Source organism: Camelus ferus, chromosome 3 (genome assembly GCF_009834535.1).
Source record: "Camelus ferus isolate YT-003-E chromosome 3, BCGSAC_Cfer_1.0, whole genome shotgun sequence".
Lineage (NCBI taxonomy): Eukaryota > Metazoa > Chordata > Mammalia > Artiodactyla > Camelidae > Camelus > Camelus ferus.
Window position 1 is genome coordinate 79,382,075 of NC_045698.1, and position 144,179 is coordinate 79,526,253.

At 39.3% G+C, this 144,179-nt stretch overlaps 2 protein-coding genes and 1 long non-coding RNA gene across 4 annotated transcripts; all 3 read right to left on the minus strand.

The window, feature by feature from the left end:
* Positions 1-23,445: 23,445 nt before the first annotated feature.
* Positions 23,446-38,113, minus strand: TICAM2 (toll like receptor adaptor molecule 2). Of its 2 annotated transcripts, none has more exons than XM_032476533.1 (2): positions 37,962-38,113; positions 23,446-26,157 (listed from the first exon to the last, which is right to left on the minus strand). In XM_032476533.1, exon 2 carries the CDS (start codon positions 26,096-26,098, stop codon positions 25,406-25,408), a length of 693 nt encoding a protein of 230 aa, XP_032332424.1. In that variant the 5' UTR covers positions 26,099-26,157; positions 37,962-38,113; the 3' UTR covers positions 23,446-25,405. The 2 variants fall into 2 exon arrangements, with proteins under 2 accessions (XP_032332424.1, XP_032332425.1); XM_032476534.1 differs by lacking the exon at positions 37,962-38,113 and adding an exon at positions 28,429-28,448.
* Positions 38,114-45,871: 7,758 nt separating this feature from the next.
* TMED7 (transmembrane p24 trafficking protein 7) lies at positions 45,872-60,729 on the minus strand. The gene is made up of 3 exons (XM_014566516.2): positions 60,177-60,729; positions 55,148-55,393; positions 45,872-51,792 (listed from the first exon to the last, which is right to left on the minus strand). Exons 1-3 carry the CDS (start codon positions 60,369-60,371, stop codon positions 51,556-51,558), a joined length of 678 nt encoding a protein of 225 aa, XP_014422002.2. The 5' UTR covers positions 60,372-60,729; the 3' UTR covers positions 45,872-51,555.
* Positions 60,730-62,700: 1,971 nt separating this feature from the next.
* LOC116662672 lies at positions 62,701-118,896 on the minus strand. Its single transcript, XR_004318654.1, has 3 exons — positions 118,772-118,896; positions 102,406-102,477; positions 62,701-62,927 (listed from the first exon to the last, which is right to left on the minus strand). It is a non-coding gene; the product is annotated as an uncharacterized LOC116662672 (long non-coding RNA).
* Between the last annotated feature and the right edge of the window lie 25,283 nt (positions 118,897-144,179).

Sequence of the window (144,179 nt, forward strand, 5' to 3'; positions counted from 1 at the left end):
TATCCTCCTCCTTGAGCATCTAGTGACGATGTCCCCTGATTCTGTGCCCCCCACTCCATCTTTAGGTCCTTCCTATACCAGCCCAGCCTGTTCTACTGCCAGCCCTCTCTGAAGAGGCCAGTGCTGCAGCAGGATCACTTTCCCCGACCCCAACCCTACTTGTTTCTAGCTTCTTTTTCCCGACACCAGCTGGCAGTCCCACCAGGTTTTGTGCCTACCCTGGCCCTGAACTCAATCGTGATGGTGAGGACCCTGTCACTTTGACTCTCCCTTGCTGAAACCACTCACAAACACACTTCAAACTTTCAGTCCTTCTGATTGGAACCCCCCTTGCCAACTGTCACCTCAGTTGTGACTGGAGCTGCTGTATTTCTTGGTAATGGTGGCTCCTGTCTGGTTCTTCTACTGGCATTATTCTCAACAACTAAATTGGTTTTTCAAAGCCTGTCCCATGCTAATAGGTAGTTCTCATGCTAAGTCTCAGCCTCTCTTCCTGCCCCATAAGGCCAGAGTAACCCTCCATACTTACAATCCAATCTTGAGTTATGATTCCTAGTCAGAAGGGGATACCCCTTTAGTGTTAGTTTGTAAGCTCAGTACTCTTGGGGAGCACCCTTGAGAAGCTGTCTGAAGACTTTCCTTGGTAGGAGATCTCTGTTACAGATGTAAGGTTTTCCCCTTGAAAAGTATGGATGCACTCCTTAGGAGCAGGCTGGCAGATGTGTTCTTGAAGCTGAGTTCTGCTGTGCCCCGCATCCTATTTAGGCTCAGTACAATCAATTGGTTTACCATGATTTATTTTGGCTAAATCAGTTTACTATTTTATTTTATTTTATTTTATTTTATTTTACTTCATTTCATTTTATTTTATTTTATTATGTTATTATTTTACTGGAGTGTTTTCCCATGCCTTTGGACAGGTTTCAATTCCTCAGTCTAAGGCACCCAATCCAAGAATACCAAAAGCATTCCTCACCTTCCAGGTCCCTATTCAGAATAGCCCTCTGATTGGTCATTTGTGGAATGTCCATCCATTCATTCACTGATTCATTCAGTTGCTCATTCTTTCAACCCCTGTTTTTTGTTGACTCTGTGCTATGCCCCTTGATGAGCCTGGGAACACAGTGTGTGTGAGCAAGGTCACGTTATACTGTCCTCCTAGCGCACGTGAAGCACCTCATCTGGGCTGGGGGTGGGAGGGTGCAGTGGAAGGGGGCTTTCCAGAGGCAGTGATGATTAAGCAGAAGTCCATAGGGCAAGTCGGAGTTTTCAGAGATAAAGAAGTGCTATGAAGTAAGTTCCAGGCAGAGTGAAAGACTATGAGGCAATAGAGAGCCTGACTGCTGAAGAGCTGGAAGAAGTTCCGTACAGCTGGGAATCTGCAGCAGGGGAGTGGTGAGAGATGGAGGCAGAGAGTTTTGGAGGTGTCAAGTCATGGAGCATCCTAGGAAGCCACGTAAAATAATTTGAGCTTGACACGATAGCCATACAACTTTCCTCAGGTAGAATCCAAACTGAAGCAAATGGGGCAAGGACAGATTTAGCTTCTTTTCTCCCCCACCCGGGATTATTTTATATATATATTTTAAAGGATTTCTTTCCAAAACAGTTAAAATACAAAACCTTTCAGTGCTTAGGGAATTAAGCCTCAGGTGTTCAAGTGTTACTTATACTTTGTTCCTATACTATTATAGTCCTTAAAACTACAGAACTGAAAATTCTGGAGAACAGGAAAAACAGGAAACACCAGTTGTTCTGTCAAGCTACCGCATTAGCTGAATCTGGCATGTTCTAGTTAGTTCTTCAGGGCCAGGTTTAGTTTCTACCAGCATAAAAGGTGCCAAGTAAAAATCATCTTCTGCTTTTATCGAGCACAAACTGGACACGATGCTGAAAATTGTCTGGTTAAGTCACTGGCTCCACAGCCAAGGAACCACCCCCAGTACAAGTCTTTCACCTAGATTTCAAGGTCTGCCTTCCAGATCAGTGAGTAAAAATAGCAATTTGTCCACGTACCACCTCCCTCTCAAAAAATAACAACAGGAACAAACAAGCACGCAAACTCTAATCCAGTAGGTTTCTGTCCTAGAATCCCGTATTTTCCCTGCTCACAAGAGCCCTTCTTGTTACAGTTCTGCCTCATCTGACCTCAGAATACACAGTAACATCCACAGTGCGTTTTTCCATACAATCACTAGCCTGGTCCCTTAGTTACAATCATGTAATTTATCTCTGACTCTAAGTCTATGCCTATTTCAGGTAGCACGCTGGTCCTTGGATAGAAAGACTCAGCCTCTGCCCTAGTTCCCAGACCAAACCAGACAGACAGTAGGTAAATCCAAACATTCTTAATCTACTGATCAGAACAGCAGGAGCCCTTGACCTCAGGGAAAGTATATATGAGCTGAGACCTGAAGGAGATGGAAGATACAGAAGAGGGAAAAGTAGTCCCAGGCATCTGGAGCATCTTACGCAAAGCCCTGAAGGAGAAAAGGGGCGTGGCCACTGACAGCTAGCACTGAAGGCTCTAATGCAGACCCTGGCTTTCCAATTTGTTTGTCAGTTTCCTTTGTTGCTAATTAGTACTGTAATTTGCTGCTACTTACAACACAGTGAGCATTTATTTAGTGCTTCTGTGCACAAGGGGCTGTGCAGAAAAGCTTTAGGTGTGCTTTGCTGAATTTTCATAACAAACACTATAAGTACTATTACACAGATGGAGAAACAGAGGGATTGGGAGGTTGAGCAACTTGAGCAAAATCACATGGTCAATCGGTGGCAAGTGGAATTGGTATCCAGACAATCTGACTGCAGAACTCAAGTTCTTAACCATGGTTCTACGTGCTTGCCCAATGTACTTCCTCAGTAATGGCTGTTTGCTTTCCAAGTTGCTACCCTTCGGGCTCCCCTCCAGGTCCTGGGGCTGAGATTCTGCTTATGGTTGGCTCTTTAAAGACTCTGCCTCTCTGGGACCTGCCCAACAGCCTTTAGTGAGCAGGTCTGTCCCTCCACTGCTGGGGAAAGACTGGTGAGACCAGGCCTCCATCTGGGTCCTGCTCATGGTTTGTATCCCGAGCTGTATCCGGCAATTGCCTCCCTCCTGCCTTCTCCCTACTCCTGGCTCCTGGACTCCTGCTTCTGGATTCACTGCCTATCTGTAGACTGACTGGCCTTTCAGATCTGACACGTGACCATGTCCCACCGGAACACCTGTGGATGGCACATATTGACTATGGTTTGCACTTACCCATCTTATTATGCTGTTTCTGGCTTTGAGTAAACACCTCATGCAGAAAATTCCCCTCTCTGAAGCTTGCCCCTTGTCTTAGGCCTCCATGAGCTGTCCATGCTAATGTGGAGCCTAGATGTCAGGCTGTGGTTGGTGATCAGTGTAAATCTGGAACATTCTTGTGCCCAGGTTATTTTACCCCTAAGGTAAAAAGGGCTTAGGGGTGGCATTAGTGAGCCCAAGGGGCCAGATGGCAGAGGTCCTCGTAGAGGTGCTTGACCTGTTCTGTGCTTTGTTACCCATTCACCAAATCTGTATCGAGCATCTACTTGTACGCCAAGCACAGTGCTAGGCATTAGAGATTTAGCCTCTGCTCACTTGGAGGGTGATGGACATGCCCTGGTTGCCCACCCGGTGCTTGTTCTTCCCTCCCCCACTCCCTAACAGACCCAGACTTCCCCATGGAGACTGCTCCTTCTCTCATTTCCTATTAGCCTTGCAATTTCAGTGGGGCGGACACCACCCCCACCTCCTGGAGGCAGGGGAATGATGAAGGTCCAGTGGTCTAGGCCAGTAAGGGTAGCTGCATGACCCAGTCCTTCTGGTGTGACGTGGTGTGCAGATGTCGAGTCTGGAAATGCTGCCACCAACTGCCAGGATGAAGGAAGCCAGAAGGGGTTGGAGCTTCCATAGAAAGCTAAACCTGGTCAACAGATCACAGGGCCTAACTCAAATACTCCTAAAGTTCACTCTACCTCTGGACTTTTCTGTTATATAATTCAATAAATCTCCTTTAAGTTTTAAGTAAACTTGAGTTTTCCACTGCTTGCCAACTTGAAACCTAACTGATGCATGGAGCTTAAATCTCAAGGTTCAGTGGCCATGCCCCCTCCTCTGGATAACAGTATTCATTTTCTTTTGGAAGACACCCCTCTCTCCAGTCCACTAGTTTTCTACCAGCTCATAAAGCAGGCCTGCATGGTGGAGATGTTGGCTGTCACCCAATATCCAATCACATTTTCCCTTCCTTAGTAACAGCTCCCACTTTTAGCTAGGCACAGACTCCCTTACAGTTAGATGTGGCCATGTGATTACATTTTAGCCAATGGTATGTAAGCAGAGTCTTGTGTTCAATTTCAGGGAAATGCCTTTAAGGGGAGAGATTGCATCCTTCTTCCTCTCATATTGGGCTAGAGAACAGACTAATGGCTAGAGTTAGAGCAGCCACTTTGGGCCACAAAGCAGAAATCATGAACTAGGGAGGAGGTAGGACTCTGGGTCTCAAACTAAGGAGGAATGTACAAGACAGAGACTACTTAATTCTGGATTTCTTTCACCTGGCAGAGAAATAACTTCTTTCTATACCCTACTTTTGTTTTGTAAATCAATTTGGGGACTTTCTGTGGATCTGATGATAAAGAGGATGTCTTCCCACTGGATTTGAAGCTGGGAGAATAGGAGCCTGAAGCTGCTGGGTGCTGCCACGTGAACAAAGCCTACCAGAGACTGAAATCTATGTATGTGAAGGAGACATGGAGGGTCATAGACACCAAGGCTAGCTCGATGGCATTATTCGAGGCCCTGGATCCTGCTATTTCAGAAGGCAGACATCCCCTAGCCAGTACCAGTGTGTTACTCACCTTCAGAATTGTTGAGCGGTGCTCCCTGGAGTTAGACAACGTGATAACCCTGTCCCAGCCTCTCAGTTGTGTAAGTCAATATCTCTCTCCTCCCTCTTTTGTTTTTAGCTCAAGCCAATATGAGGAGGGTTTCATTCATTTACTGTCAAAAGATTTCTGAAAAATAGTAACAAATAAACATGACATGTACAAATTGAGGGAAGTACTCAGAAGGAGAAACACAGGATGTTTGGGAGAGGGTATGGCAGGGGGCCTGATCTATTCTTAGGGGTTGGGGTGGGCTGCTCCAAGGAAATGACATTTGATGAGAAAGCTGGAGGAGGCGCAGTTAACTAGAGGAAATGAGTAAAGCAGGGAGAGAGTGGTCCAGAGGGGAAGAAACACCACTTACTGAGGGCCTGTGGTGAGGAGAAAAAACAAGTCAATGCACTCATGAAAGGAAAAGAAAGCCAACATAAGTGGCATCTGGACACCACAAGCCACAGAGGTAGGCAGAGGCCAGAACCAGCAGTCCACTGCACCCTGCTCTCATGGGTGTCCAGACTCATGATGGATGAAAAGTCGGTTTCACCTGGCAGGGAAGTCACTTGGTGGCAAATGTAGCAGTGGTGCTGCCAGGAGGCAAAATTGTTTAAAGACGGTCCCTTTAACCCACCCAGATGGAGGCATTCTTCCTAACTGGTCTTCCCCATGCAGCTACCCAGAGACAAAGGCACCCATGTCATGCTACTCCTCTAAATTCAGTGGCTTCTCATACTCTTAGGAAGACGTCTACAGATGTTAACGTGGTTTACAAGGCCTCCCCCACCTACATCCTTGTTTCTTACCACTCTTCTCTTCTCCGACACCATCTTGGTCTTGCAGGGCTGCCTCTATCTCCTCACTTGGCTTTCAGGCCTCACACACAGTCCTTTCCCAGCTAATCCCTACTTAACCACGCTGCCTTCAGGCCTCCGTGTGACTGTCCCCTTCTTACCTTCTCCAACTCTCCAGGCTAAGCTGTGTCCCTCTGGCATGTGCTTCCACAGGCCCTTGGCCCTCACCATTATCATGCCCTGGTTAAAGGTCGCTAACCTGTGAGTTCCGTGGTCCTGTGCCCTGTCCTTTTCTGTTACCCAGTGCGGAGCAGCAGTGGCAGGAATGTTCAAAACATGCCAAACACTGTGTGTCCAATTTCTGTTGTTATTCTGTGCACTCTGGGAGGTCAGGGATGGGGAGAGGCAGTTAGAGGAAGAAAGAATTCCTACCACAGTTTTCTATGTGTTGTTTGTGGAGCCCAGTTTCTTATCATCAATAAGAATTTGCATGAATGAAGCATTTTAAGAATGAATGCTTCTAAAGAGGACAGAGGTCACTTCTAGAAGGTCTTCTAATGCTAAAACTCTGCACTCTCCTTGGCCCCAGGCCCTCATGGTGTCCCTGCCACATTTTCATCATGTTTTATGGCTACTAAGCTGAGGAGGTTGGTACATCATGGCTGATGATAAAAGCGCAGCTTTAGAGGCAGACGACTCAGTTAAATGTATTGCCCACACTAGGTTCAAAATAAGACAGAATCCCCCTCCTTGTGACCTCATCTTCTGGTGTGGGCAAGGGACACACAAACAGGTCATTTCAGCTTAATGGGCCAGCTATGAGGAAAGTATGCTGAGTGCTACAGAGGCAACCACTGCATACTAGCTGTGTGTCCCGGGGCAAAAGGCAAGCTCTCTCAGAGCCCTGATTTCCACAACTATAAAACAGGGCCAAAGCTCCTACTGCCTACGGATTGCTTTGAGAACTAAATGAGATAACATTTGTATAACACATAACAGTGTTTTACACACAGGAGGCACTAAAAAAAGATGGTGTCCATTAGGTTATCTACAAAGGCCAGAACCCTGAGTTCTGGTTCTATCTGTGCTGGCTAAGTGTTTGTGATTGTCCCACTACAAACAGACTTTTCACATAACTCTATCACTGTAGTAATTATAACAATAATCCACTGTAATACTTGCCTGTGTTCACAGAGAGACTAGACAAAAAATGAGGACTATTTTAGCACAAATCTATGATTGCAAATTGAAAAAAAACACCTCAGAGAACATTCCGTGCTCGCAGTGGGCCTGGACCATTGCTTTAATATGGGAAGAATGAAATGTCATTATCACTGTAACCTCTTCCCCATCCTCTCCTCACTTGTGTCCACTGGTCCATTTTCTACTCTGTTGCCAACGCTACCTCTGACCTGCTGTTCTAACAATGTTAACGTCTCTATTCCCTCTATTAAGAAATCTCGAAGATTTCCTCTGAATCAGAATCAGACTCATAGTTACATTCTAGGTTTCACCTACCAGGTGGTCCTCACCTTGCCCCTGTCTGCTCCAGATCATTAGACTGAAGATCTTCTCTCTCTTTTGCCCCTATCAGCCTTCTCATGACTTTGTCCAAGGGTCACACTCAGGACAGCCTTGCGTGGAAGAGGTCTCAAAGGTTATATGATTTAAATACCACTGCCAAAATTCCCCCAAAGAGTTGCCTACATGCTGGATAGTGGGCCTAGATCAGGTCTTGGGGAATCTCTTACATTAAGAACTTGACTATCCAAATACATGAGATTTGGTTGGCTTTTTCTTATTGATGACATTTGACTATTTTAGAGACGCTGTGGCTCAAAGAAATGGGCTAGTGAGCTTTGTTTAAAGCATTTATTGTAAACTTTCTCACTTCTTTGATTTCCTCATATCTCATTACTGAGATAATCATATATCAGATGACCATTTCCAATGGATGCTCCTCACTCCCAGAAGTCATCATCTTTTGAGTATGAACTCACTGCTTGCGGAATGACTCATGATCTGACATAGGGTGATTAATATCACTGTGCTTGAAAACTGGGGGTAGCCATTTTATCAGCTCTATAAACATTTGGGTTATGCTTATTAATATAGCCTGTATTCCTACGTATCTGCCGTGAATTCCTCAAGATATCTGATATGGAGTATACACAAAAAAAGTCAAATCATTGCTGCAGTAGCATTAATCTAAGAATGACCCCCACTGACCCTCACTCAGAGGGCAGAGCCAAGAGCCCAGAGGGGAAAACCAAGATCCAAGAGAGTGAGATGGGAGAATTGTTCTCAAGCCTTGACACCTAATAAGTTGACCCAACTGGATGTCAAAAACTGCTTCGAACTGATAACTCCTTTGTGCCTTCTGGTGACCCCCTTTTTGAACTAAAATGCCCATAACTGTTATCTCATGCCTGTCTCACCATTGCATGTTGGAAGTGTGGGGGCAGATAAATTGTCTCTGTAGTTTTACAGGCCCACGAATAGAGAGGAATTGTGCCCCAAATTAATGACACCCAGGAGTCTCATGAGCACCTGATTTAGATGATGATATTTTGGACTTCTGAGCTGATGATGTTTAGATGAGATTTTGGACTTTGAACTGATGCCGTAAAGTGAGAAGGTCCTTGGGAACCTTTGGAGGAGGTGCGTGTATTTTGCATGTAGAACAGATGTGGATCATTGGGGGCGAGAGTGTGGACTGAAGCAGTCCAAATTCTACCCCAGTGTCCTTCAATCTTGTATAATCAAATCACCCCCCTTTTGAGTGTCTATGGAACCTGTGAATGTGATGAGACATCACTCCCATGATTATGTTACGTTAAATGTCAAAAGGGAGATTATTCAGCTGGGCCTAATCACGCAATTACACGAGCAAGCCCTGTAAAAACAGAGAGACACCAAGCTTCAGGCTCTAGACAAGATGTCCAGGAAACAGACTAGCACCGAGAGGAGACCTGGGATCAGGCCACCTCCCACTGACCTCAGGATGTTAGATCCAAAAGGAGGAACCTATGGCCCACACAGCTGGGGATTCAACAGATGGAAATTCATCAAAAAGAGTAAAGGTTTTTTACAGTGTGGTTCCTAAATCGGCGTTATGAGGGTTACCTGGGAACTCACTGGAAGCGCAAATTTTCCAGTCCTGCCTGAGACCTAAGGAGTAAGAAGCTCCTGCAGGTGAGGCTCAGAAAGTATTTCAACACACCCTCTGGGTCATTTTGACTCACAATGAAGTTTGAGAATCACAGCAACAGTGTCTTCCCCCTTACCTTCCACTGACAAGCGTCTTGAGAGCCACAGGGCCAAGCCACTAACCGAGCTGCTGCTTTCCTCATTAGCCAGCTTCCTGTTTTCATGCTAGAGCTTCTCTGTCAGTACGTACAGAAGGGGAGCAACAGTCAAAATGCTGTTCCCAGGGGTGGAGCGGGGAGGGTATAGCCCAGTGGTAGAGCGTGTACTCAGCATGCACGAGGTCCTGGGTCCAACCCCCAGTACCTCCACTCAAAATAAATAAATAAACCTAACTACCTCCCCTCCTCAAAAAAATTAATTAAAAAAATTTTTTTAATGCTGCTCCTTTTGCTTTCCATCTTGGGTATTTCATAAAGCAGATTATTGTTGCACTGCATGTATGCATATTAATTCAAGACAGGTTTATAACAGATTGTAAGTTATTACTGCAGGAACAAGTCTAAGTTGAATATGTTCCAGAAGAGAAGGGAAAAAAAATTAGTTAACTTACTACAACCAGGTACAAGTGAAGGAGAACAAAGCAGTGAAAAAGCTTGAAGGTAATCTTCACCCTTGAGAACTCTCACAGGAAGATTTTAGAGTAGTTTCTCTGAAGAAAATGCTTTTTGCAACATAAATGAAATAAAATCCTGTCTAAGTTGAAACCACATATGTTAGCAGTGTTGTGTGAGACAGTTCCGGGCTTATTTGGGGGCAACAGTTGAACGCCTATTCCTTTTATTCATCCAAGCACTATTTATTTGTATTTTTTTCAGAAATGACACTTACTAAAATGCATTCATTGTCTGCTTGACTTTTCCCTATGAAAAGTATTTTCCAACTTGTAATCCAGCTTTCATCATTATTCCTACCCCTATGTCATCATGATTTATTATCAGTTTATAACTGGACACATGGCATTTAAATATTTCTGAAACTAAAACACATCAACTAAAGTTTATCTTATAATACCATTCCCTGTACGTAGCCTTACAAGATATTATCATGATCTTTTGTAATCTTTTGTTGAAAATATAAACAAGAGTAGATGTAAAAAGAAACCAAAGGATTTTTTAAAAGTAAACACCAGATTTTTCAAAAAACAAAGAATGATTAGTGGGATTTGAGTGCCAAAAAATAAATACAGATGAATAAAACAAAGTAGAAATTCCTTTTTTAATCTTTTGCCCCAGGATGAAGTCAGTCTGAGACTACACCTTTCTGAGGAAGTATTTCCCTACAATTGTTAGGGCATTCCTAGTCTAACTTCCTTCCATCAGCCAAAGAGAATTACAGAATTTCCCCAACATAGACCATTAAGAGAAACAACATCTCCCTTTATATTAAAGTATCATTACCTTATTGATTTTAATTCTAAATTTCAACATACAGCATTACATGTACGAAAGCATGTGCATGTCTAATATTGTTGCACTTTGCTTTGAGAAAAAAACCCAAAATGACCCCCCTACATCCAGAAGCTTGCCTTATTCTCATGAGACCATGTTATCCTATTAGGCATGAATCATCTCACAGAACATCAACCTCAGACAAGGTTCCTCTAAGACCATAACAAAATGAGACAAGGTGAGGCCCCTTCATAATTTCTAAGCACAGACGAAAACAAAGGCAGTATGTCACCTGCAAAATCCCAAACACCTCCTCACTTGGCCAAGATGACTGACTGCTATTAATTAGCCAATTACAACTTTATCCTCATTCTAGTTTCCACTCTTTATAGATAAGATTTACTGATGCCTAATCACAGAATTGCTCCTCTTTTCTTACAGGATCTGATTTAGAACAAATCCCCACCTACTTACAGCCTCCCCTAAATTACCTAACCAAAGTCCCAATCCTATAACACATTCTTTCTACTATCCTTTTACTGAGATGCTCCATCATTCTGCATGAGGTATATTCTCCCTCTCTGCAGCAAGTAATAAAACCCACCTTGTCTAACTTCACGTGCATATTCTTTTTTTGCTCACAAACAACAGAAATTTACTTCTCACCGTTCTGGAGTCTGGAAGACTGTGATCAGGCCGCCAGCCAGGTCGAGTTCAGGTGAGCGGCCTCTTCCCTGTCGCAGACTGATGAAGTCTCCTAGTATCCTCACATGGTGGCGACCAGAGCTCCAGGTGCATTCTTGATGGTCAATTGTATGTTAATTTGTAAAAAGAAAGTCTCTGTCCATGAGGCTGCCTATAATCCTTCAAGCTCAAGAAAGCAATTAATGATCGATCCAGCAGCTCATCTAATATTTCAAAGCTCTGTGCCAACTCACCTACTTGTTACTTGGCACTCTGCTTAATCCTCTGAGAAGTTAAACAGCATCAACTATTTGGTTTATACGATACTTATAAGCTCAGATTTGGTCCATTTATAAATGGTTATTAACAAAGAGAAAACGCCGTATCTTACTAATGATCAAAAGCTGCAAAATAAAAATGATACTTAGATAACTTTGACCAAGAAGATTATAAGAATCTCTATTATTGAACATTTACTATATGCAGGTATTATACTGCACTGTATAAGTGCTTTACACAATTTAGCTCATCTAAAACTTTTGAGTATGTGTGAGCCAGAGAATGTCCAATTAAAAGTGGTTTAAATAAGGAAGAAAATGTACTGTCCTCGGAGATCCTGGATGTTAACCCAGACTCCGCTGCTTCCCTTCTCTCTGACGCCATCCTCAGCATATCCATGGTGTTGTTTTTTGAACTGCAAGTTGGCTACGGTAGTATCAGGCTTCACACCACATGAAATGAAAGTAGATTCCTCGCACTGGTCTTTATGAGAGATGAAATGCTCCTCCCACTGCTGTCCCCCTCGGGTCCCACAGGCCATGACTTGGTCATGCGTCCAGGCCCCAGCTACAAGGGCAACTGAGAACATGAGTATCTGGGATTTTCAGGCATAGTAACTGGAGGTGAGCTCTACCAGCAAGGAAGAAGGAAGGAAAGAGAGGTAGCTATCGGGTAGGAAGCGAACAGCGTTGTTCACAGGTGTTACTACTATCGCCGTTTTACAAAGGAGGAATCTGAAGCTTAGAGAGGTGACATAACTTACCGACAATTACTCAGCGAGGAGGCGCAGTGCGGAATTCAAATCCAGCTTCGCAGAATTTCCAAGGCCACAATTCTTAAGGGCTTAAACCCCAAATCAGAAGGAGCCAGGTTTGTATAACAGCTCCGCCCCTTGTTTCTCATTTGTAAAAAGAAATTATTTACTACCTACTTCACTGAATTATGGCAAAAACTAAGTAGATCATGTACATATACAGTGTTGAGCACAATGTCCGGCCCTGTTATCACTGCTGACTTCGTCACCCATCAGCAACAGCATTATCACCCCCTTCCACTGAGGATACCACCCACTGGGTGAAATTTCTAGGTGGCTGTTCAGAGCCCAAGTGCTCCATCTTTTACAATACCTGGTACATGGAGTTTACTCTGTTACCGTGGCCAGGCTCTTACCTGGCTGTGCCTTTGACTCATCTGAACCCTCCTTGGGAGCAGGAACCGTGTCTTACTTATCAGCTTCTTGCCCGATATATGATACATAGTATGTGCTCAATAAAAGATTTTGAATGAAGGTGTATATGAAGGTAGAAATAATCCTTTACTGCAACAATCGAGAACTATGAGTCTTATTTCTCAACCTCAGAAAAATCACCATTTTCTAGAAAAACATTTGACAATAAATATTTTATGTGGGAGGGTCTAAATGACAGGCTCAGCACTAAGAACCACATATTTTCAAATTCTCCCTCACCCCCAAAATGAAGGGTTACTATTATATAAATCTTCTTTCATTTAAACCTTGATATATTTCATTGATCAAAATTTACACTAATGTGTCAACAAAATTTCAGCTCAAAGTAGTTAATTATCCAAGTCTCTGGGAAAAAAATCCATGTGTGTTATAAACTGAACTTCCTGGAAAATTTAGAAATAACGTTTTAAAACTTGGCAATAAAATACTTTTGGGATTAGAGAAAACGCATTCTATAAATATTTCCAATGAAACCAAACTTAAGAGAAATGTTCATTTCTTAAGTTTGTGTTCATGTTTCCCTGTGCCCGAGAGTGGTAAACATAACTCAGCAAGGGGTTAGTAGCAGACAGTTTGCAACACTCGCCCCTGAGAGCACGTAAACACGCTGTGGGAAGCAGGAGCTGCTCTACATGAACTAGGTACTTCAGTGGCAGTAAAAATAGGTGTCCTAACCTGCTCGTGATCTACATCACAATCACACAATTAGCCTCTTTTTCTTCTTGCTAGTTTATAGATATTACATTTTTTGACAGTAAATTTGTAACAATGGTTGATTTCTCCATCTTTGTTGTTTTGCTTTGTTTTGTTTTACAAAAAGTGTGCAGTCAAGCTACCGGCAAATAATAAAATTGTCCAGTGATTCCTTTTTATTCTAATTTTGCACATTTAATTTTACTATTGTGTTGTTTCTTTTCTTTTCTTTCCCTCCCTTCCTTCCTTTTCCTTCCTTCCTTTCTTTCAAAATGTTTATTGCAGGACCAAGCAAGCAAAGAGGACAAGTGGCTTGTGCTTGGAAAAAACTCCAACTCCACTACTGTGTTTCGTAGAAAAGTTTTTTCTACAAGCCACTATGTTTTTAAAGCTATGTTTTTATATAAGTCATTCAATAATGGAACCATGATTCCAGTAAGAGTTTTTTCAGAAAGGGTAATTATATCATAAATTAAGTAGAGGAACATTTAGCATTTCTAGGCTGTTCTGATTTCAGAAAATATTTTTCAAACACCAATACACCTTTCAACCACAACCTTGTTATGAAAGCTAATTGTCTAGGATTTCACTAAGAATTACAGTATTACAAAATAGTACTGCTCCTTATAGAAAAGTTGGAAAATACAACAAAAACAAAGAAGAAAAACTAAAGGTAGGCACAATCCAACCCTATAGATGGCTAACGCTAACATTTTGGTTTACCGCCTTTTGTCTTTTTCTGAAGGATACATAACGTTCAACTTTTAAAAGCAAATTAGAAACATACTAAATATACTTTGGTTTCTTGCTTTTTACAATTATAACTGGAATTTTTATGTTAATAAATATTTATGAAAAGAAAAATTTTGAATCACTGAATGGTATTTTAAGATAAAGATTACCATTTTAAATTTACTCAAGCCTCCACTGATATGCATTTACATCATTTCCAATTTTTGTTGTTATAAAATACACCAGAGTAAGCATTCTTATACATAACATTTTCTACATATCTCTAATTACTTTCTTGCATAAGAATATAATTATTAGAATATGGATGTTAAGGTTCTTAATACGTATTTTTAAATTTAAACTGCTTACTATTAATTTTAGACATAACCATGATACAGAGAGTCAAAATGTTCTGTCCAAGTCCCAAAGCAAAAATTATTGGTGCACCTGTGCAAGGCCTGCTTTAAACCCTTGGCACATAATGCATGCGAGAGCTCTGCATTTTTGTCAAAAGTTCCCAAGATGGCACATCCATGCTGCTCTTTGTCATAAGAGATGCTAGACAGGAAGACACACATTTGATATCCTTCTCACGAGATATCAAATCTTCTTAAACTAAGCCATAATGTAAGGCAGTCCTACTAAAGTAACAAAAAAGGATTTTTGAAGTGATATAAGCATATTTTAAGGATAATATGTTTAAATTAATACCTCACATTCATGAAATAGTAAACAAACAAGTGTAGGAAAAGAACATTCTGAAATGAAGGGTAATAAGGGTAGATAAACTTTCTCAGAAACTAAAACATACTATAAGGTGATAATAATTTAAACAGTATGATAAGGACACATGAACAGATTGATAGATTAATGGGAAACATAAAGTCCAGGAATAAGCCCCAAATACATACATGATCAAGGTGGCATTTTAAATTATTGGGGAAACGGAGATTATCACAAAAGGGTGTCAGAGCAACCAGAGAAAAAAAAGTAATTAGACCAACATCTTACACTTCACACCAAAATAAATTCTATAGTGATCAAAGACTTTAATGTGAACAACAAAACTGTAAAGGTACTAGAAGAAACCAGAGGATAATTTTCAATAATCTTCACATGGGGAAATCCCTCCTAAGCATGAAAAAACTAGGGGAAAAAAAGCCCAGATAAAAGAAAAAAATTATAAATTCTATTATTTACACATAAAAAATGTTTACATGGGAAAAGATAAGCAAAGTCAAAACCTATACGGAGAAAAATATTTACAACTAAAACCACAAACAAGGGCTAATGTATCCCACACATAAGGAGCTCCTATGAAATCCATAATAAAAGACCAACAGCTCAGTAGAACCTTGGGCAAAAGATACATGCAGATAGTTCACAGAAAAGGGACCACCAAAGGCTCTTAAACATATGAGAAGGTGTTCAATCTCACTGTTTGAAAAATGACAGTTTAAACTTGGATGAGATACTATTTTTGAGGTGCTATTATTTTTTTATATATTAGATTGGGAAAGACCAAAACATTTGGTGACATACTCTTGGAAGAATCTGGGGAAACCAGCCATCTCATATAATGTTGGTAGCAGTATAAATTGATGCAACCTTTGTGGAGAGCATTTTGACAGTACAAAATGTACAAAAATTTCATGTGCATTTGCTCATTAACTCAGCAAGTCCACTACTAGGCTTTCATCTTACTGATACACTCATTCACACAAGTACAAAATTTCATACATACAAGGTTATTCGTTATAGGGACATTGTAATGACAAAGACTGACAATAACCTAAAAGTCCACCAATAGGGACTGGTTAAAAGAAATGATATATTGAAAAAATGAAATATTAGACAGTCAATAAGAAGAACAAAATGAGGAAGATGTGCACCGAGATAGATTGATTGGTAGGTATGGATAGATATAAAATATATGTACATATGCACACGTGTTATTAATTGTATATGCATGAGTGTCTTCGGAAGAGCACACACGGAGCTGGTAGTATTAATTGGCTTTGAAAATGGAAACTGAATTGCTTCATTGTACCTTTTGAACTTTGAAGCCTTTGAACATCTTATCTATTTTAAAAATTAAGTAGAACTACCTTATTTTTTAAGTTGAATAGGTCTTTATTAGCACAGAAAATAGCCTGGGTCCTAATGCATCAGTCGAAAGAGGAATAAAAGAAATATCTCAGCAGAAGGATAGTCACTAGGACCTATTGTCCCCCTAAGTCCCCAGCTGTCACATAGTCTGAATTATCTACTCCTCACAGCAACCACGTAGCAGAGCACTAACCAAAGCCAGAATTTCCCTAGTGGCTGGAGTCAAGCATAGAGCAGCCCTCATCTTCCTCTCTTTGCTAGAAGAGAGGAATGAAGATGCTACTACATACAGCACACACTTAGACTGCCCATGAGTGAATGGCTGAGAGCCCTCCAGTTCTTTAGCCAGTATGAAACTCAGTGAAACAAAGAAAGTATTGGAGTCACTGGGGTCAGTGACTACTGGGCCTTATGTCACCTCCCCTTTAGATCACAGCCTCTGAGTTCTCTCCCTTTTCTCCTCGCCAGTGATCGGAGGTCTGACAGCCACCCAGACACAGCTAGAAGGAGGAGGCAGTGTAGATGAGGCTCCAAAAACAGACTTCATCTCTACAGACATCTTTTATTTTTTAAAGTTAAAAGCAATAAATCTATCCTTGTTTAAGTGGCAGATGGGTTTTTCCTTGGTTTTAGGAAAACTTATGAAAGGAAGGTGAACCCATATGGTCTGGAAGGGAAAAAACAGCAACTATCAGGATCTGGATCTAACTGCTTGGCTATTAGCGTAGCAGTCAGCCATGAATAATGGGCCAGGTCAGGATGAAAGTGACTTCCCATCATGCCTTACTCCCCCTTCCTTAAGCACTTTACCCATTTTAACCCACTTACTTTTTACAACAAGTCTAAGAGGTAGTCATTACAATGATTCCCATTTTTACCAATGAGGCAACTGAAGCATGGAGAGCTTAACTAATTCGCCCAAAGTTACCCAAGGAGTAAAAAGAACTAGGATTGAACCCAGATAATGTGGCTCCACACACAGCATGATCATCAAAACATATGGACAACAGCCAAGATATGGAAGCAACCTAAATGTCCATCAACAGACGACTGGATGAAGAAGGTGTGGTATATTTATACAATGGATAATATATATACTCAGCCATAAAAAGAATAAAATAATGCCATTTACAGAAACAGTGGATGGACCCGGAGATCGTCATGCTAAGTGAAGCAAGTCAGCAAGAGAAAGAAAAATACCACATGATATCACTTAAAATAACACAAATGAACTTATTTACAAAACAGAAACAGACCCACAGACATAGAAAACAAAATTAGAGGTCCCAGGGCAGGAGAGTGAAAGAGATGGGGAGGGATAAATTGGGAGTTTGGGATTTGCAGGTACAAACTACTAAATACAAAATAAACAAAAAGATCTTACTGTAGAGCACAGGGAACTATATTCAGTATCTTGTAATAGCCTGTAATGAAAAAGAATATATGTATAACTGAATCACTATGCCGTGCACCACAAATTAACACATTGTAAACTGACTATACTTCAATTAAAATTTTTTTAAAAAGAAACTAGGTGAATGAAAAAAGGAAGGAAAAGGAAGAAAAAAAATATGGAATTCTATGCCATAGTTGTTTTGCCTAATTAGCCCCTCCTGAAACTCACAGACCAGAGTGTATGTCAATGTCTGTATTTGTTTCCTTAAGTCAATGTTTCATACATTGCTCAAAAGCCTTTTTGTTTTGAAGACACAAAAAAAGCCACAAAGTTATATGTATCCAGGAGCTTTGCAACACTAACTTCCCTAAAATAAACATGATTCCCACTTATCCAGTTTCTCTTATTTTTAATTCTTTCCTCTAAATAAAAGCAGTGTTTCATGTAACATATGAAACATCCATCATGAACAAAGAAAGCAAATAAAACAAAGCAAAACTGAAGTCCAAAGCAAAACTTAGGACAAAACTTCAGTCCTAAACAAACTTCAGACCAAACAATGATTGGAAACAGCTAGACAGCAGTACGGGAAGTTAGTACATGTGTCTTCTGACTCCCAGTCATGAGTTATTCATACTAGGCAAGGAAGACTGAAAATAGGGCAACCTCACCATGCCATTTCTTGCTTTTACTCAGAAATTGCCGTGCATTTCTCTTTGTACTACAGACTTCTCCTAGGATTCTCCACCTGGAGAAACAGATCCACTGAGAAGCATCATGGAGCCTAAGAACAGCCAAGCTTTGGAGCCAGACTCCTTTATATTCCAGTGACTCCATTATCTACCAGCCCCTGAACTTGGCTTATTATTTATGTCTCCAGCTTCAGTTTCCTGGGACTCATAATGGACATAATAAGACTAACCATACAGAACACTGGAGATAATGTAAGTTAACTGCCCGACACAAGTAGGTGATTAAAAAAAAAAGAACCTATTAGTACCAGCATATATTTCTCTAATCGATATATCTGTTGAGTCTTCTTTTTTTCATTCCTCACATCATTGTATGTGTAAGGAAATTTTCCAGCACTTAACATGATCATAAGTGTGCACTAACTTAAAAAATGATTATTAACTATTTCAAATACACAGAAAAGCAAGGAAAAAAACATACCACCACCTATGTGTGTATCCATTAGAAAATAGTGCCATTTTGTATTTCAACACTTCATATAAATGGTATCAAATAAAATGTCCATGTTATTCTGCAACTTGCTCTACCCTCCCCAGCATTATTTTTTTTTGTTTTTTGTTGTTTTTTTACACTTTATTTTTTAAACATTTTTATTGATTTATAATCATTTTACAATGTAGAAGAAGATGTGGTATATTTATATAATGGAATATTATTCAGCCATAAAAACCGACAGCATTATGTTTTTGAGATTTACCCATGTTGAGATATGTAGCTTTGTTATTTTATTTTTTCCTTTTTTTTTGTTGTTTTTTTTTTAAATTGAAGTATAGTCGATTTACAATGTTAATTTCTGTTACACAGCATAGTGGTTCATTTATACATATATATTCTTTTTCATTGTAAGCCATTACAAGGTATTAAATATAGTTCCCTATACCATACAGTAGGACCTTGTTATTTATCTGTTTTATATACAGTAGTTAGTATCTATAAATGTCAAACTCCCAACTTATCCCTCCTCCACCCCCTTTCTGTCAATTACTTTAAATACTCTATAGTATTCAATCATATGAACCTACAATCAGTGTTTTTGTTTTCCTATTGATGGGCATTTAGATTGTTTCTAGTCTTTTTTTTCTTAAACTATTACAAAGAATATTACAGTGGACATCCTCCTCACACATGCTTCTTTGGGTACCTGCAGACAGTTTCTCTAGGGTACAAATCCAGAGGGGGAATTGTTAGGTTCACAAGAGATACCTGCTTTCCCAACATTACTAGCTATTGCCAAATTGTATTCCAAATCACTACAACATTTTGTTGTTGCAGCTTGTGGGGTTTTGTCTGTTCTTTTTTCAGTGAGCTCTATTTCATATACCATAAAATGTATCCATTTAAGGTATACAATTCAACAGCTTTTAATATATTTGCAGAATTGTGCAACCATCATCACCAGATAATTTTAGATTCACATGACAGTGCTTTTACTAATAAACATACTTAAGCATTATCTGCCAAGCCAGTTATGCGTCCTGTCCAACGCATCCCAGGAAATCCCCTAGGAGCAGCTAGTCTGTAGAGATTTCCTTGTTTGAAGCCTGAGGTTTGAGGAGGTAAGCTGGAAGGAACATTCCTGATGAGATTACAAAACTGCTTAAAAGCAGGTTCTTGCTATTTGCTTATAAAAAAAAGTCATTCCTATTTATTCACCTCAGAGTAAAATGACTCAGAACCAACTTTATTTGAAGAGAATGGGAGGCACACTATACCAAATAAAGGCTGCTCTTTTTCCGCAGAACAAATGTTGCTCATGCCAGAAAGGGAGGGAGGTGTGAACGAGGGCAGACGTTGGAGTCAACAGTTGTGGAAGCCAGTGCACTGGCAACGGGGAGGGGACAGCCACCATCTTTTGTTGTCCTCACAGGTTCACTTGTTGAGCTTTTGATCAAATCATTTTCATGCTCTGAGTTATTAATTAATGGCCCTTTCAAGTATTATTTACGCCAACTCATACTTAATGTGTTCATTGACAATGCAGGTTGCCAAGTAGGATTTGGAATACAAATACGTATCAGAATATTGTCCTCATCCAGCCACTAAATATTCAAAACCTAACACATTCTACTTGGAACCTCCTAAGAAACATCAGATTCACAGACAACAACATTGGTTCTCCTGTATTCGTTCATTCCTTTTAGTCATTGATTTAAGGATGTCAATTTTCAGGCACTCTAGCTTTGTTTCATCAGGTGCTTGGCAACTTTCTTCAGACCTTCCCACAAGAACAGAGAGCACAGTCACAATCCATGTCAGCTCATCTGGCAACGTAAGACTGGGCAATGTAAGGCTGTGACGGGGCGAAAAGGCAGAGACACAGGGCTGATGCCCAGGGCAAACACAGTAACTTTCACTTCACCAGCAACATATTTGTGGCAAGAGCTTCTCACAAGCCCTGGGTCAGCCCCTTCCCAGTCATGGATCAACAAACTTTCCCTCAAGTCGGAAATAGCGTGATTGAACCGTGAAGTGTGACATACGGTTTCTTACCTGCACTGAGACGATTCTCCTTAACTGGATGTTTATACTGAGCCACCCCACATCCTTCTGCAGTGTGGAGTTCAACTCAGATCTCTCCACGATGAGTCTGGGAAAATCACTTTGACCTCTCTCCTGCAGAGTCCTCTTCTGAGCAGGGACATGGCTTGGCAGAATCCCATCCACATGTGGATTTAGTATTTACTACGTGGAGATGAAGTGATAGGGCTTTTCCAGCCTTTGGAGCTGTACCCACAACCAGGACTGGGGTTTAGGAATGAGCTGCAGGGGATGAGAGGACCCAAGGAAGTGGTTTCTGTAACTAGTTCCTTTGATTGATCCTTACACATGGAGGCCCATGGCCCTTACGGGAGGTTTTGGGTCCGGTTCAAGGCTCAACTAAGGTGCTAGGATCCGCAAAAGTGAAGAACGTGGGACTGAAGTGGAAAACAGCCCTGACTTGCACTGGAAGGGATTAAGCCCAGCAAGCAACCTGAAATTCAGGGTAGAAATCCAGTTAGTCAGGACAGGAAGGAGCAAAGCAGACAAATGCTTCTCTCACTACTCCTCCACCCACCCCAAGGGGGCACAGTCTAACCAAGCTTCATCCAGCCTATATTCCCAAATGAAGCAAAAATATCTGGCAGTTCCTGAGCCCCAGAAGAGGGCTGAGTTAAATGGGTTACCCCATTCAACTTCAAGTGTATACAAAATTTTATTTACCTCTTCTGAACATTGGGAGCAACAAAACATGGCTAAAGGATGGCCAAAAGGCACATGAAAAGATGTTCAATATCACCAATTATCAGAGAAATGCCAATCAAAACTACGAGTATCACTTCACACCAGTCAGAATGGCCATCATCAAGAAGTCCACAAATGATAAATGTAGGAGAGGGTGCGGGAAAAAGGGAACCCTTCTACATTGCTGGTGGGAATGTAATTTCATGCAGCCACTACAGAGGACAGTATAGAGGCTCCTTAAAACCAAAAGCAGACTTACTATAAGATCCAGCAATCCCACTCCTGGGCATGTATCCGGAGAAAACTGTAATTCGAAGACACATGCACCCCAGTGTTCACAGCGGCACTATTCACAGTAGTCAAGACATGGAAACAACCTAAATGTCCATCACCAGATGATTGGATAAAGAAGTTGTGGTACATATACATACAATGGAAAATTACTTGCCATAAAAAAGAAGGAAATAATGCCATTTGCAGCAACATGCATGGACCTAAAGATTATCAGACCAAGTGAAGTAAGTCAGAAAGAAAAAGACAAATACCATATATCATTTATGTGTGAAATCAAAACAAAATGACACAAATGAACTTATTTACAAAACAGAAACAGGCTCACAGACATAGAAAACAAATTTATAGTTACTGGGGGGTAAGGGGGTAAAAGAGATAATTGGGAGTTTGGGATTTGCCGATACCAACTACTACATATAAAATAGATAAACAACAAGGTCTTACTGTATAGCACAGGCAACCATATTCAATATCTTGTAGTAACCTATAATGAAAAAGAACATGAAAATGAATAAATGTATGTATATGTATGATTGAAACATTATGCTGTACATCAGAAACTGACACATTGTAAACTGACTATATGCCAACTGAAAAAAAAAAATAAAACCAATCAGAAGTCAGGTGGATTTTATTATCACCATGGATAAGCAATTTTCAACAATGCAGGGAAGAAACAGTTTTCCTCACTTGGGTGAACCACTGCCATCATCTTATTAGGCTGGATGCTCTGATGTCTATATCTGGTGCCTGACACTCGGCAGCCACAGCACAACTCTAAACACAGCTCAGCTGGAACACTGAAGTTGGCAGAGCAAAAACAAGGGAAGAATCTGGATTTTTAAAAAATATTTGTGGTACAATATACATAAAATTTCTCATTTTAACCATACCATTATGAGTATATTTCATAATGTTGTGCAACCATCACTGCTATCCATTTCCAGAACTTTTCCATTAACCGAAGCAGAAACTCTGTACTCACTAAACAGGACTCCCTATTCTTCGCTCCCCTGCAATTCTGGTCACAATTATTCTTTCTGTCTCTATGAATTTGCCTATTCTAGGTACCTCATATAAGTGGGACATTTACTATCTGTCCTTTTGTGTCTGGCTTTTCTCACTTAGCATGTTTTCAAAGTTCACCTATGTTGTAGCATATATCAGAATTTTATTTCTTTTCAGGGTGGCATAATATTCCATTGTAAATACGAACTTGGGTTTTAATGACCCCTTTGAGGCACCACACCTTAGGGCACCTCCTGTTAGGTTAGACAGTACCTTTATATTATAGCATAGGTCACCTGGCATTGGGTTTTCTTCTTACAGCTGAATCTTAACTAACACACAAGGCACAACTCAGGTTCCTCTGTGAAGCTCCAGGGCAGGCAATGAGGCCCACAGACACTCAAAAAGGATGTTCTCAGCATGTGGCAAAATTTTACAGAATTCCCCTGCTGTGTGTGTGTCGAAGTTTGAATCTATACATGTGAACACAAACACATGATTAAGGCCACAACTTTACCTCTTTTCATCCTCAGTTCAGCTATTTTGGTAATCCCTTATTACAACCATTCATTTCAACATAGACAGTTATTCAGTACTTAACATTTTTCTTCATCATAAAAAAATATTAAACTCCAAATCGACTGAGCCGTTGAGCCTGGTGCCTGGTGGAGGAGTACAGATTGATGCCTCTTTTCAAAACACTTTTCCACAATCTTAACTGGAGTTGGAAAGAATCACACTTAGTCAAAGGCAAAGAATAAAGACATTTATTTTAAAAACACCATCCAGCATCAATTGCTCCAACTTTGGCAGGCAGGAAGGGTGGGCGATTAATGAATGTTTTACTTTTATCTGAATTTGGAGATACAGGAAGCATTATGGCAAAAAAAAAAAAAAAAAGTCCTTATCATTAGAACTGAAGAAGAAAAGTGAGTAGTAAGCTACCACGATAGAAGAAGAAGTTCATCTTTGATATGTACTAACAGAGGGGAGGCTTGACTTACTCACATGATTATGAAACATGCTGGCTCATGACCAGGAAAAGGCAGACTGCAGAAGGATGTGAGCAGACCCCAGTGTTAGTAGGGGAAATGGAGAAGTGGGGATAAAGAGAAAGAAAAATCAGGCAGAATGTCTTTGCTTAAGAGTCCCTAGAAAAAAAAAATGTATTAAAAAAAGCTCTGTAAGCAAGTATTGCAATACTTTTCTAAGACTATCAAAGTGTAATGCACAGCATTAGAAATCAGTTACGCTGTAAACATGTAAGAATATCCTTTCATTGTAAGCATACATATGAAGCCTCCTGCATCTACTATATTATATATCACATTATAAAATTCTATCTTTTTTTGCTTACTTCCTTCTCTGGTTCCTAGTTGTTCACATTCTGGGAGAAGACAAAGACCTTCAGATTCATCAATCCAGTGCTTTCATTTCCCAGATAAAAGAAGGGGAGCCGCTGGCCCATGGTCACACTCATCCTCAGAGAAAGAGACTGGACTGGTCAGGTGTCCTGACCCCCCACTGGGTGCCTTTCTCATGACATGACAGGATTCACACTCCACCCTGTCCCCGGCCTGGACTTGGTGGTTCCCCTCCACCGCAGCTGGGGCAGAAAGGCTGTGAGAGAAAGGAACTGGTCTCACTCTGAGAGTGGGACACAGAAGGCGAGGCCATAAAACACATCTCCTACTTCTATCCCAAGTCTGAAAATCATCTACAACACACACACACACACACACACACGCATCAGGCTACTCTAATCACCTCGCTGAGAAATATTTCCTGGATAGAGCATTGCGGAAAAAGGACAGAGGAATTTTTAAAGGCTGCCAGAGGAGAGGTTACTGATTTCTAAAGGAGAACATCTGGCCAAGTACATCTACACCTTTCAGAAGCTCTTCACATAAAGCCTTGGTTACAGAAGTGACTACCGTCGAGAATTTCTGACTCCAGGGTTCATCACAACACCAGACATGGAGTCCCTAACCACACAGTTATCAAATGTGCCACTAATTAGTGGTGGGAATTGCCTCCAAGGATGCAAATTCCAGCAGAAATTCCAGAAAACACATTTGATTGGATTCTTGTAAAAAGCCCCACCATTCTCACATCTATTTTTTGGTTTCATGTTTATCAGCACTCAACATTCCAAAGGTAAACCCAAACAAACAAACAAAACAAATCCTCAAAAAACCATTGTAAATGTTCCAGTCTGGCTGTCCCTCTTGCTGGGTGGCAGTACCGGCAACACTCCCCTGCAACATTCACGAGAGGTGCCTCAAGAGGGAGAAGGGCAGATCTCTTGAGGCCATTTTTTTCTCCATGTCCTTTGAGAACAAAACGAACGTGTCACTGGATTTTAAAAATATTCATCATAAGTTGTTGCTCACGTTCAATACAAGGAATACGAATTTAAAATACTCTTTGTCATAATCACGAACTAGGAAAACTGTGAGAGGAAACAGAGTTCTTGAAACTCTTGAGAATTTCAAGTTTATGGCCACATGAAAAAGTACCGCAATTCTATAGCTTGTCCTGCAGAAATTTAGCCTTCTTGTGCTCTTAGTTTCTATAAGAGCAAGGATCTCTTTCATTTAAACTTTTCCTAGAAATTTGCTTTCTCAAATGAAGACAAATCACTCATTTTACAAAACAAGAGCCAGCTATGTGTCGTGTGTCCATCTCAGGCGGTAAATTGCCTTCATACCATATTCCTGGTTTCTTTCCATATAGCTTGTTGTATCTTATACACAGACTCCTGAAAAATCCTTTCCACTTGTGTAGGAAAGCCACGACTTTCTTCCTCCAGGGCGTTGATGGTTCGCAGAGCAAAGGGAGTCCTTTCTCGGGGCAGGGGGCTGTTGAGGGGCCGCATGGGGATGACAGAGTTGTACTTGTGCTGCCGGTTCACGGAGTTCATGAGGGATGTGTAGAACTGGAACTTACACCAGGTGTCTCTTAAAAAGTTCTCGGTCAACAGTAAGATTGTCCAGGCAGACCCATTGACGGCATCATCTAAATTCTGTAAATGCTGTCTGCCACAGGGCATCTCGGCAAAGATTATGCCAGGTTTAATGCCGAAGTCATTTTGCAGCAGATTCTGGACTCTGAGGGCTTCGTCTGTGTCGTCCTCGGCATGCAGTATCACAAATTTGAAGAACACTTCCTCTTCTTCTGCTTCCTCTTCAGGCCTCTCCTCCCCTCCCTCGGCTCCCTCCTGTCCCTCTGCTGGCATCTCTGCTACACTGCTCTGCACAACATGATCACGCAGGGAGAGCTCTTCAGATTTCCCGGAATCTGACTTGTGTTGTCTTTGACTTGTATCCACACTGTGGCTTTTACCCCAAGAGAGAGAAAGAGGGCAGGGATCCGTTTTAGACTTCCCGATACCCATGATAAATATCCAAGTCAGAAGAGGAAAGCTTCATTTATTTCTCAGCATTTCTTTTCATTCTAAAAGCAGAAATAACAAAGCAGAAGGATATTGTAAATTTAATCAAAACATTAAAAATGGAAACTTTCATTCAACCTGAAAACCTCAAAAAGTTTATAATATAAAGGTCACTAAGAAAGAAATGCCAAATGACTGGGAAGTAAAATCACTAATCTTTTTTGAGCTTTACAAGGGCTCCCACAGGTAGTCAAGGGTAAGTTAAACAGAGGGTCCAGTTTAATACAATAGGAGACGTTTGAAATCTTTAATGGTGTTATATTAGCACTATAAGCATCCAGATTAAAATTAATTACTTTGGATTTTAGTGAAAATCAGGTACCATGTCACTCTACTCAAATGGAGTTTAAGTCCAGCTTCTCCATAACCAAATTATTGTGTAAACTAGAAAAAGGAAAGCTTAAAGAAACAGAATATTCAAATATCAAATACAAAATTTATTTTCATCAGTTTTTTTAATCTTTTCAAAGACTAGCTCTTTGTTTTATTGATCTTTCCTACTGCTTTCTTGGTTTCTATTTATTTCTGCTATAATCTTTTTTTTTTTTCTCTTTTTGAACCCAGGACTTCACGCATGCTAAGCATGTGTTCTACCACTGAGCTATACCCACCCCACCCCCACACAAAATTTATTTTGGCATCAAACACAAATACAAAACAGAATAAAAATATCCTACAATGGCTAACAGGTAGCTCTACTGACTCAGAATAAGAATCTGAAATGTCAAAGGAAATGTTGCCCAGGATTCACTGGGTCATAGTTTTTCTGTTTGCCTAGACTCAGGCACTGTTATAATGAGGCTAGTGGAGAAACCGAAATAAGGGTTGTGAAAAGTAAGGAATGCCTTTTTTTTCAGCTAATCTTGGTAATACTTAAGAAAGCATATTTATTCACCCAGGGAAAAATTAACATCTTGGTTTGGAAGTGAAAGCTGGAAACAAAGCCTTGTGATTTTCTCCAGTGAAACCAACAAATAATCTTTATACTCTATACTCATTCTTTTATTTTAAAAATCCTAAATTCAGAGTGGAAGAATTAGATCAGCTGTGAAAGGCACTCAGTGTGAATCTAATTTAAATAAATCTTCAGATAATGTTGGCAATATTGTTACTATAACCCTCAAATAGTTAGTTTCAAGGGGGATTCTTTTATCAAATTTAGAATAGGTAAACATAAATTTCATATTTTCAAATATGGGCCCATAGGCTATATTCTAAAGCATTTTTTTAATGTTCATGGGCAAAGACCAGAGTTTAAGATGAAATTAGAATTATATTCATAACAACATAAGTAACATGGCTACACATGCCAAAATAATTCAGGTTTAGAAGAAATCATTCAGCAAAAATAGTGAAAAACTGTTATGGGAAAAACACATAAGGAAAAACCCAAAGAAAATTTCTTTCTAATGCATATAAAGACCAAAAGGGTTTGCTACTGCCTCTGAATAGTGTAAGAATTTCTGTCTACTGCCTCTCATTTATTCTGTCTGTACTTGAGGTTCAGATCCACAGCACACTGTGCCAGCCACCCAGAGGTAGTCTAAGGCATGACAACCCTCAAATGCTACATACATACACCCCAAATAATAAACCCAAATGAATTCAGATTCTCTTCATTGGTTAGGATTAACTGACGATTTTGTTACTGCAGCATAAAGAGAAGTTTTACTATGCAAAGCTGCAGAAAGAGGCTTAACCTGCATAAAAAAAAATTGTGAAACCATTCAGGGAAATCAATTTAAAGTGTCAGTTAAAATGATCTTCATTTATTCATTGAGATAGGTTTGTTAAACCAACTCAACCCCTTCATCCTAATCACCAGCCACTGCAGATGAGTGCATCTGAAGGTTTAACAGCTTTTCATAAAAAGTCTCAAAAATTTCCAGGGTAACAAAATATTTTGAAATAAATAAAAGTAAACAACAATAAAAAATAATTACACTTTTAGGTCTTATTTTCCTTAAACACTTGTCAGCAAAAAAGAACAATAATCCAGAAATCTATGACATGCTGTTCCAGCTTCTGAGCGCTCCTGCCCCCCCACCCCACCCCAAGCAGACCAGGGAGGAGAAACTTGGTGACAGTGTTCGAAAAACTTCACCATAACCTTCTAACTTGGAGCGGGAGAGCAAGGAGACAGCCAAGGGAAAAAGATGTGGGATGCGCTGTGCTGGAGATCCGCCTTTCCCACCACCACGTGACTCAGAGATGGGGAAAGGGTCCCTATTCATCAAGGACAGAAGGAAGGGAGAGGACCACACCAGGCTCACCTTGAGCTATTTAACTCCATCAACAGAGAGGTGTCACTACAACAGACCAAAGGCAGGACGCTGCAAGAAATAGGGGAGGGGAGAGGCTGGCAAAGAGAATCCTACGAAGCCTCTTTAAAGTCCTCCTTATCCATCAGGGACAGTCAGCACCAGGGTTAAAACATTTTCAAAGTTTCACCTCCTTCCCCTCAGCTAAGTGGTTGGAAGGAGAAGGTGGCCGCTGGGGAGAGGCACATGGGGTCACTGGTCACAGGAATAAAAACGTGTGTGTGTACGTTTTTTATTTATTTATTTTAGAAAAGGCAAGCTTTGAAAATATTGAAAGGTCTCACTCCCTTCCTTGTCTTCTCCATCCATCCTGTTATTCCAGTGGCCTCCTACTGGTGACCACTTTTATTAGTTTATTCAGTATCCTTCCACTGTTTCTTAATGAACATGTATGTTCTTTTTTCTTTCCTTTGTCAAAAAAAGTATCATTGTATATATACATACACACCACCAAACAGCAGTAGATATACAGATAAAGAGATTGCTTTTTCCACCAATAATACAACCTCAGAGCCTTCTGCACCAGCATACAGAGAGCTTCCCTGCTCTTATTTAGGACATAATCTTCCAGCATGTGAATACATCAGAATCATCCCCTGTTCTTGAACATGAGAGTTGTTTCCAGTCTACTACTATTATGAACAACGCTGTAGTGAACAACTTGGTACAAAGGTCATTTCTTCTGTGTGCAAGTTCATCTGTAGAATAAATCCCCCAAATGGGATTTCTGTATCAAAGGACAAATGCATGTGTTAGTGACAGCTCTGGCCAAATTGCTCCCTGAAGATTGATAAATATACATATATATATATATATATATATATATATATTTTGCTTTTAACTTAACAGAATGACACGCCCACCTCTACCCCTTGCCCCAGGAAAAAAATCTAAGACCAAAACTACCAATTACTATTAACCACAGCCCAACTGAGCTAATCATATCCCCTTAGGGCAACAGAAATGTGGAAAAATACAACCCACCAGAATGTAGTCCTTAAACTGAAGTTCCGAAAGGAAGATCAACAGGTCCAAGATGAGAAGGAGAAGAGTCCAGAATGTAGTCACTTTATATCTAGGCAAAAAAAGGTCCCAACAGAATCCCCCACATTCAACAAGAGTAAGATGAAAAGAACAGCAGGGAATATACGCACACTTGGCAAATATGCACAAATATGACAGGAAATAAAAAAGACTATGAAGAAGAGTCAGAGCATGCAAAACGCAAATTTTAAAATTCCATTTTCATTAAGACTATGAGCTCTGGAATCAGACTGCCTGAATGTAAATTCCAGCCTTACGATAAAAAAAATTGCGAGACTGTCCAGGTTACTCTACCTATATTTGTGCTTTGATTTCATCACATGTAAATTAGTGATAATCACAGTACCTATTTTTAAGGTCTTTTATAAAGATCAAATGGCTTAGAAGACGGCTCCATAAATGCTAGCAGAATTACTGTGATTAAATACGTAACAAAAAGTTAAAGAAAACTTTACATGGTTTTACTTTAGTAAAAATAAGAGAAGGCAGAACTAAACAGTGTGGACACAGGTGGCTGGATGGGTGGATGTGGCCTTGGACATCTGCAGAAGTTCCCTTTGACTCTTCCATTATTCTCAATGAAAGAGGAAGCAAAACCTCTTCCTAAGGACTGCCCCAATCCTGAATCTCATTTTGAAACAAAAATGTTACAGGATGAAGCCTGTTGGGGTGAAATTACTGTGTCCACAAGGTTTAATTCATCCTCAGCCCTATGCAATGCTGATCAGTCCCTGTGTGTACCCCTGCCCCAAGCCGAAGACTTCTGTGGGTCCTATCTCGGGACAGCCTCTCTCCCTGAAGAAATTTCCAGGGAGGTTCCTCGGGGTGGTTACAGCCCTCAGCCCTCTTACCCCTGTCCCTAACTAAAAACGGAAACATCACTGTGACTTTCTCTCGCCTACTAAGTTTACTTGCCTCACCTAGACCTCTGTGAGAGTTCACTGTATGTGGCAGCTTGGCTGGGCTACAGTGCCTAGTTGTTTGGTCAAACACCAGTCCAGATGTTGCTCTGAAGGTATTTTTTAGATGGAATCGACATTCAAAGCGTAGACTTTGTATAATTCTGAATCACTGTGCTGTACACCTAAAACTAATCTAATACTATAAATCAACTATATTTCCATTTAAAATAAATAAATAAATAAAGCAGCAGACTTTGAGTAAAGAAGATTATCTTCCATAGTCCGTGGAACTTACCCAATAAATGAAGGCCTTAAGAGCAATACTGAGGTTCCCAAAGAAGGAACTCTGCCTTGGGATGGCAACAGAGAAATTCCATCTGAGTTTCCAGTCTTCCAACTCAAACCTGCAAAGTCAACTCTGAGTTTCCTGCAGATTTGGGATCTGCCAGCCCCACCAATCACATGAGCCAATTCCTTAAAATGAACCTGTGTGTGTGTGTGTGTGTGTGTGTGTGTGTGTGTGTGTGTGTGTGTGTATGTGTCTATTTATTTATATTTCTCCCATTTTTCTGAAAAATCCAAATACAACCCTCCTCAAAAGTTTATTGCACTCAAATTAAGAGTTATTATTTGCATTTTTAAAACATTTTGACCTCTTGGGAAGAGAGGCTCCCAAACCGTAGTAAAATAGTGATCAGCAGTAATTTGATAATAAAACACATACTCATTAACAATTTTCAACCTGCCCACGTGTTTATCACAGAAAAGCTTATGTGTTTAAATCACTGCCTCTGAAATTTAACACACTTAACAAACATTCAGGCGTCTAGTACTTGGTTCCTTCAGCCCAAGGGCCTTTGAGTTGTCTCTCCTATCTGAATAGCACCATCTTGTGGCAAATACGTATAAAATGAATGGTATCTTCAGTTAATTCAGTTAATAAATAAAAGTTGTTATTCATGTATAAGTGTTGTTGAAATCTTACTCTGCACCAAGACCTGCTGGGTTTTAGGGATGTGGAGCCAGGATAAGTAGACGATTAGGACTCATTGCCCTGGTGCTCCATTCAGGGAAACAGGTGCTACAAAATCATTCAGGAGGGACGCCTAAGGGGGGTGGGGGTGGGGGTGGGGCTTGCATCAGTAAGGTTGAGAGGGGAATGGTGGGAGCCCCCAAACCAGAATGCAGGGTGCTCAAGAGGCTAGAGGAAGTGAGGGCATGGGGAGAGGGGAAAGCTCAGCAAAGAAGGAAAGGAGAAGCCAACAGCTACAAAGGAATGTAGGTTAGGCAAGGATTTCGTTAAGAGAAGAGAAACTCAGAGTGCTTAGAAACGGAAGGAGTTTGCTAGTTAAGATAAAGAGGATGAAAAGTATGGGTGGGAGCTTCTTACAGCTGAGCTGCTTTCCTTTTGGTCACAGGGCAGCTCGGTCTCGCTCCCATTTCCCCTTTCCCGGGGAGAGGAGAGGCTACCTAACTCCTGAGGGTGCTAGGTCTGTGATGGATCCTGCAGCTGATGTTGTGACCTATAGGACTTTGGGTTTTACCTTCTTGGGAGAAGGTGAGTGCGCTTTGGTTTTTACGAGGGATGGGTGCACTGTACTGGGAGACAGCATACTGTTGTTATTGCTCTGTTAAGAATTGTTATTGCTATTGTTGTCTGGAAGTCTAGGGATGGAAAAAAGGGAAGGTATGGATGGGTGTTCTGTAGCAGATACTGCAGATCTGCTCATCCAAAACTGATTCCACTTTCCTTTTGTGAACCTTCCTGTACTTTCTGGACCCCAAGTACGAAAAGCTGTATTTGCTACACTTTCTTTAAGCTAGAGTTCCAGATGTAATTTAAGTTCTGCCAATCAGATGTACTTTCGTGTCTGAGTTAAATATGAAGGGAGGCAGGGCATGAGGCAATTACTTTGCTGGTTAAGACTCTAGCAGAGTTGATTCAGGAGCTGGCAGCTTGCTAATCTGGCAGGAGGTTTCATGGCTGTGGCAAAAGCTCCCAGAAACTCAACCCAGAGTCTAGCTCTTCACCTTGCCCAATGACACTGTGCATCCTCTAATGCATACCTTTCTGCTCAGACTAGCTAGAGGAGATTCTCAGCAGCTCAACCGAGATTGATACAACATCCAGATACAGGACAGGGAACGACAGCAGAGGGCAGCAGCAAAGCATGGCCTACCACCTGTTCTTCGTAAGTAAAGTTTTACCAGCAGGCAGCCATGCCTGTTCATTTATGTATTGTCTATAGCTAATTTCATGCTCCAGCGGCAGAGCTGGGTAGTTCCAGGAGGAGTTGTAAGGCCTGTAACGTCCACCTTATGTATTGCCAGGACGTAACAGACCTATGCCAGTCAGACAGGGAGCATGTAGGCTTTTCTTTCTGACTTCTTCACATTGGAAGTATTTTAAAATCCCAATGAGGGTCATCAATATGTTCAAGAATAGGATGGGCAGAATTTGAATCCAGCTGATCTTTTGCTAAAATAACATTACTGAGAATCAGCTGTTATTTACTTATTTTCTTTGGGGGCTTGCACAGAATTCATAAGGATGGCAAAGGCCCAGTATAAGTAAAATAATTAATTATCAACTATTACCCATTGATATTTATTCACACTCCAAGTAAACCAGTGCCTATAATTTTCACTTTAGGTACCAGAGCTTGCATTAGAAAGGTTAGGGTTATGGGATCTATAGGAGTCTAGCACCCTGGATCTTCCCCTTATGGCACTAATCACACTACGATTAATTATATGTTTGAATATCTGCTTATTTCTCATCTCTCCCATTAGACTGTAAACTCTACCAGAATACCACCAAATCTGCCTTCTTGTTGCTTATCTCGAAAGTCTTGCACATAGTCAGCATTCAACAATACCTTTTGAATGAATGAATGAATGAATGAATGAATGAATGAGGCAATTTTACAAATAAGACTAACACAGTTTTTAAGGTTTAAAGAGATAGTTCTTTAGCATCCCTATTACATAAATTACTGACTCAATTAGAATAGGGACTAACCAATCCAAATATTTATCTTGTTGGATTTTTTAATGAGCAATTATGTTACATTTTTAAAATACTATGTAGATATAATTATGGTACTGTCATTTCAAGATACAGCTTGATCATATTTGGCAGAAAACATCTCCTTTTATCTCCACGTTAAGTACTCCTGCTCCGGACACCCATAATATCCTGTTCATATCTCTTATAATATGTATCACATAGCACTTCTAACTTGTCTTCCTTGCTCACCTGGGAGGTAGCTTCCACCCCATTTCCCCAGACTTCTCCACCATGGTAAATGGCACTGTCATTTGCCCAGTTACAATAAACAGAAACCTCAGGCATCTCTGGCACGCTCCCCCTCCACTCCTACACTTTTACTTCCAAGCTGTCATGAAGTCCTGCCTAGTCAACCTGCAAAACACATCTCAAAATGTTCCACTTTCCTTCCCATCATGCTTTCGCTCTAGATCAACATCTCTCCCCTGGTCTACTATGCTGCTTCCTAATTGTCTCATACACCTACTCTTGGTCAGGCTAATCCATTCTCTACTTAGTAGCCACAATGATCTTTCTAAGCACATACATCTGATTAGATTACTCCATTTACAACCCTGCAATAGCTTCCAAATGCTCTTAGAATCATGAGCTCTTCACATAGCAAAGGATGCCCTGCATGATATGGCTCCTTCAGCTCCAACCTCATCTCATGCTTTTCTCCCCTTTACACCTCCAGTTCCCTGCATGTGGGTCTATTTTTTTTTTTTTTTTTCTTTTCCAGCTTCCCAAACTTGCTCAGCTTTCTCCTGTCATAGGATCTTTGGAAACATTTTACTGCAATTTTGAAGTATGAGTTACCTGACTACATTTTCTTATTATTAGAGAACTTGTACATTGTATCACAGGCTGGCCAACATTCCACTGGAGGTAAGCAATCAAAATGTTCAAAAAGTAGGGGGGGATGGCAACGTAAACTATGTCCTATTATTCATATGATTGAATCCTATTAAATCATTAAAATGTCTACGAATACCATGAATTATTTTAATGACATGAGAAAATACTTCCGTAAGAAAAAGTTAAAAAGCAGACTACAAAAGAGCACTTACAGTAGGATCTCAACTTGGTGAAAACAAACTATAGAGAAAATAGGTTGGAAAGAAGTATAGCAAAAAGGTAATGGTGGTTATCTGTGGATGGCAGACACGTGAATGGACATCCATCCGTATCTATATCCTCTTTTTCTACAATGATAATGCAATCTAGGGGGAAAAAGGATTTTTTAGTAAGTAAGTTATTTTCCAGGTTCTGTATTTGTCAATAGAGATCAAGTGGACTTGATGCCCTAGTGTTCCCGATGTGCCATATCTGCACATTCCAGGGGGATTTAGCTCACTTCCAGGTTTAACTCTATTCCAGCTCTTGTTTTTTTTAAATCTAGATGCAAATTTTCCAATAGTCTAGGTTTTCCAACTAAACCAAACAAGGGTACCCCAATATTCTACTTAATTACAAGCACTAGAGGGCAGAGTATTCATCTCCATAGTACCTAAAACAGAAGTAAATGTTTCATTACTTAAAAAAAAAAAAAAAAAAAAAAAGCTTCTGTCAGGTAGAAAAACAAAAATACACAAACTGATCGTCCACTGGGCCCCTGCTTTTTGACCTATGGCACCTGTCTCTTCTCTCAGCTGCTGGGGAGCTCCAAGTGGATGAATGCTCTCTAACCAACACACAGAAGCTTGTGCAGGAGTCAGGATCCTGACTTCACTCATGGCTTCCCTTTAACCATCCTACTCTTCCATTCTTCCATATTCCAAATCTCTGTATTTTAAAATTTTGTTTCATCTTCTATCATATTTATTCATGCATCTGAAATTCCAATTTGAAAAGGAGAAAAACAAATGTTTCTGTTCTTCTGAAAGAGAGGAAGGTAGTACGTATGTTACTGATAACATCACAGAACTAGTTCCTTGCAGTTAAAATGAAAAATAAATATTATAAATTAAACAGTCTTTTATCCTCCAACAGCTTTTTATGAAGATGAAAACACTGTTTTTCATTTCCATTCCCACGTATTTTTAAATGAGAAATGAATTTTCCTATGAAATCTTAATATTCTGATACTGGCTAAGTCACTACACACGTTAAAAACTTGTATAATGTTCTCTGAACAAACTCCTTCATTCTTCTTCCCATTAAAACTCCCTGTTATTGGTATCATTCAGCAAGGCTCCAGATCAGAAACTATTGCTTCCCACTGAAGCAAAGGAATTGAAAAAAAAATTATTGCATATTCTTTCCAGTAAACTGAGTATTTTCCTTTCATTTTCTATATTTAAAAATGAGAACTGGCCTTAGAAGGAAAAATCTCCAAACCAGGAAGAACATTTTATAAAAACAGAGTATAAGGGCAAACTGTACATCTTATCAAAATGAGACTCAAGAGTAAGATGCTGGTGCCTTTTTAATATTAGAAAGCCCTAGTAACCAACAATGATTCAAAGGTGCCATGAGCTTCATGGAGTATTAGAGAATAATGTTCAGTAGCTGACAGCCACCGACCTAGAGTTATCAGTAACAAAAGGATATTAGCAGGACAATGGCAGTCATCCCTGATCAGCATCTGAACAGGGAGGGAAGTGAGGAAAGTGACGGTGTCCAGCCTGGGGTGGTCTAGCAGAGGCCCACTGCAGCCAAAGAGAACAGCAGAAAGATCAGAGCCACAACTATGAAGTGAGCCGGAGGAAAGGAGGAGAGATCTGAGAAGCAGTCAGGGGTTAGATGAGCCACACATGGCTTTGAGCCATCGTACGAATTTGGTTTTTATGATTCTGATGAGAAGCCACCAGAAGGTTTGAAGGGAAGTGAAAGTTCTGATTATATATTTTTAAAAATCATTGCTGTTTGGAGAAGCACTGTAGAGGAGGAGGAAGGGTAGACGCAGGAAGAACAAATCAGAGACCTCACAGTCACCCAAGTAAAAGGGAATTGTGGTTTGTATTAGGGAGAGAGTAATACGTGGTCAAATTTGAGATACCTTTTCCCTAGTAGAGATAACAGAACTTGCTGGATGCTCGGATGTGGGATCTGAACTAAAAAGAGGAGTCAATGGTGAACCTAGAGTTTCAGCCTCATTGACTGGCCATAAGATCTCCTGTGGTAAGGAAGGTAACTGAGTGGGAAACAAGAGAGGACTGAGTGAGTGTGTATCAGTAATTCTGTTTGGACATACTAAATTTAAATGCCGATCAGACTTCCAAATGGAGATGCTGAGTAAGTAGCTAGATATACGTACCTAGAGTTCGGGAGAGAAGTAAAGCTAGGGAGAAAAATTTGGAAGTGATCAGCTTATAGATGTTATTTATTGTCAAGACTTATGACTTGGAATAGAAATTGCCTTGGGAGAAAGTATGGCTCGAAAGAGAATATGGCCAAGAACTGAGCCCTGCGGCGGTTGGGAAAAGGAAAAGCCTGGAAACACAGCAGGAGTGACCAGTGAGGCGGAAGGAAATGCAGGAGAACGTGGTGGTCCGGAAGCCAAAGAAAAAATACCACGGAGAAGGGAGCGATCAGCTGTGTCACAGGAGGTGAAAACTTGCACAGACAGTGGATTTCTCAAGTGACAATGGGAGTGATCTCACTGGTGACTTGGGGGTGAGGGAGACAAAATGCCTGAGATGAGAGGGTGGAGGAGGAACAGGAGTGTAAATAGACGCTTGGAGGCAAGTCTTTCAAAGGACTTTTTTTCTCTCTTTTCTTTAAATAAAAGGGAGCAAAGAAATGGGTGGGTCATAGAAGGAGATGTTTGGTCAAGGGGGGTGGTATTTAAAGACAAGAAATTTATCAGTGTTTAAATGAATAAATTTTAAAATACCACAAGTAGCAAAGGACTCAACAAATGAGGTGCAAAAGATGCAACAGTATAAACGCGGTTTAGATTTCAGGTTCCATACAGCTGGACTTTGCTTCAGCAGGAAAGGCATTCATCATTCTATACCTGTTCATCTACTCTCAGATTTCAATGAGATATAAAATGCAGTTGCGTAACTCCATTTATAACCAACGCATCATTTAAAATGTATCATATTTTTTAAGAAAAAAAAAACTTTACTGCCATGAAAAACTGGAGGTCCTAACTAACACACAACTGAAAACGAGCTCACAGCTGCCAGCCCCAGTTACTTCTATCCAAATTAGCTTTTGGACAAGATCTCAAAGAGAAAACCAAAACCAAAACTTTCAGCACTGACTCAGGGGAGCCTGGAAGAGGCTCCCAAAGAACCTTTAAGCCGTTTGAGATTCTGGGCTCTTTGCTTAAAGTTCCGAGGTTTCTTTGAAAAATAGGTTTTCTAGTCAAAATGAAACTTATGAGAGAGGGAGGGAGTTGCGTGGGTTCTCCTTCAGAGAGAGGCAGGGCCGAAAGGAGGGCTGCGCCCCGCCCCCCGCAGGCCCCCGCCGGCCGGGAGCGCCCCGCTTGCGCCCCGACCCCACACCCCAGCCCCCCAGCCCCGGCGCCCGCTACTTGCCGGAGAAGCGGGCGGGCAGCGCGGCAGCCCCACCGCGGCAGCCCCACCGCGGCTCGTCCTCGTCGCCCGCCGAGCACGGCGCGACTTCCCCTCGGCTGCGGGCCCGCGGCGCCGCACTTCGCGTCCCCACGCCCACTGCCCGGCTCCGCTCGAGCCGGGACGCGCGGAAGTCTGGGGACCGCCGAGTCTCCTCCCCTCGGAGACGCGCCGCCACTTAACCCTTGCAGGCCGGCCTGCCGGGCGCGGGGCCGCCCCGCCGGGGAGGGTCCGGGGTTAGCGAGCCTGGAAGTTTCTGGGCGGCGGGGAGGAGCGGGCCCAGGAGGGCGGAGGAGGGGAATTCGCGCGGGAAACTCTCCCGGCGCTGCTGCCTTTATTTTTTTATTAATATATATTATATATTTATATGTCCCCGTAAAGCCCGACTTCGAGGCTGGGAGGGAAGAGGGCTCCAATGTGTCCGTTCCTTACAGACCTGGGTGCTGGGGTGGGAGCAGCAGCCACTGCCTCCGCGCCTACCCAGCACATCCAACGCTGAGCCTGCGGCGAAGCCTGGGCTCCCAAAAGACGAAGCCTCTAGACTGTAAATGAAGAAAACAGCCGGTCTCACCCAAACAAGCCCTCTAAGAGCCTGCCCGAGGTACAGCGACTCTCCAGGTCCTCCAAGTTGGCTTCTTAGCTTTAACTTTCCCTTTGGGGTTCTCTCACTGACTACTGCTGCGGTAAACCACCCTGAATGGGGGTGGCGGCGCATCAGGAACCCCCAATCTTTCCCCCACCTCCGAAAAAAGCCACCTTGAGAGAGATTCTTTCTCAAGAGTCTTTTTCACAGCCGAAGCAGACTGGAACTCTACTGAATATTAAGGAAGAACAAAAAAGCAATCAAGTAATCGAAGAAGCACAGAAAGCCTGATAAAAGCCAAATAGTGATCCTACCGTATCTACCTCAGGCTCCCAATCCTAGTCATTCCCAGAGAAGCCAGTTCAGAAACTGTGCCTCCACCCACCCACCCAAGTCTTAATTTCCAGGCAATCCCTACTTACTGCCAAAGGAGGGAAACCCATTTCCAAATCTCAGAGAAGATAATGGATAGAAAATTCCTTGGCATTGTGCCTTATGCTCATCCTACTTGTTAAAATTCTTCTCTTTCAGTCTCTGCCTGTTCCTCTTCCTCTGACAACCCTTCAAATCGCTGCTTTTCGAAACTTTTCATTGAAATACCACTAATGACAAATACAATAAACATTTACTTCCCCATTCACTACCACATCACATGCATAAATGAATCCAAAGTCACTAACGCCCAGGGCAAGTTGTTTTAAATAGCTACAAATTTTGCATTGTTCTTCATAAATATGGTGTGCTAAAAATTTTTTTAAATTGGTTACGAGTTTAATTTTTTCTCCCCAAATTATCTAGTTTGCATATCACTTATGCCACAAATATTTAGTGTCTTCTATGTGCTAGGCACCAGGGATACAGTGTGAACAAGACAGACACAGCCCCAGTCCAAATGGAGATTTTGCAGTCTACTCAAGGAAGAGAAAGACAACAGTATTTACAATTTCAAATCTATTCATTGATAATGAATGAATGGAAGAAAGCCAAGTAAAGTGGGGAGAGGAGTGCTAATTAAGTCAGGAAGGAGACGGCTTCTCTGACATGTAAAATGTTTTCCCTGTAGCTTCACACCCCTTCAGACCCTGAAACCCTTGACTTTAAATGCTGTTTTCAGGGTCTCGATCCTCTTTTTTTAGCTCACTCTCCCATTTCCCCAGACGTCTTACATATGTCCAGCAGACTCACACATCAATCAGTAAGGATATAAATGACTTAAACACGATTAATGAACTTGGCCTCACTGACATGTATAGATTATGGCACTCAATATAATTTCAGAATACACATTTCTTCACATACATGTGGAACACTGACAAAACCAGAGTATTTTTGGCCATAGAGCAAGTCTCAACAAGGCAAAATCAAAACAAATTAAAAAGGTTGAAATAATATGAGTATGTTCACTAACCACTAATCTGAAAAACAAAAACAAAGAGATAAACTAGAAAAGTCCCTATTTGTTTGGAAATTAAAGGACACGTTTTGAAATAAGCCACTGGTCAATAAATTAACCACAATAGAAATCATAAAATATTTGATCTCCCACTTAAGATGAAACATGAGGAAACACAATAAACATCTTGAAGACATAAGATAGAATTTACCTGGTCAAATTCAGGGAGAGCTTTAGAGTTCAGGGAATAGTAGGATTACTGTTAGCCTTGGGGTGGATTGCCAACCTAGAGCAATTAGTTGAGAGGTAGAGTTGTATTTTCAGCAACGAGAGTTGGAAAGACAAGGGTTGTGTTTGGTATCCACCAAAAGTGAAGAAACAACCCTTGCTCTAGACTGAAGCCCACGGGCTCTATCCTGGAGTGAGGGTACAAACTGCAGTCCAGTGGGCCATCTGGACAGGGACAAAAATCTAAAACCAAAGTTTCAGACTGCTAATGACCTCAGGTACATGGCAGAAAGAACAAAACCTCTTAAGGAAGAGAAAATCATCCCAGATCTTAAATTATTTCCAAATTTTTTTCAGGGTTTTCAAGTTAACAAGCAATGATAATGAGATACAAGAATAACCAAGACAACATTACCTAGAAGCAACATGAAATATAGACAGTAGAAACAGAACCAGGGCAGACGGTAGACACTGGGATTATCAGACACAAAGGATACTCCATGGAAATAAAATTCTCACTTAAAACTGCAGCAAGGAACTGGATACCATAAAAAGCAATAGAGCAGATAAGAAAAAGAATCTAACAGAAAAACAGAATTAAAAACTATAAAAACAAATTATGAACTCAATGAATGAGTCTTATGGCAAATTAAAAACAGCTGAAAAGCGAATTATGATTTACAAGCTATTTAAGAAGAAACTACCTAGGATGATCAGAGGAAATAGATACAGAACATATAGAAGAAACATGAAGAGATGTAAGAAAGAAAACCAAGAAGTTCTAACAAATGTTTACTCGGAGCCCCAGAAGGCAAGGAGAGAGAATACTGGACAGAGGCAATATTTAAAGAGATTATAGTTGAGAACTTCCCAGAGCTGACATGTCAACTCATCCAAGATGCCTAATAAAACCCAAGCAGGAAAATACAATGAAATTCTCACTTAACACAGCATAATTAAACTGCCAAAAGTCAAATACAAAGGGAAAATCTTGAAAGCAGCCAGAGAAAGGAATAAAGACTGATTAGTTTCAATGGAGCAAAAGATTGATAGCTGAATTCTTCATAGTAACAAAAGGGAAGCCAGAAGACAATGAGATAAATAAAAAACAAGTATCTTCTGTATAGCACAAGGATCTATATTCAGTATCTTGTAGTAACCTTTAATGAAAAAGAATATGAAAACAAATATATGTATGTGTATATATATGACCAGGACATCGTGCTGTACACCAGAGATTAACACATTGTAACTGACTGTACTTCAATTTAAAAAAAGAAACCATAAAACTGTATCTTCAAGAGAATTCTATGCCTAGCAAAAATCTCCTGCAAGAATAAAGCTAAAATAAAGATGTTAGGTAGTTTAGGTAGAAATGACCACTGGACAGGGGGAGAGGAAGGGGAAAGGAACAATCCAGAACACAAGGAACCTGAGCTGTCAATCAACAAGAGTGCAGGGAACCTGAGTTGTCAATCAATCAGTCAATCAATCAATCACGAAACCAGGGTATAAAAACAGGAAAAAACAAAGGAACGGCGCCATTTTTCCTCTCTTGGATTGGCCCGCTCCCAATTCTTGGGAGTGTACTATCTTTGACTATTTTTTTTTATTTCACTAATAAAAATTTTGCTTATCACACTTTTTTGTCACTCATCAAGAATCTTTTTTTCGGGTGACTAAAAACCAAGGTAATTCTTACTTTCCTTTTCCCAGTAACAAAGACATTTAAAAAAAAAAAAAAGAGCAAAGTGAATTTGCAGCCAAAAATTCTAAATGTACTCTTCAGGCAGAAGGAAAATTATTATGGAATTATGGACACAGCAAGGAACAGAGAGCAAAAAGGTGGCAAATACATGGGTAAATGGAAATGAATACTGGCTATATAAAGCAACAGTAATGACTTTTAGATACAAAATATATGACAACATATAAAGGGAGGGAGGTAAACAGAGTCATAAAGCAATTGTCAAAAAATTCCAAAGAACTTAAGTTATATAGAAAATATATTATCTGATCACAAAGCAATTATGTTAGAAATCAATAATAAAAGAGAACTTCAATATATGTGTTTGGAAATTAAGAATTATAGTTCCAAATAATATCTATGGGTCAGATCAGAAGTAATAATGAAATCAAAAAATTCTTTGAAATTGTTGAGTAACTAAAATAGATATCAAGACTTGTAGAAGGGGTTTCCTGGTAGACAGAATTCTAAGATGGCCCCAAAATACCTCACTATCCCCATCCCCATACGTTTGTGTAGGCAGAACCTGTAATTTACTTCTTACCAACAGAATACGGTAAAGGTGAAAAGATTTTTAAGATGCAATTAAGGTCCTTATTCAGTTGACTCTGAGTTTATTGAAAGGGAGATTATTCCAGGGGTGGGAAGAAGCTCTGATATAATCGGGTGAATCCTGTCAAGCCTTCCCTGAAAGAAGAGAATCAAAGCAACTTATTTTCTCCTGCTGGCCTTGAAGAACCAGTCATGATGTGAAGCGCTTATGGAGAGGAGCAGCCTCAAGTGGCTAAAGGCCTCAGTTCTACAGCTGCAAGCAGCTGAATTTTGCTAACAACCTGATGAGTTTGGAAGAGGCCCCCCAAGTTCCAGGTAAGAAGGCAGTTCAGGTGACTACTTGATTGCAGCCCTGTGAGACCCTGAACAGAGGACCCAGCTAAGCTGTGCCAAGACTCTTAACCTGTAGATATCGTGAGATAATATATACGTTTTAAACTGGCACATTTGTGGTAATTTGTTACATGGCATAGAAAATTAACATTGATCTTTAAAGAACAGTAAGAGAGAAATCTGTAGTTTTAAATATACGTTACACCAGATCTGAGCTAAATATCCATTACAAGAATATAGAAATACCTAGAGGGTATTATGCTAAGTGAAATAAGTAAGAGAAAGAAAATACTATATGATTTCACTTATATGTGGAATCTAAAAAACAAATGAACATACATAACAAAACAGAAACAAAGTCATAGATCCAGGGAACAAACAGGTGGTTGCCAGAGGGGAAAGAGGTGGGGGATGAGCGAAATATGTGAGGGAAACTAGGAGGTACAAACTTCTGTACAAAATAAATGTCATAGGGATGAAACGTACAACATGAAGAATATAGTCTGTGTGGTGACAGATGGTATCAAGACTTACCATAGTGACCATTTTGTAATGTATGGAAACACCGAATCACTATGCTGTACACCGGGAACTGGCATAGTGCCGTAGGTCAATTCTACTTAAAAAACCAACCAACCAACCAAACAACTGCATAGAAAAGAAGATCAGATTTGTAGTTCCAGAGGTAGGGGTGAGGAAGGGGGACCTAGATGAAGGTAGTCAAAAGGTACAAATTTTCAGTTGTATAAGTACTAGGAATGTAATATACAAAATGATTAGGAGAACTGACACTGCTATATGTACACTGCTATATGTTATATATGAAAGTTGTTAAGACTGTTGTAAGAACTCGAGTTCTCATCACAAGGAAAAAATATATAAAAGTTCTTCTTTTATTATCTATATGATGATGTATACTGACTAAAATCACTGTAGTAATCACTTCATGATGTACGTACGTCAAATGTTCTGCTGTACACCTTAAACTTACACAGTGCTATATGTCAATTATATCTCAGTAAAACTGGAAGGAAAAAATACTGGCTTTCTGAAAAAAACAGTAAAAGTGATGAGTCTCTGCTAAGACTGGACAAGTAAAAAAGAAGATATAAATATCTTATATAATAAATAGTATAAATTTGTAACTATAAGTAACAGTATCAGGAATGAAGAGGATGACAGTACAAATCTGACATATTATTAAAAAAACGGATTGGAACAACACGGTGCTAATAAATTTGAAAATGTAGATGACATGGACAGATTCTTGGAAATATTCCATAAGAGGAAATACTCTTATTAATAATAAAAAAAATGAATCAGTATCCCACAAAGACCACACCAGATCCCAACCAAACATACTTCACCTAAGATTTCTAATAAAAGATTTAAGGAAGAAGTAATGTAAATCTTGTAGAAGCTCGTCCTGAAACTAGGAAAGAAAGCCTCTCTCCAACTCATTTTATAAGGATGTATAATCTTGATGTTGAGCAAAGATCTTGAAACAAACCAAATCTAGCCATTAAAAACAAACAAATCAGAAAAAGGTTGGTTTAACAACAGAAGATCAGTCCTCATAACTGACCACATTAAGAGAATAAAGATGGCAAAACAATTATTTTTCTCATAAATACAGAAAAAGCTTTTGATAAACTCTGACATCACTTATGATTATTTAAAAAAAAAAAACCTCTTGGCAAACAAAGAATAGAAGGAAAGTTTCTAAACTTAATTAAAAAATCATAAACTGTTTACAGGATACCTTGAAAGCATTTCTAGAGAACAAGAACAAAACAAGAATGCCTATTATGACTTCTATTCAACATTGTACTGGAGGTCCCTGTCAATTGTAATTAGACAAGAAAAACAAAGAAAAGGTGTGAGGAACAAAAAGACAAAAGTGTCCTGACTTGCAGATGAGACAACTGTATACACAAAAAGTCCAAAGAATCTACAGATAAATTATGAGAATTGACAAGAGAATTTAGCAAAGATGCTGAATAGAAAAATCAATTTAAAAGTTGTATTTCCATGCACCAGCAACAACAAAAAAATTAAAGATAATAGCATCAAAAAACATAAAGAAAACAAGATTAACATAACAAAAACATACGGAATACTTCCATGAATAAAACTATAAAACTTTATCAAAAGATCTAAGGAAGGCCCTAGAAATGAAAAGGATAGGTTCATTCAATGGAAAATGCAATATTATAAAAGAAGAAAGTCTTGACACATTAAATACTACTCCAGTCAAAATCCTAGCAGATTTATTTTGTCTTGTTGAAACTTGTACTAAATCTAAACTTTATATAAAATGCAAGGGACAGATGGCAGACAAAATCTTGAAGAACAAATTATAAACATCTGTTTTACTAAATATCAATAATTTTTAAAGCTTTAGTAATTAAGACAGTATGTTCCTGGTGTATAAACAAACTGATCAATGGAATAGAACAGAAATAAGACTCAGGTAAATATGGGCATTTAATAGATCACAGAATTGGCATGGCAAATCAAAAGAGAAAGAAATGTGTTCAAGAAAAAAACAAAAAACAAAAAACAAAAAACCTGGTTACCTACCTTATCCCATACATAGAACTCAATTCAAGTAGAAGACAAAATTATACATATTTTTGAACATGGTACAGGAGAAGATATTTATGATCTCAGGATAGAGAGGTATTTCTCAAATAAGACATAAAAATGCCAACAATATGGGAAAAGACTGATATACTTCACTAGGGGCAGAAAACAAACAGAAACTGTGAGAAGATATCCAAACACTTAAAACCAAAGGATCAGTCTTCTAATATGTAAAGGAATCCTGTTAACCAAAACATCCAATTTCTTAAAATGGGAAAAACATCTGAACAGGGACTTCACAAAGAGGAAATCCAAGTGGTAATTAAACCTGTAAGAAAAAATAATTAACTTCATAGAAATTCAAATTAAGCAACAATGAGGTATAATACCCATTTCTTTAAAAAAAATATACACATATATCTATGAAAATAACTGAGATATATCAAAATGGATAATGGAATTACAGGTGGATTTTATTCTCTGAACCATTATTTCTGAAATTCTTAAGTGCTGCCTTTACAACATTATAAACCCAGGAGATTTTCAAAAGTTTTAAAGTCTCACAACATCAAATATGGAACTTTCTATTGCTACTGGTGAAAGCACTGATTCAGACAATTGCTTTAGGAAAGATAGGTGGCACCTAGTAAAGATGAAGACACACATACTCTGTAAGCCAACAATTCCACTCCTAGATGTATTCTCAAGGGATGATACACACGCGTAACAGAACATAATATACAGAAATATTCATAGTGGCTTTGTTTATAACAGCAAAACTCCATCACAGTAGAGCAGACACATAACTCTGATGTATTTATATGATGGACTACCACACAGTAATGAAAATTACAGCCAGATGCATCAACACGGATGATGTAGCAAAACAAAGTCACGAAAGAATACATGTAATATCTAATTTATTAAACAGAATTTAATACTCCATTAAACTTTATTTATTAAAGTTTACTTTTGCCTGATTTTTTTAGACATTTTTCAGGAGAGGAGACATCAGTACCATTCAGAGTGTGGTCCAGTGACCATACTGAACTGTTATTGGCTGATGAAGAGAGAAGCACTTAAAGTGAGAGGAAGCATGCAGAGAAAGTAAGCATTTAGAAAGGCTGATAGCAATTCAGTATTACCAAAGCATTCAAGCATGATTTTGTATTTACACGTTTGTATTGTGAGTTTGTGGTAACTTGGAAATTTTTTAAAAAGTAGTTTGAGAAGAACTAGCATACATAACTGGTAAAAAGGAAAAGAAAACAATTATTTTCATTACAAGCAAAACATTAGTTATCTCTAGGGAGGAAATTCAGGAATGTGATCTAGAAAAGATACATAGGATCTTTTTATGGTGCTGGCAATATTGCATGTCTTAACCTGAGCATTAATTATTATGAGTATGTGCTTTGTAAATTTCTCTTTAAATGTTTAATACCCTCTTCTATATTATGACAAATTTCACAATTTCTAAAAGTTTAAAAATTTGTTATAGACAATACCAATTCTTTAAAAATAAACATCTCTATCTATAAAAAAATACCTGTAATACATCAAAATGGATAGTGGCTTATGGGTAGATTTTACTCTTTGAACCATTACTTCTCAAATTCTCGTGTTGCCTTTTCTTTTTAAGGTAGTGGTAGTCTCTAGTAATCACCAGCACTAAAAACAGATTAAGCCAGACCAATGTTACCTCTAATAAATGTTGTCTTCAGCAAGGATTGTAATCATTCCTAATGATGCTACCTTGTGGATAAAATGGAGAAAGCAGACTGAAAAACAGCATACTTGGTGGATAACATCCCCATATTTTCCTCCACAATTTGGAAGCAACTGAGATAGAGAAGTTATTCACCAGATCAAACAGCACCTTTACTAGTAACAGTTAAAGAATGGTTTTTGATCTGTAACAAAAAATTCACGCCCACATCCCTGAATCAGGGATTAATCCACTCAACCGCTGGCCTAACTAGACAAAATGCACCCTTCCCCACCCAGGAGATGACAAAGAAAACTCCTTGACGAGTAAGTCTTTTGATCTACATACGTCTTTCCTCCTCTAGAACTCCGTCTTGGAAACTTCAAGTCCATTCTGCTTCATTACTTACTTAACATTAGTTGCATTTATAGCCATCCTACAACTACTATGTTCCTGGAGGTCAGATTATCTTATTAATTTTTGAAACTTCTGGCAGGCTATTATGTACATGATAGACTTTCATATTCGTGTTACATATCATTTAAGAGCCATATAGAGGCTACAGTAAGAACTACAGTGAGGAACTAAAGAAAGATCAAGAGACTAAAACTGGACTGATGATAAAAAATATAGCTATTATTTATTAAGGGCTTATATATGATAGGCACTAACCCTAAGTGTTTATAAACATCTCATTATATTCTCATTATAGTAGATATTACCTTAGTAATAAGTGAAGCAGAAATGTACAGAGTTAATAAAATCATTTGTGGGAGGTCACACTACCATGATCTGAACTTGGCTGATTCCAAAACCAAACACTGAACAGCTATTGAGCTATACTGAAATCAAGATTGCTAACCCTTCAGAGACCTATCCTTAATTAATGTTTGTAAGGTAGTATTGCATAGTGGTTGAGAAAGAGGGATCTGGAGCCAGACTGGCATGGTTCATGTTCACACTTTGCTAATTACTAATTGTGATATAGGCAGGATTCTTAACAACCTCTCTACACCTCCGTTTTCTCATCTGTAAAATGGGAATAATATCCTTAGTTCATATACATCTATCAAAACTCATCAAACTGTAGATCTAAAATATGTGTAGTTTACTGCACAGGAATCATAACCACAATAAAGATCTTAAGAATATATATCCTTAGTTCATAGGATTACTGCAAAGCTGAAACGTGACAATAGAAATAAAATACTAGGCACAGTACCTAGCACAAGGAAAGCATTCAATAAATGTTAACCTATATTACTGTTATTTCTTTGCTGCTTTTGTAGGGTTGTGTACAGGAACCAGAATGCCCCGAATAACATCTTACAAAGGGGGAAAAACTGAGAAAACTTGGCATTATACAATCTAAGGTTCATTTACCTAAAAATTCAGAGCTTTTTAGGGAACTGAAGGCTTAACTCACATTCACCCAAACTTTCAGTAAGAAATCCAAAAAGACGGTTAGAAGTGAGGTGGTTTAGAGGTTGTTATTTCTGTTCTTTAACTTTCTTGGTCAGTCCTTAAGATGTTTCAGTGAAATATCAAATAAATTATCACTCTTTTGCTACAAAACTGTACTCCCAGCTGCAAGTTGATAAGGAGCTTTAAAAAATTTTAAATCCTGACAGAAACAAGTGAGGTCAGTTCGTTGAAAGATTTTTTTTTATTCTACAAGAATTGATTGGTGCAATCCTGCAGAACCAACATGTTTAGAGAAATTTCTTTTTCTTTTCAAAAGTAAATGAAAAGCCCCTTTGAATTATTTATATACCAATTTGTTTAATTTCTGAAAACAATAGTCATAGGGTCTGCTATGTCATATTTAACCATAAACGTTACACATTTACAAACTGAAGCAAAAGTGGATAGTACAGAGATTTAAATGAAATCTTTCAAAGAATAAAACTGCTTTTCAGTTCACTGTTTTCAAAGTTGATTATCATCAAGCCAGGATGAAAGTTGTGAACCCCAAACTATTTGTTTAATAAAAAAAGAATGTTTAGATTATTAGCAAAGTAATATCTTAAAATGTATCTTCACACAGTTGCAATTTTAGTACAAACTTGTATATCAAGTCCCTTTCCATTATCTGTTCTACTTTAAAAATATATACAGTTAATGGTGTTTAAATATGTATTCTGAGCCATACATCCAAACATAAATACTTGGGAAATTTCAAACTGTTGCAACAAGTTATGAAAGGCTTAAAGAAAAGAGATGAGCTACAAACTATATGGTAGAAGGAAGAAAATAAAGTTCTTACTTAATATTCATGTCTGGATAGATATGTATTTTCTAACTTTTATATACATATCTAGTTTAGTATAGACAGCCATCAAACTTTAACCAGCTACAAACAGACTAAACTAAGCTGGTATTATTTTCTATAACAGGTAACAGTGGTGATTTCAAAACTTTTAATACATCTCAATAGTTTCATCACAACTTATTTGTGGTAATAGTCTAACATCATGAAATTTTGATAGGCACAGATTAAATAACTGCATTATCTATGCCAAACTCGGCACACTGATGATACCTGACTTCACTTAATTACGGTGTAACTATCTGAACACAACAGAGCATAAAGGCAACCAGTAAAGGACATTTAACATAGGCCCAGGCTTATCAATCACTCTAACATTAGTGTTTAAGATTTGCAAATCTAAACATAGAGGGACACTTATAAAACTGCAGGACAACTCCTATACCAGAACCCCAACAGGTAAATCTGCAAAATCTTAAACTTCAGTTCTTAATCCAGTGACAAATATTTTTGAAGGAGTAGCTATTTGGTCTTCAAAAACTTTAGAATTAAAGGGTTGAAAATATGTTCATCCCTTGCTACGCTGTAGCACCTGAAATTAGTAAGCAGGACTACCTGAATTCATTTTGCTCTTATATATGCATTTTAAGACAGCTTGGAAGTAAGAGCTAACTTCTAGTCAGTGATGCTAAGCAACTAGAACTGCTATCCAATCAGTATTCCATGGTACCACATATCAAAGTCCTAACAACATGAGTCTTGCCCAGCACTCATCACTTTTAGGTGGGGGAGAGAAGCATGGCAAAAAGCGTTGCATTTTTTTTTTTTTTAACAGCATAAAAGCTTTAAACACATACAATTTTGTATCATCTTGTATTCTATTCTAGAATATCTGGAATTCTATTCTAGAATAAAATCTTACTTCAATCAGCTCAATCTATACAAGTTATAGAATACAAATATAGTCTAAACCCTATGGTGTACAGAAAACGCACTATTTAATACTCACTAAATGCAGTACAATCAATGAAGATTATCAAATAAGAAACACACACACAGCACTCTAATTCTTTAAATCACCTTAGATCTGCTAACCAGAGATTGTACAAATTACATGTGCAAGACAAAAAAAGCAAAAAAAGAAAAAACAAAAAAAGAAGAAACCAAAGAAACTAACTTCTCAGTGCATCACACCCATCAGGATAAAATGTATGGCACTTTTACAGTACTATATTACAACTGTCAATTTAAGATGTGAATAACTCAGATAACTCAAAGAGCAAGAACTAGCCAATCCAAATGTTTAAAACGAAACAGATCACCTTTTTTTTGTAAAAGCACTAAAAATGTATTATGTGCCAATAACTCAGTAAAAGTTTCCTCATTTCACTTGTCCCCCACTTAAGTGTCTTAAATTATTCTCCGTTTATTTTTACCTGTTACAACAGTCTGATTTTTAAGGCCTATATAAGCTCTATTATGTTACTGAAACATACTACGTTCTATGTGGTAAGAGTATCTTTATGAAAAAAGTAACATATCTGGTTATAGATCATAGAATAAACCCAAACAACAAAAATGACACTTTCTAAGCAAAAGAAATAAATTAAACCATGATGGATCAATTTAAAATTATATCAATATTAACTAACATTTCTAGTTATTTTTTTCCCCACAAAATTAAACAGTGCAGAATAGGGCTTGGGCTACAGTTAATCATAATTCGTTTTCTTAACAACAAAACTTTATTTACCATAAACAACTAAAAGGCAATTTTCTTCCTCCACAACACAGGTGGACAATAAATCAAAGGTTTTTAAAATATCCACTACCTACAAGAAAAGTACTTTTAAATGGCTAAAAGGAATCAAAATACCAAAGTTTAGTGTGTGAAGAGTAGATATAAACAACCAAGAAAAGAGTAGATCATTAGGTTGAATATTTATGAAGAGCCCAAAGTAAGTTCCAAAGTGTTTCTACCTTTACAAATAAAAAAGGTGTCCTTTCCACAGCTTGGGGATATGCATTGTACATCCACCCCAACAAGTGTATGAGTAAGGTTTTAAAAATATTGCCAATATTAAGTCCTTCGGTACCTAAAATTAATTAGAGGACAGCAATATTACAGCGGCAATGGTGCATCAATTCTCAAAACGTAGTTATGATCCAACACGAGTTGTCGTGGTTCTTTTATCTGAGAAAAAGCTTTTCAGAAGAAATACCTGCCCTATGCTAACCACCAGAAGAATGATGGCTTCTCCTACTGACCAATAGGCCACTCTTGTATTTAGATCCTCCGCTCGGCTTCGGCCTTGAGCTTCTCTCAAACGGAAATGAGTCTGATAGTCGATGACAGATTTCAGAGCTTCGTGAATTGAAACACAGGCAGACTCCATCTGAAAGGAAATATTTTCGGTTAGTATGTTAATACTTTCTGTCCAATCCATCCAGCACATTCATCTTTTCTTTCAATCTGATCTCAATTCCTCATCTGACTAAAGTTCTATTAAACTGGCATTCATTCATTCACCCATTAATGTCAGTGGTCCTGGCAAAGCAGCCCTTCTACTCATTCCCACTAGGACGACTGGGAAGGCGGGACATCCCAAGAAGCAGCTGCTTGCTCCAAAGTGGAATATCTCAGCTGTGGCACCTGAAAGCTGGTAAACAGAACACAGAGCTAACAGCAGAAGAGAAACTAACCAGTTATGGTTGGCGGCTACAGAATTTCAAGGCCAGGTTTCTCAAAGAGGAAGAATTAGGAGGAAGAGCACGGCAGGTCAGTAAATTTGACCAATACCAAGAATATGAATCAAAGTCCATATATACAAAAATTAACCAAATATGGCATAAAAAGATCGAGTCAGTCAAAATTACACTATTTTAAAAACAGTTGAATATTAAAGTGATAGGACAGAGTAGGATTTTTTTTTTCACATTTACCACTTCTCCCTCATGTCTGTCAACTACACCAATATATAAGTTCTCAATGGGACATAAGTTTCATTTTAACTGTGTAATGTGTTTGTGAGCCTTCATCAAATGACACCTGATCTTTTTATACATTACACTATCTGCTTTGAGAAGGGTTAAGAGTGTAATTTTTTGTTGTAGATCAGAGTTTAATACCCTTCTGCTGCTAAAAACTTTATCCTGGTGATGAAACACATGCTGTATTATATTATACTTATTTTACATCACAAACCACATATTAAAAATTTTTTAATGAGTTTGTTGTAATTTTAATTAAGGAATACAGACATCAGAAAATAATTTAAGCACTTAATAAAGTTCTACCAAAATAAGTACGAAAGGAGTAGTTATAAAAATATTTCCTTTAAGTGCTTTTAAAAAGCATGAGCAATTATAAGGTCTACAAATTGAATTTACCTATTAGAATACTCAAACACTTTTGCTTCTTGTTTTGTTTGGCCCCTAGGAATGAAAGACTGGCAAAACTGTGCTAAAATGAATGGTATCTATGTTTTAATAAGAGGTAGAGAGATGCTTCTAGCATTTCTGTGCATTCTATATGTTTTCAAAATGGGATGTGGTCTAAGAATTGTTCCCCTGAAATGTATGCATAAAAACAAGGATTTGATACAAATTCAGGACATTTAAGGAATTCCTGAAGCCTGACAACAGGGCATGGGTTACAATGTACTGCTGAATCATAGAAATTAAAAAACTACTTCCATGGATTCATACTATTTTTGAGAAGGTGTTGTTTTCCTTTTTTAAAAAATTCTACTTCTAAAGTAGAAATTTCATACATATTCAAAGGTATAGAGAACAGTACAATGAATTGCCATGTAATAATTATTAAACATAGATAATCTTGTTTCGTCTGTACTCATCTAACTTCCTCCCCACTCCAATTACTTTAAAGCAAATCTCATATTTTCTCATTTCAGTTATACTTTTGTACATTTCTGAAATGTAACACTTTAAAAAATATACCTCTAATAGTATTGTAACACAAAGTAATTAATAGTTCCTTAAAAGTTATCAAATATACAGTTAGTGTTCAAATTTCCCCCAAATGTCTCAAAAGTTGTTTCCAAATCAGAATCCAAACAAAGTCACAATCATTTAGCTGGTATGTTTTTAAAATCTTCTTTAATCTTAAGGTTCTCTTCCTTCTTTTTCTCCTTCCCATTTATTTGTTGAAGAAACTGAATCCTCTATCCTACAGCACTTCCCACTTTCTGGATTTTGCTAATTTTTATTCCCCTGGTGCACCTTTTATCCTCTGTATTTCTTATAAACTAGTGGTTGGAGCCAGAGACTTGATAGGATTCAGGCATAATGTCTGGGTGGGAACACCTTACAGGCAATGTTATGTTCTTACTGCATATTATCAGAAGACACATAATATCTAGTTATGTCTCCATTTGTGAATGATTATTAGAGTTAGGTGATTTCAGATTCATCTGTTACAAAGTTCCCCATCAGCCTTTCACCTAATGATTTTGCAGTGACTGGTGATCACTGCCTACTCTAGATTCATCATTTTATTGATTAATGGTCCCAAAATGGTGATTTAATGAAACTCTATCATTTATTCTACATGTACTAGCTGGTAATTTTTTCAGTTCTGAAGTATGAACAGCTGCTTTATAAGTATCCCTATTGTAAGAGAGATTTACTAGCTTTTTGAAAATAGAAAAACAGAACTAAGAAAAGATTAAAAATGTGATACAAATATAGGAGGCTAAGTTGTCCTAAACACTTTGCTACCACTCATTTCTTACATTTATCTACTTAGGTTTTTAAAGCAATCTATCTCATTACACAAATTAAAATGTATGAAGGTTAAGTAATAATTTATAAACAATGGCCTCAAAGAAAAATCTTTTTACAAAGCACAGTGCCATTCACACAGGATGCTACAGTAAAGAGAACGTGTCTAAGACTAAGAGCATTTGAATACATCTTATTAATGCTTACAATAGGTTTATGAATTAAGGCTCTTACACATTCTTAAAAATGTGTAAAAAAAAATGTAAATGTTACACATTCTTAAAAATGCCTCTATCACCACATGACTTTGGCCAAGAGACTAACTGGAACCTGGGAACAATATGTGTCAATTTAAGGTTTTAACAAGTTGGTGGTAAATAATTCCTTTGGATAGTGAATTATCTTTTAGATATACTCTTAAGCTCACACTGTATTTGAACTAGAAAACAGCCCTTCTTATCACCTGAGCCGTATTTGTTCAATGACTTTAAATTTCTTCAGCTCTTTCCCTCATTAAGCTCTTCTTCAAAATAAAACCCAATTTAGCTTCCTTAACTATCTTTGTTACTTGACTTACTATAACTCTTGAATATTTTACCTTCAGTTACACAAAAGTTATTGTAATAGCAGTATGAGTAACACTAAATACTGGTATAAAAGTAAATATATTCATTAAGGCATCATTTTGCTAATTTATGATAGCAATGTTCCTCCATGAATTACAGAAAATGCTTCAAAATGCTGGAGTACTGTCTAGCCTTTTAAATTTCCTTTGCTACTGATGTTTTAATGTTTATTTTCTTCATATTTAAAAGTTCATAAAATTCCTTAACAAAGGTCCTCTTTAAAAAAGCCTGAAGTTCTCTGTGAAATGCCTATCTACTATAAGAGTTAAGACAGGTCTTAGAGATTATGTTAAAATTCTGTGATTCATCAGTGGTTAATGCATGTTAAATTATGTTTTTTTCCCCCTTTGGACATATAAACATATTGCTGACTTGTTATTACCTGGGTAAGAGCACTGACTCGGTTCTCACTAGGAAACAAAGGTGGGTCTTCTCCAACTTGAAGATCAAAATACACGGTTTTATGTGTGAAAGTAGAAAATTCATTGCTGAAGCAAAATTTGTATGTCCCATTTTTGGAGGCTGTGAAGGTAAAACTATCATACTGTTTCTTCATCTCTTTGTATAACACATTACCATCAGGATCTTCTACTCGACAATCTACATCATAGTGACCACCAGTAATCACCTACAAAAGAAAAAAAAAAATGGAAAGATCACTGTAACTAACAAGTTTGAGAAATTAACCAGGTTTCATGCTAAAATGGCTGTAAGATTTTTGTTGTCGTTTTTTGTTTTTTTACCATCACAGGCAATTTTACATTTTTGGATTTCTACCAGTGGATGGAACTTGAGAGGCAAATTTCAGTTCAACTAAAGCTTTACGTAAACTGAACAAATTCCCTCCTGACGGGAAAGAGGGTACTAACCAACTAGTCAGACAACTGTTCTAGTTAATGCAGGTCTCTTGTATCACTTAATTCTCCCAACAATCCTACAAGAGAGTTTTTTTTCCCCTCTATTTGACAAACTGAGAAATTTAGGAAAGATAAGTAATCCACCCAAGATTTACTCATCTAGTAAGAGGCAGAGGCAGAAGCTCAATGCCATAGTCAACTTTGACTCTTAAGCTTACTACCACATATTTTCCTTCCCCAAACTTTTTCACCTAGTTTTCTATTACCATCATCCAAGTACACACAGACAGTACAGTGAAGCAGTAAAGTAGGTCAGTCGTTAGCCTAACATCCCACGCATACTTCTATTATAGAGCTTAAACTCATTTTACTGCCAAATTACAACTAGGCTGTGTTCTTAAGTTCTTTTATAGGTCACTTATATGGAATTTGATACATACTTTGTTTTGAGTTACATTAAGAACAGAATAGACATGTGGGCTAGTCTAAGAATGTATCATCATTTACAAACTTGTTTCCAAGAGAAACAAACAATTAAGCTATATTGTTTAAACACCTGTGATTAAAGCAAAACCAAAGCAGAATAACACAAAAACAAACAAATCGGCTCATCTGAAAGCCAGTATTTAAGGGCAAGCATATGAAAGGAAAGCCAGGAGTAGGTGAAAACTTCTGAAGAGGATTCTGGAGCTATTTTCAAGGGTTTATGCTTAATCTGTTACAATTTGGGCCATTTGGGTTATACAAATAAACAAAGGAGGGAGAGATTTTTTTCGTGAGGTAACTGGACAGGCATAAGAAAGGAGAGGGGAAAAGGATTAAAGAGGAGAAAGGACACCTTATGTGAGAAAAACTGGGAAGAAAGAGGGAGAGGAGACAGAAGAAACATAGGTGGCATGTATCAACCTGAGAAAGTTTAATGAGAAAGAGACATTGGATTTGAGGGTTCCAACCACCATGAGATGCATTTTCAAGCTTCTGTTTTCAAGCTAGAAATCCTCTGGGTTAGCGTAATATTGACATTCTAGACTTGTAGAACATAGAGATCAAACTTTGGACTTCAAATTAGATTAGCTACTTACGTGTCCTTCTGTCACTGAAGAGTAACTGAACTATGTTACAAGATCATTTTGACAACTAAATGAAGTATAACTATGCACTTAGGGAACTGTAAAATAGCCAAATGTTAATACACAGATAAAACGTTTGACATAAAAACGGTGTCTTAGCAATTGGGCATTTACCCCTCCCCACCAAAAGTCAACAACCTCTCCTCTAGGTGAAATAATGACTTCATTTTATATACCCAATTATTCATACTTCACCACTGTACTCTGAATAATCAAAATATACATACAAACTAAAAAGGACCAGGACTGATCACCACGCCACTTTTCTTCTATCAAACTTTAAAATAAGTAATCTTACTTCAAATAAAGGCAACCCCTTACAACCTGTCCAGTCCCGTAAGAGAAAAACTGAGGATCATCTCAAATTATGTGTTCCTACCTGTCCACTAGTCACAGGTATCACTTGATATTACTGCCTCTCTCAGATTCACCCCACCTCTTCCATTCCCAACCCACAGTCCAGACAGGACTACTGCCACAACTCCCTAAAAGGTCTTCCCATCACCCAGTCTCTCCTCCCACTAATCCAGGGTTTTAAACTCAGTTCGATAATTAGGGGCTGGATAATTTGGTGTAGGGGCTGTGCTGTCCTGTGCCTTGTGGCACATGTAGCAGCCACCTGCTGACAGCAGCACCTCCCTCCCTACATGTCTACTGAGGAAGCAACTTCCCATCCTTCCCCATCCCCCACTGAACCTTCATTTAAAACCTTTTGATAATTCCTGTGGCCTCCAGAAAAATCCAAACCTGTTATCAACGGCATACCACTCCCCTGTACCTTCTCAAGGCAACCTCAGCACCTCTTTTACATCCGTTCTCACTCTATGTTCGCAAGATACCAGAATGCCAGAAATTCTCTGAGTAAGTCTCTGCCCCACATCTGTACTAACTGTGACAAGTTACACAGGGTTTGTTTGCTAAAGAAACACCAGACTCAAAACAACAAGTTACAAATCTATAGTTTATTACAGGAAGACAATACAATATAAAACATCATAGCCAAAAGCTGTCTCACAGCAGGAAGTCAGGAGACGTCAGGTGTGGTCGGTCTCCTTTGTCCTCCCTCTGTGAGGGATGTGGCCAGAAATATACCCTCTCAGATCAGGAACTACCCAAGCGTGCAAGGAATATCTTGGAACCAGGAAGCCCAAAATAGTGTCTTGGCTGGGTTTTTCCTATTTCGCTGGTCACATAAGCATATTTCTACTGTGTAACCATTCTCGATGGGAGAGTCTCTGGGGGTTCTCAGTGAGAACAGGTACAAATGATCAATCTCTGTTATCAATGAACGATGCTGAAAAACTGGTACAAACTACCCCTAAAGCCCTCAGACCCACAGCTACAAAGCAACACTATTATTCAGTGTATTTCAGTGCCAACTCAGGCTACTTTTCAGGCCTACTGGAATAAAGTCTCACAAACATAACACATTTGCCAAACAAACACATCCTCCCCCTCTACCACTTTGAAGAGTAACTCTTATTTATCCTTCTAGACTCAGCTCACACACCAGCCCCTCAGTTAAATTCCCCCTGATGATCCTCCATCTTCAGTCAGCGCTGTATCTACTGAGTACTTTTATTATTGCACTGAACATCACATTACATGACTGTGTGTCCATGTAAGCCCCCTGAGGTCAAGTTCTGCCACATTTGTCTTTAGGTGGTAGTATAACAAAGTAATTAAGAAGCTGGAACTGCATACTGATTTTGCTTCCTGTTAATTTTTGTGACTTGGGTCTTAACTTATTGAAGCCTCAGTTTCTTCATCAGTTAAAAAAGGAATAAAAACTATACCCATCTCACGTTGAGTTGTCCTGAGTTGTCCTATTATGTAATAACACTCGAAATGCTTGGTATACTGTCTGCCACATAATAGATGCTAATTTTTTAGCCCTCAACAGTAGTAGGATAGTACTCTCAGCACCACGCCCAGCATCTGCACATATAAGAAGTTAATAAATGTTTGTTAAATTCAAATAAATAAAAATTTTGCTGACACTTTAATTCCTGCTATCACCTTTTCTGTCTCCTGGTCCTAACCCATGAAGTTAAGCCACCTAAGCGTCATCCTTGGCCTCCTCTCCCTCACTCACTACACCAAGTCCTGTTGATGGTACCGATTACATATCTCCCATCCTTTCACTTTTCTCCTTCCCCACTGCTACCACCTTAGTCTCAGCCTGGACCAATACAATGGCCTCCTAATCAGTCTTCTGTATCTATTCTGCAACTCTCTGTAGTATCTTCCCTACCTGCATAGCTAATATTCATCCATACAGCCACCAAGAATATTTAGGTCTTGTCACTGCACTGCCTACAACACCCTGATGGCTTCTAATAGTCTCAGGAAAAACTAAAGTCCTTAAATCGGACAGTGGGGCACTACATGGTCTGGCCCCTGCTGACCTCCCTTCTTCAGGCTTCTTATTTCCAACTATATTGGACCTGTCTATGGTCTTCAAATTCCCAGTCACTGTTACCACAGTGACCCTGCAAAGGCTATTCCCTTTTCCCCCTTATCCAACTATTTACAACTCACCCTTCACAGTTCAGCTTCAAATTACTTCCTAAAGGAAGCCTTCACAGATTCCAATGACGAGACCATTTATGACCTAGTCTCTGCTCTTAAAGCACAATTTTGATGAATGAGCAGGTACTAATTAAGAAAAGAAGGGTAGGATGGGTAGGGAATCAAGAATGATTAACAGTGTCCCTATCTGTTTTGGTCACTTCTGTGTCACCAGCAACTCGTACTGACAAGCTGTTCAAATATATTAAATAAGTCTACCAACAAAAAAAGAAACACAGTAAAGATTGTTTTAACCAATTTAAGAAATTACATTCTGTTTAATAAACATTTTTATATAATCCCCTAGATGAGAAGGGGCCTCTTATTTATCACAGCAATTCCTTCCACAGCACTCTTAGCAAATGGTCATCTAGTCCGGAATGGAGCTCTTCCAATGATAAGGAATTAACCAATAGTCCTAATATCGGTGGAAAACCTGAAAAGCAATGGAGTTAGATACTGGCAGCACTTCAAATTTGATTGAAGAGGAGGTGTAGATTAGAGAGTGGGGGTCTGCCGTTGGGCATGATAGAAAGCAAGTAACTTTTTTTTAAAGGAGACTCTTCTAAGGAAGGAAGTTCAAAAGGCCTTAAACTAAAGGAAATGGAAGGAAAAGTCACAGCCACAGGAAGCATTTCTGGAATTCACATATCCTAGTATCTGGTCTTAAATGTCTCTTGCTTGCGCAAAGTTTCGGAGAGGAAAGCCAAATGTCCTGCATCAGCTACCTAGAGGTGATTCTTAAACTAGGTAAAGAATAAACACACACAGACAGGAGGGGGGCACCTAGTACGCTGCGGCCCCAACCCTGGAACCGCGAGCTGGGGCCCGGGCCTGCCTGAGCCCGTAGTACCTGGAACTCGAGGGTGCACTTGGTGCCCTGCGTGATGTCCTCGTAGAAACACTGCTTGGCATTGTCGGGGAGCTCGAAGGTGATCTCAGAGGCGCCACCGGGCCCTGGCACCAGCAACAGCAGCAGCGCGAGCAGCCTGCAGCCCCAACGGCCCGCGGCGGCCGCCCAGCGCTGCGCGGACCCCGGCCGGGGCATCCCGAGGCGGCGGCCTCAACGGAGCTGCGGCGAGACGCAGGGTCAGGTCTGCACGGGCTCACTGCGCACGGCAGGCCTCGGCCCGAGCCGCACCGCGAAGACGCACCGCAGAGTTGCTCGGAGCCTCGGAGAGATTTGGGATGAGGAGCGAGTCGCTCGGTACGGGGAAGGGGTGCTGAAGGGCTGGGGCCTAGAGCCGAGAACGACCCGGGAAGCAGAGACAGAGCCGGTAGAGAACAAGCGGAAAAGGCCCGAGACGGCCGGAAGTCGGGACAAGGGCTGGCGGGGCGGGGCCTGAGGCACCTGCTCCAGCGACCCGGATGTGCTCTCGCCAGGCCGCGGGGAGAGGCGCTGGAGTGTGTACGTGGAAGCTCGCAAGGCGTCTGCTCTACCTACGCCGCCGCCTGGGCCGAGGGGCGGGGCCAGCTTGGGGGACGTGGCGGGGCGGGGCCAGGAAAAGGGGTGTGGCTAGAGGGTGCCTCTGCCCGGCTGGCAGCCCGCTGCCGGCAGCGGGCGTAGGAGCTACCCGCCCCTGGATATTTAGCTCCGCCGGCTTGTTTCTGAGAGCAGCGATGGGGCAGCTCCGAGGGAGTGATGAAGAAAGAGTTCACTTTGCCGTAGGGGGCTAATCACTATGGTAGAGCGCTTTGCAATTTTCAGAGTTTTCTTGTAAACCAAAAAATATTGCCGGGAAGCATTTTAGCTAGGAGCTTGAATTCTGTGACCACCAGACTGCAGGAGTTCTAACCCCTACTCTATTTACTGGCAGTGTGACCTTGAGCCAGTTGCTTAACCTTTCAGCTTCAGTCTTTGCATCTGTGAAATGAGGGCAATAATAGTACGTAACCCAGAAGGTTATTACAAGGCTTCACTATTTGGAAAAAGTCCCTAGAAGAGTGGTTGTTATGTAGTAAGCGCTTCATAAGCTTTTGCTAAATGAAAATAAGCATGTCTTGAGCACTCCTTATTATGGGCACTGTGCTAAGCACATAGATTATGTCTTTCAGTCCTTCAAGCCACCCTATAAGGTAGGTATTATTATGCCTATTTTACTGATGAGGAAATTCAGGATCAGAAAAATTGAATAAATTGCCTATGATCACACCACTGGTTTGTGTTGGAGTGCTTAAAAAATAGTAGGTGTTGATTTTTTAAATTATACATTTTCTTGTGCATATAATCACCGATTAGGTATTATACCTTCTTTTTACAAGTAACCATGGTGAGGCCCATGTACTTTAAGACAGTCAGCAGAGGGTGGATAGAGGGTTTTATGAGAAGGAAATAGAGGCAGGTGGGCAGGAACCAGGCAGGGACATGAATGAGGGTGGAGTGGGGATAGGGGTGGGGAGGTGGAGTGTTTTGATGAGGGGGGAAATAGAAGGCCTTTAGTGGCCTGGGGTGCCTAAAGCCTCCACAGGGGAATAGAGGCCCCAGAGGAGATGCGATCTAGGGAGATGGCACCTTCCTAAGAACTAGACTGTAAAAAGAAGTATAATTTGTGTCTGAGCATGGAAAGAAGACAATTTCAAAGTGGAAAACATAGGTTCTATTTTCTAAAACTCTGACTTTTGATCTTATGTATGAAGCAACTGAGGTCTTCTAAACCTCAGTTTCTTCATACGTAAAATGGCAATACCAACAAAGAATGAATGAATAAGATTAAAACCACAATGCAGTACAGTACACACCACCAGATAAGCAAAATTTTAAAAGTACAATACCAGATATTGGTTAGCAAGTAAAATAACTATCCCTCATACACTGCTGGTGGAAATGTAAATTTCCAAACCACTTTGGAAAACAACATGGCATTATCTAATAAAGTACCAAGGTTATAATGTATGGCCTAAAAATTCCACTTTGCATATACTTCATACACTTTAGAGCAGTGGTTTCTCAAAGTGTGCTCCAAAGACCTTGAGGATGCCTAGAAACCCCTTCAGAGGGTCTGGATTTTCTATATGAGAGGGGATTTTCATCAGATATCTCAACCAAAACAATATGTAACAGTCTGATTGTAAAAGCAGGTGAGTACTCAGCTTCTTGTATGAATCTAGATGTTAAAGAGATTTATACAAATGTAAAGTAATATCACTCTTATCGCTGAATTTTTATTGGGAAAATACAGCCATTTTTCATTTAAAAATGTATTATTTATGTTAACATATGAAGTAGATTGAATTGTGTATATGTCCAAGTCCTAACTCCCTGTCCCTGTGATTGCTACTTTACTTGAAAGTGGGGTTTATGCAGGTGATATTAAGGATCTGGAGATGAGATCATCCGAGATATAGGGTGGGCCCTAAATCCAATGACTGGTGTCCTTATAAGAGAAAGGGGAGGGAGATTTGAGACACACAAACAGAGACACACAGGGAGAATGCCATGTGACAAAAAAGAAAAGGACTGCAGTGACACTTCTACAAGCCACGGAAAGCCAAGGAGTGCCCAGAGCCACCAGCAGCTAGGAGGAAGGCGTGGAGCAGATTCTCCCTTGGCGCCTCAGAAGGAACCATCCCGGCAACACCAATTTCAGACTGATGGCCTCTGCACCTGTGAGAGAATACACTCCTGTTGTTTCAGTCACCACATTTGTGGTGATTTGTTAGGCAACCTCAGGAAATGAATACAACATGTAGTGGGTTTATTACTGCCATTTTATTTATTTTTTTAATCAAAGTATAATTGAAATATAATACTATGTTAGTTTCAGGTGTACAGCATAGAGATCCGACAAATACGTTACTAAGTGATCACGAGTCCAGTAACCGTCTGTCACCTTTCAAAATTACTAGTGTTATTGACTGTATTCCCTGTGCTGTGTATTACATCCCTGTGATTTATTGTATTTATTTTATAACTGGATATTTGTGTTTCTTAATCCCCTTCACCTATTTTGCCCAGCCTCCCACCTCCCTCCCCTCTGGCAACCACCAATTTGCTCTCTGTAGTTATGTCTGTTTCTGTTTTGTTTTGTTTGTTCATTTGTTTCTTAGATTCCATATATAAGTGAGATCATATGATATTTGTCTTTCCCTGCCTGACTTATTTCACTTAGCATAATACCATCTAGGTCCATCCATGTTGTTGCAAATGGCACAATTTCACTCTTTTTATGGCTGAGTAATATTCTGTTGTATATTATTGTTATTGTTATTTTAAATGAATTAATAAATATTTTGCCTCAGATCTTTATAATTTAACATTTTTACTTAAAACTTTTATTTAATTTTCAAGTTTCTGGGATCAAAATTTTGAGAGCCATTTATGTATTGGTATACCAGCATATTTATACAAGAATATTTAAAGCCAAATCCTAATAATAGTCCCAAACTGGAAGTAGCCCAAATAGCCATAAATTTGGGTGCAGTCATAAAGTGGAACATTACATAGCAATGAAATGAACAGATGCAGCTACACAGGACAACATGAGGGGATCTGATAATGCAAAAGAAACTTGGCAAAAAAAATCATACAGAACATAAAGGCTGACAACAGGCAAAACTAAACAGTACTGTTTTCCCTAATTCATGGGAAGCTATCCAAAGAAGGAAGAGAACAAATTTTCTCAAATGTCACTTTAGTGTAGAAGGATAGGGTCATAGGTGAGAAGCAACACTGGTTGGGGAAGGTGGCAGCTTCTTTGGTGCTGGGAATGTTCCTTTACTTGGCCTGGGGGTGGTTACATGCATTTTCACTTTATAATTACTTGTTAGGCTTATTTATTTTAATGTACTTTTCTGTATGTGTGTTATATTTTGCAATGAAAGGAGGAAAAATTAATATGCTGGATGCATCAGTTAGCCATTATTGTGGGGGAAACAAAAACACCTCAAAATGTGTGGCTTAAACGATATGTGTTTATTCCTGCTTGAGAGACTACAGGTTAGCTGGTGGGTCATCTCTGGTCAGCTGGGGGTTGGGTAGGCAGCTTCACTTCTCCTGGCTGGGCTTGCTCATATTTTGATGGGACAGTTGGTTACAGGCTGGTCTAGAATGGCCTCAACTAGGACAACTGGTCTCCCCTCTATGTGGTAGTCTCTCAACCTCCAGCAGGCTTGCCCTGGACAGTGCACATGGCAGTTACAGAGTTCCAAGGGAATGTGCAAGGCTTTTTGAGGCCCAGGCTTAGTACTGGGCCCTGTCACTTTTGCGTCATTCTGTTAATCAAAGTCAAATCACAAGGCCAGCCCAGATTCAGGGACAGAGGGGAGCTGCAAAGACATTGTGTCAGTCCGGGCTCCATTACAGAAGCAGAACCAGTAGAAGAATAAGCCAACAACAATAAAAACACATATATACTATACTGAATATAAATATATTTTATATTTCTATAAATGTAAATATACGTGTATATACATATATATAAAATAAGGAATCGACTATAGGAACTTGACTTTATTAATTGTGGGAGCTGGTAAACAGTCCATGGGAGGCTGCTGCTTCATCTGGTCCTGGAGCCTGAGGTCTGCTGATAAAGCAGTCAAAAAGGAAAGATGGATACGGAGTGGAAGAAGAAGAAGGAACTGGACCTGGGAGGGTGGGGCCACAACCCACATCACTTTCTCACTGCCTCCAAGCCTCCAACTTTGATGATGGATGATGCACAGGAAAAGCTGGTGTTCTTCATGGAGTTAAATGTGCATCTGGCTCAGAGTCAGAGAAACTTCAGGTGTAAAAAGGAATATCGCGGCTGCTTCATCGCTTCTGTCTTTCAAAATCTCTCCTGTGGCTCACTAACCTCCAACGATGTGGGGAGTGGAATGCTAGGATAGACTAGTTCCAGCTTAGCTAACTTCATACAGTACAGAACCACCACAGACACTTCGTAAAAGCGGGAGGTGGGTGTGAGGGAAGAACTTGGTTCATTTTTGCAATCAGTCTGCTCCACTGGATAAAGACTGGAAAGTGAATAAATCCATACGCTTGCCCTTGGAGGGTTCATAATCTAGAAAGTAGCAATTTAATTTTTTTCTGGATTTTTAGTTTCTCTTTTCCTCATTTCCCAGGATCGGTATAACAATCAGAAAAAGGTGTGTATGTGAAAAACTTCATAAAATAAATAAACTCACATCATCTTTATGTCAGGTACACTTTCTTACTAGTAACTACAAAATATTACCCTCCCCTCAAAAATTAACCGTGATTTGCTCAGCTTACAGTGATAACACAGCAATGCAAATTTTGATCCAAACGTGGTCTTGGAGCCTAGATAGTCTCATACCCCTTCCTCGTGTAGACGTATTAATGTAGCGTGAGCTTGGGCAAATGACCTAACCTTTCTGATACCCATTTCCCTCTTCCATAAAAAGGAGGTAATAATATCTATTTTGCAGGTGGCTGAGAGGACTGAATGAGATGAGATAGTATCCAAACAGCACACAGCTCAGGGCACGAAATGCAGGAGAGGCTCTCCAGGTAACTCTCCTTCAAAAAGTTTACTATTAAAATAAAACTTTACTTCTTATTACTCCTATAGATACAGGGTCTCCTCTTATTTCTGTATGTTGATATTAGGTTAGAAATAACATAAACCTAAAACCAAATAAGTTTCAAATGATGAGGCTTACTTAGAGGGGAGGGACACTGCTATGACCTCCTCGGTGTCAGTGTCAGATGCAGATCAGGGAAGCTCTGGGATTAAGTGTTTGGACACGTGGAGGTGAAGATGACACTTCAGGCAGCACCTGAAGTGAGGGAGTAGGGACCAAAGAAGTCAACATTTTCACTGTTCTCTCAACAGCCCGCATTCCTCATTAACTGAATCTGAAATATTCCTGAAAGCATGCTGGGTAGCAATTTAGACACTAGAGTTAGCCTCTAATTCTACTATTTTTTTTCTATATTCTAGTATTTTAAATGGGAAAAATAATCATGCACTCCATAGCCATACCAAAAAGTCCAACCAGTCTTACTGAATATCACTAACTACACTCTTCAACTTATACAAAAATCCATTAAACATATCTGCATAAGATGTGCATTTAAAATATCAGTCATCCAATTCTTTAATACTTGTTGGGCTCATCAATGGTATGTTGGGATGCAGCTCTCAAAGATACCATAACAGTATCAGATAGGAGTTATGTTTTCCTTCTACACTGCAATGAATATGCTCTGGAAGAGGAATAAACAACAACAAACTATGTTAAAATATGTAATAAAACTTAGGACGTTAAATTTTATAAAGTGAGGAAACTTAAAAAATAATTACTTTCCAATTGCCCAAGTGAGGTTTGGTGGTGGAAGGGAAGAGGGACCATGGTCTTGGTAGAGGTTTGGTGATGGGGGAAATTTGAGAGAGAGTGAGCTAGTGAAGGAGCTCAGTGATGCGATACATGCCAGAGGTTTGTTCAGGTCTAAATTCAAGGGATAGGTAGACGGTCTTCTCAACTTGGCAATTAAGACTTAGTCAATGATTGAGAATCCTCACCTGAAGCAAAAGGATCAAAAGTAAAACAAGGAGAGCAAAGATCCATTCTGTCTGGAAAAAGTCTGAGCTAGATCTGCAGTGCACTCTGCAGCCTCTGCTCCAGATGGGAAACTTAACATACATATTTTGGCTGGCAGATACATGCAGATTTATTACAGTGGATTTTCATTCAGAGTGAATTAGGAGTAAAATTGTTTGTAATCTTCAGATGGTGAGAATTCAGAAAGTGAGGGATACCTATATTTTTGCCCAACCCCCACAGATTGCTTCCTAGTAAAGACTTAGATGATCTCTCTGTTATTTCAGAAGATATTTCAGAGAAAGTCAAATGGGCACATTTATTCATTATTCTTCACAGTTCCTTAATCTATTTGAAGATAGTCACAGGGATATTCAGAAAGGGGACATATTCAGACTCTTGTGAGCACCCAAATCTGTGAGTACTTACTAAAGCATATAATTTTTCCACAGGAAGCAATACACTTGAAATTTTAAAAATGATGTGACCTCTTCAGAATCTTGCTGGGAGTGACTGCCTATCAGATAGTGAATAAAGAACAAAACCACAAGGAACCCCTGATGTTGGCCAACCATGTAAATCACATTTGTGTCTCAAGAAAAGAACAGATTTCAAAGCCACTAGTCTCTTACCAATGGCTCAATGGAAAACATGAAATTTTGGAAGCCGGGAATCCACTTCACTATGCTGTCAGCTCATCAGAAAGCTGTAGTCAGACCATATTTTTCCCTCTCCAAAGTCATTTCTCAGCACTGTAAAGATTTTAGGTTATAAGCAGAATATGGGGCAATATTTTAAATACGCATTTGAAAAATATTTTTGTGTTTTAAAAAATAGACGTTGAAGACAATGACAAATACACCACCGTCCTTGGGAACATTGATTCTGCATTCTCCAAAATGCAAGAAGCAATGGAGAAAGAAGTTCCACTTGTAAATGGGCTGGTGACCCTGTAAACACACTGTGAGGCTTTCAGATTCATTCTCACCTTCAACATTCACTAATGGGCCCCACCAACACCATATTGGCCACTAGAGGGTGCTGCTACCTTTCTAATACTTCTGCCCAGGCACAAACATTCAATTGTCTCTTTTTCATCTGGAATTTACAGTAGCGGAGCTGAAATATCTAAGCAAAATCTTTGCTCAAGGGACCAAGATAAGAAAAGAAAGATGAGGATGAAAAGTGGTTAGTGAGTGTATTACAAAGCTTCCAGAAAGTTGTGTTAATAGATTTGGACTTTTTCCCAGGGCAGTGTAGAACCATTGGAAAGTTTTAAGCATGAAAGAACCTAATGAGAGTTGTATTGTGAAAAGAGCATTCTGGCTTCCATATAAATACTGGATTAGAGAGGTGAAAATTGAGACAAGGAGACCAACTGAAAGTTTATTATAGTAACTGAGATAAAAGATGGTGGTGGCCAGAAATGAAACAGAATGCTGGGTAATGGCTGACTGGCACCTGTTGGGATAGGTATAGGATGGAAGAGGATATGAGTCAGTAGAGTAGAAGATGGAAAGATACTGGCCAGGGGCAACTGAGTAGAATTCAGGAGACACTGTGGGAGAAATATGAAAAAGAGATTTGATTGATTGATCTGACTGATTTTCCCCTGAGATTGAGGGAAAAGTTCCCTAACTGAAGCCAATCCCAGCGATGCAAAACAACAACACAACAACAAAGCTGGAGCAGCGTAGCAGTAGATAGCAGAGTGCAATCATTTCTGGGAAAACTAAAAGCTGGCTTTTTATAAATGAGCACTCCTGTTTTCGGGGCAGTGAGATAGGTGTTTGAAATATGATGATGACACAGAAGGGCAAGGTCAAGGAGGAAATCAAGGAGGTGTGGAACTTGATTGTGTGACAACAATAATGATTTTAGGGATGATGCTGTCCTCTGGGTTATTCTGATGTGCCTAGAGGGCAGATGTAAGGAAAAGGAGAATTTAAATAATCGAATGAGAACTCTGGTTATGTTAGAAAATTTTGATAGCCGCTTTAAAAGAGTATCTTATTTCTGATAGTTGAAGAAAGATGTGCCTGAGGACCAAGCCTAGGGCCTGATTATAAAGATTGCAGCATCAGTGAAATGCTCAAACCTATGAAGTTTGTTACATTAAAATAGGGGCACTTATTGGGAAATGAGTGGGCCCTTGACCACTGAGTCATAGTATGGAGACACACTTTACAGCAAAGAAAGTATGACTATGAGTTCACACGACTGTGATTCACCAACCCTGCCCTGTGCCCTGTCTCCAGTTAGCGACTGGACTATGAGAAGAGCAGCACACAGCCTACTGAAGACACAGTTCTGGCACCTGCTCAAGGAAAGCACCCTCAAGGTTAGGACGCTGTCTTACAGGATATGGCATGTGCCTGAAGCCAGCGGCCGATAAATGGTGCATCTCCCTCCACCGTTAGACACATGAATCTGGGAACCAAGCAACATGGAACATATGCAAGAATTCATCATGTACTAGGCCACAAAGCAGGGCTTAATAAATTCCTAAGAATTGATGTCATAAAACTTGTTTTCCAAAAAGAGTGCAGCAAAATGAGAAACTAACAATATAAAGAGAGAAGATACCTTCGTATGTTTTAGAATTTTTAGAAGCACATTACAAAAAATTCATGGGTGCCGAAAGGCAAGGAGAAATAAAAGGCGTAGAGTTGGGAAAGGAAGTAATAAAAATTGTCATTATTTACACATAACATGAATGTGGATGTAGAATATCCAAGCCATCCCCACCACACAAAAACAACTTACTTAAATTCACATGTGAATTTAATAAGGTTACTGGGTGCAAGGTCAATATACATTTCTCTGTAATATTAACAAGAATGGAAGAGTACAAAAATTTTTTAAATATTATTTTTGATAGCTAAAAAAAATCGAACATCCAGAAATAAACCCTGGAAAAAAATAAAACATCAATAAGTAATTTAAGCAGGCCTAAATAAAAAGAGATTGGAAAACTTTCATAAATTGGAAAACTCATGACCTTGGGGTAGGTAAAGATTTCCTAAACAGGATACAGCAAGCACTATCATTGAAAGAAAAATGTTAGATTTTGCTGAGTTATAAACTTTAATTCATCAAAGGAGACCATTTAGAGAGTGAAAAGACTAGGAAAAACGTTCATAATGTGTATAACTGACAGAGAACTCACATCCAGGGTGTATGAAGAACTCTCACAACTCAATTTTAGGAAGACAAACAATCCAATTTACAAACAGGCAAAAAGTCTGAATAAATAGTTCATTAAAAAAGATATGCAAATGGCCAACAAGCATATGAAAAAGGTGTTCAACATTACAGTCAGCAGGGAAATGCAGACTAAAATGACTCTGAGATACTATACATACAACCAGAATAGCTAAAATTTTAAAAGAAGAAGAAAGTGGACAATACCAAATATGAATGGCCTGTGAAATGATGAGAACCCTCTCACATTACTGGTCAGAGTGTAAGTTGGTGAAAACCACTATGGAAAACTGGAAGCATTTAATAAAGCTAAATATATGTCAGCGCTATGACCCAGTAGTTCTGCTACTAGTTATATATCCAAGAGAAACAAGTACACACATCCATCAAAGGACGTTTATAAGAACATCTGTAGTAATTTTATTCATAACAGCCCCAAATTAGAAACAAACTAAATATGCATCAAAAGTAGAATGAACAAATGGATATATTTAATCCCAGTAATGGAGAGGAAAGAAAAACCAACTGTTGCTACAACATGGATAAATCTCACAGTCACAAAATGGAATACATGATTCCAATTCAGATGATGTTCAAAAAGAGGTAAAACTAATCCACAATATTAAAGTCAATAGTAGTTACCTTAGGGGTGTATTTACTGGGGAAGGGCATAAGCTCTTTGGGAAGCTGGACATGTTCTATACTTCGTTCTGGGCAGTAGCTATGCACAGGTGTATACATATGTAAATTTTATTGGGTTGCTCACTTAAGAATTGTACACTCTACTCTATGTATAGTATACCTCCATAATAATTTTTTAGGAGTTGTAAAATAAAGAAAAAATGATAATAAGAATTATAAAATACTTGGAACTGAATGACACAGAAAGCACTATATGTGAAAACTTGTGGGATACAGCTAGCGTAGAATTTAGAGGATAATTTATACCCTTAATTGCATATTTTAGGAAACCAAAAAAAAAAAAAAGGGGAAAGTAATGAGCTACTCAACTAAAAAATTGTTAGAAAAAGAACCATAGAGAAATTCTAAAGAAAATGGAAGGAAATATGTTGAATGCAGAAATCACTGTAGCAGCACAGAAGAGAAACACATGGAGAGAAAGCAACAAACAGAAGCCGTTAGAGGGAGAAAAGTGAAGAGCAGAAATGAGTTCGTAGCTACAGAGCAGAAGAGAGAAGCACATAAATGCATCCTACTATCTGCTCTGTGACTCTAGGATGTGACAGTTTCTAGAGTGACTTTTTTGTTCTGGAGTTGCAGCCAGACGACTCAAGCTGCAGCTGAATTGGGAACTATGCTTCATTTCTCCATGAAGACTGCTGAGATGGTTTTCTGCCCTCCTTTATTTCTCACATGAGTTCTTGCAATAGAATCTCATCACTGGCGGTAACTTGAACGTGTCTCTAATTCTTGCCAACAGTTGTGTTTACCTGATCAACGTCCTTTCCCTCCTCTTTTTGCTAAGAGCATACCGTTTAGCATTCTGGGAACCACTCCAAACACTTTCTAACTACACACAGTTTTGTTTCCTGAGATGCTGACCCAATCTTCCAGTTCTGTGTTGGGCCCATGATCTAAGTATGGTTAAGTGAAGCACAACCCTACAGTTGTGCCGGGATGGGCACCTCCCCAGTCAGGCCAATCAATGTCATTTCCATGACTTTCCTGGAAACCACTTGGAGGAAGGCAACCTTTTTCCTTGAGGTTACTAGCCTGGCTGAAATAAGCCTGGAGTTGGTGATGGCCACCTTTCCAACACAATGGGAAGAATGCTTTGTTTGAGGATGAAGCCAACATAGAGAAAAGCAGATCAGAGATGGAGAATGGGAGGAGGTGTAGGAGAGACTGCTAACAATATCGTTGGAGCTCCTGGATCCAGCAGTGGACCATGGATTATGGCTGGACCCATAATCAATTGCTTTTTTGCCTAAACTAATTTGCTCTAGATTTCTGCTTGCACTTGCGACCCAATGTCCTAATAGCAACTGTTGGCCAATACAAAAAAACCTGTCTCAACAGCTTTTTAAAAAAGTATCACTGCTCCTTCAGCAACCCACTGCATCTCTATATACATTTTCCCTTAACATTACACTTATTTTTCTTTTTCAAATTAGTGCTTATAAGACAGTTTCTATGTTATGCATCACCATGTATAAATTTTTTGCTAATTATATGAGTTTTTACTTGAACTTTTAGAAGATTCAGCCAGCAGTTTAAGTTTAAGTAAGAGAGGTGAACAAAATAGTTTGACAGGGCCCACGTTCACTGAGTGGTCTACAACAGAGCTTCCCTGAAGAATCATCCTCCTCTCTTCCGTGGGGCCTCCTGGGCATAGGCTGCCAAAGAGAGACTGAAAATTATTGGCACGATCAAAATGCCCAGAAAGATCACGGCTCTCAGAAACGGTGCCGAGCTCTCACAATTCTTCAGATAATTGGAATCCAACCCTTCTGAGTGTTATCGTCAATTTTCCCACAAAACCCATGAGTGAAGGAAATAAAAATCACAGCAATACCAACAGAGCCAGCAGAATAAGTGCTGAGCTCATCTCCATTTCACCCTGGGATCGGCTCCCAGGCTGGGCCCTTGGCTAACACTCACCGTGTGTGCCCTCCCTCATGAATGTGCCCTCCTCCAGAGAAAAGCCTGCATTCCCACACCAGAAAGGCTGAAAGGATTCTCTGGTGCTTTCAAAGAACACAGCACGGCACTAAGAAAACACTTGCAGTTTTCATTGTTATGGTTTTCAATTCCAGTTTTGCTAGAGTGAATTTTGATAGCAGATCTTTCCTCTCAGTTAATGCTAATCAGTGGTTAATCAGACAGAACTTTGGAGTCTGCAGACAACTGGATTATTCTTCCCTCCAAATTAGAGTCCCTTCTAATGAAATGTACAGCTATTCAAACAACAATCCTGCAGACCCTGAGCAAATAAGTTTTCTCACAGCGTTTTTGGTGGGGTTTGTGCATAGCTTTTCCCCTTCTGACTGGAATAAGCAAGATGCATTCCCATTTTAAGAAAAGCTGAAAATGAACCACTTTTCAGCAAATAAGCAGCAGGAGTACTTCTTTTGACTTGCTGCCTGGCTCGTTTTATTTCTAAACACTGACAGTGTTGTATCAGTGTAAGGCGATACACCAGTTAGATTTACAAATATTAAATTATTGGAACAAATTCAGGTAAGACTATATCTAAAGTTCTCCAAAGAACTGAAAACCAAGAAACATATCTGCTTCCTACCAAGAGTATCTAAGACTTAATATTTTGCAAGTAACTTTTGCTAAAAATAAGTTGTTATTTTACTAATGCCCACCAGTATCTCTGGCGTCTAGCATATGCATATCTTGGATAAATAAATGCATGAATCCTAGTCCATCAGAGAAATTCTCTTTCTTTCTTTTTAGGTCATATTTTGGCAATTGAAATAAACTTTTCATTATTTGTACAATTTTAACAACTTTGGTTTGCAAATAGTTGGCAATTTAATCTTTGCTGCCTGAGGTCACAAAGAGAAACGTTTGATTTATCACATGTCCAGATAACACCATTTTCAGCAATTGTTCCTTCCTTAGATTTTTGTCCCAGAAACCTAATGGGTAGCAACCAAAAAGGAAAATTCAACATTTCTCTTCTTTCTTAGGACTGGCCAGTGATCTGGTAGCCTGAGAGACTTTCCCTGCTCGTTGGTTGGAGGAACTCTTACAGATGGGTCAACAGTTCTTTGTCAGATGCTGATGTGCAAGATCAAGTCAGAGTGTCAAATTCAAGGCAAAATTCCATTTCCCCTGAGGGACAGTGTGTTCTGGAGAAACAGAGCAAAAGTTTCCAGAGCTTTAACGTTGCTCTCCACGTCATGTCCAAGTATGCTCTCCTCTATAACTTATCTCATTAATTCCACTGTGAATTTTTAATTTAGGAAGAAAATTTTTCAAGCACTTTTAAGTTATTTGTTTGTTCAACCATCTGTCTTTTTGCATGGTAAGGCAAAGTAATCACTGCCTTTTAGAGTATGGATTAGGCATATGGTAGTGTGTGTGTGTGTGAGTGTGTGTGCGTGTGTGTGTGTGCGTGTGTGCGCGCGCTTGCTTTTCAATGAAAGCATTTGTTTACCGGGTTTAGAGCCACATTCCTTGCTTTAACTGTTTCAGTAAACTCCAACATCCATCACTGCGAGGTTTTCCAAGAGCTCAACTTGTACTAGCAGGCACTCAACCCACAGTCTTTTTAGCCTTTATTTAAAAAAAAAAAATATATATATATATATATATACAAAACCTGGGGGGAGGGTATAGCTCAGTGGTAGAGTGCATGCTTAGCATGCATGAGGTCCTGGGTTTGATCCCCAGCACCGCCATTAAAGAAAGAAATAAATAAACATTGCTTCTGAAAATTTATTTTAAAAATAACCCCCACAGAATCTGAACACACAATAGGATATCAGGGTTTAGAGTTCTGTCTTGATCCTTCTGAAGCATCAAACACTGAAGTAATGATCATCTTTCCTCTCTGCTGCTACGTCACTGGCATCACATTTTCTCTCACCCGTTCTTACTCGAGGATCGCCTCTCATTCCTACTCAACATGAGTCATTTTGGGTACTTATTCCATGTAAATTAGGACTTCATTTTAAGGATTAAGATGACTTTAATGAAATATTAAAGTGTTTTCTTCTCCTCCACCACAACTCTGTTATTGCCATAATCTGGTCACTGTTCTGTGAGATCTGTGCACGGGATTTAGTCTTCCTTTTCATCTTTAGCTGACCACATCCTGAAACATCTGACTGTCCACCACTAAAAAAATATCCCAGCTTCTGAGTTTGTTGTCTTTCTCAATGCCAGTGATTTTCATCTACAGCCCCCTACAACAGATCCCATGGGCCATATTCTGTCTTAATTCAAAGCTGATCTTCAGTAATATTCTAAACATTAATAAAGTGCCTCTGTCAGCAGTATCTTATTCATCCAGCTCACTCTTTTGCTCCCAATATATCAAATCATATCCATGTTCAGTCCTTTGAGCCATTTAATTTTCTTTCAATTTACCATCTCCCCCTAGATGGCATTTTTTGATCCATCACTGTATTTGCTGACTTCACGTCCTTCTGTTTTACCAGACTCACAAAACCACAGCTCCAAGAGCCATGCCATTGTATTTCTCATCTGCTCCCACTCATAGGTGGGTACATATGGTAAACAAGATTATATAGCATCACAGATGAGAAATACTGGTAACTAATGGTCTCCAAGGATAATGCTGAGCCCTCTCCTACCTCTGGCCTCAGCAGATGACTTTGTTCCTGACTTCATTGAGAAAATCCAAATGATTACACAAGCATGACCTCAACTGACCATCCTTGACCCTCACAAATGCATCTTACCTGCACCCTCTTATCTCCTTTCATGCTATCTCAGTAAAAGAGGCTCCTTCCTCCTACAAGGGGTAATCTTTCCACTTTAGTTTTTCATCCTGTCTCATTACCTCTCTCTTTACCATAACTTGCCTGTTCCAGGAACTCATTCTTCCTTGGCAAATATTTAATACTTAGCCCTTTCTTTGCTCTACACTCTCACCATCTTCTTTTGGGAAAATTACTGCCTTTCTTGAGAAATGCTTCTGCGTGCCTATCTAACCAGGTAGCTTAGCAACACTTGCCATGTTCTCATAGCATCCTACGTGTCAGTCACAGTTGATTCTCAAGGAAAACTTCCTATAACAACACTGGGAATAAGCCGAAGGTGACACCCCAAAGAACTGAGTATTCATTCACAGGTGCTGTCTCGCCGGAGAAGTATTAAAGTTCTTCTCTCTGAGAGGCTGGGTTGAATTGGTTTGTTGTTCTAAACAGAGGGGGAGAAGAAAATCCAAAACAGACAGAATAGGAGAATCAAGATGAACAAACAAGATGGAGGCTGACTCGGACTAGGTGAGGAGTGTTGCTGAAACTCCAAGGTTGGGGATGGAGGTGGGCAGGCAGAAGGGAAAGGAAGGGAGTGGAGAAAGAGGGAGGTGGCAGACATTTAAAAATGGGAAACCTGTTCCTTTGTGAGTGTCTGTGTTGCTGTCATTTCTCTCTTCCTCCATCTTCCCATGCATCTTCCCAAAACATCATTCCGAGGCGATTTTGTTGTTGATAGTGGGTTTTAAAGAGGGGACTGAATTTCACAACTGCATTGCTGTGAAGCAAACACAGAGACCTCTCAAACGGAAGAGAGAGTCAAAAGAAAGAGATCATGAGATTGTAAAATGAGCTCACCAGCATCTCAGCCCCGAAACTTAGAGAAATCATAAGAGCTTAGACTTCCATGTGATTGGGGTTCAAGTCAACTTCATCTTTTTTTTTTTTCTGTAAGGACAAGTGGAAAGCCCTAATGACAATGGGTTATACGTTATATATCCAAGTAGATAAATGGCAATCCATGTACAGCTGCAAAGCAAAGCAGTGATTCTGAAAATAAGATTTGCCAAACACTAATGGGATTTGGGGCTGCTCTTTGTGGAAGTCCTACTTTTTTTTTTATTATGGGAGACTAATACACAATTATATAGAGTTATTTTACTAAGTGAATACTAAAATTAGCCAGTTAGCAGAGTTTACTGAAGACTTATATAAGACACCTGGCTGCCACTGTGCTGTAAAATTCTCATTGCACCTGATACACAGAAAGAATAGAATTTCCATAATTCTCAGACTGAACTGTATTATCTGCACCAACAATGCTGATGTGAGTGGGTCACAGCTTCAATTGTTCCTGAAATAATAAATATAAATTAATGATATTTTACTTTTGTGGATCATTTTGTTTTTATGTAATGGCAATTTTTTATCTAATTGCTGCAATGTTACGATTTTTATTTTAATTTAAGTTTCTTCGGTATCACCAAGTTCCTTTTTTCAGTGGGAGATGGGAACAGCTTGGGTAGGTAGGCTGCAATGCCTTTTGTCCTGATTATGTTGGCAGATGTCCAAGCAATTTTAAAACTACTAAGCTTAGGTGCTTTCAGTAACGCCTTTGCAAGCAGGTTTCATACTGTGCTTCAGAGAGACTGGTGCTAGAGGATGGGAAAGCCGTGCCCACTTCCACTTTGGAAGGCTGGCAGCCTCATTCTGATGCACCCTTTTATCTGTGTATCTCTAGGGTCAGCAGTGGTGTCTCCTCTTTTCCTAATTGTAGTAATTTGAGTCTTCTCTGGTTTTTTTTGATCAGTCCAGCTAAAGATTTACCATTTTTTGTTACACTTTTCAAAAAACCAACTTTTGATTTTGTTGATTTTCTCTACTGTTTATTCTCTATTTCATTAATTTCCATTCTAATCTTTATTATTAGCTCCCTTCTCCTTGTTTTAGGTTTAGTTTGCTCTTGAGTGTCTTCAAGTGGAGGGTTAGGCTATTGATATGAGATTTATTTTCTCATACAAGCATTGACACCTACACATTTCTAAGTACTACTTCAGCAGTGTCCCGCAGGTTTTAGGACATCGTGTCTTCATTTTCATTCATCTCAAGGTGTTTTAAAGTTTTTCTCGTGTCTTCTTTGACCTATTGGCTATTTAGGACTATGCTGTTTAATTTCCATGTATTTGTGCATTTCCCCAATTTTTTCTGTTATTGATCTAATTTCATTCCACTGTGACTGGAGAACATACTTTGTATGATTTCAATACTTTTAAATTTATTGAAGCTTCTTTAATGGCTTAGCATATGATTTATACTAAAGAATGTTTCGTGGGCACTTGATAAGAATATGTGTTCTGATATCACTGGGTGGAGTGTTCAATAGATACCTATCAGGCATAGTTGGTTTCAGTGTTGTTCACGTCTTCTATTTTCTGCTGATCTTCTGCTGAGTTGTTCTACCCATTATTTTTTTCAGAGACAAATGACTATTATCACAGCACAGCAAGCAGCATATGCATTATCATAAGCATCAGGGAACTGTGGTTCCCTGAGCCCCAGTACCCAAAGGACAATGTGAAGAGGGTCAGGTGATACATGCTGAGGTAACAGGGTACATTAAAGGAGAAGAACACCAAACGTCAAGAACCTGAGCCTTTTATAATGGGCATTAAGTCTGCCTGAACTTAGCCTCAAAGGGAGACATTGTGTTGTTTACTGGAGAGTAAAATAAATTGCCTTTTGCTTCAAGGAAAACATTATTTCAGTCTTCCAAGACTATTCACTATACAAACATTCTTGAAGAGACAGTTCTGAACAAAGGCAGTTAGTACCTCTGCAAGACATGGAGAAATGTGAGAGACTCGTGGAGAATTGTTTCTCAACACTTACCTACGTCTTTCTTGTCACTAAAAAGGAAAACACTCCCTGGCTCCCTTTCCTGTCCAGTTACTACCCCATCACTATTGTTTCTTCCATGACCAAGTATCTCCAAGTATTTCTATTTTGTCATCACCCAGTCAGTTCTCAAGCCATTGCATTTTAAGTTTCGCTGCCACTCTTGAATACAAGAGACCGTTTGCCATTCTGATCTAACTTGTACTCCCAGAAACCTTCACACCTCTGACAACACTCTCCTTCTTGAGACTCTTTCTTCCCTTGCTTTCTTAAAATGAAATGCCTGCACCTTCCCTCTTCCTCCTTCTCCTTGTTCTCCTCTCCTCCTTTTACTGAGATATAATTCACATATCAAAAATTTACCATTTTAGTCATTTGCAGCAACATGGATGGACCTGGAGAATGTCATTCTAAGTGAATTAAGCCAGAAAGAGAAAGAAAAATATCATATTGTATCACTTATATGTGGAATCTAAAAAAAAAAAAAAGACAAGTGAACTTATTTACAAAACAGAAACAGACTCACAGACATAGAAAACAAATTCATGGTTACCAGGGGTGAAGGGGGTGAGAAGGGATAAGTTGGGAGTTCAGGATTTGCAGATACTAATATATACATAAAGTAGATAAACAACAAGTTTATACTGTATAGTACAGGGAACTATATTCAATATCTTATAGTAATTTATGGTGAAAAAGAATACGAAAACAAATACATGTATGTTCATGTATGTCTGAAGCGTTATGCTGCACACCAGAAATTGACACAATGTTATAAACTGTCTATACTTCAATAAAAATAAATATACTAAAAAAAAGACAAAGTGGCATATAAAAATGCAATTTTTATATTTTTGTGGTAAATTAGAGTTTTGAAGCTATATTAACTCTGTTAATATAGGCAGCTACTTAATATTCTAAAATAATAATTGGTTAGTACCCATACTAGAGTAATAATGTAAAGCAAAGAGCAATGACATGTTGAGTTTTCTGCAAAAATATGACAAAGTATCCCCATCCTTCAAGCCCACCTCCACAGCTAGTCAGTCAGTAGAGTAGTGGTAATAGTATCAATAATAACTGTATGTGTTGAGTACTGAGAGTCTTATATAATTCTTACCACAACTGTATGAACTAAACATTACAACCTCTATTTTGTAGATGAGGAATATGAAACTTAAGAGGTTCAGTAGCCTCAATAATTGGTAGACATGGGAACCAAAGTCAGATCCGGCTGACTCCGTTTCCTGGACCATTAACCTCTGCAGCTCTGCTATCTAAAACTTACCTCTCTCACCTGGAACTCCTTGAAACATAGCATGCCACAATGAATAATCTTTATATTTATGAAGAGTTTTATGGTTCACAAAGTACTCCCAAATATGTTGTTTCAGTTTATTACTCTTTATATGAGAGCCAGAAGCTCAGATATGATCATGTCCCCACTTCCCAGATGAGGTGACTGAAAGCCAGAAAGGCCACCCGACTGTTTCAGGATTGATAATGAGAAGTGCCAAGTCAGGGAAGTCCACAAGACCACTTCTGACAACACCTGCAAGTTCAAGGGTCTCAAAGACCATTCTTAGGTTCCATAATTCCCAGGAAGGACTCAGAATTCACTGAAGGCTGTTGCACTGATGGCTATGGTATATTACAGTGAAAGGAGACAGGTTAGCATCAGCTCAGGGAAGATCTGCATGGGGTGGTGTCCAGGACAGTCCCAACCTGAAGCTTCCAGTTGCCTCAACCAGGGGAGCTGTGAAAAGTGCTGATTTGTTCTGGCAACACATCTGTGACATACACACAGAGTACTACCAACCAAGGTAAGAGAAGAGGGAAGGGGCAGGGCACAGGTATCAAAAGAATGACACAGCAACTGAGGATGGCAGAAGATTCGACCTCCAGTTGACCCTGAGCCTCGTTATATGCTCACTATAATACATTAGCATGCTAAATGGCACACCCACAGGTGCCATGACAGTTCCAAGGCTGACCATAAAAGGTCAAAAATGGGCAGTGGCCCAATTCCTGAAAATCCCACCCCCTTACCCCAAATAGCTGGAATAATCCTCACACTTATTAGCACATGAGATTACTGAGCCCATAAAAACTAACAACCCTGCACCATGCCTTCTGAGACAGCCCACACTCCATCTACGGAGTGTGTATCTTCCTGAATAAGTCTACTTTCACTCTACTTCAGCTCACTTTCAAAGTCTTTCTTGCACGAAGCCAAGGATCCTCACTCAGTGGGGCGGGTGCCAGGGACTCACTGGAGACCTGGGATGTGACCATGCTCACTGCCCCAACCCCTCACCCCCATCTTCCTGCAACAAAGGTAGAGCCTTGATGGCCAGAGTTTTTACCAGGACTTGGTCACATGAATATGGTTAACTGCCCGAGTAGCTGACCTTTTAAGAAGTTTTATCTTAAGACCTGAGCATCTTTGACTTAAAGAAGGAAAAAAAGTAGGAATCTGCTATAGCCTTAACTGATTTTTCACATAGGTTTGAAGCTGCTTCATGAGAAAAACAACCTGCATCATTATTTCGAGTCAAAATCAGAGGAGAGAAGAAAGAGAAAGGAGTTAAGAATCGAGTCAATGAAGGTCCCTGCCAGCACCAGCACTCTAGGAATCTCATGGCATGCACTCAGCCTCAAAGGTAGCAAGCAGCTGGGTGCTGGTTGCTTTCCCTCTTCAAACTTTTGTTTCCCTTGACAATGACTTCTTAGATCTTTCTGGAGGATCTCTACTGCAATTGCAAATAAAGAATATGGATGAGGGAACTATATTCAGTACCTTGTAGTAACCTACAATGAAAAAGAACATGAAAACAAATGTATGTATGTACATGTATGACTGAAACATTATGCTGTACACCAGCAATTGACACATTGTAAACTGACTATACTTCAATTAAAAAAAATATATGGAAGAGGGAGAATAATTAAATTATTTTCTTCCCTTCTTCAAATGAGGCACAGAGGTTAAATATATGAGAGGACAAAATGAGCAACCTCAACACGTAGAGGAACAGCATCATTTAAATAATTGCACTTGGGATTCTGTAGACACAGTGAACACAGGTCAAGGAGCATATGGCTTTTTGGAAACTGTTGAATGGATCCTTATCAGCAGCCCAAGAACAATTTGAATGGTGACAACTGTGGATAATGGGACCCAGCTGGATTGTGGGAGAAACTAACTTCGCTAATCTCTAGACCAAGAGATTAGATTTAGATCAAGAAAATGTCTGGAATTCATAAATAACGGTGGAGGGAAGGCATGAATGGCCAGAAAGCTGTTATTCCTCAGCTTGGCTTTTAGCAGAGTCTGAGGAATTTGCTTGGGTTATTCGAGAAATTCTTGTGGTATTTAGGATATAATTAGGCGGAGTTTTTCATAGCTCGGCTCGCCATGCCATCCAGATGTGAATGAAAGCTGGATAGGAGCTGTGTACAGGGGCTGTTAAACGAGTTTTCCTTCACATTGTCTCTGGGGGTATCTGGAAGTGTGAGGACCCTATCAAGCAGTACACTGTGAGGGGGCACCAAATCCCCAACCTCTTTTCTACTCTGAAGACAGACATTAATCCCCAGGCCCCATTTGCCTCCCTATGCTGCCCAGAACCTCAGAGAGGTTCCAAAGTCTTCAGTGATAGGACTGCGGGCTCTCAGGTAGAGGCTGAGCTAGACCCAGCAAGGCTCTTTCACCCCAAGGCCTTTCCTCTTCCCTACGCTTCACATTCCCCAAGGACTCTGCTCACCATTTGCTGGACCTCTTAGCAACCTTAGAAGCCACCAGCAAAGTTTCAACCAGATGGGGAGAAACTCCACCAGGTGCACAGCCTGGAGAACACTAAGGGTGCCTGTGTGCATTCTAGAACTCTCCCACCTGGCCTGGCCCTGAGCACACTCTTCCTGAGGTTTTATGTTCTGACTTAGCTTTGACTGCAGAGGGGAAGTGAGCCCCCGAAATTACATCCTTCTGATCCAAGAAGTGTAGGCTGCTGTGGTGAGAAAAATAGACCTGGGCTGGCATTTTAAAAGCCACCACTGTAATAACTTCTCTGACCAGTGAGTTGCAGTCCTGACTGGACATTACAATCACCTGGAGAGCTTAAACATGAAACCCCAAAATCACGCCTCGATCTCACTCCTGAGACTCAGACTTAACCAGTCCGGGATATGGTGCCGGCACTGGTAGGTTAATAAGGCACCACAGACATTTCGCATCTTCAGCCAGGGCTGAGAGCCTCTGATTTAGACCTAGATGACAATCAGATTTTATGGTTATAGGGATGAATTCATTGAGGTAATATCGGTCCCTGTTCCCCTTTTGGGCTTGAGGGGAGGAACAAGGCAAACACGTTTGGGAGGGTGATGTCTGCTGGGAGGTGGAAAGGATGCTTTGTCCTCTTACCAGAAGCAGTAAGGGAGCCTGCAGCTGCCCTCTGCCTGCAGCTCGGCAGGCAGGAGTTGACTGATGCATTCAAGTATTTCAACATGTTCTTTTTCTTTTTCAATTGAAAGTTTTACTGAGATAATTGTGGGTTCACATGCAATGGTAAGAAATGATACAGATTCCATGTATCCTTTAGCCAGTTTTCCTCCATGATAACATCTTGCAAAACTCCAGTACAGTGCTACAACCAAAATACTGACAGTGATACAATCTGCTGATCTCATTCAGATTTCCCCAGATTCACCTGTACTGCGTATTTCGTTGTATACAATTTTATCATGTGTAAATTCATATGTCCACAATCACAGTGAAGATACAAAACAATTCCATCACAAGCTCCCCTCCATTGCCCTTTTATAACTACACCCACCCCTCCACCCCTCTGCATTCCTCTAACCCCTGGCAACCACTAATCTATCCTCCAGTTCTGAAACTCTGTCATTTCAAAAGGTTATATAAATGGAATGTAACCTTTTGGGACTGGCTTTTCTCACTCAGCATAATTCCGTGGAGATTCATCCAAGTCATTGCATGTATTCCATGGAGCACATGCACCACAGTTCATTAAGCTACTCACCCATTGAAGGTTCTCTGGGCTGCTTTCCATTTTTTAGCTATTATAAATAAAGTTGCTATGAACGTTCATTTTTGTGTGAATGTAAGTTTTCATTTCTTTGGAATAAATTCCCAAGAGTACAACTGCTGGGCCATACGGTTTAGTTTTATAAGAAATTACTCAGTGGTAGAGTGCATGCTTAGCATTGCAAGAGGTCCTGGGTTCAATCTCCAGTACCTCCATTAAGAAAAAGAAGAAACTGCTGAATTATTTCCCAGTGTGGCTGTACCATTTTATAGTCCCACCAGCAATGGGGTCCAGTTTTTTCACATCCTTATCAGAATTTGGTGTGTTTTACTACCTTTTATTTTAGCCATTCTGATAGGTATGTAATGACACTTAATTGTGGCTTTAATTTTTATTTTCCGGATGTCTAATGACTTGGAACATCTTCTCCTGTGCTTCTGGCCACCTGGAGATCCCCCTTAGTGAAATGTCTGTCAGATCTTTTGCCTGTTTTCTAAATGGACTGATTGTTGTTTTTGCTGTTGAGTTTTGAGAGTTCTCTGTGTATTCCAAACACTAGCTTTTATTGAATTTACGTAACTTTTAACGTTACCCATGATTACATTTGCACTGTAAAAATATTAGAATAGAGTAGTATTTAGCATAATAATATGAATGTCCCCCTCATACCCTGATATCCAATCCCACTCATGCTCCGTGGGGCAACCTTTTCTAACAATTCAGTTCAGACTCTTCTTTAAACTACACGCACATTAAGCTGGGCCTGATCTCTCTCTCTATGTTTTTCTGTAACTTGCTTTCTTTTTACTTAACATCTTGACATGACAGAAAATACATAATCATGTTACTTTTTCTCCAGTCCCTCAGCTTTTCAACTTTTCTGTAATCCAGAAAGAAAAACACCACCGCCTCAGATCTCCAGGAACCTGAAAGTTTAGAACCCTGCTTGCATGAGTGTTAGAGATCTTAAGTTGGAACAAAAAGTGGAGAAAACATAGATGAGGACTGCCACGAAAGGTCATGGGAAGAAAGAGCCTCGTACTATGTACGTAGGGCCAGGAGACGCAACTTCCTTCCCTACGGCTACCATGGTTACTGGGAAATTCCTTGCCTACCAGAATTCTTCCATCCTCAGAAGAACCACAGAGTTGGACCCAAAGCTCTCTCTGTGCCCTGCGGCTTTGGCATACTATCACTCAGCCCTCCACAGGGGCAGGGTGCAGGGGGTGGAGTCTAGCACAGAGAATCATTGCCTACACAGGTAAGGGTATGCTTCATTAGTTCCTTTTCTCCATCCTCCCTCCCACGATAGAAGCCCACTTCAGGACAGGCGAAAAATCAGCCCTCTCCTCTCCCTGCCTGGGAAATACATACTTCCTAGTGAAAAGAGGAGAACCAGGCTGCCTGGAAAATAAGTGACACTTGGCTGGGGAAAGAGTTCTTATTCAGTGAGCTGCTCTGTTATTGTAAGTCATAGTGCAATGTAATAATAGTGGCTATGTTTACTCCTTTGTTTTTCCAAAAGAGGTAAAGGGGCTTTAATCAACATCATCATTCCCATTCATGGGATGGACCAGAGAATATGTGGGGGGAAAGCCCTAATTACTGGAAAACCTTCTATCCTCAGCCACCCAGATTAAACACACACACACACACACACACACACACACACACACACACACACACACAACTTATTTGGTATATTTATTCACATAACAAATACTACTAAACATCTATGGTGGGTCAGGAACCCTGCCAGGCAGTGAGATACAACAGTGACATACAACAGTGACCATACATAAAGTGTCCTAAAATTTTCAGCATCAGTAAATGGCCCGAACACTACATCTTCTTGCTCTTATGGCTTATTAAGGCCTTCTGGAAACTTCTAGCGTGGAAGAAAATCTGCAGGACAAGGTGAACTCATGAGAACAAAAGCAGGGTACCTATAAAAGAAGGTGCTAGCAAAAGGGTCCAGTGTCTCAAAGCTGCTCTCCTGGGCTTACAGGGTGTTTAGTCTAGGAGTGGGGGATAAGTCAGTTTAATGGAAACAAAAATCTATTCCACTTCCTGGAAATGGAAGGTGGGGGCATGAATGTGAGTACTTTTTCTGGATCCAGAATTTCCCAAGTGAGCTGGAATCTCAATAAAAAAGTTAACAGATGTTCTAAAGATCTTCCCCCATCCCCTCCCTTTTAAAGACATTCTGGTAGGGTCTTTAAAAACAGTCTGGGACTGAGAGCTGGACAGTTTGGGTCTCATTCCAGTCCTGCCCCTGTTATACCTAACATTTTGTCAGCTGGAGAACTGATGATGGCAACTTTCTTGATGGGTCGCTCTGACCTTGACTGAGAACATGTGGTTTCTGTGATGTCATGAGGACAACCGCAAATGTCTGTCACTTTCACTAATGATTTTAAAGACAGGGTGGGGCCAGGGTTGCTAGTGTCCTATGAAAATGTGAAAAGCTCTTATTTTTAAATGTTATTTGGCTATTAACAAATTCTGAAATACTAGACACCGTGAACAGCCTTAGACAATGAAAATACATTGTGTTGACATGGGTTGGTGTTCCTCCTTCTCTGTGAACCGTTTCACATTAATCAGGGAAAGTTACTGGCCACCGTCACATCTATTTTTAACAAAAGGCAAACTGCTGCAAAACTAAAACCAGATGCTGAGCTGCATACTGACTATCTTCTACTCTCTTAATACACAACTGCTTCTAATACCAAAGCCCTCAGTATTTACCTATACCCTCCGCCTGCCCGCTGGCTTTAAGCCTGAATTTATTTGTGTTGGATTTTTTTTTTCTTAGATAATTCCCATTCCAAACCTTTATAAAGTCAAGACTTATTCCATATCCAGTTATTCTGAGAAGCTGAGAGAGAAAAAGTGTTGCTCAGAGCAGCAATAGGACTTTTTCAGGGAAGCAATTATGTTACAGATTCGAGTCCTTGGACTCTTTAAACAATAGAAGTTGTTAAGAGGCCAGATGAGAAATTCAGGCAAGGCTTTATTGCAGACTCCTGCAGCAGGAGGGAACAAAACAAGTAACAGATTCCGAGGAGGGGGGAGCTGGTTCCTGAAATGGGGTGAGGGTAGGGGTGGACAGGTAGGTACTGGAGGCGTGGCTTAGGTGGTCTGCCCACCCCCTTGCTGTTGCTGTGTGCAGGGATCATGTGCAATACCGTGCCGCTGCTCCCGGAACTTCAGAGGTGGCAGTTGGTTTTTATACCTTATTGTTCATAATTCTTCGTATTCTGTTGTTCGAGGAGATGTTTGTCCAGGTGCAAGCACTTCAGCAAAGATCTCAGGTCCCAGGTCCCAGCCTATCTCAGTTAAGTCAAAGGATTTATTTGTTGAAGGAGTTTTGGGATATGGGTGGGTGGACACAGTATGTCTTTAAAAGGGGGAAGGAGGAAAAGATCTTTAAAACATCTGTTAACTAACTTTCTTACTGAAATACCAGTTTATTTGGGAAATTCTCTATACAGAAAAATACTCACATTCATGCCACTACCATTTCCATTTTCAGAATGTGGAATAATTTCATACTTTAAATTTGCCAGAAAAGTGCCTGAATGGTTTTCTTACTGTTTCCTAGGGCTTAAAGATTTCAAATCCTCCTCGTATATTAGCTAGCTCTAAATCCAGAATGTCTAACAGGGCATTTTAGGTGATAATTTATATAAAAAATAAACTACCTGTAGAGTATACAGAAATCAAGAGGACAAAGAATTACCTGGCTCAGAATAAAAGGGGCAATGATCATGAATGATTATTCCTGAGAATTAACCGCAAAAAGAAACAGACTTTTTGCTGCTATTGTTTCCTACAAAGTAATTCAATAGCATTTATTAAGTATCCACTTTGTACTTCAAACAACCCTTTCCCCATTTTCAGTTATTAAAAATGGATCAGTACTTCAAGGCTTGGCTCAGATGCTACCTTCTTTCCTGATTTGTTTCTTCCTCTCCTGTGCCACATAGATGATTTTGTCTTGTGTTTGTAGACTGAAAAAAAAAAATCTTAACCTGCTGCAAAGTAAGCTTCCTGAGACCTCATCTGTTTTGTTCACTAATACAGTCTCAAAAAACTACTGTTTTCCCCCACTTTCTGGTCTTCCTCATCAGTCTAATTCAGGGGTACCTGCTGCCCTGCAGGCTGCTAAATCATTAAAGCCCAGCTCGGCCAAATCAGAAAAATCTCCAAAATGCAGTGGGTATGCCCCAGCGGTGCGCAGGATGGTCCACTTGGGTAGGGGAATGTGGTGGTTAATTGTACGTGTCAGCAAGGCTAGCTATAGTGCCTACGTGTTTGATCAAACACTAGATTAGAAGTTGCTGAGAGGTATTTTTTACATGTCATTAACATTTAAATCAGTAGACTGTGTGAAAAAAGATTACTTTCCATAATGTGGGTGGGCCTTACCCAATTAGGTGGAGGTTTTAAAAGCTAAAAACTTAGGTCCCCCAAGGAAGAAGGAATTCTGCCTCCAGACTGCCTTTGAGCTCAAGGCTGCAACATCAACTTTCCCTGGGTCTCCAGCCTGTCGACCTCCTGCTGGACCAAATTCAGACGTGCCTGCCCCTTCAATCAGAAGAGTCAATTCCTTAAAATTTCTTTCTTGCTCTCTCTATATATGTAGATACATAGACATATGTACAGACACACACAAACCATTGGTGCTGTTTCTCTGGAGAGCCTTGACCAATAAAGGAAAGAAGGCAGAGTAGGAGACTGGCAGTGAATATTCATTCGTTTTCCATGTATTGTGAGCAAAGGCATTTTACATGTACTCAATTGAGAGGGCTATCTTGAAATGATAGGCCGTGATCACAAAAATCTCTTGTGCCACATGAAGTTCTACCTTATGGTAAAATCAAGTTTGCTGAAAGAATTATCATGCTTAAACATAAGAACAAAAGGCAAAGGCTACAAATCTTCTACCTCCTCCCTGAGGACAAATTAGCTGGCAGTAGTATGCCATCTAGTAACATTTTAAAAAAGATACATAGTCTGTTGCTTCAAGATGAAGGTGGTATTTTAACACAGCAAGAAAGCAACAGCTCAGTTGTGCTACAGAAAGAGCATCTTGAAAGCAAATGTTTCAAGATAATTTTGTTAACGAAAGTAACTTAAAATTTACCTATAAAACCTACATATCTACACAGTTGAAAAGTTGGAAATAAGAGTGTTAAAATGCAGCTTTCAAATAGTTTGCAAGAACAACTGGTTATTTAATAGCTTCATTTCAACAGCAACAAAATATTAGCATAATTATGCATGAAATTTTAAAAATGAGTTTCATGATTTCAAAAGCATTTCTTCCACCTCGGTCTGAGTACTTTTTAAAAAGTCTTTTTCTACACTGACAGCCATTAAAATTAAGTCTCAAAATAAACTGAACCTAGTACTGCTGCATCATGATGTAATAAACCAAGATTATTTTAAAAAAATGAAGCCTGTTCAATTATATTCTTCTTATTCAAAATGTGATTAATAATAATGAGTTTTTAGTAATAGCAAAGATGTTATAAGTACAGTAATATACATTTTGAAGTCCTTTACAGTGTTTACTTCATTTTAAGTGATTCTCTTTTATTTGCTATTTTGTGCATGTTTTATGATGCACATGTCATACTAGTATAACAATACATTATGACATTTATCAACAAGTGCACATGCAATGGGGCTATACCCTCACAACATTTTGCAGACGGGGATTTGGATTCTTTCAGGCCAAATGACGGCCAGTGGACACTTCATGCCCTTGTCAGTTTGAGTGATACCCACAAATTTGCTCAAACAAGATCCCTTGCCCATTTTCATGTGTTCTCAAGATTTATTTTAAAGGGCACAGTACTCACTGGATATTGAAATGTAAATATGATGGAGGCTAGAGTTGGGGACATTCAGGTGATGAATGTCAAGTTGTAGGCCTCCTTGCTTCCACCATTAAAACAACTATGAATAGAATAGTGAAGACAACTAATAAAACTGAGACTGCATGTCAATCAGAGGTAATCGATGATGGTGACACCACTTCCTCACAGGGACTGTCCTCTTAGGAACACTTTTTTTTTTTTAAATGGAGGACCACGTAGGGCTATGAAAGAAAGATATGCACTGGCAGAGGGAAACTCTTGGGAAAAATCAGGACTGCATTAAAGGAAGAGCTCTTGACACATCTAGGGCCACGTCATGATTGTGTGCAATTCTGAGCTATTTTATTTCATTAAAAATTTTGAAATCAATTTATTAAGACTAAAATGGAACATAGAATAAAAACTTGTGGTTGCCAGGTGGGAGGGGGGTGGAAAGGGACAGACTGAGAGTTCGAGATTTGCAGATACTGACAGGTGTATATATATATATATAATAGATAAACAAGTTTATGAAAGAATATGAAAATGAATATATGTATATTCATGTATGACTGAAAAATTGTGCTGTACACCAGAAATTGATACAACACTGTAAACTGACTATAACTCAATTTAAAAAATAAATAAATGAAAAGCAAAAAAAATATCATGGGTTCTCTAAAAAAAAAAAAACTAAAATGAAAACAAAACAGTTAACTCATTTCTCCCACTCTCCACCCCCTGCCTCTGGCAACTATCAATCTGTTCTCCATATCTATGAGGTTGGTTGGTTAGTTTGATTTGGATTCCACAAATAAGAGAGGTCACATAGTATTTATCTTTCTCTGTCTGACTTATTTCATTTACCATAATTCCCCTGAGGTATGTGTATATGTGTGTGTGTGTATGTGTATTTCACAATTTCTTTGTCCATTCATCCATCCACAGACATTTAGGTTGCTTTTTACCTCGGCTATTGCAAATAATGCTACAATGAACATGAGGATGGATGTATCTTTTCAAATTTTTGTTTTCATCTTCTTTGGATAAACAGCCAGAAGGGAAATTGCTGGATCATATGTTGTTTCTATTTTTAATTTTTGGAGGAAACTCCATACTGTTTTCCATAGTGATTGCACCAATTTACATTCCCACCACAGTGCACACGTGTTCCCTTTTCTCCGTATCCTCACCAACACTTGTTATTTCTTGTCTTTTTTATTCACACATTCTAACAAGTGTGAGATGGCATCTCATTGTGTTTTTATTTGCATTTCTCTGATGATTAATGATGTTGAGCACTTTTTCATGTCCCTGTTGGCATCTGTATGCCGTCTTTGAAAAAAATGATTAAACAAAACATTGCATATCAACACAATGGAATATTATTCAGCAATAAAAAATAATGAAGTACTGATAAATGCTCCAATACAGATGAACCTTGAAAACATTATACCATACTTATTAGAAAGACTAAAATCTGAAACACTGGCAATATCAAAGGCTAGTGAGGGTGTAGAGCAAAAGGAATTCTATTCATTGATGGTAGGATGGTAAAGCCACTTTGAAAACAGTTTGGTAGTTTCTTAACAAAACTAAACATACTCTCACTGTATGATCCAGCAATCATATTCCTTGGTATTTACCCAAAGGATTGGAAGACTTAAACGCACACAAAAATCTGCATATGGATGTTTATAGCAGCTTTATTCATAATTGCAAGAATTTGGAAGCAACCAAGAATAATGAATAATGGAATATTATTCTGCACTTAAAAGAAATGAGCTGTTGAGCCATGAAAATACATGGAGGAACAATAAAGGCATATTACTAAGTGAAAGAAACCAATCTGAACAGGTTACTGTATGATTCCAACTATATGACATTCTGAAAAAAGCAAAACTATGAATCCTATAACAAGATAAATAGTTGCCAGGGGTTGAGTGTGGGGAGAGGGATGAACAGCAGAACACAGAGGGTTTTTAGGATAGTGAAAATACTCTATATGATACTATAATATGAATATGTGTCATTATACATTTGTCCAAACCCAAAGAATGTGCAACACCAAGGAAGAATCCTAATGTAAACTTTGGACTCTGAGTGATAATGTTGGGCCAATATAGGTCTATTAATTGTAAACAAATGTACCATTCTGGTGGAGGATGTTGATAATGGGAGATGCTATATATGTGTAGGTACAGCAGAGTATCTGGTAAATCTCTGTACCTTCCTTTCAATTTTGCTGTGAACCTAAAACTGGTCTAAAAAATAAAGTTAAAAATATGCTAATGAAATAAGCCAACAACCAAAGACCACATATATGATACGAGTTATATGAAAAGTCCAGAATGGGCAAATCCATAGATTATTGGTTGCTTATGTCTTGAGACGGTGGCAGGGGGTGACAGCTAAAGGATTTAAGGTTTCTTTTTGAGATGATGAAAATGTTCTAAAATTGACTATGGGGATGGTTGTGCATATCTGTGAATATACTACAAACCACTGAATTATACACTTTAAATTTATAAACTGTATGGTATGTAAATTATATCTCAAAAATGATGTTAAGGAAAGCTACACATCTTCTTGCTGATTTTATTACAATAAAATGGGAAATAAAGGTTAATGTATAGATCGTCTTTTCTATAATACTTGGGGTTTGGTTATTCCTGAAAAACCTAATTAAACTTCTAAATTTCTTGATACCTTAATGAGTCAGTTATTTTTTCCATAAAATATTTAAGGTCACAAAAATATAAACATACATGTTTGATTAAATTAAATCGTAACAAATACTATCTTTTAAAAGGATTGTATCTTATGAATATCAGACAATGCTGCAAATCATTTGACTTAATTATTTCACTTTCTGAAAATTTTTAAATACCAGCTGTCTAAATTTTAATACCAATAGCAATTATGTTAATCTACACTGTTTCAACTTAAATTTAATTTCCAAGATCCTTAGAGCTTGGGCTAGTATTAAATTAATTTACGGATAAATTTGGTTATCTGAAATCTTTGGTTATCTGGACACTTTCTTCTTTTCAAAAATATTTTATTTATTTATTTTTTTTTGGTGGGTGTTGGGGAGGTAATTAGGTTTATTTATTTTTAGAGGAGGTACCTGGGATTGAACCCAGGACCTTCTGTATGTTGAGCATGCTCTCTACCACTTGAGCTATACCCTCCCCCATGGACACTTTCTAAAGAGATTAAAATTTCTAAAACTAGAAGTTACAAAAGCAAAGCAAGTAAGTACTATCTATTTGGTCTTTGCAAAGTTTCAATCATAAATTTTAATTACAATTATACATTCACAATCATATAAATTAAGGACACAGTTATGTATCATTAGTATATACTAACACAGTTAGTATATCTGAAAACTAAAATTAAAGCTTTAAAATTTCATCTTGTTTATATGCATTTGTATTATGTTTAAACTTACGTACAGAGTTATAACAGAATTGAGAAACTCAGAAACTCATGAATAATAAAGAGGAAAAACTGGTAATTCAGGAGAAAATGGTTCTTGAATATTTGGTGTGCTCTTTAAAAAAAAAAAAAAGTCTCATCTTCTTATTTGGCTTTTTGGAGAACAGAACTTCCTTATCTCATAGAGAGCTTCCAGAGAATCACCTAACTCTTCATGGTTTGTGCTAATTTCTTGATTCATTTTTTGTTTTACTAAAATCTCTTATTTCTGTAAAAGTTAAATTTTCTGTTGATTGTAGCTTACTGCTGTGATCAATTTAAGTATTATTTCTAATTATTTGTATAGCTAAGCCTTTTATTCTTTTTTGTCTTTAGACATCTATGACTTATGTCTGTATTCTAATGTTATATTTCTTTGATAATTATTTTTGACATTGATTTCCCCAAACTGAGGCTTTAAATATTGCATAATGAAAATGTTAAGATATTTCATCTGAAGTATCTTTGGGGTTTCCTAGGAGGATTCTGGGACACACCAAAGACTTGTTCCAGGAATTTATAAAATGCATGATACTACAAATAATTAAGAATATGTGTTATGCTCTATGTTTTTAACTAGCTCTACACAATTATGAGAGGTGTCTTGTTATCACTCTCAGAGCATTGGAGGAAAAAACCTCAAATCAAAGACTTTTGACCCTTTTAGGTTAATTACATATGTGTAAAATGTTGTGAATGTAAATATATTCTTATTTTCAAGATGCTTATGAATCATATATAGTAATAGAGAATTTCACTTTTCTTTATTCTAATAATCCTGGCTAGTGTAATATAGGAACCAGAGCCATTCAGCTTTGTCATCAGCAGATGGTATCTGCTTTTCCCTTACACTTGTGTAAAAGCTCTTGCCACAAACCACAGATTAGACGTTCTGGACAGAACTTCAGAAGATCCTCGGTAAAGAACTGTTGATTATTTGAGTCCACAAGAAAACAGACTTGTGGATCCAGACTTGCCAAAATAGAGCTAGCATTATTATTACAAAGAGATCCTGTAAGACTTCACAAAGAATGACTTAGAACCTCCATAACTCTTTTATCCAGAAGCAGTCAACATCACAGAAGTAGACTCTTAAAAGCCAAGATTAACATAACAAGAATTTATTACCTAGGGCTAAAAGAACTGACTTGATTATGATTACTGTTTTTTTTAATAATTGGCATATTAAAATTTAGTTTTTTCTTCTTAACACGTATTAATTTCCTCAGGAACCATTTTCTACAGATCCCACGGACTAACGATTGGTGAGTTAATTCTTTGAGCTAATGTGAATGGTAACTCAATCACTAAAATTTGCTAAGTGCTCCTCTACACATATTTTGCCAACCAGATTATAATTACATCACTAGAAATGTGATATATGCCTCTGATTGCTTACACTCTACTACATTAATGATGTGTTAATATTAGTGATATTTTAAACATTAATAATACAATAATGTCATTTGCTCTCTAAAATGTATCTAAAAATATTAGGATATGTGCTGTTATCAGGAATCTGTGCTTTTTCCAACAGAGGTGGCTGTTTTTAACATTTATAAGTAATTCCTATTCACCTTCATTCTGCTCCTTTTAACAAGGGAACGATGATAGTTAATTGTGTGTGTCAACTGGCTAGCCTATAGTACTCATTTAATCCAACAGTAATCTAGGTGTTGCTCTGAAGGTATTTTGTGCATGTGGTTAATATCTATAACCTTTGACTTTAAGTAAAAGAGTTTCCTTTGATAACATAGGTGGACCTCATTTAATCAGTTGAAAGTCTTAAGTGTAAAATCTGAGCTTTTCAGGAAGAAGAAATTCTACCTCAAGACAGACATCAACTTCTAAGTTTCAAGCAGGGCTTGCCCTACAAATTTTGGACTTGCCAGTCGCCCCAGTCACGTGAGTCAATTTTTGAAAATACATTTCTTTATATCTATATCTACTTCTGTTTATCTATCTATCCTGTTGATTTTAGAACACTGACTGATACAAAAATGGATTTGCATAGAAGTTGGCTAAGGTTATGAATGGATGTACCTGTACAAAAGAGAGGTTTCTCCATGGAAAGCTGACTAAAGCCATTTAAGGATCAAATCCATTAACTTGATCACATAGGACCACCATATTGTAACATGAAGATCTAACATGATGGGTCCAGACCAAGACCTCTTTTTTTTTAAATAAAGCATTTTATTTTTTAATTGAACTATATAAATATACATATTTGTTTCAAAGTCAGAATGTGAGAACTCAGAATGCCATGGGTTATCACAGCAGATCTCTCTTTGCCCCAGTTGTTCATCTTAGGGGCTGATTAGGTAACTTTTCTGGTGACAGATCAGGCTGTTTGATGTGTCACCTGCAAGAGTAGACCTCATTTTCTATATCAGATCTCCCTTCAAATAGTGAATGCTCCAGGGAAACAAGCATTCCAAAGTCAACCAGACAGATGGAAAAAATGCATTTCTTTTAAAATCATAAAAACACATGACCATGAAACAGTTTTGTTTTCTTTTTGAGACCACATCTATTTCTGCTCCAACCAACAACACCAGCTAAAGTGTTCTTTCCTCTGTTCCCAGAGAAAGAAGCATTTCCAAATTCATATATGTATGTATTCAAAGTGTTGATATAAAAATTTTTATTAGAAAATTCTTCTCACAACACTGGTAAAACTAGTTCATCCCACTAGATACATGAAGGAAAGGGGGCAATAGGAGTTTGAGTGACTTTTTCAGGACCAGTTTCAAAACCTGTGGGATAACTAACTAAACCCTTCATAAGAGCCAAGGTCATGAAAGGTAAAGAAAGACCAAAACACCATTACAAAATGAAGGAGACTAAAAAGAAATGACAACTAAATGTAACATGGTATCCTGGTAGGTTGGATCCTGGAACAGAAAAAAGACAGTGTAAAAAGTGTGAAATCCAAATAAAGTCTGTAGTTTAATTAATAGTACTGTACTAAAGTTAATTTCTTAATTTTGATTAAGTGTACCATGGTTAACTAAGATGTTTGAGGCCAAATGAAGGGCATGGGGAATTCTCTGTAACTCTTTTGTAAATATAAACTTATTTCAAAATTAAGACTTTAATACAAAAGGAAAAAGGGAAGATTATAAAAAATATACATTCCTAGATCCCACCTCACTCTTAATAAATCAGATCATGGAAATCTACATGTTAGTTATAATCCCAGGTGATTCTGCTGCATATTAGAGTTTAAGAACCTGTACTGCATGTACTTTGCAAAATGTTTCAAAAATTAAGAATTGTATTTAAAAACAATTAACAAGAATGTATTTACACATTACTTGTGTAACTAAAAAGAATATGAGAACAACCCAAGTCAGCGGTTCTCAACTTTGGCTGGAGATCAGAATCGCCTGGGGAATTAAAAAAAACAACAAACACTAATGATCAGGGCACACCTCAAATCAACTGTGTCAGAATCGCTGGGGTTAGGATCCAGGCATGAGTAGGTTTAAAAGCTCCCCAGATGATTCTATTAAATGTTCAAATCTGGATGATCAAAGGACAAAGACAGGAAAGAAGTAGAGCCCACAGGCTTGGCAGAGGTTATCTTAAAGAAACGTGTCATACTTTAATGCTTTATTGTATGTTAAAAATTTCCCCCCAATTCTTACTATCTCGTGCATTGCATTTTATTCAGAAAAACTAATACTGAAATTATTTTAAAAGAAAATGAGCTATTGCTCCTTGTTCATAACAAAAGAAGAGGGAAGCCTAGTCCTCTCATTCTCCATGTAGGTCTCCATTCTGTTTCATGCTGAGGAAAAACTGTTACCAGTCTTTTAAAGGTCGGGTAGTGGAGGCATCTGCTCACCTCTTTTTGAAGAACAGAATTGCTCAACTCAGATATTTACATGTTTGCAGCAGAAGCACCTGTGTATTAACTTGATCCAACCCTGCATCCATCCCAGCCAAGTGTCTGGACCAAGTTGACATCTGACCCAAGTTGGATCTGTGAGAACTGTCCTGGAATTTTTTGCATGTGAAAGAAAATATAGCTAATCTTTCTTCGGGGACCTGAACTATAAGATATTAAACTTGCAGAAATAAATTGAGTACTGCCTGTTTCCCACTTAACACTAAGTACAGTAATACATTCATGTTCCCACTGGCATATGATGATGAGAGAATTATAAAGTATATACCACACGTAAACGCATTGTCAACAGTGATTCCCTTCTTGGCAAGAGAATGAAAGTGGAAGTGGGGTGGAGAGTAAATTTTTTTTCACATTTAGTGTAAATAGTTCAATGTTTCTTAGAAAAAATTTTAAATCAATAGATCATTATGTTACCTAAGTCATTAAAACTCCATGAGGGTCAAAGGCTTTGATCATAACACTTTCGGAATTCCAGAGATAGCCAAGAAGTATTCCCCACAGAAGGATGATAGCCTCCACTCAGTAAAGGCTAGCTGATTCACAGAAATCCTTTTCTTGAATGCATTAAAATGTAGAGTTAATGAAAAGAAGCTCAAAGGGAGGAGGGACATTAAAGTCAGGGGTGCTTTAGGCAGGTTTTCTCAGTGTGTGGTCCACTGACCCCCAAGGAGGTCTAGGAACAGAATTCAGGGAGTCCATGGCAGTGACTGTATCTTTATTTTCACTAACCTCTTTCTGAAATTTAGAATTCCCTTCAATTAATAATATAGACACCGAATCACAGTAAAAGGCAACTGGGTCTTTATCTCTAGTAGAAATCATAGATGTATTCATTCCTATTACAGTTGTTACAGGTATCTCAAAATACTGTTTCTGCTCATCATTATATCAAAATTATAGTAGGTAGTAGGCCTGATGCTAGATCATACCTGATGCATTCATAAAGAAGCATGTGCATTACTACATCACAAATTTGGCTCAGTATTTAGGTTACTATTTATAAATACTTGTTTTTATTTGTAGCCCCACACACGATGTTTTTGATGTATTTAGAATATTATTCTTAGAAAAGATCTGTAGACATCAACAGATTTCCTGAGGGGTTCATAATACAAAATAAGAATTTCTGCTTTAGAGCAAAACAAAACTAATCATTTAACAAATATGAGTAATCATGGTCTTTCACTCCTGTTAAAGAAAAGAGATTTACAGATTATTTAAAAGTCCATATGTCAAACAAGTCTTTTTAATTTTGTGACCTAGTATAAAGAAAATAACACTCCCACAGTTATTTGGAGGTAAACCATCTTCCTTTACCTCTAGAAAGATCTTTTGTATAGAAAGAGGACTTAAGCAAAAACCAATTTCTATAACAAAGATGGTATTTTTTCTCTTAATCCAGTAAGCAGTATTTGGCAAAGTTCTGATTTATGACATTGCTCCTTTTCCAAATGAGAGAAAGGGTGCTTTGGAATTTTAATGGGATTTTTTCCAAACAGCAGCCTCAAATCCTATTTTATCTTTCTGAATCTGAGAAAGAGGTACCAGGATCCATAAAGCCAATAAAAGTGGTGTGACACGTACAGGTACTCAGTTTAGAGTTCAAGACTATCACCAGGAATCGCTGTATTAAGGTTTCACAGCGCAAATCAAAGATTTTCAGCAGTGCAATGCCAGAGGACTGAGCAGTAAGTTGTGAGCAGCTGTCTGTGCCCATACATTCCAGCACATCCTTGGATTTCACCAAGTTCATGGAAGGACAGTGGCGAGGGAAATAAAGTGCAATGGAACTTAGTGAGGGTATATTAACAGCGACTGGGGATGAGGAGAGGCTGCAGTGTCAGCCCACCCCCACCCCCCGTGCCAACAGGGCACACACTGTGTAACCAGTCACCTTGCCTGCCTCTCAGCACGACACATCCTCTGCCCTCATCTGAGTCGCTCAAGTAGAGATTTCAATGTTTTTTTTTTAACCTTATCAGTGAGGATGCAGTTTATGTTGCGAGGGCTTCAGGACTTATGGGCTAGAGAAGCACCACTCCCTCTCCCCTCCTCCCCCTTATTTCTCAGTGGTCTGAGTTTGCAGCAAGTTGCTGGGCATCCCAGTTACCATGGGAGGACCGGGAAGCCCCATCTGAGAACAAAGGTGAAAGAGACCAGGGTGGAGGACTACCAGGGCTCAGGTACTCAAAAGTATGGCACCACCTGGCAGATATGCTGCATGTTTTTGAGGTTTGTCCGCTTCTGATGATCCTGGCTCCATTAGCCATGTTTATTATTAAATAAGGAATGATCCACCAAAGACACTCAAAGTGTGGCCCACGGACAGGAAGCATCATCCAGGAGCTTGTTAGAAATTCACTTTCTCAGGTCCTAGCCCATTGAGTCAGAATCTCTGGAGTGGGGCTCAGGAATCTGTGTTGTAACAAACCTTCCAGATGATTTTTTAGGCACACTAAGGTCTGGGGAGTCCTGACCAAGGCAGCCATCTACAGATAGCTCTTCTGAGGAAGAAGAATGCCACTGGGCTACCGCAGTGTGATACTGTTTATTAAGTGGTCAAAGCCCTATACTGAAGGACACCAAAGCCATGATCTCATTGGAAATGGACCAAGTGGGAAAAACCCGTTTGTTTTTCTTTAACTTGTCAATGCTACATTTATGCCAGTGAGTTTGCAAAAAATGACACACCCCTACTTGTGACTAATTGTTTTGCAATTGCAGGCAAGAGGAAAGGTTGAGTAGTTCAGCAAATTAAGGCAGAACAAGTTGTTTAAGTAGTCTGAAGCCTTCTCTGGTCCTTCCACTGACTTTCTATAAACATACTGAGAGCCAGGACTGGGTCTTATTCATGCTTTTATTATCAGCGATTGGCTCAGTGCCTGGTTCACTAGAGTTGCTCAATGAATGTCTAAAAATGAATAAATAAGTGAATAAATCAATGAATTAAATGAAATGAAGCTTTTGTCTTTACCTCCATTTATTAGTTTTGTATTGCTATCAAAGCAAGTTACCACTAATGTAGTGGCTTAAACAACAAAAAATACATTATCTTATAGTTCTCCATGTTGGAAGTCCAGCCTGGGTCTCACTGAGCTAAAAGCATGATGTGAGCAGGGCTGCATTTCTTTCTGAAGGCTCTAAGGGACAATTCATTTCCTTGATCATACGGGTTGTTGGCAGAATTCAGTTCCTTATGGTTGCAGTACTAAGTCCCCATTTCTTTGTTGGCTGTCAGCTGAGGGCCTTAGCCAGGTTCCAGAGGCTGCCTGGATCCCTTGGCTCATGACCTCCTTCCTCCATTCTCAAAGCCAGCAACAGGGGGTTAATTACCCCTCAAGCACTGAATCTCTTCTCTTTGTGATTCTGCCTCAACTCTCTGGCTGACTGTTGTCTTCCTTTTTTACTTTCATAGACTTAGATGGTTAGATGGATTTTACTCAAATAAAACCCATATCAAGATTCATAATCTTCATTACATCTGCTAAGTCCTTTTTGTTATATAAAGTAACATGCTTATGTGTTCTAGAAATTAGGACATGAACAACTTTAGTGGGCCCTTATTATGCTTAGAATACTCTACTGGACAAAGTATATTAAAGCATTTGGATCCCAGGAATTTGGTGGGGAACAGGTATGATATTCTTGTAGAAGGCATTGGCACAAGGTATCAACACCAGAATTGGCCCTTTGTGAGATGATGAATTTAGAGAAATTTGTAGTTTTCCACTATCACCACTTTTAAAACTTTCCCTCATACCCTCCCTCCTTCTTCCATATAGTGCTAGACAAGACCCAAGCTCTTCCTCCTCCTCTTTCCTTTCCCTGCTTCCCAATCAAAACATAATAGGAATAGTTGATAAGTATTGATTGTTCTACTATATGCTGAGTATTTTTACATAAACCATCTCACTAAATTATCTTATGATCTCAATTTAGTAATTGTATTCTCATTTTAGAGGAAGAGGAGGCTTGGAAAGATTAAATAACCCATTCAAGATAGTAAATAGCATACAATAGCCAAGACATAGAAACAACCTAAACATTCATCAACAGATGAAGGGGTAAAGAAGATGTGTATATATACAATGGAATACTACTCAGTCATAAAAAGAAGGAAATAATGCCATTTGAAGTAACATGGATGGACCTGGAGATAATTATACTGAGTGAAGTAAGTCAGAAAGACAAAGACAAATATTATATGATATCGCTTATATGTAGCATCTAAAAAAAAGATACAAATGGACTTGTTTGCAAAACAGAAACACACTTACAAACATAGAAAACAAATTTACAGTTACCAAAGTGGAAAGAGGGAGAGGGATAAATTAGGAGTTTGGGATTAGTAGATATAAACTACTATATATAAAATAGATAAATAATAAAGTCCTACTATATAGCACAGGGAAGTATATTCAATATCTTGTAATAATGTATAGTGAAAAATAATATGAAAAAGTATGTATGTGTGCATATATATATATCTGAATCACTTTGCTGTACACCAGAAACTAACACATTTAAATCAACTATACTTCAGTTTAAAAATACATAATAAATAGTAGAGCTCAGATTCTACCACAAGCCTTTCTTTTCAATTATTACAAATTCTACCTCCTTGTGAGGTCTCATTTTTACATGTACTCCACTCCAAGAAATAAACATCAAATCTAATTCAGGCTTATATGCTCACTAGCTGATATGCAAAGAAATCTGTATTAGTCAGAGTTCTCCAGAGAAAGAGAACCAACAGAATATATAGATTTATGTAACAGGAATTAGCTCCTGCAATTATGGATATGCAGTCTGTAAACTAGAGAACCAGGAAAGCCAGTGGTGTAATTCAAATCCAGCAACCTAAGATTAGGGGGGCCAATGACATAAATCCCGGACAGAGTCTGAAGGCCTACATGTAAGGAGGACCAGGAGTACCCCTGTCTGTGGGCATGAGAAGATAGATGTCCCAGAGCATGTGTATCTTTCCTCCACCATTTTGTTCTAGCAGACCCTCAGAGACGGGATGAGGCCTACCCAGTTGGTGGGGTCACTCTTCTTTACTTTTCCCATTCAAAGGTTAACCTGTTCCGGAAACACCCTCACAGACACACCCAGAAATAATATTTTACTTGCTATCTAGGCATGCCTTCGCCCAATCAAATTGACACATAAAATTAACCATCACAGGGTCATTCATAACAAGGTTTCAAGCTGAAAAGAACAACCTCCAGGGTGAAAATCAAGGCCTCTTGTGATAGGCCAGGAGAGGAAATCAAACATCTGGTTTCACTTGGTGCACAAATATTTATAAAGCCTAGCAGAGTAAGAGTTTAGGAGAAGAGCACTGGAGAATTTTTTCATCCTTTTTTATGGCAGAAAAACAAAGCACTTGTGGTATGAGGTAGTTAGGAAGAAGGTCTAGGGGAGTTCTCAGAAAGCTAGGTATTACTACAGATACAATATTTCAACAAAGCCTCTCACTTTTATTCCTACCACAACTGTATCCAAATTGGTCAAAATGTACCCTCGCTGTGGGAATCCATGAATAGGAATAAGAACTACTGAGTAATGATTTTTCCCCTCTTTTGAATATTTAACCATTCTCTGTCTAGTTTTATTAATCAGCATTTGGTAACTCATTATTTGTAAATATAGATAGAATTTTGGTATTTGCAGACAGCATGCTAGCTACAGAGGTAAAAGCAGAAATACAAAGTTCAGCCATAGACTAAGATGCACTCACCAGCATGCAGTTATAATATGACATGATGTCATCAGGGTACAATCTCATTTTCATCCTTATCTTGGATGATACCTTAATCAAGAAACCACAAGGAAGCACAGATTTAATTTTAAACGGCTTGCTTGTTTAGAGGTCTAGTCTTGTTCCTAACAGATTCATTTTTAACAACTGTCCCATACAGGGCAGGGCAGCCTGTTTCCCCTTTGCTCTACCACGTTCCATTCACAAAAAGGAACCATGTTCTCAAAGAACAGGGACCAGACCTCAGGCCCAGCACTCCATTCCTACCCACCTCCAAGACTGTGTCACCCTTAGGCTTCCCACTAACTTTCCTGAAAGAAGAGCAATCAAATCTAATGTTCCCACAACTTACACTTTTATTGGAGCCATAACTGAGTTATTGCACCTTGTGTTTACTATATATAATTTGTTATAAATAATAATCCTATAGCTATGATGAGTGTTTGTAATTTTTTTTTCATTAGCAGGACTTAACCCTTGAAAATTATAATGTAGATGAATTTATCTTCACCAATCTCTTTTCTTTTAGCATTGACTGACTCCTAAGAGGACATGGGATGCTATTCGATCCATCTTTTACAACTACCATGTCCAGACTCCACCCACCTACAATGTAATTCTCCAGTGTGCTAGAATTTGTATTGATTTCAAGCCTCTACTTTATAAAACTTCCTGTCTTGTTCACCTGTCTGTTCAGAACTTAGCTCTCTAGCAGATAGATGCAAGGAACCAGCTACAGGACAGGGTCTATGTCTTCTATATATCTGTATGCCCAATGTCTGGGTCACTGTCTCACTATAAAAGTAAATAAACACACTGCAAACCATGTCAATAATAATAACGTACCTTTATATAGTATTTGACATGTGCTAAGCAATTATTTTATACAATTTTTATATATTAACTCATTTCCTCTCATGACAACTATGAGATAGCTACTAAAATTACACTTATTTTACAGATGAGGAAATTAAATCTGTTTGTTGAGCTAATGAATGAAAGAATGGAAAGTTATCACACGGAATTAAATGAACTACCTGGAGACAATCATTTTGGGGTCTATAAAGGTACTTGGGTGAGGGGTTCTGGGGTGGGAAAGGACAAGTCTTTTATTTTTAAACTAATTTTTTAATTTTTTTTTTAAAAACTGGGGGGTAATTAGGTTTATGTTTGTTTGTTTGTTTACTAATTAAATGGAGGTACTGGGGATTGAACCCAGGACTTCGTGCCTGCTAAGCACACATTTTACCACTGAGCTATACCCTCCCTCCCAGGACAAGTCTTTTAAAGCCCTTCAGTGATACAGTGGAATCTTCTACTTCCTATTGAAATCACTGAGGTTGTTACCCCAAAACTTCATCTTCCTCTTGGTGGGTGTTGAGCCAAAAGACACAACCAAGCCGAAAAGATTGGGAGAAGGATTTATTGCCTGTAGTAAATAAGGAAGCACCAGGAATCTTTCCCAAAGCAGTGTCCCCCAAAATAGCAAAATTGGGGAGATTTTAAGTTAAGGGTACATGCATATTTTTAAAGGGGCTTGGGTGGTCAACAGAGTTCAAGCTTTAGTTGACTCAAGTCACAAAGATCAGAAAAGGTCAGCATTTTCATCCCTCAGGTTCTAGCTGATCTGGTGGTTCAGAGTTTAAGGTTAATCTTTACCATTGAAAGAGAACTGGGAATCTTTATAATTGATATATTATCTTTGCTATTGTTACTTCTCTTGCCTGATAACAGTCATTTGCTCCTGCATTCTTTTGTTCCCCTAAGATCATTAATTACTGAGACCTGTTCATTGTGGCCAGGCTTAGGTCACAAAATGGATTAGGCCAAAAACGTCTTCTCTTAAATCAAGCAAGCCATGCCTGGTTCTCTTTCTCCAGGGATCCCCTACCCCATCTGCTTACAAGGTGATATTCCATCAACTTTGCCTCATTCTATAGCTGGAAGTCACAGGTCCAGCCCATACTCAAGCAGAGGACACGAGTACCAGACAGTGGGATTGTCAGCCTTTTAGGAAGGTCCCTCTTAAAGGAAGTCCCACCAGGCTAGTGCACACTGTTATATGTACTGTGTTCACCTAGTATTTCAATGGGTTGGATCAGGAATGCTGCCTGACTTGTTCATGAAGGCGTCCTGAGTCTAAAACAGTGCCCCTTCTCAATTAACGTCTGTCCATAAGTAAATGACTTCCAGTATCATATATGTTGTAAAAAAAAAAAAAGGAATAAACATGATGCGCAGGAATGAGGTTAGAAAACATGCTTACCATTAATCTGATCTGTAAAGATGGCTCTGCTACTATTTACTCCTAGTTAACTAGTCCATTTTCTACAACAGAAGGTCATAGGCAAAGAAATTGTTTAGAAAATTGAGCCAGGATAAAAGAGGAGGAAAAGACTTTGTGTGAGGTCATCTCTTCTGGTAGACAAAAACCCAATTTGCTCTCTCAGGAGGGCTGGGAGCCCAGGCTCCAGTCGTATGACTGACTTTGCTCTTCATAAACTTTGACAGCGCTATAAAAAAGTTAACAAGGGTGTTAGACTTTTTTTTTTTAATAGTACTCACAACTTATAAACCCTCAGGTTGAGTTTTCTTTGAGTCTCGATCTCCCAGGAGGCACAATAGACCCAAAGAGAAAAAAAAAATGGAAAGACAGAGATACTGAAATGAGAAGGAAAAATTTTAACATTAAAGTGGCTCCAAGATCCAGCCAAAGGTCAAAGCTAGCTATTGCTTGGAGCCATGGAGGACTCGACTGTTCTTCCTAGAGCATTTCCTCTGAGGTCTAGTGCTAAATTTGATCCAGGGGGTGAGGCTGTAGGCATGTAAACATGTAGGAACAGGGACATGAGGTCAAGAACACAGCAGACATTCAAGATGTGACCTTCACCATGAATTTAAAACATGTAAAAATAGGGCAGAGTTTGGTTGATGAATGGTCACACGCTAGACAAGTTCAACATTTAGAACATTGGTTGCTGGTGTGTCCAAGTGTGAGTGTGTATGTATGGGGGTAGATACAGGCATTTGGGAGGGCATGTTCAGCCTCACTGTTTATAAATCATGTAGTTGTGAAGGGAAGAAATACTGAGGGAAGATAAAACATTGGACTTTCCTCACATGGCAACCCAAGGGGTGTGTGAAGGACAGGGATCAGAACTCGGAGACTGCCTTTGGCCTCCTCTTCAGCAGACTGTCTAAATTCTGATGGCACAGAAAATTTCAAACAGGATAAAGGATCTATTCATAGGCCAAGTCTTCACAAAAACTTATAAATCAGAACATACTGTATAACTAAGAGGTAGGCCCTGAAATCCAGCCAGGAAAAACTCTCAGAGGGAGAGATTTATTCCCAGGAAGAAACAGTGACCACATAAAACAAAACACAAAAAGGCAGTGAATAATCACCATTGCCCGTCCACCCACAACTCTAAGCTGCTATTGTACAAGGGGTTTCCAAGATGCAGTTCTCATCTTCTGTGTCCCTGGCAGATCTCACTAACTTACCAGGGGCTCTAAAGACTTGAGCAACCCACTATTTATCTGGAGGTCGTAGGGCTTTCTTCATCTTGTCCCTTTCCTCCAGTCCCTGCCATGTGGCTGACGGTAAGATACGTCACTCATCTCCAACACTCACCCATTACTTTTGGATAAACTGGTTGGATAGAAGGCCTCAAAACACTTGTTATTCTCCCATTAAATGCTCAAATATCCTCCCCACCAAGTAACCAAGCAGGGAACTAGAAGCACTTAGAACCTGTTTAAGCACTAGCCTATCTGGCTGTTTGTGATTATAGATGATATGCAAAGAAGTCATAATTGAACTTCGTTTGAACCCTAGGAGAGCTTTTCTCAAGAGGCAGAATGTACGACGGCCAACATTTTACAAACTAATTAGGGACAGTCAGAATTCTCGGAGCTAGTTACAAAGATATGCAGTCACAAAGAGAATTTCCCCTTAGCTGTATGTAGGAGTCTTTGGGATTCCAACCACGCTGCAGTCTTTGGTTACATCGCGAGCGGAAAGAATACATCCTAAACTTAATGAGCATAAATGTGAACTGGCACTTTAGTAGGGTGCCATGCATGCCAAGAAATGCACAGGAGTGGTGGGGAGATGATGTCCGAGCTTTCAGTTAAAGCCTTTACTTGAAACAATGATAATGGGAAGGAGAGAGAGGACTCAGTGCGAGAGGAGAAAGGACACAAAGATGGTTAAGTGGGTAAGTGTCACCTCAGAACATATGCACAAGACACACCTGCAACAAAGTTGAAATGCTATCTTTGGCTTAAGGAATAAAAGTAATGAAAAGGTCAAAATAGGGAAAATAAGTTTGTCTGGAACTTGAGCAGAAACAGAATTCTATTTTGACACTTTAGATAATCCAACTCTTAGCAAGGTTATATAAAACTTCACTAGAATATGTCCTCTAAGCTAACAAAATAACCAAGCCTTTTCTAAACCCTTTCCCCTCTTTTCTTTGGATGGCTGGATTGAGAGGATGGTAAGTGAGAAAACATATGTATAAAGTCAAAGGATCCCGGCTTCTCAAACAGACCAGTCAGGGTGCAGCACGTGACCTTGGGCATCATTGTCGATGAGCGATGAACCGTTCAGCCCTCCCCCCTTCGTTCAGGTGGAAAGCACTGACCCTGTGTTAGTCTGCTAGGCCCGCTATAATAAAGCACCACAGGTTGAGTGGTTTGAACAGAAGATACGACTTATCTCACAGTTCCGGACACTAGAAGTCCAAGACCAAGATGCCGGCAGGACTGGTTACTTCTGAGGCCTCTCTCTCCAGCTTGTGGATGACTGTCCTCTCCCTGTGTCTTCACATGTTCTTCCTCATGTGTGTGTCTGTGTCCTAATCTCTTCTTAAAATCTCTTCTTAAGTCATATTAGGACCCACCCTAATCACCTCATTTTGCCTTAATTACCTCTTTAAAGACCCTATCTCCAAGTACAGTCACATTTTGAGGTACTAGGTGTTATTCAGCCCACAACAGACTCCAAGAAAATGGAGACAAAGATGGGAGTTTTCAAAAGGTGTTTCTCTTTCTCAGCTTCTCCCATCATCAGCCAGTGAGAGCCCATCATCCACTGGCTGAGCTCTGTACATGGTGAAGGTCCCCAGTCTTCCAGGAGTGATTTCTTAATTTGAGAATCCGCTGGTGGTGCTGCAATTTGCCCTCAAAGTCCTTCATGGACGCTCATGCAACTGTCAGAGGGAATCCACAGCAGACTTTCCTTCACTCTCTTCTATGTCAAAACTGCACTTTCTTAGCAGACATCATACCTGCACGTGATCCAGTCAGTACCGCTGCATCTTCAAGGTGTAGCTGTCACCTCATTCAGAAACACAAAATCCTCACAAATTTTATCTGTTTTCTAAAAGGTGATGCACATGCCATTGGCAATATGTGCGACAATATTATGCAGTACCTAAGCAGGGCATAAAGTCACATTGCATCGAGTCACACTGTAAGTTACATGAACCAAATAGTGAAAAAGCGCTTCCCTTTTGATCATTCTTTAATTCTTCTCATTACATGAAAAATCAAGTGTCGGGTTGGGCCTAATATGTCTTTAACATCTGACAGTAATCTTTGTTTTTAACCTTAGGTCAGAGACTTTAGCAGGCAAAAATAAGCAGCTGGAACTTAATATTGTTTAGTCTTCATGACATTTATTTTTATATGTTGATTCTATCACCAAGGAGATGATAAGTATCCATTTATCTTTTGAAATTAATATGTTAAAAATTGGGTTAACTTGAAGAAAACATTAAGGGAATCATAGCACAGGTGATATTTGAATATGGCAAAAACTGTGCAGGTGATTTTTATATGCACAAGTTGCAAATGATTGAAATTTGGGAAAACCTGCTTTATTTCATTTAATTCTATCAATAACTATGAGGGAAGTTTTCTTCAGCACATTTGAATGATGAAGAAACTGAGGCTCAAGAGTTTGCTGTCCAAGATCACCCATCAAGTTACTCACAGAGCTAGAATTCACATGCAGGTGTGTTTGGCTGCAAAGCTTATACTCTTAACTACCAAACCACCCCATTTGTTCATCAGTCCCACAACAGCTTTTTAAGTGAAAGAAGGTACGTGCCTAAAAGAAAACACATCAGGTATGGGAAAAGAAAACACCTCAGGTATGGGAATGTGACTAAGGAGGGCTAACAAAGCTTGGGGTTTAACCAGTTATGTAAATAATCACTTCTTTAGTCAATAAATGTGTACTGAGTGTCTGCTACTGCTAGCCAATAAACTTGGTATTGAATGAAGATTATTCTGGGAGTAACCAAAGACATTAATTCCCAGGCAAGAAAAAGCAAAAATCAAAGCAAAAAACACAAAACAAGGCGCTCTCTTTTTCCATGGAGATTACCAAGTGATCTGAGAATGATTTACCTGCTAAAGGGTCACCAAGACTTGTCTGCAGCAAAGTGTGCTGACCTTCTGCTCTGGACCAGAAAGTAAATATTAATGATCTCCTCTGTAAAGGAACATTGCACCTTAGGGACTTGAAAGAACAAGGTAGGAAGTTCTCATCCAATCTCTGCTGGTATGAGATTCTTAGAGTTGGCAATAGTCCCCAGTAATTTTGCCAGAAAATTCATTGCAGTCTTTTAAAGACTTTACCTGGGAGAACTGCCAAGACAGAAAATTCAAACAAGAACAGGGATCAGAATCCAACTCACTCATGCTCCCCCACCTCTCCATACTCTCTATCATAAAAAGAGGTGATCTACAAGCTTAAACATTCTGGTTAGCAACTGGCTATGAACAATTTCATAATTTCTACAGAACCAGAACAGCAGCAGGGAGAAGGAAATCAAATGCTTCTCTGCAACCTCCGTCTCTCTGTGGGGACCTCCGTCAGTAGCCATACCAAGGAGGCAGCTACAGAAATCCGGCATTAGCAATTACTGGGTGCCCCCTCTGATCCTGGGAATCTTAGAGACGTCCCTCTTCAGCTGGATCAAAGAAACAACAGTAGGGTTTGCTCCTGAAGAGACACTCTTTTTGTGGGGTCAATTTGGGAGCTTCTCTCTACTTCTTTCTTCTTTGTGAAGGGTTCTCAGTTTTGAGGGGAGCACCAGGGAACTTTGATTAAATATTCCCTGAGAGTCAGTCTCCTCCATGCAGTATTCTGGCACTGACTGCCCCCCTTCAGGGGCAAAATTCTCTTTCTGCCGAAGCAGATATGATGATTTGGGTTTCTATCAGACTGAATTGTCCAATCAATCAGTAGATCTAGCCAACGTGACCATAAGCAGCATTTTTAATACCTTCCAAAAGATGTTGGGCACTGCCACTTAATCACATTTGTTCCCTTAATATTTGTTGAGATGACATAATGACAAAAAATATGAAATGAGTCCTTCTAAATGATTTTGACATTGATTAATCCCAAAGTAACTACATATGCTTTTTAAATGAAGCATATATATCCGAGGCAGATTATTTATTCCATCTGATGAACACATAGATTCTCAGAAAAAGGTTTCCCAAGGACTCTCCAGTCTACAGGTTGAAAAACATTACGTTATGAGCTCCTTGAGGATAAAGCAATGTTTTGTTTAGATTTAGACTCCTAATGCCTAACCCAGTGTCTAACCATAGCAGGTATTTAATAAATAATAGGTACTTGGAGGTGTTTTGCTTTAGCTAACACGTGTGACATTCATGGAGCACTTAACATGTACCAGTTACTGGTCTAAGTGCTGTACATGTATGAACTTATTTAACCACCAGATAACCATGGGGGTAGATGTTATTGCCATCCATAACATTTACAGATGGCAAAACTGAGGCTCAGAGATCTTCAATAATTTGCTCAAGGTCACACTGCAAAGAATTTTAAAAGCCAGGATACAAACTAAGATTTTATTGTTTTTCATATCTTTAAATGTAACTTCAGGGAGTCCACAGCCATGGGTATTCAGTGGGACCTTGGGCACTGCTGACCAACCCTATTAATAGGATGCTACTTGGGCAACTCCACCCCATACAATGAGGAATGAGTGCCTTTCATGAAGAGACATTAATCTTCTTGTCTCTAGGCACTTAGAAACAGTTTCACAAACATGCATCACAGTGTGTATTTTGTGCCAGTCCCAATCTGATATATTTCAGACAGTAAGCTCTCACCTGGTTTTTAAGGAAAATGAGAGATTACATGAGTGAATTAATGAATGAATGAATGACTATCCATTCCTGGAAGAAGACTTTAAATGACATCAGTTACTTTTTTGACTTGAGGGTTTGTGACTAAATTGTAAACCCTCCCTTAAAAGAAAAATATGCCAGGGCTTTGTTTCTAATGGTTGAAGCATCAGCATCCACCAGTAAAAGACACAAAGGCATGAGGCAGAGAGAAGCGGGGAGGCAGAGGCCAGCCCAACCCGGTGAGCCTGACTCAGCTCTGTGTGCACCGGAGCACAGGTGCTGTGAGAGATGCAAAGAGAACCGTGGGCGTGCTGCCCTTGAGGAGCTCAGGATGGATTACAGAAGGGAAAACGCGTACACCAATAAACACAATAGAAGGCAAAATGGGACCTGTGTTTAAAAAATAATAATAAAACAGAGAAAGATTTGAGCCAAGTGTTCTGGGAGCACACAGAGGAGTCAGATGACTGCCAGCCAGGGGAAGCAGGAAATGCCAAACTCTGAACTAGCTGTGTTTTGATTAATAGAGATTAGAGGGGAAGGACTTTCTACAGAAGCGAAACTCCCTGGAGATGCGGTGGGAGGGCGGGAGGAGAACAGGCAGTTCATTCTGGTTGATTAAGCAGTGGCTGCACACTGGCCAACTCGGGGCTAATCTTCCTTTGGCTAGTACATTATTGTATTAAAAAAAAACAAAACAAAGCTGTTGTATTTGAATGCCTGGAGGGAAGACATGGCCCTGTACCAGTCATCACTCTCCAGTGTCTGACTTAGCCGCCCATTCACACATTCCTGTTACCCGCTGTCTCTGCAGGTTTTAGGGTGGGTGAGCCCTGCAGTAAAGCAGAGGGTGTCTTAGGGCTTGATGGGGAACAGGGGAATAGGCAGGAGTTTCTAACTTACAATTAAGGCAGGAGAGGGAGTTGAGGAAGCATGTGGTTGGATGAGGTTGAACTTGGCGGGGTGAAAAAGGGCACCTTTATTTTCAGTAACCTCTAACTGAAAGTTAGCATTTCCTTCCATTTTGAATGTGAGCAAAAAAAAAAAAAAAAAAAAATCACAATTGTCACCCATAAAACAGATTATTTCACAGTAGAGTTGCTGAAGAGATCTTCAACTAGTTTATACTCACCCATATTTTGACATCAGGGTAGTTATGAGATTCATGCCAGCCCCCGTCATTTAATGAGTTAATAGAGAAGTTCATATACTACTGCATCACAAATTTGATAAGTATTTTGATATAATTTCCATTTAATTGGTTTCCTTTACATTCTTACATGTTTTATTTTATGTGTTGTAAATATTACTCTGAGGAGTCCACAGTTTTCACCAGACCAACAAAAGGGGCCATGACATCAAATAGGTTAAAACCCTTTGCTGAAGGTGAATCACAGAAAGCTTTCAGTATCTTCTTCAGCAGTGTGAATTTAATCTCATTGGCCAATGGGAGCCACTGGAGGGCTTTTTTTGGTTTGGTGGTTTGTTTTTCTTTTTAATGTCAATTATTACTTTTTAGTAACCTCATTGGAGCATAATTGCTTTTAGCCAATTTTATTGAGGTATAGTTATAATGAAGCGTACCCTTTTCGAAGTTCAGTGAGTTTTGACAATTGTGTATCTACACATGTAACTACCACTATAATCAAGATGTAATTTGGGTAGTGGAAAGTAAAATTTCAAAATTGTACATCCTGCTTTCCCTTCCTCAAAGGAGTCCCACTCTGGGCTCACAGGTGCATTAGCACTTCACCGTGGGACCGAAAACCCGAAGGGGAAGGGAAAGAGAGTGGTTCCCAAAGCAGTACACAAAGGGATGGCATGTTGAAAATAAGGGACTTACATGCAGATGGGACATACATGAACAATCTAATGTCAATCTTCAAATACCTATCTATCTAATAATTTATATAACCATTATCAGTATCACAACTTTTTACTGGTTAAGAAAGGGCTAGGGAAAAAAAAGAAAGGGCTGGAATCTGCTCGCCCATCCTTTAAAGCTGACAGCGTGCAGTGCTGCTAACCATACTGGCACATGGATTGATGTTACCTGTTTTACATTAGTCACAACTTAAGCTATATTTTGTTGAAACTCCTGAAAACTACAGGGATTCATTTTTTTTTTAAAGTCTCCCATCATCTTCTGTCTAGGATTCTGGGAAATCAGCCCAATTTGGTTTGTCGGGACCTACAAATATTCACCAAGATGGCCTAAGACAAAACAAACTCACAAAGCTGTTTGCATTAGGGGTTGACACTTAAATTCATTAGGGTAGGTCTCCACCATCCTAAGATAAACTCGATTTTTCCCTTTTAAAGACAGAAAAAAATCACTCACTTTAGAACAGCTCTCCTAATCTTCTTAAGGAATGTTGAAGTTATTATTAAAACGCTCCAAATGTATATTTTTAGTGTATGAAATAAAATTGAAAAGAGATCATTTTCTAGGCGGGTAGATGTGGAGGTCTTTCCTTGACTGCTGTACAAGTCTGCTGCCATGTGCTTCCTTATATTATTTGTGTAAGACAAGCAAATTACACTGAATAAACACATTAGTTCCAATAAAAATTTTCTGCAACAATGTTCATAAGCCTATCATTGTATAATAATGATGATAAGAGATAAGGAATATAAGGATACAAGTGTTTTTTTCCTACAATGTAGATGATTCATCTTCTAGCATTTACTTTAATAATAATTGTTCTTATATACTGAATGCTGACCGTGGTCCAACATTGTCTATGACACTTCATTTACATATATATTCTAATGTAATCCACCCAGCAATCCTAAAAACAGTATTAATAACCGTATTTTTGTTTACAGATGCGGAAACTGAGAGGTACAGAACCATAAGTGGCAGGTCTGACTCTCTTCTAAAACTACTTTCCTTCCACTTCCTTTTCTTATTCGACAATGTATTACTTGTTACCTCACTTTCTAGAGTTTGGTAATTGTGCTTCAAACTCTCATTTTCCAGCATCTGTATGGAAAGGTATGAACTAAGAGTGAAGGATTTTATTTTGCAAGGGAGAAACCCATCTTTTGTACCTGGTGAGGGGTAAATCCTCAAGGAGGGGGGTAGACCCCACCACCAAGCTCCCAGGACTACTTGGCCTTATTCTTCCCTCCAAGACCTTTACTCTGAGCTCCTTTATTTTTTACTATTGACAATGTTTGTATCCCCCTAAAACTCATGTGTTGAAATGCTAATCCCTACTGTGATGTTATTTGGAGATGGGACCTTTGGTAGGTAATTAGATCGTGAGGGTGGAACTCTTGATGGAATTAGTGCCTTTTAAAGAAGAGACACAAGAGAGTTTGCTTCCTCTCTGCTCTTCCATATGAGGAGGTGACTAGTAGATGGCATGCTGCAAACCAGAAGGAACAGTCCCACAAAATAGCAGATCTGCAGGTGCCTTGACCTTGGCCTTGCCAGCCTCCAGAACTCTGGGAAGTAAATATTTGCTATTTAAAACACTTCATGAATACAAACTTGTGGTTGCCAAGGGGACAGGGGGTAGGAAGGGATAGACTGGGATTTCAAAATGTAGAACAGATAAACAAGATTACACTGTATAGCACAGGGAAATATATACAAGATCTTATGGTAGCTCACAGAGAAAAAAATGTGACAATGAATATATTTATGTTCATGTATAACTAAAAAATTGTGCTCTACATTGGAATTTGACACATTGTAAAATGATTATAAATCAATAAAAAATGTTAAGAAAATAAAAATAAAAACACTTCATGAATGGTATTCTGTTACAACAGCCTGAACTAACAGACTTTGTTAACTCCCATTACTACACAGCCACACAAACGCACCCAAGACTATACCTGATCACCTTTTCTTTTCACTCTTACTAAGCTATTCTCAGTTATTCTTCCTAAGAGCATGTTTTCTAGATAACGTAAGAATAATGGCAGAGTCTGGCCACAGAACTACTGCAGGGCCTGCTTTAACTCTAAGAGATCAGTACATGGAACAAGCACACTCATAACAGGTAAGCAAAAGGAAACTTGAGATGTGTCCTGCACCATCCCTTTAAAATTTGTTCACTCTCCCCTTCCCCTGAACGAAATCTAGCATGTTCCACTACTTTTCTGCTCCCTCTTAGGACATAGATCATCTTAAGTCACTTTATATATCACAGTCTCCATCCCAAAATGAGAATGCCCAGTCCCATGGAATATGCATCTTCCAGCCTGCTAAGCAAGTCTCCACGGCCCCCGGGGAGAGGAGTACAGAGAGTTCTTTCTTGACTAGCGTTGCTGTAAAGGGCTTAGGCACTGTCTGCTAAGGCAGATGCTTAAAGTTGATTTTCCTACGAGGACCACTGTGGGTTCTTCAGAAGTTCTTGTGGTAGGTCTCTCCCGCTGCAATTCTGCTCGAGACACCGACAGTTTCTCAACAACTTTCAACAATTTCCATTTCGACCTGCCTCACTATCCCCTTTGGTACCTGACAGCTATCCTACCTCAGAGCCTCAGTTTACATTTCCCATTTAGCAACCAAAATATTTGCCATTACATTAGTCCTGTATTATTATGGTTCATTGTTGCCTTAGTGGGTATGAGTGCAGAATGACATTTCTTCCAGCCAGTAAAACAATATATAAAAAGTAGTGCTGGCCTTGTTACAGTACCTGAAAAATGTCTCATAATTTTTACCTTTCATTCAAAGTTTTGTTTTGACTTCAGTTTGAACATGGATTATCACACCTTTTCCATAGATGTTAATTTTTTTTTCAATTGGTTCCACATTTTGGTGGTCTTCAATAAAGAGGCACTCTTAACTCTGGTCATTCTGTGCCTAGACTTGAAGTCAATCATATCTCTCTTTGCTGATGGAAACTTTTCCTATGTGCTCATCATGTTTTACGTATTACTATGGAACAATGCAGAAGAGGGCAGAAATTCAAATTCCTAAGCCCCAGAAGTTACATCCTAAATGAGCATCACTGCACCAGTGTTGGTCGATACCATCTACGCTGTTAATGGACATATTAAGAGATTCGTTGGCATTACAGATTTTAAAATAACAGTAGCATGTTAATTTTTAAACACTCTAATCCCTTCCGCTCTCTCTCACCCTGCCCTCGGGATTATATCAGAGACAACTACAGCAACTGCATCAGCATGGCAATGACTAGTGTAAGGAGAGTGGGGGCATCCGGAATACAAAAATTAAGAAGGCACTCATGCCATGGCAATCATGCAAGGTCAGTGGCTCACTCACCTTACCCTAGTCCTGTCTCTCTGGATCAGACCTGCATTTATTCAGTAACATTCTTGAGAACTTGCTGTGGGCCAAACACTGTTCACGATGGTGGACATCCAAAAGGGAAGCAATCAGATAAAGGTTTCTGCCCTTATTGGACAGCAACAAGTGTCATGGAGGAGGATAAAGCAGAGAGAGGGAATAAGGAAGTGCCAGGGTGAGGTAGGGGGTGTCACTTATAAGAGGGTGGTCGGGGAAATCCATACCAAGAAGGTGACATCTGAGCAAAGAATTGAAGGAGGTGAAATTGTTTTGAACTCCTGATGAAGTGTACAAAATATTTTCTGAAATTTGTTGCCAATAGTTTATAATGAATATATTTCATTAAAATAGCTGGCTTCTCTCGACAAATCCAAAGATGTGGCAACATGGAACCACATCCCTGTACAACAACAACGCCATGGGGCTGAGAAGGGCTGGCCACCTTGAACCATGCCAGGGTCTCAGGCTGGGCAAGTCGTCTGCTTCTGCCAGTCTCCATCTGCCTGCCTTGCTCCATTACCTCAACTGTTTGTCCCTTGGAAGCATGTGAATTTGCAAACTTTGGCTAGAATCCTTAAGAGAGACCTCAGATGCTGCCAACCTCCCTCTATGTAGTAATTCAGGGGCTCAGTGGCTATTGGTCTGCTCATCAGACCACAGTAAAGTCACTCCACTAGCAAGACAAGGCAGCCTTGGCTCTGGACTCCAGAGATGAGTGGTGTTTACTTGGTGGCTTAAAGCAGAGGGGAAAGATACCATCGTTCTGTCCTCTTGCACAGTGACTAACACTACCAGATCTTTATTAAAACCCCACTACCCTAGTCCACACATGTTCTAACTTTCAGCTAGTCTTTCTTGGAGCAAAAGAAAAAAAAATAAATTCTGGGGTGTGCAAGGCATGATTTCTGTCTCGGCAGAATTTTAATACAACAAGCACTCACAGGCCTTTGAAACCCCACCTATCTGTTGGCATATATCAGGGACGGGAATTTTCCATTTGGGTATGATGCCCACACCATTCACTGAAACAACCCTGAGGAAGAGGTCTGTGACGGCAGAGCGCCCGCCCTGACAGCTGGGAGAGGAGGAGGCACATTGCCATAGCAACTATCACTTCTTCTTTACGTGCTCTAGCTGGAATTCTTGGTTCTGGAACTCTCTGCCTAAATTATAAGAAGATTTTAAACTGAGGACAAGTTAAGATTTCTCAACTTCAACTTATGTAAAAATCTCAACTGTAAAATTGCATGCAACTGTTTTGTTGGAAAATGCAAGGAGCTGGGACCACTGCGACTCTGAAGCAGAAATAGTGTGTTTGATGAACGATCTAAGATTCTGGATATATTTCAATCAACTCACTGTATTTACACTAGATTAAAAAACCTTAAATTCTGCCTAGTGTACAGAGTAAGTTACGTCTCTGTTTTATTTCACAATCAGTTAAAAGAATAAAAGAAGATAAAAGGGGAGGGTGGAGCATATTTTCAATCTTAACTCCAAGAGAAGTATCAGAAAATTTAACTTTTATATTAATAAAAATGAAAACCATGGATACAAAATTAGAACTATTTTTTAAAACCAGTTTGCAAATAACACTGGACTTTTCACATACTGTGAATACTAAATGCACATGAACTGAATGAAAACAGACAACTTCTTTAGTCTGTCCACACTATCATTTCATACTATTGGTCATGACAGTTGCTATGCCAGTGTGTCTTCACGTCTCCTAGCTGTCAGGAAGGGTGCTCTGTTGACCCTACGGAAATTTGAGAAACAGGAGAAATTTCTTTTCACTGTGCAAAATCCCTCTTCTCTGTACTTTTCTGCCACCTTTAGCAGCCTCGCTTGCCCACTGCTCACCACACAGTTCCCATAATCATACTCTCTCCCACACTTCTGCCTCCCTCTGTCAAAATATGGGCCAATGGGAAGACACAATAACCTTTAAAAAAAAATCTTTTTAAAAAAGCTCAGGGTCAGCAGGGGAGGGTATAGTTCAGTGGTAGAGTGCATGCTTAGCATGCACAAGGTCCTGGGTTCTATCCCCAGTACCTACATTAAAACAAATAAATAAACCAACCTCCCCCCTCCCCCCATAAATAAATAAATAAAAAGAAACTGCCACTTAAAGTTTTTTTAATTAAAAAATAAAGCTCTGGTTCAAAAGATTGCTTTTGATTTTAAAAGCATGAGGGAAAGAAGGTCAAAGGAAGAAAGAATTTGTCCCTTTACAAATTCTTATGACATATTTCTCCTCTTGAGTGAATTTTTCAAAGGATACCAATCATTTTTACAAGGAAAGGTTTTTGTAGTTTTCTGCTGGAAATCAAACATTAAGCAGCAGCATCTGGTCTGCATATTGTTCTATTAACCCTCAGACCCTCTCGTTACATGCATTCCATCAATAGAGCTGCTCTGCAAATGTTTTCTTGTGATATCCTGACAAAACATACGTTCTAATTACATAGTAGACCTGAACTTAGCAAAAGGAAAAACAAGATACCATATTTTAATTTTTCCATTAAAAAAAAAAACTTCAGAGTTCTTCTTCTAGCCAGCCTGTATCCCTTTTCATTCTTTTTTGTTTTACCTGTAAAACAAGTTTGCAAATAACTCCTGGCCCATGTACACAGCTTGAATACTACATTCCTATTAACTGCAGGAACAGTTAATTTTAGTATGACCTTCTACTTTTAAAAAAAAACCACATGAGAGAGAGAGATTATTTTAAAACATTACTTGAGATGCAATAAAGCCATTTAATGAGAAATTAATTTTTTTTAAAGACTGAGGTCATAACTTGGGATAAGAGTCTCTTTGCAGTGCCCCCAAAATCACAAGAGCATTGGACAATCTGCTTTTGCCGAGGCCCACCCTGCTTACCTGTTTTCCTTTCACGAATCATTACTAAGGTGCAGTAATGTCTCAGGATGGTCCAAGATTAGACGATTGAGGCCAGCCTCTGTCCTCCAGGCGGTGTGTGTATCATGAGCAAACAACCACCTTTTCTCCACTTCCGTGACCGCACCTCCCTCTCCACTCCTTGCACCTCCTTCCTTCCCACAGAGGAAGAAGTTTCTCTTTTCTGAGTCCTGGTTCCATCCACTTCATTTCATCAACTCTGTCATCTCCTTTTGAACATCTTCCCCTCCTCCTATTCCTTTCTTTCTGACTAAAACCCCGTGCACATCTCTCCTATTCTGAAAAGCCCTTCTTTACACTGTGCTGTTGTCTCAGGATGCTACTATCAACTTTCTTTCCCTACCAATCACCCCGAATACGTCCCCTGCAGCATCTCAAACACTGCGGTGCATGTGAATCTTGTAGCGAGCAGTGTTCAAACACATTCCAATTCAGTGAGGGCCCAAGAATCTACATTCCTTCTTTTTTAAAGGGAGGTATTGGGGGCTTGAACCCAGGACCTTGTGCACTCACTCTACCTCTGAGCCATACGCTCCCCACTCCAAGAATCTGCATTTCTAATGAGCACCGCGGGGATGCCATGCTTGAGGGCTCTCCAGTCAGTGTGATTGTTCACTCATCCCTCACCAGCTGATGTCCCTTTCTTCCACCTCACTGAAATGATTCCTAAAAGTCACCATTGGTCCTTACCCTCAGATCAAATGGCTCTTCCCTTTGTCCCCAACTTCAAACCTCAACAGCATTATTTAACACCATTGGTCACCTCCCGCCCTTCTCTCGGGCTCACTGACAAAATACTCCTTTGGCTCTTCTCCCACAGGGGACTCCAGTTTCCTGGACTCTTATCTTTGTCTCTGTCCTTTCCCTCAGGAATGGTCTAATTTCATGACTTCTATTGCATTTTTCAAATGTGTCTTTCCAGAGGGCCTTTTTCCCTAAATCATATTCCAACCTCCAATCAGCCATTAGTTATCTCCACCTGGACCAAGTGGCTCATGCTTGAAACTTAGGTTTTAAACCAAATTCGAGACCTCATTTCTATGCCTCACTTTTCTGTTTCTATGAATGGTGTCATTATTACTCCAGTCACACAAGCTCTTGAGTTACCCTTGGTTTTCCTGTCCTTTCACATTCCGTCACTAACTCTAAGCCAGAAGGACAGGGAAGAAGACTCACAGGACTCAGCCATGAGTGAGTTTTGCTGTGAGATTTGCTGACCGTATTTCTAGCTACAAGTTAGCAACAGTTTTACATCCTGAGGGTATTCTAGGTCTAGCTCAGCTAACCTACCAGCTTAAATTCCTGCCTGTACTTCACCTCCCGCTTTTCTTCTTTCTAATTGTCATTTGCAGCCATATCTCCTATTTCCTTTTCATTCCTCTCCTATCTCCTTCTTTGTTTTTCTCTTTCTCTTCCTCTGATAATTAAGCAGACTTTTTAAAGGGAATCACGTTCCTAATAGCACTCATTTAGTGGACAGTATCTAACCAATCCTATCCCTCCTCTCGTCTGTCGCACATTTTATTCCACCATCATACTCATTCTAGTCATCCTGCTTAATCGTAAAAGAAATTCCAGGAAAACAAAGACCATTCTTTTGTTATTCATTATTTTATCTTGTATCCCCCGGGGTCTGGCACTGAGTTGGTGCTCAGTGTTTGTTAAAGGAAGAAAGGAAGGAAAAGAGGAAAGAGAGAGAATATGATCCCCATTTTGTAGGTATGTAACTGAGGCTCCAAGAGGTTAAGCAACTTGCCTACAGTCACACAGTTAATAGGTGATGGAGATGGGTTGCCCCATCTGTTCTGTCTAAAAGCTAAAGCCCGTGTTAAGAACACTGCCTTTCTGTGTCCCCAGCTCTGCACTAGGTGCTGCAGGAGGAGACAAATTTGTCCAAGACGAAGGCTCTGCCCGCCCCCAGGAGAATATAATTTAGTAAGAGAGCTAAATACACAAATAACTATAATATAAAGTAGGGTAAAATCACAAGTTTACATTTTCTGAAAAGATTCTTTCAGTACCTCGCTTCTGGGTAAACAATTTTAGAGTGTGTGACAGAATAAAACACATTAGTAAAGAGTTTTCAGATGGAAGGCTCTCCTTTTCCCTGGAGCCTTGTGGTTGACATTACTAAGAACAAGAGTACTGAAATCTAAGCAAAGAGGACTCACCACCACATGTCAGACCCAGAAGCCCAGATTAATGGACTAATGCCATTATAACTACCAGCCTAAAATCAGACCCAAGGTGCTTAGGAGCAAGTCTTAACTGCTGGCTGGCAAGAGCAGACATAGTGTCCTTAAAAGATGCTGTCAGCTTATCGTCTTTCACAAGTTAGTACAAAAGAGGAAACTTCTCTGAGGCTTGGAAGAGACAGAAAGTTAATTTTTTTTAAGCCTAGAGTAGATAAACCATGTAGGTCTCTATTGTAATTTTTTATTTTCAGATGATTTATCCCAAAACTGTTTGGTGTTCAGAAGAAAAATCAGGCATGACCTTCTGGCTGCTCAGTGAACACACTCACTGGGTAGTAGGCTCAAAATCATGCAAGCCACTAAGGTATACAAACAGCAAGCAAGTACATACTCGTGCAAGGCTACTGTGGAATGCAGCTCTTGAATGCGGAAGTTTAACATGGTAAGAGTAGCATCAGCCATGGACAAGTAGGTTCCACATGTCTTCTTACATTTCTCAGTCTTCACCAGTCTGGGGCCAAAGGTTGTCATAAATCACACATTTCAAATCAGAGGGGTATGATGATGTAGGACAAGTGGCTATCTATTTGCAAAAAAGAGTTAAATCATTGCCTTACACTTCCATGAAAAAAATACGTCACATGTGCTTAAAAATTTAAGTAAAATTTCAAACTATAAAAGTATCAGAAAAGAATGTGCAATAGGTGAATCATTTTATACTCACAGGGTAAATAAACGTCTCCATAGCATGACACCAAAGGCAGAACCATGAAGCACAAGATTATATGTATGTTCAAAAATGAAAAAAGAAAACCTTTATATTGCCAAAAATGCAATAAAACAATGTCAAAACTATAATTAAAAAACCAGAAGAATGTATTTAAAATGTATGTGATACAGGGAACTATATTCAATATCTTGTGGTAACTTACAATGAAAAAGAGTATGAAAGGGGGGGAAGGTATAGCTCAAGTGGTAGAGCGCATGCTTAGCACGCACAAGGTCCTGGGTTCAATACCCAGTACCTCCTTTAAAAATAAATAAAATAAGTAAATCTAACTACTTGCCCCCTCAAAAAAAGAACATGAAAAGGAATATATGAATGTATATGTATGACTAAAACTTTATGCTGTACACCAGAAATTGACACACTGTAAACTGGCTATACTTCAATTTAAAAAAAATATATATGTGATGAAGTATTTACATTTCTACAGTTATTCAATTCAAAAAGAAGGAAATACATCCTTGCTATAAAGAAACAGGTGAAACAACTTTTTTTTAAGATTCACAATTTACTAGCTAACAGATTGCCAAAAATATGTAAGAATCACCATATCCAGTGACAGCAAGCATATAGGAAAATGAGCCCTCATATAGGATTAATTAGAGACTAACTGCTACCATTTTTTGAAGGACACTTTGGTAACCTGTGTCACAAAATATTCAAAATGGACCCTGCATTTCTACTTCTAGAAGTTTATCCTAGAAAATTATTATAAAAATATAAATCAATATGCATGCAAAACATTTATTGTGGCATTGTTTATAATAGTGAAAAACTGAAATAATCTAAATGTTCAATCATGGAAGAGTTAAATATATTATGATCCAATCATATAGAATATTCTGCTACTATTAAAAATATTTTTGCTGATACAGAATGTTATTTAAGATATGCTATTAAGTAAAAGAAAATCACATTACACAACTTGTATAATTTCTTTTTTTAAAGCATGTCACACAACTTGTACCATAACTTCTTTTAAAATTATATATATGTGCTAATATATTTATATATGTAAATATGTATTAATACATACATATCCACGGAGAGAGAAAATGAGCCAGATAGTAGCTAAGGTCCCCACGAGGGTTGAACTGGCTTTGAGGAGCTGGTGAAACTTGTATTAGATTAGCACCAACTCCAAGGCCTTTGAGCCCTTGCCTAAGGGCTCAACATCCTTCCTTAAGGTTTACTTCCCCATGTTTCCAACTGTCTCTGCACTTCTGTACCCCTGGCCACTGGTCTTTTTTCACCTCATAAAACGCAGATGTAAAACTTAGTCCCTTCACAACAAATCCGTTCCCAGTAAGCCTTTTGAGAGTTTTTGCTGAGTTTATTGAAGGTTTAAGGAGAGTGGTGGTCATCATTTAGACTCCCATCTCAGTAGCTCTGCAGCCTTTCTCCTGCCTGATTCCTGGGAAACTTTGGTGCCAGCCAACATCTGGCTTCAAGAGGAAGGTAAAAGAGTAAGATTTTCTCATTACCATTAGGGGGGTGTGTGTGTGTGTGTGTGTGTGTGTATGTGTGTGTGTGTGTGTGTTGGATAAGTATATGTATATAGATGTATGCACTGCATATGCACATGTATTTGTGTGTATATATAATAATGTATATATACATATATATAATATTATCTGGCTCCTTGGATATTTAAAAATCCAGGAAGCTATTATTCAAAAGTTATCTCTACATAGTGGGAGTTCGAATGACTTTTATGTTCTTCTTCATACTTCAATAAATTTTCTGAAATTTTTATAAGCAGGTACTATTATTACAATAAAAGAAAAAAATTTAAAGCTATTTCATTTTTAAAGGATAGAGATGGGGTACTGATAACAATACAGTATTTCTCTGGATCTGTCCATATCTGCTCTGCAGAAACCCAGCTCTTTCAAATTCATCCCAAATTGTCTGAGGAGACTTCAAGAGGCGTCCCACAGGCACCCCGAAACCAGCCTTCTTGGCTACCACGTTAGTCTCCCATTTGCCATCTCTCCTGCAGTGATGTCCCCCACCAGTACCCCAGAGGGCATCCCTCCTCACGTGACCCACGCTACTGCTGGTCCATACCCTCCAGCGTCTCAGCCAAGGGACTGAAGGTCTCACAAAGCCTCCAGCCCCTATCTTTGCCCAGATTGACCTTCTTCTATTGAGTTTCCCTTTTGCAGCTACCACAGAGGATACTACTATACTTCAGAGCCAGGAGTGACCTCCTTACCCCTTTCTCTACCTTGGATAGAAAGGAAAGATTAAAAAATACACAGGGCTTAAGGTCCAAAGCAGTCCTGCAGTTTTTCCTCCTCCTCAGGTCAAAGAGAACAAAGATCTCTGTATTCCTGCCTTCCTGGAAATCTCACTGCAAGGCCTTGTCAGGAGGCTGCCTGGAACAGCCAAGGGACCGGCTGGACCACACTCACAGAAATGACAGAAGCCTGTCTCACTCTCAGTCTACTTGTTTGGTGGAGCCATGGGGAACCAGATAGAAGCACCCCAAGTAGACTTATAACAACTGATCCACCAGTTCCAGCCCATGAGAGATGTGCCAGTATACCCTCCCACCACCCCTAGAACCCAACCTTGCGATGGAAAGGTCAACCCCTTACAGTAGACCCCTCTGCAAAGGATCCCTAGGCAGAGGAGCAACACCAACGCCATAACTTATGGCCTCCTATACACGTCTCCACACGGCTTCACAACCAAAGGATAGTGAATATACAGTATCTGGGGTCAAGTCTCAAAGGGCCTCTATAGCCAAAAAACCCACTGGATACATAGGTTTCCAAAGAGAAAAAAAAAAAAGAATCTCAGGATTTGTGACAGACTGGCTTGCCCCAGGCTGGACCAGGCTTGCAGCTATATTTTGTTTTAGGCCACTCACCTGAAGGGGTGAAAGACTGAGCTATGTATCTATCCCAGGGGGAGAACAGTCTAGCCACAGACAAAAGCCCAGGGGAGCTCTGAGCAAGGGAGGTTGCCCAATATCTTTAGTCAAAACCTACTGTGGTTTGGAGCAGAGTAAGTATATAAGATATGAGATCAGAGCGATTATAGGGTAGAGATGGTGTGGGGTCCTGTAGGCTATTGAAACGAGTTTGTTTTATACTGGGTGAGATGGGAAGCCATTGGAAGGTTTTGTTAATTATAATCATGCTACAGTTATTGATTGTACTGTGGTAGAGCTAAGAAGAAAGGGAAATTTTTTTATAACTATTTCACCACCCTGGTCCCTGTAGACATCTGAGTTTGTAATTCCTGTGACAGTTCATTGGATATCATAATACAGGACAAAATATCTGGTTTTCTGGCTTTCTCCCCTGTGATAGGCAAAGTCACTCATGTTGACTAACTTTCAGAAATATGCCACCTTTGATGGTTTCCTTTCATAGCCTTTGGAGCTTCAACCACACCATTCCACTCTCTTTTCCCTTACAGCACACCATTCTCTTCCTTGGGGTCTTACCTGGGGTCTTCCCTAATCCCTTCTGCCAAAGCCATCACTCTGGAGGCCCCATCCACGCACATGTTCCAGCTCCTCAACCTGAAGCTGCCTTACTTCAGGACTCACATCATGGACAGGAAGACTTATGATCCCTTGAAAAGGAACTTGCAACACCCTGAAATTTACTCAACAACCACACCTCACAGGTAAACTCTACTAATGGAGCCCATATTTGAAATGTTCTTGAGATTAGAGGAAGCAATTTCAGTTCTACATCCAAAGTAAACTTCTCTGAAATTAATTCACCAAAAAGGAAAAAAGTTAATATTCACTCAGGAGATTAGACACTAGGAACTTAGCCTAAAAAGTTACATATGATTTTGGAAAAGAAAGAAATTTGGCCAGAAGAAATCTGACAGAATGCAATGTGAAAAGCAAATTAAACCAAGGTAAGTCAATGTAAATTTGCTTCTAAATTAACATCCCCAGTCACAAATGACAACACAAATGTACATGAATAGTGGATGGAACCAGCTGACACAGGAATCCACATACTCACTTTGGTTACAGAACTTTCTGAAGTTCAGTTATTTAAAAATATTTGGCTCCTGAGGGTGCATCAAAAGGGTTAAAGATTATGACTGGAAGGTAGAGCAGATGCATTTCTCCCTATTCCTTCCTCCTGGTATAGCCAAATCCCTGTGTGTACATCATATATAAAACATACATACGAACACTCCAAAAGGCTGAGAGAAGGAGATAGAGCAGTTAGGGACATTGGAACCTTAGAAAAAACATGCCAGTGAATTCTATGGGTTTTCTTCTGCCTTAAATATTCTAGACTGGGTGCTGGACAGCCTGGAACTCAGAAACACCAACAGACAGACCAAAAAGCACCAAGAAAAGCCTGTTCTCTTTAGCTAGGTCAGCCTAGCAAGACAGAAAATGTCTGACAAAAGACACCCAACTCCAGGCAAACATCATGGGGGAAAACTAACCCCACCCCCACTTCTGTCAGCAAAGTTTCAGTGGGGAGCTTAGATTTCCTCCCTCACCCAGATGTAATGAGGTTCCTTCCCCCCTCCTGGGGGTATCAAAGGAGGTTGAATTGGGAACCTAGACCTTTAATCCTACCTGGCAGTGTCAAGGCAGCTTCATCTTCCCCTGCCACTATGTTAGAGGAGGCATGCCAAAACAGGAAGTTTGGAACACTAACCCTAAACCCTAACATTAACCCGAAACCTAATCCTAACCCCAACACTAAACCTTAAGACTAACCCTAACCCTAAACCCTAACTCTAACCCTAACAATAAACCCTAACCTTAACCCTAACACTAACCCTAAACCTTAAACTTAACCCTAAACCCTAACCCTAACATTAATGCTAATTCTAACCCTAAACCCTATCCCTAACCTTGTCCCTAACCCTAACCCTGTTTAGGGTTAAACATTAAAATAAACAGTAATACTAACCCTAACCCTAACACTAACCCTAACCTTAACCACTAATCCTAAATCCTAATCCTAACACTAAAAAAACCAAAAAACCACAACAACAACAAAAAAAACTCAGAAGATTTAAGTAAGATCCAGAGTCTTACAACATAATACTCAGTGTCCAGATACAATTTAAAAAATATTCTTTATAACAAAAAACCAGGAAAATGTCAACTTGAATGAGAAAGTACAAAGAAAAAATGCCAGTTCTAACATGACACAAATGTTAGAATTATCTGACAAGGATTTTAAAACAGCTATCATAAAATTGCTTCAAGAAGATTTACAAACACTTGAAATAAACGGTGGGGGGGGGCGTCCCATCAAAAGATGAATGGACAAAAGTAGAAGACATAAAATAGAACCAAAAGGAAATTTCAGAGCTGAAAGATACAATAACCAAAATAAAGCCTCAATTGATGGGCTCAACAGTACAATGAAGAGGAAAGAGGAAGGTATCAGTGAACTTGAAGACATAACAATACAAATTACCTCATGTGCACAGAGAGAAAGTAAATTAGAAAAAAAAAATCAACACAGCCTCAGGGTTGTATGGGACCACAACAAAATGTCTCTAACATTAGTGTCGCTGAAGTCCTGGAAGGAGAGAAGAAAAAGGATGGGAACAAAAAAGCACTCAAAGAAATAAAAGCTGAAAGTTTTCCCAAATTTGGCACAAGACTTAAATGTACATATTCAAGAAGCTATGTGAGTTCCAAATAGGATAAATCTAAAGAAATCACTACCAAGACATCTTTATCAAACTTCTAAAAACTAAAAACAAAGAAAAACTTTGAAATAACCAGAGAAACAACACCTCACTGATAAGAGAAAAACTATTTGCCTGATGCAAGTTTTCTCATCAGAAACCATGAAAGCCAGAAGGAAGTGGCTAACATTTGTCAAGTACTGAAAGGACTATCAACCCAGAATCCTATACTCAGCAAAAATATCCTTCAGAAATGAAGGGGAAATCAAGACATCCTCTCAGATGAAAGAAAACTAAGATAATCTGTCACCAGCAGAACTAGCCTTTAAAAATGGCTATAGGAAGTTCTTGAAACAGAAAAAAAATAATAGAAGAAGGAATCTTGGAAAATTGGGAAGGAAAAAAAGAGCAACAAAACAGTAAAAATGTGGGTAAAATCCAATAGACTTTTCTCTTGAGTTCCTAAATTACGTTTGACCACTAGAACAAAAATTATAGCATTGCCTAATACGGTTTTCAATATTTACAGATGAAATATTTGACATACTATAAATAGGAAAGAGTAAAGGGACTTAAAAGGAAATAAGTTTTCTACACTTCACTTGAACTGATAAAATGCTGACACCAATAGACTATGATAATGATATCACGTAAATGTGGAATCTAAAACGTAAAACAAACTAGTGAATATAACAAAAAGGAAACAGACTCACAGATAGAGAACCGGTGTGGAGAGGGAAGGAGGGCAGGGCAATACAGGGGTAGAGGATTAAGAGGTACAAACTACTATGTGTAAAATAAATAAGCCACAAGGATGTATAGTACAGCACAGTGAATATAGCCAACATTTTACAGTAACTATAAATGGAATACAACTTTTAAAAATTATAAAACACTATCTTGTACTGAAACTCATATAATACTGTATGTACATCAACTATACCTCAAAAAAAATGTAAAACATAGACTATGATAATTTGTGTATAATAGCTAGAACCACAAAAGAACTATACAGAAAGATACATTCAAAAATACCAAAATGGAATTTCAAAAAATGTCCAAGAAACTTATAGAAAGACAGGAAAAAGAAATCAGAAATAAAAGAAACACAGGGAAAAAACAATATACAAAAGCCAAAATGGCTTATTTAAGCCCTTATATATCAATACATTTAAAAAAAATGATTATAGGGACTGGGTGCTCTCCTGTACTTCTCAGAATCCTATTATTTTGTGCCCTAAACCTTCATTTGTTAAAATGAAAGCTTGCATTTACAGATACACCCAGAGTGGTTAAAGTCACATTTCCCCCCATGATTTTCCACTCCTGTGACTCAAGCTTTAAAATGTTCCTCAAAGCCGCAGACCTTAGAAACTAGAGCAGTAATTATTCGGGTAGGGTTTACAATTACCTAAAACTATGACATAATATTCAGCACTTCCTCCAAACCAAGGCTTTCCGAATATTTCATAATTAAATCAAGCCCTGATTTTTTTTTTTCTCTACACTATCTCTGCCCCTTAAACAAGAGTGAAGATAATGTTATGAAGTTACCAGGAAGAGGTACTCCAGCTGGCTATATACCAACGACACACACTGTGACTGGAAACGGAATCTGACACAAGTCCATCTACGGTACAAAGCTTATCTTTTCTTTCCTTTTGTCATCCCTGAAGTTTGTGAGCTTATTCTCCTTTTATGTAAAAGGGAATTCTATCTACCTTGATGATTAAACAAGTTTGGTAAATGTGAATGAATCTAATATAGAGCAAAGTAAACAGTAGGTACTTAGCTTTTCTTCTTCCATCTCAGTTTCTTGATATATAGATCACTTGGAGAAGAAATTAGTACAGTGTTTAATCATGCTGATGCCATCACTCACCTGTAGGGTGACCACTGAATCTATGACCCTATCTGGAACACTTGAAAATGAAAAAGGACACAAATAATATATTACTCCAGGACTTCAGGACTTTCATGGAAAAACCAGGATGTATAGTCGCAGATGAGAGGTTCAGCCATGACTCGTGCGAAATCACAAAGGCAGCAGAGCAGCCAAAATGAAGACACCAAAATGAAAACTGCCTGAATTCAACAAGCTTATGCATTACATTTATGGGAAAACTCAATAGTTCTTCCTGGAGCCCATTTATTCTTATTTCACATCTAGTTAATTGGATTTCTTTTCTAGTTTCTAGTTCACAAAGATATGGACTACAACAAGACATGACAACTGACAGCAAGGGAGGCACAATAACCATGAATAAAAGAGACAGGATGTGGGGAAGGAAATAGCTCAGTGGTAGAGGGCATGCTCAGTACGGACAAGGTCCTGGGTTCCATCCCCAGTACCTCCGTTAAATAAAACAAACAAACAAACAAAAAGACACAGGGTACTCACAAGTACAGCAGTTTAGGAGTGGGGGTAAACAGTTACACACCCCAACAGCCAGGAAATAGCTATAGTACAGAGCAGTGCCAGCAATCATGTTCATAATGTTGACCTTGAGTCATTAAAGAAAGTTTGACTTACATTCAGAATCTATTGTCTGAAACATTAGTGCATTTCTATTTAAAACTTTTAAGTTTGTTTTCCAACGAATACATGTTTAACTATTTCCAACTCAACCAGTTAGAAAATGTAATGGGAGCCTTGGCTTGAACCCCAGCTGGGCCTGGCCTAGGGCTCAGAACTGGGTGAGCATAACAAGGCCATGGAGAGGACTACAGGGCTCCTGGACAAGGACACTCACCTGAGGAAAGGAGAGCGCTTACAAGAGAAGTACCTGGAGAGAAGTGACTGACAGAGAGAGGGGCATTTCTGAGAAACTGGTTCTTACTGCTCTCTGGCCCACATCCTCTCTTCCCCCGAATACCTCCCCACTGCCACCCTACCTGCAGACCTGTGAAGTGCCCTAGAGAACGGGGTACTAACAACAGCCATTCCCTGTGAGCTGAAAGCACTGTGTGGGAGCAACACATGAGACACCCCAGGGGTTTGGGAAGAGCCAGAAACCCTACAGCCAGAGCCAGTGAAATCCTGATCTACCTTCATGGTGCCCCAGACTGATGGCGCCAGAGACACACACCTCTCAGACTCCTTCTGGGACCAGTCTAGCTGAGAGTTTTCTTGTGGGTTATTCAGTGGATCCTGCCTCCCATATGCTATTGTTTTTCACATGGGCAACACTTGAAGATTTTGCACATAAACTCTTTTTCTGATGATGAAAGGACTCTATCTACAACTACCTACCTGATATAAAAATAAGATCACAGTATTAACTGTGAAGTAAAAATAAAAATATATATGTACAGGTGTATATGTATGTATACGTGTATATGTATATGCGTGTATATATGTATATGTGTGTGCCTATATATATGTGTGTATATGTGTATAGAATGTATATTCTCTTAAGTAATGTGGGGAAATACAGAAGGATAAAAGTAGAGGAAACAGCTGAAAGAAACAAAAATAGAGGTAACAAGTTCTGAAAAACTGGTTACAGTCTTCTGACTCAAACTGAATTTTCCTGTACAAGCTCTTAGGTGGTTGCATGTACATGTTCAGTTTTTTGTATTTCACTGTAAGATAAGTTATTTGGTGAATAATGTCTTTGGAGACTGAGACTCTAACAAAATTGTTTTAACATGGGTGAATTTTGCTTAAATCCTGACCTCGGGAGACAAGGTTTATTTTTCTATAAAGTTGTTATCTTTCTTGAATAAAATTTTAAAATATCTCCTTAGGTAAATTAGCTCTCATTCAAATATTGAAAACGAGTGTATGGTATGCACGTGAGTGTATGTGTGTACGTATGTATGGATACATACTAGTTTGAGGGTTTATTTTAGTTATGAGACTGATGTGTAATATGATTAATTTATTCTGAATAAAAGATAATTTTAAATAAAATAGATTTACCATTTAAAATGGTAATGTACAATATTTGGGATTTAAAGAAAGTCCAAAAATGACACCCTTCTTTTCCTTGAGCTTCGAAATAAAAAAAATTTTTTAAAGGTGTAAATATTTTCAATGTTTACAACAAAAGGTATGTATCTTTACTATAGAAATAGATGTATCAACTGCCACATCAAACAAAAAGGGTAAAGGGAAGTCAGAGGCAATTCACAAGGAAGAGGTCAAAATGGACAATAAGCTTATAAAGTCATTTCTCTACTATAAATTCTAAAATAAAAAAATAAATAAAATGAGATTTTTCCTTTTCCTTTTTATTGGGAGGGAAGGGCTTCCAAATAGAAAAGACATTTTAAAAAAATGTCTAAAGCCACTGTTGACAAAAGTGTTTAGAAATGGACTACCTCACACAAGAGCACAGACACAAGCCAGGACTCAAAAATGTGTGATCTCTACCAGCCAGACCGGGTTTGAGCTCAACATTCATCCACAGAAGTAGTTAAACCATAACACTGCTGGTAAAGTAGGTTTACAATGAGGTAAATCTGTGCTTACTCAAAAGCATTGAAATTAATGATCTGCTGTTAGGGAACCGAAAAAAAAAACCCCCCAAAACAAAAAAAAAACCCAACCAGACGTGAGGTCCAATTACTAATTTCATTACTGATGAAATTTATGCTGAAGAAGGGGTTTGTGTCTGTGGACAGGAAAGCTTGCTGGTATTGGAATGGGAATGAGCCCCTCCCCCCACAGCACTGGTAGGGCCGTCCTCTGCATGTGGAGGAGAAAGGCACACACATGTTCTCCCTGGGGCAGCTCATTCTCAGAAGGAAGGGCAAATAAAGAGTCTAGGCTGGGGGCTGGGTATAGCTCAGTGGTAGAGCACATGCTTAGCATGCAAGAGGTCCTGAGCTCTATCCCCAGGACCTCCACTAAAAAAAAATTAACCCTTCCCCCCAAAATAGTCTATGCTATCCATGCCCATTTACTCCTTCCAAACTCATGGGTTTGATAAGGGAGGGAGTGCAGAAAGTGTTACCTAATGAACATACTTCACATGGACGGAAACGTTAGGAGTGTTTTCCAAACATACTCTCTAGCTTTGTGTTGGCCACCCCCTTGGGGGAAAGTGTCAGCAGTCTGGTCAGTATAGTCCTGAGTACTTCCCAACACCAATGTCTTCCCCATGAATAGCATCCTGGAACCACTGGTGAGAGTTTCGATTTTGCCTCCAGAGGCTCATAAATGTATCAGAACAATACATTAGGTAGATTAAGGCCAAAGCTACTTCTCCCCAATTATAAAAGTTGACTACCTACTCTGTTTCCCATCACAAATCTTGAGCAATCCAACATCATTTGTTATGGGTTCACAATGACAGCAAACGACAACAATAAAACAGTCCAACAAAAAATGGTCAAGATAGAAATATGAACATAAACTCCCCTTCATTAACAGTTCTCAAAGAGCAACTGAAGTCAATAAACCAAGCCCTCCTTATAAAATTAATTTAAGGCCATTATGGTCCAAAGAAATGAAAAGCCCAGGATCAATTTCCCTTGCCTTGCAGAGTTAAAGCACAAAGATATTAACGTTCAAAATATACCCTTCCCAATTTCTTATCTTGTTCAGGTTTGATAAAGGGATTCTCCATCTTGGGTAAAGCTGTGATTCTTTCAGCAGCTATAGCTTAGGCTCCCTTATCCCAGAATTCATGTAGTTCATAAGAAGTGGTATTACTTAATGCCAAATCTTTGACAAATCACCCTTGAAAAAAAAGTCCAGAGTTAATTATTAGTGGGACATAAAACGTTATCTTAGCACTGGCCCACATTTACCAAATTTGGAAAATGGCTCAATCCCCAGTGCCAAGGGCAGGTAGCCCAGAACAAAATTATATTCCCAGAACTCAGTGCTTAGTCTAAACCAGAAAGAGTTGGCAAGACCACGGCAGAGGTTCAGTGGCATCAAGACAAGGGTAGCTCCTTGTTTTGAGCTGTGCCACTGCGCCAGAGTTTATGTCAGCTGTCCAGAGAACTATGACCCATGAACTTCAAATCTATTGGGAAATATCTCTTATCAAGAAATTGTTTTTGGAACTATAAATTTTCTAGACTCAAGAGAGAAATCTACCTAGGCATACTGTCTTTTCTCAGAGAAGGGCATTTAAGATATTGCTGCTTTGAGCAAAGTCTAGAAATTTGGCCTAGTGACATCCTCAGTCTTATCTGAGGTGCCTTTCTTTCCCACCCAGTATATTTAAAACTTCCTAAATTTCTATTTCCCTTTTGAACCCCATGTTCCTAGTGTTGAAAGATATTTTCAAAAGAAGCAAAATCATATCTCACATACAGATACAAAATGAACATACAGTAAAGATTTTCTTTAACTCATTGATTAAATGGAAGAGTCAGACAACTGGTTCAAAGGAGAAGTCAAAGCAGCACAGATTTTTCTGGAGTAAGGAATGTTGAAACAGATATGCAAATAGATAAAACACTGGCTTCTGCAAAGAGGGGCGGATAAGTGTTGTCCCTCGATGGAAGGAATCACTTCCGTGTCTGTAGACAATTATTTTCCATTGCCATCAGTTATTTTCAACTTATAGAGATGTAAAATAGTTCCACAGAATCAGAATCAGATAACCAAGAAGGGCGTGTGCTAGTCTAGATGGGACATGGTTACCTAGTTTTCAATCAGAGAACGAATTTTCCCTCAGGAGCACCCCAATATTGAATTGAAAGTAGGCCTCAGTTCATTACATAGCACTCACACTCTTGTGCAAGCAGGTCTTTCCCTCTTGGGCCAGGGAGGCTGTTTCTACTGTCTCTTGCTGTGGGTTCACTAGGCCTAAAAACGCTGCCTTCTAGTCTGAGCCACGTTAAGATCACATGGTGGGAAGTGATTCCTGAGGCTGCGCACAAGCTCTGTGAACCCACGGTCAGGTTAGCTCCTTCACGGCTCACTTCCTTGGTCTGGAGGCAGAATGGAATTGAGGCAGCTCAGCTAATGCTCCCTACCAAAATCCGGCACTCATAATTGAAACCCTCTGCAACACACACACACACACACACACCTCTGAGCTGCACTGCATTTTAAAATCAGCAAAAGAATGCAGCTTTAAAAGTATGTCCATAGAAAACAAACTGTGGTTAGCAGGGAAGAAAGGTGGCAGGCAGGGATAGATCAGGAGTTTGGGATTAACAGATATATACAACTATATATTAAATAGATAAACAACAAGGACCTGTATAGCACAGGGAACTATATTCAATTTCTTGTAATAACATATAATGGAAAAGAATCTGAAAAGAAAAAAAAAATATGTATATATATGTGTAACAGAATTACTTTGCTGTACACCTGAAACTAACATTGTAAATCAACTACACATCAATAAAAAATTTTAAAAATAAATAAAAATAAAATAAAAATTTCAAGTCCACCTGAAAAAGAAATAAAAGTATGCCCCCCCCCCCAAATCTCTCTTCCCTATAAGTGGATGTTTGCCTCAGCTCCTCCGTAATAATCCCTCTGGAACCCACTGGTATTCCAAGAAGCCCAGGAGGCTGGAGCACGCGTGCTGTGTAATCCCAGGATGAGCTGCAGTCTGCACACCACAGCACCTCTGCTGAGGACAGCAAGGCCAAGGTCGGCTGGCTCGCGGCCCCCTCGTGGCTATCTGCTGAGGCCAAACATGGACCCTCGACATTTGCTGGGTCCTCCTCCTGAAAAGACAGCCATGGAACTGTGAATAAATCCTCATAAGCAGCAATAATCAACAAGTTCAAGATACCACATGGCCCAAGGGAAAGAGACTCTGGCCCAGGCTGCAGCAGTTAAAAGCTAATTGTCCAGCTGTGCAGACTGCCTCAAACCTCCACGGTCAAAAATCTGGGTGACACAGTCCCACCTAAAGCTTCCGTCTAAGACTGCCATTTTGCTACCCCAATTAATTTGACTCCTTATCTATTTCTCCAGGTGTGCTGCAAATGCCCCAAAGCCTAGCACTCTCCTGGATTCAACTCACCCCTCCATACTGCAGACCCAAGAGGACCAGGCAAGGAAGGGGTGGGTCCCTGCAGCCCAGCTTCCACCATAGCCTTCAGCTGGGGAGGCAGGAAGGGAGAGGATGGAGAGAGGCCAAAAGCAACAGGGCTAAATCACCTTACATCCCTAACAGGAAATATGAGGGTCAGAAATAACTACTCAGCTGACAAAAAGTAATACTTAAGATGCATTTCTGTTTCATGTATCACCAAAACAGAAAAAAGAACTGTTCTTTAAATCATGTCACACCACCTAATGTAAGGTACACCCCAATTAGAAAAAAATTACAAACTGGAGAGAGAGAGAGAAAAAGAATATTAGAATCAATGAAGTATAGTAGTTATAGTAACAAGAGCTAAAATTTGGAGGTAGTAACTACGTTCCAGGCTCTGTTAAACTCTTTATTTGTCTTGTCTCATTCAGTCCTCACAAGAGTCTCACCAAGGCAGGTATTATTATTCCCATTTTACAGAGGAAAACGGAAGTAGAGTGAGATTAGTAACTTGTCCAAGGCCACATAGGAATTAGTGGAACTGATCATTTGAATCTAAATCCTTAATCTTGCATCACTGGAGCTCACTTGGAAATTACAGAAAATATATAAAGCAGGAAAAGAGTCACTTGTCATCTAAGTGCTGAAAGACAACATCACAGACTGGACATTGTTCCTTCCAGTAATAAAAATAACAAGACATTTTCTATGAGATTTTTAATGATCAGTATGTTCAAAGGAATAGTTTTTACAGGAACCAAAAGGAACTGTTAGTAAATATCATCCTGAAATTTCTGTCCAATATTTGAGAATAGTCCTATTGTGAGTCCTTTGAACTACACAATTTTTGTTGGGCATCCCAGCCAATCCCCTCCTTGCTTACTGGGTTAATCCAAGCCTTCCCATTGTTTTCCCAATTTCCATACGATGCTTAAGAAAGTCACCCAGTAGTGTGTTTCTTTTGTCAGTGCCAAGTGCCTCACTTAGAACCCGGGCCCTGTAACATGATTCTGTGGAATTCTTGCAGAAAATGATCACAGACCCCCTGAGACACCATATGGCAAGAAACCAGATGTCATCATAAAAGTATGACTCAGATTTCTGGGCAGCCAAGAAGCCTCAGAGGACAAAGCTACTCCAAGGCCTTGGAGTTCTGGCAGCACCGCTAACTGGTTGGAATGGATATTTCCAGGTCCGAGAACCAATCCCAGAGGGTGTCTGACACTTTGAGGATGCAAGTGGGGCTTAAAACCTTGTGCAAAACAAAGTTGAAGACTTCGCCTATGCCTATGACATCAGTCATTCACACACCCAGCAAACCCAGACAAATGGAATGCAGATTAACTCTATTCTACAGGAACAAACTGAAAGCATTTTATGTAAGTTTTCATATATATATGCTGCCATATATTTCTCCTTAAACCACAAAGAAGGAAATAATGCCGTACCTCCAAAGACCTCATATGTGATTGAGAATGGTTTTGTATAGAAATAAACTCATGGCTGGTGTAAGTGTTTTCAAATCAGGTACGTGTGAGAGGGACTTGCTGTTTCCTAGAGGCTTGGAAGTTTTGTGAGGAATTTTAAATGTTGAGTTGTCATTTTGAAGGTAGCATAAAAATTATCTTGCTATGAAGAGATCATTCATTTGCAGTGATAATTCATATCTGAAAATTTTTTTTTCTAGAAGACTCTTGTTTCTTAGTGTTTCTCCCATGAAGTAGGCCAGCATATTCTTGTGACTTTATGAGAAGGTTTTTCTTTTGAAAAGTTTAATATAGTTCTCAAATTTGAGAAATATTGATCTGGTACATTAAAAAGATTTTTTTTCTTAAACTACAACACCTAACTATAATTTGGGATCCCTCTTTATCTCGGTTTCTCTGTTGCATGACTCCACTCGCTCCCTTAAATGAGATGTAAAATCGGGTGAAGTTAATATGCTGTAGCTCTCTCAGTGGAAAGATACGGACTTAATGAAGGGCATAAATTGTTTTTAGCTCTAGAGTAGGAATGCAAAGCACTCTACAGATAAGAAAAAAAATTCATTCTTACCCAGAAGCCTTGTGGGGGCGAGAGGGAGACAGAACAGGTGCTCCAAGCCAGCTGGTCGGCTCCTCTGGCTCTACGTAGGGGTGGAGCATCCCGGGCGTGACCAGCAGGGAGGCCTGAGCATGAGCAGCACGGGGCTCCTGTTTTGGTCAAACGAGAAAAGTACACCTCTATGGAGAGGAAACAGTTGCACGCAGTTGAAAGTGCACGTGCAAGTACCTACATGACGCCTGGCACAAAGCCGACGCTCCTCGGGTGTCCGTTCATTCCACGTCTTTAATTCCAGTTCTGGAGTTGTATATGGAACAATGTGGCTTGACGAAACTGTTGTTTTGATTAATATTCTGGATAAGCTTTTGTATTACGCTTACTTTGGATATAGGTCCAATGAACGTAATCACATTTGACAAGCCTGTGGAGGACCTCTACCATAAGCCAGACACATGTGCCAGGTGATTATACAGATTGCAACTCCAGTCCTTCTCAAGTCGTCCAGTGCCCAAGGGTCAACCGGTCTCTAAACACCCAAATAAGTAACTACAGTCCCATCCGCATTACTCCGGAAGCCCAAAGCGCAAAGATTCTGGGCAGAAACTCCCTTTTTCCTAGTAGTTTTCTGTCCGGTTCACTTTATATCACAAAGTGGATACAACCTCCTCTCTGTCATTCCCCAAAGCACACTATGTGGGGCCCTTGTGCCCCTAAAATGAATTCAGTTGCTTCTCTGCATCAGGACTCTTATCACAAACTATAAAAGTGTCTTTTTATTCCTTACTCTACCTTTAAATTCCTAGCCCCAAATAAATCACCCTGCCTCTCCAGCCAGCCGCCTTACTATTGACTCTGTACCTAGATTCAGAATGCTGGATACGCAGATTTACTCTGATGCCTACAAATGCTTAAATAGAAATTAAGGTTGATCAGAAAGGGAAGTTGCCTCACATTTGAAATTTTACCAAGTCTTTCTATTATAAGGCCCTATCTCAATTATTTCATTTTGGAAAACAAAGTACTATTTGGGTAAGCATGCTATCAATACTAATTATGACTGCTTATAGAGGTCACCTGATGGACAAACAGGTATCCTTAGTTAAAAACAAAGGAGGAATATAAATTAACATACACTTAGTTACTATTCCTGCATGTATTACCACACAAGTGGTGACTGAATGCTCTTGTAAATAAGCCTTTTTAAAATTCCTTTTAAAAGCAGTACAGTAAGCGGTTAAACTTGGGCAACCAGAGAAATACATACCTACAGACGGAATGAAAAACAACACCCCAGTACGATCCTGCCATTAAGTGACCATGCGCTTGCAGTTTGCTTCAGGGTTGCGTTCAGCTACATGTCACTGAAGCCTGACTACAATGGCTTAAACAAAAAGAGGCTGACTTCTTTTCACATGGCAAGAAGTTTGGCTACGAGCAGCCCAAGTCTGGTAGAGCCATACGGCAGTCCCACTAGGAACACAAGCTCCTTTTCACTTTCCCTTCACGGTTCTCATCGTGTGATTTTAGTCCTTCTGATTACAAGATGACAGCTCCACCTTCCAGCTTCCTGTTTACATTCCGGGCAGAAATTAAAGAAAGGATTAGGCTCAGAAGGCAAGTCCAAAAAATGCATGCAAGCTAAGTACTCCTTTTATGAATAACTTTTCCTGTAGCCCCATCCAGCAATTTTTGCTTACGTCTCGTTGGCCAGATGAACTGTGTTCTGTGGTCAAGTCGAGCTGCAAGGGAACCTGGGAAGGTGAGCTATTTTTGATTGGGTACTGTCAGCAGAAGGGGGCTGAAGAGGGATTCCAGGAGGTGAGCTGCCCACCCGGAAAAATGTGCGAAGAGCCGCCAAGCTGCGAAAGAGACCGCGGGAGGAAGCGAGGAGCCGACATGGCGTAATACGGCACTTCATTCTAGTTCAACAAGATGGCGCACGCAGCGTGGCGCACTCGTCCTGTTTTAGCTATTCTGCCCGCACATGCGCACTGTTCATGAGGCGTACATAACGCACTAACGCATGCGTACATCTACTTCCTTTGTTCGTGAGTCTTACATAACTGGCGTATGCGTACATCTACTGCTAAGCTCCTACACAGGCGAGTTGTTTTGACCTTTGACCTGGGTCCTACGGCCTACTCGCTTGAGGCTGCCGACAGGTATATTCCACACAAACAAAATTGGAGTTCCCTAGTTAAGGTGAAAAATAATTGCTACTGGGAGAACAGTGAGCAGCGTCTGCCTTAGCATCATACAGAGGTTCAATGCACGCAGTTGACAGAAAGTGAAGATTGTGTGCTCTGAAAAACAGGTGACTGGGGATTACATGACACTTGTGTAGACCAGTACCTCTCAACCTTTAATGTGTATACCAGTCACCTGGGCATCTCGTTATGTATTTTGACTCAGTAGGTCTGGAGGAGAGCTGGAGAGTCTGCATTTCTAACAAGCTCCCAGATGCCAGTGCAGTTGCTCCATGGATATGTGTAGCAAGGAAGAAAAAGATGCATGTGAAGAATATGAGTAAAATGGCTTATTGCTCTGTTAGAATGGTGAAAGTAACATTTATAAATTAGTCCTTTATTTTCTATAATGTGTAATTTAAAATATGGACATCAAATTTAGTAAGTGAAATTGTGTAAGTAATCGTTTCAAAATTTCATCTACTTCAGTAAAAGTTTACATATTCAAGATGGCCCCTTGAAAGGTTTAAAAAATTAGTCTCAGTGAGAAATTAGGAAACACCTTTTACCTGGAGTTGCTGTCTGTCTGGGCATACTGAGTGATTTTTGAATCTTGCATTATGTCCTATAACTCAAATACTCTCCTGGATTCCATACCTGACTCCTGGGGCCACTGTTAAGGTCACACTCAGTAAGATAAGCCATTTTTATCAGACGCTGTGAGGGGAAAAAAGATGAAGAGATCTAGCTCTCAAGTTAGACAAATCTGAATTCTAATCTCAACTGTATTAATGATCTATTCCTAAATAATAAATTACCTCCAATTTAGTGGCTTAATATAGCCATAATCATTTATTATCTTTTGTAGAGCTCGTGGATTTATCTTGTGCTGTATTTTATTGGATACACAAATTAGCTCTGATTTCAGTACGGGAGTAGATTATGCATGGATGGGAATATCAAGAGATAAAGGTCACCGAGAGCCTTCTTAGAGTCTGGCTACCGTATTTCAGCTCTGTCACTTATTTTGGGAAGATTCCATAACCCCTCTGAGCACCAAAGTCCTTATCTATAAAGTGGGAAATAATAATAGTCTCTAACTCATGAAGTTGTTTAAAGCTGAGATAATCTAAGTGTCTTCACTTAGTAGGAACTCTGCATACATTAACCATAATCATCCTAATACTATCATCAGCATTGTTAGGTGATGGCTGTGATATTATGATTTATAATAAGAAATATAAATTTGGTCTTCCTCCCCTACACACTGCTCCTAAAATCCTTGCAATTTCCTAGGCAGGAAGAGGAATGAGAGCATCTCTTTTTTTTTTTTTTTTTGTCCTGATTCCTGAAATAGCTCCAGAGCAATAAAGACGAAAAGAGTGTCTTTTGTTATTCATAAAGAAATCCTTTTAACCACACTTGAATTTATGTTAATGAGAGGAATTTTGGAAAGCCCCTAGATGACTGTGTGATAGGGGCTTGTTGCCAAGGAAACCAACCAGGTGATTAGAGGATTTGCACTTTCAGCCCCACCCTCTACCCTTCAGAGAGTGGAGAAGGGCTGGAGTTCGAGTTATCACCAGTGGCCAATAATTTAATCAACCATGCCCACATAATGAAGCGTCCATAGAAATCCCTAACCTACGAAGCCTGGAGGTCAGAGAGCTTCTGGTTTGGTGAACATGTGGAGGTGCTTGGGAGGGTGATATGCCTGGACAGGGCATGTGCCCCTTCCCATACACCTTCCCTATGCATCTCTTCCATCTGGCTGTTCCTGAGTTTATCCTTTCATAATAAATCAGGAACCTAGTATATAAACTGTTTTTCCAAGTTCTGTGAGCCATTCCAGCAAATTATCAAACTGGAGCAGGGGCCTGGGGAACTTCTGATTTATAGCCAGTCAGAAGCACAGGTGACAATCCAGACTTGGTGTCTGAAGTGAGGGGCCAGTCTTAGGGGGACTGGTCCCCTTAACCTGTGGGGTCTGATGCTAACACTAGGTCGATAGTATCAGCAATGAGTTCAAATTGTAAGACATCATCTGTTGCTGGAGAATTGGTCACTGTGAGAAAAAAAAGCCACACACTTGGTGACCAGAAGTGAAGTCTTAAGAGTGGTGTGTGCGGAGAGAGGGAAAACGATATTTTTTTCCTTTTCAATGGCTAAAAATATTCCCACATTGAAACCATATAGGTATCAATCCAGTTCACAGATTAGTCCACATTGGCCAGGTCGTGAAGTGGAAGACTGACACAAAGTTGCCGATTCCTTCAGAGATTCATAGAATGTTGAGAGCTACCCACCTCCTGCACCCCTCCAGTCTCTGTGCTGAACGACTTATAGTTTCACGTTACTCCACATTTTCAGCCTTTGTTCATGCCCTTCCCTTGCCTGGAATGCTCCTGTCTCTCCAATACTTCACCTAACTTGATCTCATCCTTCTTTTCTCAATATTAATTTGTTTTCCTATGCGTTCTCTTTTTCTCTTTTTCTCTCTTTTTCCCATGTATGTATTTATCTTCTTTTTTATCCCCCTTTTCTTTCATTCTTTCAACAGAGAGTTACTGAATGTCAACCACGTGTCAGGAAAGCATTAGTCAACAAAAGTAAGTGGCTGTCCTCCTGGAACTTATATTTTAGGGAGAAGCATAGAAATAGGTAACCATTCCCAAATATATATGTGTGTGTGTGTATGTGTGTGTGTATATATATATGTATGTGTGTGTGTGTGTGTGTGTATATATATAACATATAATGTGAAAAGTGCTATGAAGAAATACTTAGCAGGGTAAGGGGATAAAAAGTTGTGGACATGGAGAGCTATTTTAGTCAGAGTAATTTAAATAATGTAAATAATTTATCTTCCTCATAGCCTATAAATTTCTCAAAGTCAGACATTAGATCATCTACTTCTGTATCTCCAGTACTTAATGTGTCTGGAGCTAAGGAGATGCTTCATAAATATTTGTTGAATAAAAGAAAGAATGAATAAATGTATGAATGAATGAATGAATGTTAGTTTCCAGTATAAACCCCAGATGAGAAAACTGCAGCCCAGAGAGGTTTGATCTCCCCAAGAGCAAACAGAGGGCAAGAAATAGAAATCTTAACTCTCCAGAATGCTTGCTTCAAGGACAATGCTGTTTTTACTGTGTCATATTATGCATGCCTAAAACATCTTTGTTTTAATAATGCCCCATCTATTCCTCTTTCAGCATTTGACTAGACTTGGCTACTTGGATGGAATTCTGAGAGGTTGTTTTTCTAGTTTTTCATTTAGTCTTCATGGAAACCATCACTATTTACTCTTAAATAGAGAAAGGGCTTCACCCAAGTCCCCACAGTCTGTTTGTTCACCTGGTCAGGGAATTGGTTGGTGGTAAATCACAGGGATTCAGAACCCACAGCAGGTCAAGGACCAGGAAAGAGTTCCCATTGAGATCCCCTAGGATGCTTTTATAGAGGAAAAATAAGTTTGGGACAACAGTTCTCAAACTTTTTGGCTCAGGACAACTTTACTGTCTTAAAATTTACTGAACACCCCAACCAGCTTTTGTTCATGGAAATTATATCTACTGATACTTACTATACTAGAAATTAAAGCTAAGTAATTTTTAAAATATTTATTATTAATTTATTCTAAAGTAACAATAAGAGGCACATTACATGTAAACCTAAATAACATTTTTATGAAAAATAATTATTTTTTCAAAATAAAAATATATCATGAGAAGTGTGGCAGGGTTTTACATTTTTTGAGAATCTCTTTAATGTCTAGCTAGCTTAACAGAAGAAGTCTAGAACCTTCTCTCTGCTTCTGCATTCAGTTTGTGGTGATACCACTCACCATTTAGCCTCTGGAAAACTCCACTGCACATCCATGAGAAAATGAGTATGAAAAAGTCAAATAACATCTTGGTATTATTACAAAAGTCATTTTGATCTGTAGATTCCATGAAAAGGTCTTGGTGATCCCAGCGGCCTCCTGGACCACACTTCAAAAACTGCTTCTTTCAAGAGCCATAAACTTATATTGAAAAACAAACAAGGAAAGGCAATTAAACTATGTTTTGAGTTTTTATTCTAAAAATGTATGTATTTCCATATTCCTATAACAGTGGTCCTCAACTTGTGGTGCATATGCTTAAGAATCATTTAGGAGACATATTTAAAATATCGATTCTGGGCTTCCACCCCCAAAGTTGCTGATGCACTAAGTTTCAGCTGGGATATAGGAATGTGCACTTTTTAACAAGTCCCACTCTCATTCCTCTGCTCCCAGGTAATACTAATCCATGGTGGATGGTTTGAGAAAAATTGTTCTAGAGAAAAAGAATAGTTTAGGTATTTTGCAAAACTGAAATACATTTCAGTGAGATGAAATTTTAAAATTTGAAATGAAAAATAATACCTAAAACAAAGGGAGCTACCAAGAAAAGGGAGACCCATTTCTTGCAACACACATGGCCCATTCTGTGGTTATTGCACCAAGAATGTGTATTCTTGGTAGGTTGTGGCATATAGAATTTCCCGTCCATTGGATTT

Bases quoted from the DNA above. Each gene is read 5' to 3' on its own strand.
- TICAM2 (XM_032476533.1), bottom strand. From the start codon at position 26,098: ATGGGTATCGGGAAGTCTAAAACGGATCCCTGCCCTCTTTCTCTCTCT.
- TMED7 (XM_014566516.2), bottom strand. From the start codon at position 60,371: ATGCCCCGGCCGGGGTCCGCGCAGCGCTGGGCGGCCGCCGCGGGCCGT. The intron at 55,394-60,176 runs GTACTACGGGCT...TTTCTTTTGTAG, and splicing joins AGTGCACCCTCGAGTTCCAG to GTGATTACTGGTGGTCACTA. The intron at 51,793-55,147 runs GTAATAACAAGT...ATTTCCTTTCAG, and splicing joins GAGTCAGTGCTCTTACCCAG to ATGGAGTCTGCCTGTGTTTC.